At 42.0% G+C, this 144,179-nt stretch overlaps 1 protein-coding gene and 1 long non-coding RNA gene across 4 annotated transcripts; both read right to left on the bottom strand.

Annotated features, from left to right (window-relative positions):
* Positions 1 to 26,384: 26,384 nt before the first annotated feature.
* LOC307057231 lies at positions 26,385 to 27,863 on the bottom strand. Of its 2 annotated transcripts, none has more exons than XR_013811047.1 (2): positions 27,274 to 27,863; positions 26,385 to 26,670 (listed from the first exon to the last, which is right to left on the bottom strand). It is a non-coding gene; the product is annotated as an uncharacterized lncRNA (long non-coding RNA). The 2 variants fall into 2 exon arrangements; XR_013811048.1 differs by having other exon boundaries at positions 27,278 to 27,863.
* A 5,219-nt stretch (positions 27,864 to 33,082) lies between these two features.
* On the bottom strand, positions 33,083 to 139,252 carry KLF7 (KLF transcription factor 7; the record flags this gene model as incomplete). Of its 2 annotated transcripts, none has more annotated exons than XM_079710353.1 (4): positions 33,083 to 33,682; positions 47,158 to 47,281; positions 97,348 to 97,978; positions 139,151 to 139,252. In XM_079710353.1, 4 exons carry the CDS (start codon positions 139,250 to 139,252, stop codon positions 33,631 to 33,633), a joined length of 909 nt encoding a protein of 302 aa, XP_079566479.1. In that variant the 3' UTR covers positions 33,083 to 33,630. The 2 variants fall into 2 exon arrangements, with proteins under 2 accessions (XP_079566479.1, XP_079566480.1); XM_079710354.1 differs by having other exon boundaries at positions 97,550 to 97,978.
* Positions 139,253 to 144,179: the final 4,927 nt, after the last annotated feature.

The raw sequence follows: 144,179 nt of genomic DNA, 5'->3' as shown, positions 1-144,179 counted from the left end.
CATTTCCTTGAGCCTTCTTCTTCAGTTTAATGGCTGATTCTCAGACCAAAATAAATAAATAAATAAATCCCCCTTATGCTAGAGGGAACAGGAACAATAGTACAATTAGAAAAAGTTTTTTTTGAGAAGGGCAAGTCTTAATTCTATGTAGTAAAGGGGAGAAGGGAGGATGCAGCGTGAGAAAAAGGTAACAGGTAGATAAATAGTGCGCGTTATACCTTGTTTCAAATGTTATTTTAAATGTTAACAGGTGCTTCCTCCAGACACTATAAAAAGATCAACTTTCTGTCTCCTTTGTAAGTTGTGAACAGGTAGGCCCTGAGGACTTGAATGAGGTCATGCCAATTAACTCACCGATTCCTGCAATCTGAGTGATAATGACATCCTTAGCAACCATCCCATCACTATGGTACCAGCCTGCTGCTCCAAAAGCCCTTTTCATTGGTGCTAGTTTGAGGTTAGGTAGCGGAAGCTGTGACCCTGAAGGCCACAGGCTGAGAATTTACATTAATGCGTCCCTCCATCTCACCCAGGGTCACGTCTCTCCTCTTTCAAAAGAGGAGAAGTGAGAAGAAAACCTGTTCTCTGATTCTAAAAGTTAAGAATTAGGGCTTTTCCCAGGCACATTATAAATCACTGGTTGGCTCTTTGGAATCATCTCTTACTAAGAGAAGCTAATGAACTTTAGCTTTCAACCTTAGGCCAGCCCAATTACACTGAACATACGTATTCCTTGCATAAAAACTACTTGTTACTGGACTGCTTTTATCAATAAAGACTTTATCAGTTCCTTCACAGGATAAGAATTGATACCCCAAATAAAAACCATTAGCAATATCTAAGCATTTCTTCCCCACAGTGCTTTAAAATTTTTTAGTTCTCTGGAGATAAACTGAATACAAATAAATAAGAGAAGGAGAGAGACCAAGAATGTATAGTTAAAAAATGTCTTGGGTGGGCAAATGTATCTCAACAACCTTCCCAGCTAGAAACACTGTAGTTTGAGCCAACATTCATTATTCTGAACCTCTCCTATATGCCTCTTGTTATATTAGGCATTTGGGGAAATCTATAAAGATCTAAGACACTTTAGTGTGTCCTTATTTCAAAGAACTTAAAAATCTATGTGGGAAGAGAGAGAGGCATCTGAACCATGACAACAAAATTCTGTTTGAGAAAAGAAGGCTTTAAGATGTAAGATTTTCATGGCCATAAGACTTCTTAAAAGACCTCTGACAGTATAAATAATAAAATAAAAGAAAGGAAGGAAGGAAGAGGTGGGGACAAAGGAAAGAAAGAAGGAAGGATTGAAAAGCCTGAGAAGCAACCAGAAACTAGAGAACAACTAAACACACGAGGAGGGTAAAGAGAAGGCTGTTGTATATACCCCAGGGCCTTTACATTCATTGGTCCTCTAGCTGGAATGCTCCTTACTCAGGTCTCCACGTGACTCGTTCATTTTCATTTTCCTATGAAAATAGCTAACTTTGTGCTTTTTCATTGTTTCTATTCCCCTACTGGAACCAGAGATCCTGTCCATCCTAAAATAATGCTACCACAAGGTAGGTTCTCAACAAACTTACTGAATGAATGAATGAATAGAAAGAGTTAGTTTCAGGGTATGGAAACTGCACATTGGGGGAGACAGTGTCTGGTAAGAGCAACGGACAGCAAAACTGAAGTAAGGGCTGTGTTCTCAGACAGATTCTCCAAACATCAATGGCAGTGTTGGGTAGGCCTATGACTGCAGAGATGATTTGCAGAGCTGACGTTCCCTGTAATGTCAGCAGTTACCATATATTTCTCATTGAAGGATATCAATTCTCCGTTTTCCTAATTGATTCCAGTAACATAGATACCCTGAGTGCTGTATACAGCTCACTGATTTCTGGGCAAACATTATTGAAGTGTCAATATTGGCTCTTCTTCCTAGAGCATCATTTTCCAAAAGACTGAAATTTGTTCGGGGACACTTCTCTTATATTTAATGCATGGGGAGTGCCAATACAAACTAAATCTTCATTTTATTATTCTTTACTCTTGCTTTGGTCACAGGGATGGCTTGACTTACCAGCCACCATGACTGTCCTTAGGCGGCTCCAGAACGGCTCCACTGATGCTGCTACCACCATTGATGCTATTGCCACCTCTTCTGATGATCCCTGCAGTTTAGAAAGAGAGAAAGTAGAGTGGCTTGGGCCACAGATGGTCAAGGTTCTTGATCCTACTCTCTGGACTACATTAGATATAACAGCTGACTTTCCTGTCTGACCTCTTGGTCCTCAGTCTTCTGAGTTAACCTGAACTAACCTTTGGCCCAAACTTCAGACTTAAAACACAACAAGGGGGCTTCCCTGGTGGCGCAGTGGTTAAGAATCCACCTGCCAATGAAGGGGACACGGGTTTGAGCCCTGGTCCGGGAAGATCCCACATGCCGCGGAGCAACTAAGCCCTTGCGCCACAAGTACTGAGCCTGCACTCTAGAGCCCGCGAGCCACAACTACTGAGCCCACGTGCTGCAACTACTGAAGCCCGTGTGCCTAGAGCCCGTGTTCTGCAGCAAGAGAAGCCACCGCAACGAGAAGCCCGCGCACCGCAACAAAGAGTAGCCCCCGCTCGCCACAACCAGAGAAAGCTCACGTGCAGCAACAAAGACCCAATGCAGCCTAAATAAATAAATAAATAAATTTATAAAAAAAAACAAACACAACAAGGAATCATTCTGCTGTCATGTTGGTAAGGCATTATTGTAAGGCTAAACACATATAATCTACTTTGAAATATTCTCTTCCATCGTGGCAAACACGTGAGCGGTTGCTTTTTTGCTTAGTTTGTTTTGGCTTAGAAAGGAAAGACCTGGCCTTGGCAGAATCAGTGACCTTGAGGCTCGGTCCCCATAAGTCCTATGGAGATGATTTTATAACTATATTTATTTCCAGATGCAAATAAAGCCATATTCCAGTGCTTTCTGTCTCCTGGGAAATCCCTGTAGCTTGCATCTCCTGAAGTGTGTGCCCTGCTACCTTATTAAATTAGTGGGTGCTGCTCTAGCCCTGAGCAGTCCCATTTTTCAGGGTTACTTTCTTCCTACTCCCACTGGGTGAGAATCCCAGAGTTGGAATCACACCAGATCAAATTATTATCATGTTCATGTAGTTAAGAACGTGTTTTGACCAGGGCTTTTTTTTTTTTTTTTTTTTGCGGTACGCAGGTCTCTCACTGTTGTGGCCTCTCCCATTGCGGAGCACAGGCTCTGGACACGCAGGCTCAGTGGCCATGGCTTACGGGCCCAGCTGCTCCACGGCATGTGGGATCTTCCCGGACCGGGGCACAAACCTGTGTCCCCTGCATCGGCAGGCGGACTCTCAACCACTGCGCCACCAGGGAAGCCCTGACCAGGGCTTTTGATCCTAATGTCCCTGGACCTTTGTGTGCTTTAATTCCTAGACACCGAAGTTGAACATATTAGTAACTCCTTCATTCCTTCCAGCCACGTTCATGGTAATTGAGGTGCTTCTGAAAATGATGAGTATCTGTGATGATCCTGAGTTATGATCTGGTATGAGGTGCCAGGCAGTAATATTTCTGATTAGTCATCACCAGGCCACCTAGACTTTCCGTGAGTTTACTTATAATTGTGTTTTGGATAATGCTATTCCCAGTTAGGCCGATGATCATTGTAAGTTCTGGTAATGAAATGGCTAGGGAGGCCATTCTGTGCTGGGAAGACAGCCAGAGCCCAGCACTTTATAAGAAACAAGTGTTATGGTCTAGGACAGAGAGATGAAGCCAAAGCACTCAGTGAACATTTCCAGCATGTGTCAGATTGAGTCTTTTTTTGTTTGTTTGTTTGTTTTTTGCTGTACACGGGCCTCTCACCACTGTGGCCTCCCCCGCTGCGGAGCACAGGCTCCGGACGCGCAGACTCAGCGGCCACGGCCCACGGGCCCAGCCACTCCGCGGCACGTGGGATCTTCCCGGACCGGGGCACGAACCCGTGCCCCCTGCATCGGCAGGCGGACTCCCAACCACTGCGCCACCAGGGAAGCCCCAGATTGAGTCTTTATCTAGTGCCCTCTCTCATACTTTAAGACTGATACATTTTCAAAGGGACATCCCTCAGCTTGAAAGCAACTCTGCAGAAAGCAAAGATACTGACAATTTTTCTTTCCCCTTTGCACTCTTTAATGAGCCAAAGAATCACTGTTGGCCTCTACGATGGCAAAGTCATTTTCTCGCTGTGGTCAATAGTGGTTTGATCAATAACTTACACAACCAGCCTCAATAAATAATAATGGAGCTTTTCTGGCGAAAGTTATTGAAATCATTGTGGATAAGGGCTCTCTAGATAAGAAAAAAAAAAAGAAAGAAAGAAAGAAAAGGAATAAAAGGAGCTTCCCCAAAGGTGTGGGATTGTCAGCTTTCCTCCTTTTCTGTGTTCCTAATATCTTACATCTCAGGTAACGTTCATCACAAAATCATCACCTGACTTTAACCTTTTGGATCTTTAGGGATTCCAGCTAAAAGCTAACACCCAGAATCCAGATGGTTTCTCCTCAGTATATCAAGCAGTTTTTCCTTCAACCTCATAGGTATGAAGAGTTTTCTCCTCCATGCTTGGAATATATCTCTGTTGAATCTATAGCTGTTGATGAGTCTGCAAACTACATTTCCCAGCCTGCCTCATCAATAGGCTTCTGTCCAGGTTCAGTCAATGCACAGGAGGATAGAAGGAAAGGAGGACCTGTGTGGGTCTGTCTCTCTGCTTCAGATGACAGTTTACAGTAGTGGTTGAACTCCTTTGTGGTTTAAGCTGCTGTCCCGACCACCCCTCACTTTGAGGTCCCAGCTCCCACCAGGTAGCCCCTGGCTTCTGGCCTTTGTCACATCACCTTTTTCCTGTGTTTCTTCCATCCTAATGGTGGCATCAGCTTCCTGCTGTTGTTCATCTCTGGGTTGCTTCCCGATCTTCTGTTTTGTCTTCTCCTCTCTTCCACCACCTGCATAATCAGTTCTTGTCTTAAATTCCCTTCATTTAAAATAGTTAGAATGGTTACCGTTTTCTTGAGTGGACCCTGAAATCACAGTCCAGTCTGTTCTTTTCTGAGACTCTTCACTGGATACAGATACAGATTACACCTTAATCATATTTCAGGTCACCTCGCCAATAATTAAAATTAATAACACATTCACAACAGTAATAATAGCATTTCTCGCCACTCAGCCCTAGTTTGTGGTGTCCTTACATGCAGCCAGTACTATGCTAAGCACGTCACTCACGTTAACTCATCTTATTCTCTCAAAACCTTCTGAGCTAAGTGTTATTATTATTATCCTCCCCATTTTCTAGATGTAGAGGCTGAGGCTGAGAGAGTTTAAGTAACTAGATCAAGGTCATGCAGATAACAAGTATCAAAACATTGATCTGAAAGTATGTTCATTTCGAGCCCCTAGTTTTTAACCCCTCTGAACATTTCGATGACAATCAACGCCACATAGTGAAGGCATAGCACTCCAGAGTGTAATCATTAAGAGTTCCATGCAGCGTGTCTTTGAATAACACTGCCCATTCCCGGCCTTAACCCTTTGGGGTTATTCCTTCTGCTTAGAGGCATTAAAGTGGATCTTTTGTATGTGTCAAGGACACAGGGAAGAGAACAAACACCCAAAGCTGAAGATGACTATTAATCTCCCTCAGGGTGCTTGTGAGGGATGAAAAAATCACCTTCTACTCCAGGAGGGCAGCTGGGGTGCCTGCTGGCCTCGTGGCTGCCAAGTGAGTGTGTTTCCTGAGCTCCCTGCAGGTCCTGGCTACCCGGAGAGCCGCCCGCCTCCAGAGCCAGTGCATAGACTCTGATCTTTCCCTACCTCAGGGCTGAGAGATAAGCTGCAGAGAAAAATTAATAAGAGTGAAGGAAGAAACAGTCATAGAGGAGGAGGGGAGGCTTCTGAAAACAAAGGGGGATTGTCTAGACACAGGCTGCATCCTCTCTGCTGGCTCTTTTCCCTTTTTCTCTTTCCATTTTTTCCTAAGCTTTGTTTTCAGACTGATTTGCCTAAGCATTCTTTTCTTAGTCTTCCCCCTTCCATGTCTAAATATGGCGAGGGTTGGGAATAAGAACCAAATTAGCCAACCATTTTACCTTTGGGACTGAGTGATAAAAATAACAGCCCGGCTCGCTGAATCATTTCAATAGCATTGGAGGCATGTGGAGGAGCGCAGGGGGACCTGGGAGGGGCGGGGTTAAGGTTCTCACCCTGTATTAGAACTTGATTTATGGCATGGATCAAGTTCATGTTCCTCTCAGGGTCTGGTTTTGAGCAAAAGCAATGACAGCCTGCCAAGTATGAAGTCCAGAATGGTCATGCAGCATATGAACATGCTGCCTTGGCCTCCGGGAAGTAGGCATTGGTGAGAAGCTGCAAGCTCCTGCTTCCTTTGAAGTGTACAAAATGTTTTTGGTCCTTCAGCCCAAGGGTGTGGCCAGAAATAAGAACAGTCAAGTTTCTATTGTTGGGGGGCAGCTTACCCAGTCTGTGGTAGATGAAAATCCTTTGATTTTGTTTCTCCCACTAGCTACTTGCCTTCAACACCTCTTCCAGAAAGGCGGGCAATGGGAAAGACTTGAGAAATACTAGCAGATTGGCCAACTATTGTTTGCTGGCTTCTAAGCAACACCAGTGTTGCTTGTTTAGCCGTCCTTGTTTTTTTGAGTGCACAAAAAGTTGTTTTTGAATACCAAGAAATCAGTAGATATAGGTGACCCTTCCCATAAATTCCTGTTTAGATTTCTGCATTTAACAGACACCATATTTTCATTTTGACTGTATGAAGGGGAAAAAAGGGGTAAAAAGATAATCTTGCTGACCTTCTTGCACAAACTGGTGAATGGTACGTGTGTGTTAGTGCCTGAGCAGCCCCACAGGCACATCTTTTCACACCCAAAGCCAACAAATGCCACGATGATTTAACACTGCAATCATAAGAGCTACGGAGAATGCAGTTTTTGTGAAAGCAGGGCATCTACATATAAATATAAGGATGGTATAAAATGAAAAACAAAAACAAAATGAAAAACAAAACAAAAACAAATGAAAAAGAAAAACAAAATCCAAAGATAAATCCTAAGAAGATAGATGCCTCCTATTTTAATTATTATTAAAAAGAAAAATAGCAGATGGAGAAAGCTGAAGAAACATACATGTGGATTGAAAGACAAAGGAAAGTGGAATAAATGATGTCTTGGCATTGAGATGCTCAACTCAGCAGCGATTATCACCGGCACATTCTTCCCTGACAGGGGGAGAAGTGGATTGATGTAAAAGGGCTTTTTCATTTTTACTTCCTGGAGTTCATGAATAACTCGCTTCCCAGGTGACAATTACTCTGCCTTCTCCAAACACTTCCCTACCCGCTTCGACCTCTCACAGAACAAGCACTTAATAAAAATCCTATTGGGTCCTCTGGTGCGCTTCTTTCTCTGAATTGCAAGTTTGGCCTTGATGCATCGAGAGTTTGGAGGATGGAAATAGGAAGAGAGAGGCTACCTTTAAGAGAAAAATCTCCTTTTCAGAACTGGGCGACCCTCCAACATCACCTGAAATGAAAACATATTCCCCAGCTCTGTGAGCCTGTCAACAAGACCTAGACATCAGGCCTCTTGTTACCTGGACCAGTTTAGACCTGCTGGAGTGCCTGATGGGCTGCATCAAAATGTGCCTGAGGTAAGAAGGATGTACTGGTCTCTGGGAAATGGCTGGTGCCTGGCTTCAGGGTCCCGGCAGAGGCACTCTCTATAGGATACCTTCACCTAAGATCTCTCCCCAAGGGTTTCAGAAATTCCATGAAGATTGGTTTGTAGCATTGGGGGAAACAATGGGCCATATTTGCACTTCAGAACATTCTAAGGAGACAGGATTTCTTTTTAGACTAAACATTTCTTATTCTCCCAAGAACTATTTTTCCTCTCTTAAGATCCCAATATCATAGGGGAAGCTGTCATATCAGTGACAAACACCCGAGTGTGAATCAATTTGTTCAAATTACATTTCTATAAGCACATGTTTATGAAATAATATACCAAGGTCACTTTTTGAAGATGCTGGCAATTGAGTGGGGGAAGGCTGGGGATGACTGTAAAGGTTACAAAAAATATAGGACCGTGCATCTGGTGCAAAATGAAGTGGATAACTGTGAAATTTTACAATAATTCAGGGAAGGGGTAAATCATGGAAAGCTTCAAGGAGGAGGTAAGACTTGAGATGGAAGGGGAGATAAAACAGAAGTGGAAAAATATAGTAATTATCCAACTTTTTGCAATGTTCACCATTTGGAGACATTTCTGAGGGAATGATATCATCTGAGCTAATAGTTTTGAAAAATTAATCTGAAATGTTCTCTTCTGGCTCATGCTACCAGGATCTCTCCCCTGGGTTCTCGCCAGCTGTCCTGCCCTCAGTCCTGCCCTCCCCCAATCTCTTCCACAGAGAGAAGCAGAGGGATCTAAAGCTCTAATTGGATCCTAATGTAGCTCCACAAGTTAAAACAATGAACGGTTTTAGGAGAAGATCCAAACCCACACATGCAGATCCAAACTCACACCTCCATCCCCAACTCTCCCCTTTCCCAACAGTGACCTTCAATCATGCTCTCCCTCCTCCCCATTTAGAACAATAACTTCTCCCACCCCCACCATTCCCCTACCACCAGAAGACTGATTAACTCCTACGTATCCTTCAGACCATCTCGTCTAGATCATTTCTTCTAGAAATCTAATGACCCCTCTAGACTAGGTCCTTTCCTACTACATTTCAGCACTTTTCTGGACCCTGGGTATATGCTGCTGACAAATTAGTCATGGTCCCTGCTCTTGGTGGAGCTCCCATTTTGGTGGGACAAAACACAAAACCAGCAAATAAAGACATAAATATGCACGATCATTCCAATGGCATTAAGGACTGTGATGAAAATAAAACAGGATGGTGGGCTAGGGACCAATGAGGGCAATGAGGGGTTCAGTGAGTAGGGAAGAGTTGTGCCCGGCTTGAGCAGAGTGCTCAGGGGAGTTTGGGGCCCCTTCCACATATTTTTTTTTTTTTTTTTTTTTTTTTTTGCGATACGCGGGCCTCTCACTGTTGTGGCCTCTCCCGTTGCGGAGCACAGGCTCTGGACACGCAGGCTCAGCAGCCATGGCTCATGGGCCCAGCCGCTCCGCGGCACGTGGGATCTTCCCAGACCGGGGCACGAACCCGTGTCCCCTGCATCGGCAGGCGGACTCTCAACCACTGCGCCACCAGGGAAGCCCCTCTTTTTTTAAAAAGATTAATTAATTAATTGTTTATTTTTGGCTGTGTTGGGTCTTTGTTGCTGCACGTGGGCTTTCTCTAGTTGAGGTGAGCGGGGGCTACTCTTTGTTGTGGTGCACGGGCTTCTCATTGTGGTGGCTTCTCTCGTTGCAGAGCATGGGCTCTAGGTGCGCAGGCTCAGTAGTTGTGGCACCCGGGCTTAGTTGCTCCACAGCATGTGGGATCTTTCTGGACCCGGGCTCGAACCCGTGTCCCTTACATTGGCAGGTGGATTCTTAACCACTGTGCCACCAGGGAAGCCCCCCTCCCACATATTTCTTTTGTACCCTACACTTCCCCATCACAGGTAATAACAATCCAATGTGGTAAGAGCCATTTATTCATCTATATTCCCCACGAGGTTATAAATGCAGGGACAAGGTCTATCAATTTTCTCATTTCCCCCTAGCCACTTAACATCATGCCCGGACTATAGTCCTTAATAAGTATTTGTTGAATAAATGAGAGATTAGAAGGGGAAAGATTTTAATTAGAAGGCCATTATAGTCCCCCAGTTAGAGCTTATGAGGGCCTAGCTAAGATGGTGGTACTGGATATGATGAGTGGCATTGTGGAGGAAATATCAACAGGACCTGTGACTAACAGGAAAAAGGAAGGAGATCAGAAGAAGTAGGGGTTACCTCCTTTGAGGTTTTGAATACAGGTTACAGGGAGAATACTCACTTAAACCCATCTCCCTCTGGACACACAGATAGACAACATTACCCAGCCTCCTTTGCAACTAGGTCATGTGGCCAAGTTCTAGCCAATGGAATGTGAGCAGAATGATGTGAGCCACTTCTGGACCTGGTCTGTACAAACCTCCCAAACAAGAGTCTCAATGCCCTTTCTTCTCTTGGCATCTGGATGTCAGCACCTGAGACCCCTCCTTGGAAGGCATGCATGCATTGAAGATGGCAGGACCACTGTCTATCTGGCCCTGAACGGTAGTTAGAGCAGAGCCCACCCTTACTCCACCTCTGTCCTGCCGGGGGCGGGGTGGGGTGGGGGTCATGGCTGATGTTTCTACCTTGAGCTGTTGCTAGATTAAAAAATGTTTCTAGATCAAGAAATGAACAGAAATAGGGAAGGTAGGGGAAAAAGTGGTTTAGGTTTGGGTATGGAGAACACTGATAAGTTTGGTATTAGAGAGTAGAGTGTGAAGTTTCAGAGATGTATTCAGTTGAAGGTGTCTCAAAATAAGTTGGAAAAGCTAACCCAGAGCTTAGGACCAGATTGGGGATGTGATTTGTTTACAATGAAGTTGTGAGAGTAGTTAAAATTGATAAGAGAGGGGATAGAGAGAGAACAGATGGGCAGAATCTTTTGAAATCACTACAGTTTTAGAGATTAGGAGGAAGAATAGAGTCCAAAAGGCACAGAGGGGTCATCTGTGAGAACCAAAATGGCAGGTGATGTGGAACCAGGAACCGAGTGTCCCAAATCCTGTGAAGAGGCCCAGGAGGAGGGGCCTTGGGTCAGGGAATCTGACAGAGCTAAGGCATGTGGCACTTTGGAGCCCAGTAGGAGTAGAAACCAGATTTCACACTGGTGACATGACAAGTATGTGGAATCAGTAACTGCAGAACCCTTTTCTTCCCCCACAAAAAAATGCTAAGGTGAAAAGTTGAAAGCTACGTGAGTGGGTTGAGAGCTTCACAGAAGAAAGAGAAGTCAATTCTCACCTGGAGTCTTGAGGGTATGTGGATGTGGTGAGGAGGACCCTACTGAGGCTGTAAGACAGAGAAGGAATGAGGAATGTGAACATGTCTGGAGGAGAATTTGGGAGGGGTTGGTATGAGGGACACAGGTTGGGGCTGAGGGACTCTTCCTATGAGACTTCAGTGAAGGGGAACATAACTCTGACTCCAAGAGAGGTAGAGGATATGAGAAGGGGGGAAGGGTGCCACTCTAGGAGCAGGTGGCATAGATCTAACCCCACAAGGACCACAGTCGCCCTTGAGGCTGCATACTTGGGAACTATCCCATCTCCCTCTTATTCTCATCTCATTTGGATGTTCATGTTCACTTATGTAGTCTTGCCCCACCAGCTCCATGTATTGCTTGGTCACCAAATCATAAGATTGTGTCCAATGTCAAGGTCTCGGGGCCTGAATGGTGTTTGAATATCCTAAAAAGGGATGAGAATCACGTGAAAGCCAATACACCGGCTGAAAGAGAAGAAAAGAACGGTATTTCACCCTTGTAATACGATTAATATGGAGCCTGTTCTGGAAAACAGACTGCTTCTCTTGAATAGTAAACTCTCAGGGACACGGATTCATGGCATAGAAAGGAAAATCTATTTTCTGCCCCGAGCATAGTGCCTGAAACTTTGTAAGAGTTCAGCAGATGTTAGCTGTTCTTAATATTATCATTAACAGCTTTCCCCCACGGGGATAAAGTCTTCAGCCTAGAAACATCATGACTAATATTAGACCACGGGGTCATTGATCATTACAGCTAAAGCCCAGGACTTTCTATGGGGGGCAGGGATGGGGGGAGAGAAGGCAGGATGACCATGGGCCTGGGCTTCCCACTAATGAAGAGGCTCAAATTGATACTTCAATCATTTCATCAAATGAGGTGGTATCTTCAGGCTCAGAGTCACCCTGACAGGACTAAAAGAAGCCATTCATCAAACAACCTTAAACTTGTGTTCTATTTTCAGATCAGCCTCCCTATGGTTCCCCAAGAATGAATATTTTTCATAAATGTTTAATTATCTTGTGAGGTTAAATTGCATCACAATCCTATTTAAGTGTTATTAGGTTAAATATAAACACAAGTTGTGAGATTCAAGATGTGCTAACTTTTTAAAATGATTTTGAAGCCCCATTTTGACTTTCCTTCATTTTTTAAAATTACATAAATGCCCCAAAATGTCAGAAATGATTCTGAGAGTACCTGGCTAGAGATTACCTAGTTTAGTAATTTTTTAACAAGAGGAGCACATCTGAGTCTCTGGTGGAATTTCTGGGAAAACAATGCCCCACCCACCCCAAGAGTCTGATTCAGGAGGTCTGGGTGTGTCCAAACCTGCATCTATTCTGAAAGAGTTTCCGGGATACTGACCCCCAGTTTTGATTAAGATCCACCGATGGGGTCCAGTGGGCTCTGCTGAGTCTCTGTCCAGGTCTCCTCCCACCGGATCACTACCCGACTGTCAGTTACAACCACGTGCCCTGACCTGGAGGGCCTGGGGCAGGTGTGTTTGCGCTTTTCCAGTATTAGCAAGCAAGTCGTTTGTTTCTTGTCACCCTTATTAAATCAGAGCCCGGAAGCAGGACACGAGGTGGGGCCTCCTAAAAGCCATGTGTATCTGATTTCAGAAACAATAAAAGAAAAGGGCCATCTCTCTCCTTCTCTGTCTTGAAATTTGGTTTGGGAGGCATATGTGCCCAAACTTGAGTTGCTGATGAACTGGAAAGCTTGCTTTACAAACAGACTTTAGTTCCTATGCCACTGGGCAAAGAACTGTGAGAGGTGAATTTCCACTTTCTTAGCACTTCAACCCTCCCCCTGCACCCCCCACCCTGGAACTCTGTGTGTTGCCCTCAGGGCACTCCTCCAGAAGAGGGGCTGAAGTCAAAAGGTCTGGTTTCTCCCCTCCAGGACACACAGGGAGCTGGGACAGCTGGCCTCTGGTGCTCCAGGAAAAGACAGAGCATTTGTTGCTGTGCCTTGGACTCCTGAGGGACGGTACAGGTCGCAGATGCTGCCTAGAAAAGATCGACCATGTGTCATCCTTGTGCGTTCAGAGGGTCACGGCACATTAGCATTGGTCCTGGTGCCTCTCAAAGGGACAGGGCATTCTGTCACCAGATTTCATTCAAATTCTGGGCTTAATGTCTGCATATCTGACACTAAATCATGTCCTGTCTCATGAAATCAATGATCTTGTCTTCTGTTGTTCTATAACTTTATATGAGTGAATCTCATAGGCTCCTCGGGCAGGAACTGTAAGCTGTTCATCTTTGTCTCCCCACAGCATAGTGCACAGTTTGGGTTCACTGATTTCACATCAAATGAACAAAAGAGTTCAGGAAAGTAGTCCCAATTTAATTCCTAATTACTGGTGCTAATAATATTAAGTCACATCCAAAGGTGTGACCCTTAGGCCTTGTCTCTGGCAGAAAGATGAAGAGCAGTATAGTAGATCACTGAACACAGCCCTGCTGCTAAGGGTGGGTCTTTGCCAATAAGTAGATCTGGGCTTTGTTCATTACAGAGGAATCATCTATGGACATCACCATTTCAAGTTCCTGAAGTTTCGTGAATACTGGAAACACCAAGAAGAAAGATAAGCATGATAATAGATAGCAATTGAGGTGTTAGACTTCGGATCTTTCTTACTTGAGATCCAGGCCAGATATATCCGTTGCTGAGGACCTGAGGAAGTAAGCACTCTGAAACACAACTAGTAAGAGTGTGAATCAGTATCACCTGATGCAGACAAGATTAACAGCCTTATTTAATCCATCAATTCCACTTCTAGGAATTCAACCTGAGGAAGTAATAGGACAAGTATGCAAAGACAGACATTAAGGAAAGTCATGAAAATTTGAAAATACTGGAAGCAACACAAATGTCTACTAATGGGGGATTTGTCAGGTAATTTATGATATCGTCATACAATGCAATATTATGCTGCTCTCACAAAGATTAAGTAAAAATTTTAATACTGTATTTCATTATTTATAAGATGCCTCTTTAATATCTCAATATCTTTGAAATTAGGATGTGTCTCAGAGTCTACAGAACCTGCCAATTATATCTGTAGCATTTTTTTCCTTCTTACAGGTACATAATCTTACAATCACAAGCATCTTTCACTGAATGAAGTATGGCATATTGACATGGAAGGAAGGCCACCATACATGAAGTTTAAAAAGACTCCTACAGAACACTACCTACATAAGAGCTCATTTATGTTCATATGTATGTTGACTTCTGGAAACATGCATCAAATTCTTGATAGTGATGGTCTGGGTAGGGCTATAAGACCTTTAACTTTCTCTGTATTGGGGGGATAATTTACAGCATTCATGTACCATTAGAAAAATAAAGATATTTTCAAATAAATCGGTTGCTTTGCCTTTTTCTTTCCACCCACTATGAGAAGAACTTCTGGATGGATTACCCATGAAGGAGTCAGGTGAGCAAAATATCTTTCTCTTCTCCAACGACTGTCAGCAACATAGTCATGGCCACAGGGCCATGGTTCTTGGTTCTCAGTGCTGCAATCTCAACAACATTTTGTGAAGGGACCTTGCATGGCTGGGCTCCTACATGACCTGTAATATGTTTAGTCTAACAGGATTGATGCCATATTTTCTTGTAATGAAGGCAGGGAGGTGTTGTCTGAGGACCTGCTTGGTGAGAGGAGGAAGGAGAAGGAAACAAGGTAGTTGTTTGAAGAAAGAAGCCACCTATTCTGATAATGGAAAAAGAAAGGATGGAGAAGAAAAAAATAAGGCATTTAGAAGCTAAGTTTGCCATTTATCTTCTTCTGATCCAACAACTATCTCTGTTTGGTAAAGATGTAGCCAGCAGGGTATTATTACCTCCACCAGGACTGTAGGATTGAACAGTAAATGCTTAAAAGGAGAATTCAGAACATGAGAGCGATCACTTAAAATTATTAAGGCTTCTTTTTTACATTTTATTGTATTATATTATTTAAACAATCATAGTTAGATGATAACCAGAGTCATTGAAATTTATTTAATGTGTGATTTTTAAATTCCGAAGCATTGTGCTAAGTATAATGTTATTACCAATTAAATTAGCATTCTTACCATTTTGCTCTCAATAACTTTTCAGCTGCTATTATCTGGAGTTTTAGTAGCATCTCATCAGTGAAGGCTCATTGTGGCTGGCCCGTCTGTTCCATTAATAATTTTTTAATTAAATGAGATGACAGCTGTCCCTCCTTGTCCTCACTACCTTGTCACTCTCTTTCTTTCCAAAGTAATTTTTTTTTCCTGGTCTTTCCTATTTTTTTCCCCACAGGCAGGCTTAGCTCCTGGTGTCGTTCACAAATGGATCTGGAATTTCTTCTCTGATCCTCACTCCGCCTACCCCAATCTGTTCCCTCTCTGTCTTCTTGATTTCAGTTCCATATTCATTTCTCCCCTTCAAATGCTTTTCTCACTTCTTGCCATCTTTCATCGCTCGTCCTTTCAGTTGTCTTGGGTTTCTTTTCTGTGGAGCTCTCATTTTTCCCCCCAAACAATTCAATCATGTTACCTTCCTTTTCTGTCTGTTTCTCTCTGTATTTCACCTTATGTTCTGTCTCCACCTAATAGGAAGACAGTTCTTATACAAAGAGACAAAATTAGTGCCAGCTTCATCATGGAAACCCCTTATGACCTGGCAACTGTCAGCATCATATAAACAATCCCCACGGCAGCCATCCGTTTATTTATTCAATTCCAAACATTTTTCCCTGGCAATTTTTCTTAATGAGAAATGGAGAATGTTAACTTTGGAACAAGTATTCTACTTGATACCAAAATATAGCTCCCAGGAGAATGTATTCCTTGAGTATAGTAGTTCATCTTCTAAGATTGCCTTTGACTTGAGACTGTGTGGTCATTGTTTCAAAGTCTTTCCTCCTGTTGATAAATAAAGCAGCTATGAACTTTTTAAAAAAAATCTAGGATTACCTTTGACTCAAGAATAAGAAAAGTGACTCTGGATTCAGCTTTTATTTTATCCAAATTGGCTTACCTATTTCTGAATTATGTATGTAGAAGCTTTGAGAGAACTAGAAAGGACCTTAGTGGGTCCTCATTTTATAGATGAGGACCCTGAGAAAATAGAGCTTTTGGACTTGTACTGTGCAATACAGTAGCCACTAACCACATGTGGCTATTTAAATTTAAATTTAAAAACTAAAAAATTAAATGTAGTGTTCCTTTGTCATACTGGTCATGTTTCAAGTGCTCAGTAACCACAATGGCTAATGACTACCATGTTTGGAGAGCAGAGATGCACATTTCCATTGCAGCAGAGAGGTCTATTGGATAGCACTGGTTTTGACTATACAAGGCAGAGGCTCAAGAATCTGGGATTCCGTCTTCCGGTGAGCTGAAGACCCCAGTGTCCTATAATAAAATTTCTTTTGTAATATTGTCTTACAGTATAGGAACCTGCAAGGTCACACACAAAGGGAAACTGAATTAAATGTAATTTCATATAGTTGATCACTCATGAAAAGACGCTTTTCAGATTACAAAGCACTTTCATATCCGTCACCATATTTGATGCTCATAACAGCCCTGTATAATAGAAAGAACAGGTGTTTACATCTTTATTCCTCAGAGGAAAAAAAAGCAGCTCAGAGAATTAGGATTTGTCCAAAGCCACAATTCTTTTAAACTAAGACATCAATCCAAGTCTCCTTCTCCAAATTCCTTGATCTTTCCTTCATGTTGAAAAGCACCAGGAGGATGAGTAATAATGTTTTAAAATGTGCATTAAGGACATTCTTGAAGCCAGGTGCTGTGTCAAGTGTTTATGTGTGTTATGTCATGTAACTCCCAACTTGAGATTTAGTTTTAAATGTTCAGCTACCTACTTCACCTCTCCCCTTGAAAGTCTGGTCAGTTCTCACACTTACAGTGTCTAATTTAGCCTTGCAATAGCCTAGATCAGGGAAGGCAACTTAGATGAAAGTAGTTTTAGTCGAAGTGGAGAGAAATTATGATTCTGGGGATACATTTTAGAGGGCCAGTTCACTGGATTTGTTGACAGGGAGGGAAAGGGAAATTGAGGAGCCAGAAAGGACTCAGGTTTTTTTTTGTTTGTTTTGTTTTTTTGTGGTACACAGGCCCCTCACTGCTGTGGCCTCTCCCGTTGCAGAGCACAGGCTCCGGACGCACAGGCCTAGCGGCCATGGCTCACTGGCCTATCTGCTCCGCGGCATGTGGGATCTTCCCGGACCGGGGCACGAACCCACGTCCCCTACATCGGCAGGTGGACTCCCAACCACTGTGCCACCAGGGAAGCTCTGCCTTGGGCATTTTTGATTCCCAATGTCGAACACAATCTTAGCTTATTGTACTCATTAGATAAGTTGGTAAATTCAATAAGCTTTACCCCAATTCTTGTGCCATACAGTTTTCATAATACTGAATAAAAGCACCTGATCCTATAAAGGACCAAATGTAACAATGAAGTTGTGTTTTTAACCTTTAAACATGGACTAGTTACTTTAATAAAAATATAGTAAAACTCATCTTCTGAGCAAACTTTTGGAATACTATTAATATAATAGCTCCAGTATAAACATAAACAATTATTAAGTGAACCAAATATTCAGGCATCTCTTCACAGTAAGGCCGAATTTGCTTCATGAAGGTGCTGGTCAGCACATGGTAGATGGGAAAGCGCATTACTAGAAGAGAGATGTTTTCACCTCAGCGTTGTTGTTTAGCACTTTTGTGACCTTGGGCCAGCCACTTGACCTCCCCGGGTTTGAGTTTCCTCATCCAAAAGACAAAGAAGAGGTAGGGGGGCTTCCCTGGTGGCGCAGTGGTTGAGAGTCCGCCTGCCGATGCAGGGGACGCGGGTTCATGCCCCGGTCCGGGAGGATCCCACATGCCGTGGAGCGGCTGGGCCCGTGAGCCATTGCCACTGAGCCTGCGCGTCCGGAGCCTGTGCTCTGCAACGGGAGAGGCCACAACAGTGAGAGGCCTGCGTACCGCAAAAAAAAAAAAAAAAAAAAACGAAGAGGTAGGGATTTGGGCTTACGTAAGTCTATCCTCCTGACCGCACAGGTTTATTATGAATGTTAAATGAGGTAATAAAGCTATTGACAAGCTATTAAAACAATCATCAAAAGGAGTATACTTTCTCTATTATCCCACTGTATCACTAGTGAACACTTGGATAAATCATGTTCTCTTTATTTTGTACCTGTGGAGAGCTGTTATTAAAAATATACATAGGGACTTCCCTGGCGGACCAGTGGTTAGGGCTCTGTGCTTCCAATGCAAGGGGTGCGAGTTCAATCCCTGGTCAGGGAACTAGGATCCCACGTGCCGTGAAGTGTGGCCAAATAAACAAACAAACAAACAAAATATATATAAACATACATACAGTCAAATCAAGTCCATCAGTTCCATTAGCCCATAACAGCTTTACTCTTCTAAGTACTGCAGCCTGTTATTGGTTGGTGAAAACCACTCTAAAGTTCCTCTTAGAGAGAGGGGAGGGGTGGAGGGGAGAATGTCTAGGAATATTCTTTTGTGACCCTGTCTGGTCCCTTTCCCTCCTCAAGATAGCCCTCTCCTTTCTTCACCTCTCACTGAGTGGTACTTCCCAAGACAGAGACCTTTTACAATAATAATAGTACGTTAGACTTGCCTGGCATTTTATTTGGAAGGAAATCCAAGTCATTTCACAAGCAAGTATTGTCTCCTTTTAAAAGGGCTGAGGAAACCGGCCCAGTGAGCCAGTGCTCCGGAAAGCCACACTGCTTGTGAGGGACAGAGGCGAGGGGAAAACGCTGACTCTCCCATGCATATCATCTAGGAGCCCTTAACAAAGACACTGTTCTTTTCTGTGCAAAAATAACCGATGCGGAAACACCTCAGAGCCCTTGCCCGCCGATGAGAAGGAAAAGGACGGAAATGAGTGGGCGCTTAATCACGGCTCCCCTCTGGGCCCAGCTTCCTGACCCTTCTTCCTCCCCGTACTCTCCAAGAATGGCAGGAAATCAGACCTCTAATATGGAAAAAATAACACTTAGCCAAGAAAATGGCAAACATTTCCACCGGGCTTGTGTTTTCTGAGAACACATTGATTTTCTCTGGGGGGATGAAGAGCAGGATTGAACCTGTGAAACACCAGCCCCCCTGGCCTGTCTGGTGAGTCACCCGTTAAGGAGAATCTGGGCTGGGCAAGGACCGGGGGGCACGCACTTGGGGTGGCTGCAGGAGAGGAGGGAAGAGGGAGGCTGTAGCTACTGTGCCATCTCTCCTTCCCTGAGCCCAAAGCTGAGGTCCCCAGTCCAAGACTTGGGGTGAGTGTGAGCACCTGGTCTGCTTTCTCAAGGACTAGGATGAGATTCAGATCTAAGAAACTCTGCCCTGAAAGGTGCCAGCTTTCTATTAGCACCAACAGTGACAGCCAGCACCTAGTGGGCAGGTAACACGTGCCAGGCCCGACTCTCATTGCCATGGGTCCACTCGTGTCATTCTTGAAATGATCTTCCAGTGGCTCAGAGAGAACGGGATGGTCAACATGGGGCATAATTCATAATTAGTGTCTGCTTGTGTTTCATGTTGCTTTTACATTTATCTTTGAATATAAAGTCTTCCGATGTTTTTGCAACTTATTACGAACCTGAAGAGGAAGTCCTGTTAGAAAGACCAGACACACACACACACACACACACACACACACACACACACACACACACAAGACCTGACACAGAAGGAGATGGAAAAGCAGGCCAATTTCTCTATCCGGTCATGGTCATGTTTTTCCGTAGCAGCTAAGTGTTGGGGTTTCGAAGTGTCTCCCCGAGAGAGGGAAGGCTCCCATTCCAGTTAGACAAAGAGAAAGAAGCCATAGATCATCAGTGTATGAAGAGATCTACAGGAGAAAACAGCATTATACATAAAAGAAGGTTTATCTCAGAAATACTACAATGTAGATGTTAAAGATTTTCCTTAATGTGCTAAATTGTGCCTTTTGTGAGTGTACGGATCATATCTGCATATTGCCATTTGCATAACCAGAGCCTAGCCCAGAGATTAGCTAGCATTAAAACATTAATTAATTAAGCGAATTAAAACATTAATTTTTGTTTGATGAATTAAAGAATGAACGGAAAGATGAATAGTTCTTGAAAACCATTCAAATTCTTTTGCTGTTCTATGATTTCTGTCTCAAATATTTCTTGAAGTTATATTATCACAGAATTGAAGAAGAGGAAAGGACTTAAGATTCATCTAATTTATTCTTTTTAATTTTCAAGAAAGGAAAAGAGAGGCCCAGAAAAGTTAACTGATTTGCCTCAGGTCACACAGCCCTCAGGAGGCATAGTTAGAACTAGGAAAATATTTCCTGACTCCCTCCTCCACTGTCCTTTCCGCCTGAACCCCTTTCATGCTGCTTCAGAGACGGATGGATAAGGAAATTCCGCTTTGTCCTCACTGTAATGGAATTATGTGTTTTTTTCTCTCATTGCCGCAGCTCTTTTCTTGATTCTCATGGATCTGCCTTAAAATGTTTTCTGATTTTTTTTCCTCCTCCTAAATCTTTTGAAAGGAGATGTAGCAGAAGTGTGGATGGGGAATTGGTTCTGGTAAAGTAAGTGGGTCAGTGCAAGTGTTGGAGTATATTAAAAATTATGAACATAGAAATAGAACTATTGGCAAGGCCATGTTGGATATTCCAAGATAGTTGACCCCAATATGAAGAGGTTGGCTCTTGGACATTGCACCAGGGCTGCCATCTTTTCCTCCTTCCGCCTCTCAGCTCTGAAAAAATGAACTTTACTTGCCTTACCCCTGCTCCCCACTTCCCCGCGCCCCCCCCCAAGCAACAGCTGATTCAGCCAGTGATAAGCCCTAGACCGGAGCCTGGCCAATGAAATTCTTTCTCATGGGAAATTAGAATTGGGACCCTGAGACTGTGTCAGTTCCTGTGGGGACCCAGGAGATGGGTTCTGCAGAAGCTGGAACTAAGGGAGTTACTCGGGGGTGGCTCTGGTGAAAAGTACGTTGGACAGTATACAAGGGATGAGGAAGCAGAGAAGCTTGTTTGTGGAAGGATGAGCAAACAGGCAAAGGAAAACAGAAATGAAACATGAGGGAGGCAAGGACTCTCAGATTTTCTCAGGGACTATTTTTCCCACATGGGTTTTCATGAAATCCTCCTGCAACTTTTTTATTAATCCTTTCATCGTGATGCAATTGTATTAAGTTCCTGTGCTTTTCAAAGAGAGGGTGGCTTTTGAGTTAGAGAAACCGACTGAGCAGAGGATGGTTTGCTTTTAAAGGGGCAGGTGAACTGGAGCTGGAAAGGGAATATGACCTGGGGAATGAGGGGAAACGGAAGAGAGGAGAGCCTGCAGAGAGAGGAAGGGGATGGAGAAGACAAGGCACTGGGAGTGCCAGCACTTGTGAGGCTGGTGAAGCTGATGGGAGTTGGGTGAAGGTGGCTGCCTTCCAGATACCCCATTGACTCGGTGCCCAGCCAGTCTCATTTTCAACCCCAAGAGCCAATCAGCTGCTCATCACTGCTGCACAGGGAGAGCATCAAAGGGATTTAATAATGGTTGGCAAATGTCAAATTACACTGAATCTAAACCAAATTCCAGACATTTAGGGTTGCGTAGTCATTAACAATCAATTAGTGCATTCCGCTTTCAGTCAAGCATTTTTCACACCCTTCCCTTTGCATGACAAGGAAACACAAGCGTTGCTTCTTTTCCCCTCTGGCTGAGCAAGGCATCATTTCTTGAGTTTAGTCAGTGGAGGAACAAACTAGCCCCTGTTCTCATTGTTTTCATTTCCTCATTTGTTCCCCAACAGCACTTTCAGGAGCGGAAGGAAACATTAAGTGCCATTTGTACATCCCGTTCTGCAAGCATGGGCTAAGGAAAGAGACATCGGTCATTTTTCTCTCTTTCTTGGGAATCCTGAAGTAATAAAAAGGTAAAGAGGATGTCAAGAATCATCTAAAATCTTTTCTCTAGTTGGAGGCCAGGGACTCTGGGCTGCTGTCCGTGGAGGAGGGATGCATACCAATTACACACCGAGGGCATTAGGTGAACTCATTTCACCTCTAATGGTCCATGTTCTGATGCAGCAGGATTTCATTCCAGCAACAGAGCCGTAAACATTTACCACAAAACAAATCGTCGCTCTATTGATTGCTGAGTATCTGCTTCTTCCTTCCCTTTCTAAATTAGCTCAGATTTATGGCAATTCTCTTCCTGTTCCCTGAGCTACCTGCCTCATCCCTGGGGTGCTGTGGGTCAGAGGAAGGAGATAAGCAGGAATCTGTATCTGTACATTTTCAGGAAGAGCTTTCACAATCATTTTTTAAATTCCTTCTTTGCTCCTATTTTTCCCTGCTAGGTCTTCCACAGACCTATTTTTAGAATAGCTTCCTCAGAATATATAAAAGCCCATATTCTCCAACTGTGACATGAATTCTTTCCTCTCCTTCAGTTGATAAAATATGGATGTAAAACTGAGCTTAGCTCAAGGGGTTTTGCTGACAGACAGCAGACTCACATGGGCTCCTCCAAGCTCTCAGTCCCAGGGGACTTGTGCTTGAAGGATGAAGTTCAATGGCATAAAGGCGGCAAAGGTTTAAGAAACAAATAGGACTTGACCCAGAGAGGGTGTCATTGGTGTCTCAGAAGCCAAGGTCAGGGCCCAGTCTGGGGTCTCTTTTTTTTTTTTTTTTTGCGGTACGCGGGCCTCTCACTGCTGTGGCCTCTCCCGTTGCGGAGCACAGGCTCCGGACGCACAGGCTCAGCGGCCATGGCTCACGGGCCCAGCCGCTCCGCGGCATGTGGGATCTTCCCGGACCGGGGCACGAACCCGTGTCCCCTGCATCGGCAGGCGGACTCTCAACCACTGCGCCACCAGGGAAGCCCCCAGTCTGGGGTCTTAAGCCCAAAGTGGGTAAGTTGTTAGGTCCTAGTAACAGGCTGGCATTCCTATGCCCTGGTTAGGACCTCTGCCAGGGACCATCTTAGCACAGGGCATAAGCTGCCAAGGCCAACTGAGAGGATTGAGTCAAAAGCAACAAAATCAAAATGCACTGTCCGCAAAGAGTTACCACCAGAGGTCTTATCTAAGAAAAGACCCAGAGAAGGTCCATATCAACACATTTTCAGGAGAAGGTTCCTGGGACTTAACCTGATCAGTTACCTCCTTGGAAGTCACTCAGATGGGGCTGTTCTTTGCTTCGGTCCCTTTATGAAGTCCTTTGCCTACACTGTGGCTCCGTAGTGATGGGCAAAGAACTGCCTGCCTGACTCCCTCCCCCTCCCCCTTCCTGAGGCCTGAAGGTAGCCACCTAGTTTCCTATCCATAGTCCCCATGTCTCTCATCTTCCTTGCACTTAAAGTCTTTTCTTGTGAAAGGTTGGAATACACTCATTCACATTAAGGTACACATCATGGATAACGTATAGAGTTACCTCTTTCTGGCTAGTTGAAGTTTTAAAATAGGGAAGTGTTTAGGCAAAAAAAAAAAAAAAAAAAATTTACTAGTAGAATATCAGGTGCCTGGAAGCTGGTTGGAAGAATATTTTGGGGGCTGAGTTGTGTGTATGTGTGCATGTACAGGTGGTGGGCTGCGGATCCCAGGAAACATGCTGTGAAGGTGAACACATCTTTTGATGCCATGTTTCATAGCATGCATTTGTTTCTAGGCATTGATGGTTGAGTGGGGGGACACAAGGAAAGGGTGATTTCCTTGATGCAGTCAACACCCAGTGTTCAGAGCTCCATTCCCAGAATAATGGCATGACCTGGCCATGAGCCCATCCACTGAGAGTGCCTTGCCCTGAGGGAAGATGGGTGTTCCAAGGATGGGAAAGCAAGGCAGAGAACGCATGCTCACTCCACTCACGGCTGCATTATCTTCTTCCTCCTAAGAGACCTCTGGGTCCTTAAGTAACTTCCCAGTCATCAAATCAGTCTTTATTAAATTTTCACATGCACTTAGTTTTAGATTCAATTTGAAATGTGCTCCAAGGAGCATCATATGGACTAAATAATTAGCTAAAGAGAAATGGTACAGAAAAGATTTTACAGAATGGCACAGAATGATGCCTCTCCAATACCACCAAGAGTAATTGTCTTTCAATGTAACACAATTATGTGTGTTTTTATTTGGAATTATACATTTATTTTCATTTATATTTAAAGAGGAAAGAGTCAAATCAGTGGTTTCAGGAAATTTTTGCTTAGGACAAAGCTAAAACAGGTATTTAAGATTTTAAAAAGTGGGTCGATTTAAAGAAAAGTACTAAGGAAGTATTAGAGCAAAGACATCACAAGAATCTTGAGGGCCATACTCAAGTGACTAAAGTTTAAGAAACAACATCAAGACTGGTTGAGAATTACTGCGTATCAACAACCCTGGGTTGACTCCTGTTCTGCAAAGGACGTGCTGTATGACATTGGGCACGTTGCCACCTCTCTGAGCCCCAGTATACTCAAGTACAATGGTGCATTGAAGGAGATCTCCAAGATCCCTTCCAATTCTAGCAAGTGATGCTTTATCTCTATTATAGGTTACCATCTGTGACTAAAGGTAAGGAAATTGGGAAATAAAGTCAGTGTTGTCAATGGTGATGTTACTGATAGACACACATAAGCATCAAGTTGGCTCCTGGGTCACCGAGGGGCAGTGAGGGGTAGAGGAAAGTCCAGAGTCAGGGGACCTACGAGCCAGCACTGTCACTTACTGTGTCCCCTGGGCCTACACAAAGTCACATGCCCTCTTTCAGTCCCAGTTTCTCTATTTGTGAAGGCAAAGGGTCACAGTTGTGAACGATACCTATTCTATTACTATGCAGTCTTGCTGGACGGCTCAAATGCAGTGTAACGAAGGGAAAATTCTAATCAAACAAATCTTGTTCTTCCCCAACCTTGTAGCTCTCTTGTCATTTCAGTATTTTTAAATGTAGTGGGGTGGTATGTATAATTATGTTAATTTTAAGATCAGGCAGAATTTTAAGAAAACAATAGGTTGAACTGACGTTCAAGCCAGTCAGCACTGATAGTTTTGAACAGCTGGGATAAAATGTTTAATGTTGAAGAAGGAATCACAAATTGGTTTCTCATGGGTAACCCAAAAAACCATCATCTTTCACCAGTCACCTCAAAATCTCATTTCTGTTAAAAGTTTTAACCATCTCCCCTTCTAAACCTATAATCCTAAGTGGAAGACGATCTAGCTATAATAAATTATTTATCAATTCCACCGAGCTCTGCTTTTTACAAGGTTCCTTTCCATTAGCACAGAATTTCCAGTCGGACACATAACCTCAGATTAGAGCTGTCACAAAGCCTATGCACTTTACTCCCCTAGGTTTACCCAGGTTACACTTTCTGACTACTGCCTGTTGAACTAGAATTATATTTATATTTTGCACTTACTAAGTGGCCAAGCTTGCTTCTCTGATCTGTGAGTTGACAAGGAGATAAATATTGCTAGAAGGCAACACAAAGAACTTGCAACTCGCAAACAGGGAGGACACAGCAGAGGAAGTAGAGTCAGTCACTCGGGGTAAAGACTGGAGTCATTTAGTTTGGGGGTCAGACAACCTGACAGTCTGGAATCATCCCTGAATTATGTTACATGGCAAAAACGGATGCTAGAAAAATTGTGAAGTGGGTAATGTATTTTTAGACATATTTTAAACAAAAGTTATGTCTCTAAATGTGGAAGCTTCAGTCATCTAGAATATTCACTTATGTAAACCATCTCCTTTCCTTATGGCATAAAGATTAGACTTACCAGCTTCCCCACTTATCATCTCAGCGGGGTATAGGTTGCCCCCCACCTAAAATGTTCAATTTGATATGCTTTGACATGTCAGGCTTATTCTTATGGAAAAATAAGCCATGCTCTAAGTAACACTGCAAAACTATCTTATCCTTCCTCATGCAAAGAAATTTCTAAGCCAATGACTTTGGTTATGAGATGGTTAAATTACTCCGCTAGGCATGGACCTACTAAATGACCAGGGACCAGGAGGTGGGGCTGTGGACTCCAGGGCTAGTGCTCTTCCCACTGGAGCCTGTAGCTTCTTGTCAGCTGGCTTTGGGTTGCCCTTTTGCCCAGCTCACGTGCTTACTTGAAAGGTGTGGCCGCAGATCTTTAGAACTTTCAAAACCATTTTCCTGGCCCCTGATGCATCTACTGTTCTCTTTCCCTCAAGTTGTATTAGGGTGAGACCACAAGCATTCAGCCTCCCTTCCCAGCCCGCTGCAACACTCCTCACACCCGTTTTCCTGTTCAGAGATATGCATGTGCCCAGGCAGCAAGTTTGGTCACCACAGTCACGATCTTTAATGTGAAAATTGATCGAAAAGTTTCTTGTCACATTCGTCTGGGGAGGGATAGAAGTGATTCACCACTGTATCTGTTTCCCTAAGTCCAAAGCGTGAAAAGAAAGCTTGAGCAGCACTGTGTCCAGTGTAGGTGACAAATGTGTTCGTTTGTTCCTCCCAGTTAACGATACCACTTTTCTCGGAGATTCGCCCTGCAAGGGGTGCTGGGATTGTAACAGCAGTCAGGTTCTCTACCTTTCTGCTTACTTGGATGTTCTTTCCTGGAAGTTGTATGGGGAAGAGAAGATTTTAGTAAGTGTTCTTTTCAGTTCTGAGAATTTTCCCTAGGCCTTCCATCTCCCTCTTGTCAGTGTTTGCGGCTGCTTATATCTGCATCTACCTTTTCGCACTTACGCCTAGCCACCCACATGGCTCTGCCTCTGGTTAGCCTTCTCTTCCCCACTTTGTCACCAAACTCCTATACATTGATGCCTCAACCCCTCACCTCGATTATTCCTTCTCACATTTGCCTTCTTCTCTCCTGCACCAACTGCTTCAAGTTACCCTTTCCAAAGCTGCTCCATTTACTGCTATCCCAGAACAAACCTTCCCCTTCTCTCACCAAATAAACGGCTTTCAATAAGCTGCTCCTAACCCCCTAAACAAATAACATCCCACAATCCACCTCGTTCGAAAATATTGCTTTTCATAACCTCCAACCATTTGCTCTCTACCTCCCCTTAAAGAAATAAACTGTCTTTAGTGTTCCTTCTTATCTGGGCTCTGAGCTACCTCACTGAAACTATAAAATACACACACACACACACACACACACACACACACACACACATACCCCCAACAGCCTCCCAAATGAAGAAAAATACCTACTACAATCTTTTGCCTTCCCTTTTTCTGAGAAAGAAAACTCTCATGAGGTATATAAGGACCCGTTTGGATCTCTCTGAGGATTTTTTTTTTCTCCCTGGTGAGATAAGCTAAGGAGAAATACAGTAAGGCATTCCAAGGCCAAACACATTCTACTGTTTATTACACATATTACATTCTTAAATAAAAATGCGTCACATAACATTTTTTGCATAGATATCTTACAATATACCAATTTAAAAAAGAATTATGAAACAGACCAGTAACAAAAATAAATTTTTTCTTCATTAATAATTTTGTAACATTAACATACCACCATCATATAATACAAATAATAGTTTTAAATCTTAAGACTTTTGTACAGCAAAAAAACTTGACAAAGTAATATATTTATATATATATATAAAAAGCTTAAAAAAAATAAAATGTCAAAAAAAGGCATAACCGAGGGCTATAAGACTGGGTACTTCTGTGATATATTATAAATACCAGAGAAGGCCTGAGAGAGAGCATGTGACCGAGGGAGGTGTGGGAGGGGTAGGGCTGGGAGTAGGTCTCTCCTAACACACTTGTTAGACACGTCTGGCAAAAAGAAAACGTACAGTGCAAAAATAAAGTCCTTCAAGCAACTGTTAAGAGCATGATAGAGAGTTGAAAGAAAAGTGGCAGTGGCTGGGAGGTTGCGTGGTAGGAGGAGGGAGAGGGTGACGGAACAGAAGGAGTTTGGGGGGCCTTTATGGAAAGGACGGGGGAGGCTTCAAAAACATGAAACATTTATTTTTGCCTCTGTGTTAGCAAGGAGATCTTGGCCGTAACAGGTGTATTTTTCCTCCCTGGAATGAAGCAGAAGTGAAAGATCAAGAAATTCAACTCAACCTGGGTTTAGATAGAAAATGCATGCAGAGAAAAACAAAAACAAAAAAGGTTGAGGACCAGCCAGTGAGCCCCAAAGCCTTTCGGGACCTAGATGTGCAGAAATCATTCTGCCTCGGGTCCCAAAGGCCTAGGATTACAATGTCCTCTCTCCCCACCCTCAGCCCCTCCCCTCTACGTGGAACTCCCAGTGTGTTTTCAATATACTGGCAATTATAAGCATCCATCCCCCCCAAAATATATTAGGCACTGGTGGCTACTCCTCGTAAACGTCAGTAGCCTAAGTGTTTTCCTTCTGCGAAGGTACATCAGGTACACGTGCACACGTGTCTAGCTGCGTGCACACATACCACCCTCATTATTCTGACGTGGGGTGCATTTTATGGCAGTAGACAGAAGCTGGAGTCAAAGCAGTTTACGATTCCAAAGCTCACAGTTGAAAAAAATTGTATAAACAGTCCCCAACAAAGAACACATCAACCTTCCCTCGTGACTGCTGAGAGGGAGCCCTGTTTGAAAAGAGTATCTCGTTTGGGATATTTGTGAAGTGACGGCCTAGGATTTCTCTCTCCGTTTTGGATACCTGTTTCCCGAGGACTTACACGTAAATGCAAAACACCTGAAGAATACAGTACTCTATTGGAAGGGTGCACGGAAGAAAGTTAATTGCAGCTTTATTTTTCCCCTTTTCCAGGATCTATTAGGAATCAACAGAGGAGATTTAAGCGAGTGTTAAAAGCAAGAGAAAACCCTGAAGCCTCAGGCAGTTCGTCATGGGATCTCACATTTACAAGCAGTTTTTGCTTCCTTTGACACATTTTCGTTGTTCCGTCTCAAGTCTTCCCAAAGATCCTCACTGAGGAAAGTAGACCATCAAAGAGGCATCGATGTATACACTCAGGCCAGCCCCTTTTCAAACCGAAATATCACCATGTTTACCGAAATGTAATCCAGACCCGGAATGCAAATTCTCTCCTCCTCCCTCCACCCCACACTTGGCAGTGGCCACTTCCGGAAGATGCCAGAGGACGCTTCCGCAAGTAGACTTCAACCAGGTTCTACTTAACGAATTTTCACTTTGGCAAAGATCTGGGTGCAAAACTGCGGCCAGAAATGCTGGCCCTCGTAAGATTTTTTTTAAAAAGAAACAATGAACCTGATTTTTGTAGTGAAATATGTTGTATCTCTGACTTTCCCAACCTTCTTCCTTCTCCTAAAACCAACTCATGCAGAAGAAAAGCCAAAAGCACTTTGCACTGTATTTTATATTTTATGAAGTGACCTCCATAGAGGAGACCATTTTGAACCAATAAAACTAATCACTAAGATTTGCTGTTCTTGCCATTTGAGTTCATTTCTTTTGACTTTGCCATAGAATTCAGGAGTTGGGGCTATAGCCAGAATGTTCTGAATGCACTGGCTGAGCCGCCCTGAAAGTCCCAGTTATTTCCCCTTTGATGCAAATAGACATGGCTAATCTGGAAGCTTATCTCAAACTGAAATCCTTAAAAAAAAAAAAAAATCTTCTCTGGCTTCTAGATTCAAAGAAGAGTTTTTAAAACATAGGAATCAGTTCTGCTAATCATGCGTGAGGTTGGCTGTCTTTTTTTACCCTGTTATCATCAGGCAATCAAAGATGTAAAAAGGGCACAAGAGGTGCAGGAGGGGAGGACAGGGGATACTTGAAGGGCTTTGCAAGGGAGAGCACAGAGAGGAGAGGGAAATGGTCAGCGTGAAGTTCATTCTGGGGGTCTCTGATATTTTTATAAAATGCAGCTCTGTCATGGAATCCAAACATCTCTTTTTCTGGACATCAATACTCATCACCACCAGGCATTAAGCTGGGCAATGAACCATCAGTGGGGCAGGAGGCCAGTAGCCAGGAGCAGCATTATAATTTCAGGTTTCCACACCTTTGACTTACAGCCGTGTGGTAGGAGAAAGAAGCACAAATTGAAATAAAGAAAACTGTCAATGGCTTCGAAACACTCTTTTCCTATACGTCAAACTCTGAACCCTGGATAAACCGAGCTTGAGAGGACAACCACAAGAAACACCATGCCAGGTTTTTCCTTTCAAATTTGAGATCCCCTGGAATGTTGGGAGGTAACAATTTAAACGAGAAAGCGGTTTACTGTACTTCAAAGGTCCGTTAAAGCACTGTTCTAAATAACCTGTCCTCTTGGAAGCAAACTAGCTTCAGGTTATTTCTTGGAAAGCCTGTTCATGCCAGCAGGCTATTTCCAACCATCTCTGCCATTTCAGAGATGATGGACACTTGATCACAAATCCATTTCCAAAATGATTGGGGCTACTGCCCCCCACCCCACCCACCACGGACAGGACTGGTGATCATTCAGAGGTGTCAATCGGGCTAGAGAAGAACAGTTTCAAAGCCATACACTTAGCGCCCACCAAATTCTCAGGCCAATTCTCACAGTCAACAAATACCTGAAGCAAGCAAGCCAGCCCCACCATCGAGGTTCAGTGCACCCTGCTCAGAGAAAGGTCAGGAGCAGATTACAAAGGACCTCACCGATTCCAAAGAGAGAGAAACTGCCGAACATTTCAGATGCTGATGAAGAACAAATGCCCTTTGTTCTGCCACGTTCAAATGAGATCTTCTCAAGACCACAGATGACAACGGGGAGCGAGCAAGCAATGATTACTCTTTTGCATTTTTTTTAAACTTTCTTTTTAATAGAGCCTTGCATTGGTCAGTTCAAAAATTAAATTAAGTATTATAAACCCTTAATAATAATAGCATTTCGAGAGGCAAGAGCAACTCCAGCTGGGGAGAGAACGTTTGTAAATCGTGGCAGCCATGGCTAACGCCATCACTGGTGTGTGCGTGCAGTCATGCTGGAGGCTGCTCTAGAAAGGGAAATCAACGAACCAACAAAACCTGGGGTGTCTAAAGTTTCATCTAGTGCACTGACTGGAGGCGCTACAGTCTAATAACAGCTGAGGGTCAAGGTCCCTCACACATCCTTCATCGAGAAAGGATGTACCACACATTCAAATATAATCCCATGGTCCGCCCTGATGGACTGGCTACAAATGCACTCGAATGCAGTCGAGAACTATGAGATTGTCAGCAAGCAGTGCTCCAGAAATGGTTTCTAAGTCATGTCTAGTTTTAAATCTTTGGAATAAAACTGATTTTTTTAAATACCCTCCTACTAACATATACATAATTGCCTCTGGCAAATGGGCAGATTTTGTGTGTATGTGTGTTTAGGGTGGTTTTTCTTTTTTTTGCTGTTTTTTTTTTTGTTTGTTTCATTTTTCTTTTTTTTTTTTCTTTTTTTTCTTTTTTTTGGTCTAAATTGAAAAAAGGAAAAAGGGAAAGAAAACTTTAAGGGCGAGACCTCAGAATGCCCCAAGTGTCCAATTGGCAGCTACAGCATTTGTGATAAGGAGGCTCCTTTGCCCTCAGACGAGTAGTTTCAGCATGTCAGTGAAATCAAAGTTTGAAGAAAGCTGAGAAACCAAATGCCAAGGATCTTGAAGGCTGCTGTCATGAATGTATCTGTGTTTCTTACAATATTATTTCCTTTCAAAGACTTCACTTTTGCATCCCAAATAGGTACGGGGTGGCATTTTAACAGTCAATGAGTCAAACAGTCAAGGAGGGCAGGAGGGGAGCCAGCTGGATGAAGGAGCAGCAACCATGGGTGGACCAAGTGCCATTTTTGTTTTTTTAGTCGTGTCTTGAAGGGATGGTCCCAGAATATACAAAATATACAATCTGCCCTAAAACCACCCCGCTTGCTTGCATAGGCCATTTAATGGTCCTAAAGGCAGTCTTTGGAGTTGAGGCCAGTGCCAGCTAGCTAAGAATGCGGGTAGATGGAGGCCGATATTGGATTGTGTGTGTGGGATGGAAAGTGAGGCATGTAACCCCCTCGGCGTCAGCTTGCAGAGTAAGAGTGAGGCCTCGGTTGATCCCGGGTGCTCTAGGTCACAAGTCATGGTGGGCCTAGCCAAAAAAAAAAAAAAAAAATCAGAAATATGTCTCTCTTTTTAGACAGAGCAGGAGAGAAATATCTCAACCCTTTCTTTAAATGTCCACCCTTCATTCCCACAATGGCGTTTTGAACGGTGTGTTTTAACAAGTGGGGTGATAGGACTCAGTGGGTATGAGAGAGGAAGAAAGGGTGATGTTTTTTGAAGTCACTAGACTTGGGAGGCATCCTCTGTTCTCCCCACTCCTGGAAAGAGTGATATTTTTGGCTTTTTGTCAGGTCGTAACCCAGAGTTAGGTTAAATATGCAGCTGCCCTTTGAGACTAGCAACATCTATGCTGAAACTGGTTATAGGGTAGCAATGACATACAGCACAGGGTTGATCACTGTAAGCTGAGGTCAGGATGCCTCAAGGGGGATGAGAAAAGTGTGATGTCCCATCTGATTGGCTGCTTCGAGAGCTGGACATCCAGGTGCCGAGAGAGAGAGTCCTGGAGAGGTTTAGTCCATGGAGAAAAGATAAAACCTTTAAGCTTCCAAATAAGCTTTTCAAGTTTTCGTTAGCAAAAAACAGAGATTAAAAAGAAAAAATCTAGCACTGGCAATAAGGTGAGGCTCAAGGGATATACTGTGATTTATCATCAAGGACTTTATTCTCTTGGCCACTTTGCAGTCATGCTAGAAGTTTCCAGAATCCCTAGTGCATATGGTGTGCAAGAGAGTCAAAAAGTAAGAAAAGAAAACTCCTCCCTGGAGAGTGAAGTCTAGAGAAATGCAGGCCAGAAAGGTGTAAGGAGTTATTCCAGAGTCTGCCGCCGCTAAGGCCGTTGGTATCAACTGGATAGATCTCAATAGTACTAAGAAGAACCAAAACTGATCAACAGTTCTGTGAGGAAGTCGGACGCACGGAATAGTAGGACTTTTCACACACAAAGGACAAATAAACCAAGAGTTAATTTTGGCTACCAAACTGCAATTTGGTTTTCTAGGTCATTTTCCCCCAACTATTTAAAAAGAAACATTAGTGCTACACATATGCAACTTTAAGACGTTGTATTCTCCTATCAAGTTGCACTGAGAAGCGAGTTAAATAAGCCCCTCTTACTGCCGTCCACCTGCAGAGACATCATATCCGTTTTCTTTGATTTCCATTGGCAACAGCGGGAAATAATTCCAATAGTGCTGAAGTAAGCAGCCAGACTGCCTTGCTGAGTTCACCTGGTTTCCTTCTTCTTCGTCTTCTACCATCTGGCTAGGGCAAGGCATAAAGAATAGACGTATATATTTTAAATATAGCTGAGTGCATGACAGTGTGTGTGTGCGCGTGTGTGTGTCTATGTGTGAGCGCGTGTGTGGGTGTCTGTGTGTGTCTGTGCGTGTGTGTACACAGAGGTTTAATAAGTGAGAACTTTCTTCTGCGAGGCAATGGGTCCCCGCCTGAAGTCCAGCCCCCTGCCTCGTGGCATTTCCTTCAGACAATGGCCGGCGCCATGGCAACTGTGGCCTTTAGGTTTTTTAGATATGTCTCTTCATATGGAGGGCAAGATGGTCAGACCTGGAAAAACACCTAGGAGACATAAAAATAACAAGGATATTAGAGAGATCTGGGTAAAGAACTCAACTTCCATCACCCCTTAGAAAACGATTAGCCCTACCTTGAAGAGAGGCGGTGCGTATGTGTTGAGAAATAAGGTGTGTAGGGAAGGTGAGCTCAGGAGTCGGACTGCTTGGGTTCAAATCCCAGCTCTTCCAATAGCTGTGTGACTCTGAGCACCTTAACCTCTCTGTGCTTTAATTCCTCCTCAATAAAACGGGGATAATTACAGCACTTACTTCATAGATTGGTTGTGAGGATTAAATGAGATGATCTATGTAAAGTGCTTAGAAAATTCTCTGGCACATGGTAAGATCTCAATGAATATTAACTATTATTATCGAAATTGTCATTATTAAAGAAGAAACAGGTGTAAAAGTGTGTTGGAAATGACATGTCATGCCCGTATAGGGTAAATAAAGAATGATTAGCCTGTACCATTGAAGGATGAAACTCTAACATTTCAACACCCAGATTTCAATCCTAAGCTTTAAAATGGAAGCCCAGAAATGTTGCCTGTGATACCTGCAGGTCTATATAGACACTCTATATTCAAGTCGAGAAAAAGCTCATGTTTATTAGGGTTGGTATCATGTGCAGGCATGTGCTAGCAATTTCCCCAATCTCACCCCAATAATATCCTCAGCAGCCTTCCATGGTAAATCTTTGCACCCCTTTTGTGTGCATGTGCTAAATAAGGACACTGAGGCTTGGGTCACACAGCCAGTGAGTGGCAGTCATGGGGTGAGAACCCAGGCAGATCTGTAAGCCCACTCTTTTGAACTGTTTCTTGTTACCCAACGTCCACCGCTGAGTGCCTTTGTCAGCCTCAGAGCTGATGCAGTGGTTGTTTTCACTCCTTCCCCCTTCTTCTGACACCACCAACTTGATCTTGCCCGGGACAGAAACTCTTCTGTGTTCTCAACCGTATGGGCCTGACCCTCCTCCTAAGGCTGAAGTTTCATGGCCACAGTGACCTGCTCAGTGACAGTCATGTGACCCACAAAGGTCAATGAGAGCCAGCTCTGGGACATTTGCTGAAACTACTGGAAGAGAGAAGCTCTCTTTCCACTGGGGCTAAGATACTAATACTGAAGCCTGGAGCTGTTGGTGTCCATATGGCCATGTGGGAAAGAGCCTGCTTGAGAACGAAGTCAACAGAGAAAAATGGGGCCAGGAGGTAGAAAGGAAGAGAGAGTTTCTAGTCCTGATGAAAAACATCTGAGAACCTGGACCCAGCCAAGCCAAAAGACAAATCCAATTCTATTCTTCTTAGTTATTAGAGCTAATAAATACCCTTGGAAGCTAACACCAGTCTGAATCAGGGTTCTGTACTTGTAACTAATAGAGTGGCCATTTCCATATCCCCAAAGCCTACATACAGTCTCAGGTTCTGGCTGGAATCCCAGTGAAGTCAGCACCTCAGACAACAGTCATTCTTAGCTCTGGGTGAACAGCCTCCCTCAGATCCTCTTCTAGAAACTGGCCACCCTCCTACCTGGGAGAATGTTCCCAGGATCCCCTGAGGCCTGAGATACCCTCACAGTCCAAAAGTCTTGTTGGGATGTTAGCAAGCTGTCCTGCTCAGGTTAGCAAGGTTTCCTGTTCAGTGCAGAATTTCCCTGTATTTGTTCATTCCTAAAACAAACAACAAACAAACAAAAACCGGCCCTATCCCCTGATCCCAACATTTCTCCACACACCTTTTGTGTTCATTTCATAAACAGGTACACGTGCAGGATAGAACCTCAAGGAAATGAAGCAAAACAGAACAAAGGTAAAATGAAAAAAAAAAAAAAGGGAAAAGTACAGTAGAAAATGATCTAATCCAATAACGTGCTGAATAATAGTAATTCTAACTATAACCACTTATTTCAGGCTCTGATTTGGTATGAGCAAGATACTTGGATAATCCCTTAGAGTTCCATTGAAAGGGGATTTGATTTACTATAAAACAGTGATAAATTTTCCTTAAGAGCAAGTACTTGATGTCACTGGTACAAGAAAAAGCAATACAGCCTGCAGGGAATTTAGTATTTGACTTGCACCACTCTGTCCTGTCCTGAAGGCACACTTAGTACTGCCCACTGCCTCTTCTCTTTCTTTCCCTCCCTCCCTTCCTCCCTTCTTTCTTTTCTCCGTCCTTCATCTCAACAGCTTTGAGGAGGAAGATCTAAGCCAGGAAGTTCTTTTTGTAGGTATTTGCTTTTTAAAGTTAACATCCTCATGAGAACTCTATATAAAGACGGTACCATTCTTATCCCCACTACCAGATGAGATACTCATCAAAAAGAGGCAAAGCCAAAATCTGAACCCAAGTAGCCTGACTCCAGAGCCCATGCTCTTAGCCATATCTGCTTTTTAGGTTGAAAAGAAGGTCAAGCTGAGCTGTTGATTTAAAGAGTTTGTAGTAGGCAGAATAACGGATGGCCCTCCCCAGATATCTACACTTCATCCCCAGGACTTGTGAATATGTTAGGTTCAAAGACAAAGGGGAGTTAAGGTTGTGGATGGAATTAATTTGCTGATCAACTGATCTTAAGATAGGGAGATTACTCTGATTTATCTGGGTAGGCCCAATGTCACCACAAGGGTCTTCAAAAGTGGAAGAGGGAATTAAAAGAGAAAACCAGAGAGGGGGCAGCATGAGAAGGACTCAACAGCTTTGATGATGAAGGAATGGGGTCAGGAGCCAAGGAATGTGGGCAAAGCTGAAAGCTGGAAAAGACAAGGAAATGGATTCTCCCCTTGAGCCTCCAGAAAGCAACAGAGCACAGCCCCCATCTTGATTTTGTCCCCAGTGAGACCTGTGTTGGACTTCTAACCTACAGAGCTGTAAGATAATAATTTATAAAGATAAATAAGGGTGATATAAATTTGTGGCAATTGGTAAAGGCAGCAGCTAGAAAACTAATCCAGAAGTTAATCTGGTCAGGCCTGAGCAGTAAGGACCTCTAAGAAAGCAACACAGCAGGTACTAAGAATCCTGCCTGTCCAAAAGAGGCACATGGGGATTTGAGACAGTAAGAAGCAAAGTATAAGTCATGGCAGTACAAAACCTCTTTCCTTTCCTTTCCATATCCTGAGAACATACAGGACAACAGTATTCTTGATATAGGACTTCATTTGAAATTACCACTCCGTAATGTATGTGTTCCATACTTTTATTCTGCTTTTACCACTTGCCTAGCCTGTGCTGGGTACCTAGCAATATATGTACAAGCAACTATCTTTACCCTTCAAGTTTTTTCAGAAAAAAGTAAACCAAATCTTTGACATGGTATGAAATGTAACTGCACCCCTCCTGAATCAAACTAGCATCATTATTTGTTAAAATTCTAGGAAGTACATGATGTTTAGAATTAGACTAGGTGGTTTCTGAACTGGAGATGAAGAAGACTGCAGGGCAAGGAATGTGGGCAGCCTCTAGGAGCTAAGAGTGGTTCTGGCTGATAGCAAACAAGGAAATGGGACTTCAGGCCTACCATAGCAAGAAGTCTTATGATACTCTGAGGAGAGGACCTAGCCAGGCCATGCTGGATTTCTGACCTACAGAAATATGGGAAGATAAACCACAGGCAGTATGGCCTTTGCATTCAGAGGTCTTCGTTGAAGTTCTCACTGAGTTCCTCCTTTCTTCTCCCAAGCCTGGCAAGCATTCTTATGATTACTTCTTTGAACTCTTTATCAGCACCATCATTCTTGAGAGATCAAGACAGTGTTACTGAAAACCATAAATCTGAAGAGGGGTGGCTAACATTTTTATAAAACAGTTGAAGAAGATGAGGAATTGATATACAGAGAAGTTCAATAACTTGCCCTAGGATACAACTGTTACAGGACTGCACTCCGGACTTCGTGAATAAGTCAAATTGTGGTTAACTGATCATCATCAAGTCATTATGACAATCCAGGAGTAAGATCTTTCTGTCCAAAAAGGACTTCCCGTACTATATGAATAGAAGTAGTTAAGAGGAGGCAACCTTGTCTTGTTCCTGATCTTAGAGGAAAAGACTGCAGATTTTCACTGCTGTATGGCTGACAGGGTCTTGGTGCTCTGGCCAGGGGCCAGGCCTGTGCCTCTGAGGTGGGAGAGCCAAGTTTAGGACACTGGTCCACCAGAGACCTCCTGGGTCCACATAATATAAAACGGCGAAAGCTCTCCCAGAGATCTCCATCTCAACGCTAAGACCCAGCTCCACTCAACGACCAGCAAGCTACAATGCTGGACAACCTATGCCAAACAACTAGCAAGATAGGAACACAACCCAACCCATCAGCAGAGAGGCTGCCTAAAATCATAATAAGGTCACAGACACCCCAAAACACACCCCCAGACATGGTCCTGCCCACCAGAAAGAGAAGATCTAGCCTCATCCACTAGAACACAAGCACCAGTCCCCTCCACCAGGAAGCCTACACAACCCACTGAACCAACCTTAGCCACTGGGGGGAGACACCAAAAACAATGGGAACTATGAACCTGCAGCCTGTGAAAAGCAGACCCCAAAAAACAGTAAGTTAGGTAAAATCATAAGAGAGAGAAACACACAGCAGATGAAGGAGCAAGGTAAAATCCCATCAGACCAAACAAATGAGGAGGAAATAGGCAGTCTACCTGAAAAAGAATTCAGAGTAATGATAGTAAAGATGATCCAAAATCTTAGAAATAGAATGCAGAAAATACAAGAAATGTTTAAGAAGGACCTAGAAGAACTAAAGAGCAAACAAACAATGATGAACAATACAATAAATGAAATTAAAAATTCTCTAGAAGGAATCAATAGCAGAATAACTAAGGCAGAAGAACTGATAAGTGACCTGGAAGATAAAACAGTGGAAATAATTACCATAGAGCAGAATAAAGAAAAGAGAATGAAAAGAATTGAGGACAGTCTCAGACACCTCTGGGACAACATTAAATGAACCAACATTCGAATTATAGGGGTCCCAGAAGAAGAAGAGAAAAAGAAAGGGACTGAGAAAATATTTGAAGAGATTAGAGTTGAAAACCTCCCTACTATGGGAAAGGAAATAGTCAATCAAGTCCAGGAAGTGCAGAGGGTCCTATACAGGATAAATCCAAGGAGAAACATGCCAAAACACATATTAATCAAACTATCAAAAATTAAATGCAAAGAAAAAATATTAAAAGCAGCAATGGAAAAACAACAAATAACACACAAGGGAATCCCCATAGGTTAACAGCTGCTCTTTCAGCAGAAACTCTGCAAGCCAGAAGGGAGTGGAAGGACGCACTTAAAGTGATAAAAGGGAAAAACCGACAACCAAGATTACTCTACCCAGCAAGGATCTCATTCAGATTTGACAGAGAAATCAAAAGCTTTTCAGACAAGCAAAAGCTAAGAGAATTCAGCACCACCAAACCAGCTTTACAACAAATGCTAAAGGAACTTCTCTAGGCAGGAAACACAAGAGAAGGAAAAGATCTACAATAACAAACCCAAAACAATTAAGAAAATGGTAATAGGAACATACATATCAATAATTACTTTAAATGTAAATGGATTAAATGCTCCAACCAAAAGACATAGACTGGCTGAATGGATACACAAACAAGACCCATATATATGCTGTCTACAAGAGACCCACTTCAGACCTAGGGACACATACAGACTGAAAGTGAGGGGATGGGAAAAGATATTCAAATGGAAATCAAAAGAAAGCTGGAGTAGCAATTCTCATATCAGACAAAATAGACTTTAAAATAAAGACTATTAAAAGAGACAAAGAAAGACACTACATAATGCTCAAGGGATCAATCCAAGAAGAAGATATAACAATTGTAAATATTTATGCACCCAACATAGGAGCACCTCAATACATAAGGCAAATGCTAACAGCCATAAAAGGGGAAATCGACTGTAACACAATCAGAGTAGGGGACTTGAACACCCCACTTTCACCAATAGACAGATCATCCGAAATGAAAATGAATAAAGAAACACAAATTTTAAATGATACATTAAACAAGGTGGACTTAATGGATATTTATAGGACATTCCAACCGAAAACAACAGGATACACTTTCTTCTCAAGTGCTCATGGAACATTCTCCAAGACAGAGCATACCTTGGGTCAAAAATCAAGCCTTGGTAAATTTATGAAAATTGAAATCGTATCAAGTATTGTTTCCGACTACACTGTCATGAGACTAGATATCAATTACAGAAAACAATCTGTAAAAAAATAGAAACACATGGAGGCTAAACAATACACTACTAAATAACCAAGAGATCACTGAAGAAATCAAAGAGGAAATCAAAAAATACCTAGAAACAAATGACAATGAAAACACGACGACCCAAAACCTATGGGATGCAGCAAAAGCAGTTCTAAGAGGGAAGTTTATAGCAATACAATCCTACCTCAAGAAACAAGAAACATCTCAAATGAACAACCTAAACTTAAACCTAAAACAGTTAGAGAAAGAAGAACAAAAAAGATCCCAAAGTTAGCAGAAGGAAAGAAATCATAAATATCAGATGAGAAATAAATGAAAAACAAACAAAGAAAATAATAGCAAAGATCAATAAAACTAAAAACTGGTTCTTTGAGAAGATAAACAAAATTGAGAAACCATTAGCCAGACTCATCAAGTAAAAAAGGGAGAAGACTCAATTCAATAGATTTAGAAATGAAAAAGGAGAAGTAACAATTTACACTGCAGAAATACAAAGGATCATGAGAGATTACTACAAGCAACTATATGCCAATAAAATGGACAACCTGGAAGAAATGGACAAATTCTTAGAAAAGCACAACCTTCTGAGACTGAACCAGGAAGAAGCAGAAAATATAAACAGACCAATCACAAGCACTGAAATTGAGACTCTGATTGAAAGTGTTCCAACAAACAAAAGCCCAGGACCAGATGGTTTCACAGGTGAAGTCTATCAAACATTTAGAGAAGAGCTAACACCTATCCTTCTCAAACTCTTCCAAAATGTAGCAGAGGGAGGAACACTCCCAAATGCATTCTACGAGGACACCATCACCCTGATACCAAAACCAGACAGAGATGTCCCAAAGAAAGAAAACTACAGGCCAATATCTCTGATGAATATGGACACAAAAATCCTCAACAAAATAGTAGCAAACAGCATCCAACAGCACATTAAGAGAATCATACACCACGATCAAGTGGGATTTATCCCAGCAATGCAAGGATTCTTCAATATATGCAAACCAATCAATGTGATAAACTATATTAACAAATTGAAGGAGAAAAACCATATGATCATCTCAGTAGATGCAGAGAAAGCTTTCGACAAAATTCAACACCCATTTATGATAAAAACCCTCCAGTAGGCATAGAAGGAGCTTACCTCAACACAATAAAGGCCTTCTATGACAAACCCATAGCCAACATTGTTCTCAATGGTGAAAACGGAAACCATTTCCTCTAAGATCAGGAAAAAGACAAGGTTGTCCACTCTCACCACTATTATTCAACATAGTTTTGGAATTTTTAGCCACAGCCATCAGAGAATAAAAACAAATAAAAGGAATCCAAATCAGAAAATAAGTAAAGCTGTCACTGTTTGCAGATGACATGATACTATACATAGAGAATCCTAAAGATGCTACCAGAAAACTACTAGAGCTAATCAATGAATTTGGTTAGGTAGCAGTATACAAAATTAATGCACAGAAGTCTCTGGCATTCCTATACACTAATTATGAAAAATCTGAAAGTGAAATCAAGAAAACACTCCCATTTACCACTGCAACAAAAAGAATAAAATATCTAGGAATAAAACTACCTAAGGAGGCAAAAGACCTGTATGCAGAAAATTATAAGACACTGATGAAAGAAATTAAAGATGATACAAATAGCTGGAGAGATATACCATGCTCTTGGATTGGAAGAATCAACTTTGTGAAAATGACTCTACTACCCAAAGCAATCTACAGATTCAATGCAATCCCTATCAAATTCCCACTGGCATTTTTCACAGAACTAGGACAAAAAGTTTCACAATTTGTATGGAAACACAAAAGACCCCGAATAGCAAAGCAATCTTGAGAACGAAAAATGGAGCTGGAGGAATCAGGCTCCCTGACTTCAGACTATACTACAAAGCTACAGTAATCAAGACAGTATGGTAGTGGCACAGAAACAGAAATAGAGATCAATGGAACAGGATAGAAAGCCCAGAGATAAACCCAAACACATATGGTCACCTTATTTTTGATAAAGGAGGCAAGAATATACAATGGAGAAAAGACAGCCTCTTCTATAAGTAGTGCTGGGAAAACTGGACAGCTACATGTAAAACAATGAAATTAGAACATTCTCTAACACTATATACAAAAATAAACTCAAAATGGATTAAAGACCTAAGTGTAAGGCCAGACACTATCAAACTCTTAGAGGAAAACATAGGCAGAACACTCTATGACATAAATCACAGCACGATCCTTTTTGACCCACCTCCTAGAGAAATGGAAATAAAAACAAAAATAAACAAATGGGACCTAATGAAACTTAAAAGCTTTTGCACAGCAAAGGAAACTATAAACAAGAGAAAAAGAGAACCCTCAGAATGGGAGAAAATATTTGCAAATGAAGCAACTAACAAAGGATTAATCTCCAAAATATACAAGCAGCTCATGCAGTCAATATCAAAAAAACAAATAACCCAATCCAAAAAGAGGCAGAAGACCTAAATAGACATTTCTCCAAAGAAGATATACAGATTGCCAACAAACACATAAAAGGATGCTCAACATCACTAATCATTAGAGAAATGCAAATCAAACTACAATGAGGTATCACCTCACACTGGTCAGAATGGCCACCATCAAAAAATCTATAAACAATAAATGCTGGAGAGGGTGTGGAGAAAAGGCAACCCTCTTGCACTGTTGGTGGGAATGTAAATTGATACAGCCACTATGGAGAACAGTATGGAGGTTCATTAAAAAACGAAAAATAGAACTACCATATGACCAGCAATCCCACTACTGGGCATATACCCTGGGAATACCATAATTCAAAAAGAGTCAAAAAACAAAACAAAACAAAACAAAACCCAAAGGGCTTCTCTGGTGGCGCAGTGGTTGAGAGTCCGCCTGCTGATGCAGGGGACACGGGTTCGTGCCCCGGTCTGGGAGGATCCCACATGCCGCGGAGCGGTTGGGCCCGTGAGCCATGGCCGCTGAGCCTGCGCGTCCGGAGCCTGTGCTCCGCAATGGGAGAGGCCACAACAGTGAGAGGCCTGCGTATGCAAAAAAACAAAACAAAACAAAACAAGAAGAGTCATGTACCACAATGTTCATTGCAGCTCTATTTACAATAGCCAGGACACGGAAGCAACCTAAGTGTCCACTGACAGATGAATGGATAAAGAAGATGTGGTACATATATACAATGGAATATTACTCAGCCATAAAAGAAACAAAATTGAGTCATTTGTAGTGAGGTGGATGGACCTAGAGTCTGTCATACGGAGTGAAGTAAGTCAGAAAGAGAAAAACAAATACCATATGTTAACACATATATATGGAATCTAAAAAACCAAAAATGGTTCTGAAGAACCTAGGGGTAGGACAGCAATAAAGACGCAGATGTAGAGAATGGACTTGAGGACACGGGGAGTGGGAAGGGTAAGCTGGGACTACGTGAGAGATTGGCATGGACTTATATACACTACCAAATGTAAAACAGATATCTAGTGGGAAGCAGCCGCATAGCACAGGGAGATCAGCTTGGTGCTTTGTGACCACCTAGAGGGGTGGATACGGAGGGTGGGAGGGAGACGCAAAGCGAGGAGATATGGGCATATATGTATATGTATAGCTGATTCACTTTGTTATGAAGCAGAAACTAACAAACCATTGTAAAGCAATTATACTCCAATAAAGACGTTAAAAAAAATTAGACTAGGTGCCTCACCACTGAGGTTTTATTTAAATTCCGTACACCAGCAAGATACTTAGCCATGATTAATTTATATTTATTAATTTATACTTACTGAGTTCCACATAGGAATAGTAAAGTAAAAAGTAATAAACTTAGCATCTAGAAATGCAGAATCAAATAATTGTAAGGGTAATATACCCCCAGAGGGTATTTGTGACTCTACAGCAGTCAGATGACCTTGAATAAGAAGGTCCTTAATGATTGAAATTTGTTCATTACAGAGAACTAGTCAAACCCCTATTGTAGTTTCTGCTGCTTATGAAAAAGGCCCACTAAAGTCACATGGGCATTAAGCTGATAGCAATCCTCTAGGGCACTGAAGGGCCAGATAGGGGTTGGTATTTGTCACCACCTCTTACTGAGCTGACTTAGAGATCAAAGATCAAAATGCCTCCTCTAAACTTCCCAGGATCTTGGAGGTACTACCCTGGGAGCAGTCTCCCTGGATTATATCTGCATATGACCACTTGTGGAAACAGCCCTGACGACCACCATCAGCAGCCTCATGCTCTGTGGGCTGAGAAAGAAGATTCAGCGCTGTAAGCAGCTCATCACTGAGTGGGCTGCACTGTTGAGTCTGACAGTAAGAAAATGGCAGAGTCACCTCACTGCTTTCTCCTCTAACCCAGACCTGAAGCCAGAGGTCACAAAACCCAATGTCTTCAGGGGCCAGGCAGATAAAGTAAATGGGTGCAATGGGTGAAGTGTAAGAAACACACAGCACTGTTAAACTATGTGATTCCACTTCTGATAAGGCATGGATTAAGAGGACATAACGAGAAGTGTGATGATGGCCGGTGATTGATGCTCTGCCTTCTCACTGGGGAGACTGTGGTGGGGGAGGAGGGACAGTTAGAAATGAGTGACCACAGGGCCATCACTGAAAGGTAGTGATGACTCTTCAGCGCCAGAAAATCACGACCACGTGGGAATGTGAGCCCACTGTTACCAGATCTTCCGAGTTTTTCAGACAAAGCCAGGAATAGAGATTTTTGTGGCACTTAGCAATTTTAAATGTTAGCAAAACAAATAAAAACTCATGTATGTTTAATCTACCCTTCAGGCAAAATAAAAATATAAGTTAGACTTGGTACCTGCTTTAAGGACAAGAAACACTAATCCTAGTTCAGCCTCTAGGTGGTCTGATTGCTAAATTACACGAGGCAAGAGATAGGTTTCTTGGGCTCATACACCCTTTGGGCCCAATAGGCTTCACTGTCCTGCTAAGGGCTACAGATGCCCTCTGTTTCTGAAGGTAAAGTCTTCTAAGGAATGCCAAGTCCCCGGTCGCCCCAGGCTTTCCTTCCATCGGCTCTGGGACCACTCCAACTCCCCACGTCACCTCCCAGACCTGCTCTATTCTTAGCATAATTCCCGCAACTGAAGTACAAGGTGCTGCCTGTCAGGAGACACGAATGAGACTCCTCCCCCTGATTTCTGACACTGTTGAAATGCACTGACTCTTGGCCCATGTCACAGGACTCTGAGCTACTCACCAGCTCCCCCAAATACCACGTCACAGAATTTGTACCACCTGTTCCTCAAATTTCTAACTCCAGAAACCAGAGTATATCTCAATGAGGAAAATAAAGCAAAAGACTAACCAAATTACCCATCCCTGACATCTCCTTCACTGAAATATCCAGTCGGTGTGAAATATTTCTCCATATAAATCACACAAATGGTCAGGTTTAATCCTAATGTGTCAAGTGCTGGACAGTTGCATACTGCTTAGTAACTCAGTGGACCTAAAGAGAGGAATACTAACTCTGGCAATTTCCCTGGATTATGGCCATCTGTAACGCACCACCTCCAAGTAATAGCCTCACCGCCCTTCAGGGCAAGGCGACTCGTGCATACCTACTATACCACCACACTTTGACAACTCACAAAGGATCCTCTTCATCCCCACTGATATAAGGCTCTTCCTCAAAGGACTGTGGTCCAAGGGTCACCATCTATATAACTTCTTTATTAGTAGCCAGGGTTAGAGAGAAATGAACTTGAGACAGGAGTCGAGAGATGATATCAAATAAGGAGAAACATCACTGAAATATAATCTGTAGAAGAACAGCTGCTGATTCACATAAATTTAGGGGGACTTTGAGGTAATGGGATAGAAATGAAAAAACAGGTTGTGTTTTTAGGTAGCAGAACAGAGCTCCAAGGGAATGAGAGACAATAGCTTCATGGAATGTACTTCCTCAACCCTGGGGTGGGAGGTTATCTTTGGGCTCCAGGAGGCATGGGGGGCTTTATTTAGTTCTTCAAGAATGAAGATAAGAGGAAAATAGCCTCTTCAGGAAAAAGGAAAAAAAAATGGAGGAAAATCCTGAATGCTCCTTTATAAGCATCTTAAAGGAGCTCCAAGCCAACTGGCCACCCATGAGATTTGGCCACTCTTGCCCTGCTCTCCAAACAAACAGGCACTACTCCAGAGGAAGGTCTGGTGAGGGAGGTGCCGGCACAGTGATGAGGGGGGCAGGATGTGAAAACCATTGCATTTCCTCCGACGGAGAGCCAGGCCTCTGCAGACATCCTGCACACCCCTCCTGCCAGCCTGTGAACTGCTGGCTGAGCCGGGGAACCCTGAGGCTTTCAGGGCTTTTATCGTATTAGAAGCATTTTTCTCATCATAACCGAGACCTTTAGTAGTGCATTAAAAAGATGGTTAATTTTCTTAAGCTTCCTTTTAAACACAGAAATAGGATTAGAAGGCTAACACGCTCAGATGCAAGCCCATTATTTGATTATGTCTAAACCTAATCCTGCCTTCACCTTGGCCTGCAGAGTCTCCATTTTGGGGTTTATTGGTTGATAATGCCAGGGCTGTCAGATACTATTACTTGTGTAGAATCTGCTGCTACGTGCTCTTTCTTCCATATCAAATGCTGAAGGTTTGAAATTGAATTATAGGATAAGTTCTCAAAGCCTCACCAACTTTTAGACCTCTGTACCTATTTTCAAAGAAGAAAGGATGGTTCAGGCCCCCCAAAGAATGGGAACTCTCTTCAGCAAATTCATTTCTAACAGTGCTTCGAAGGAAAGCCTTATAACGAACCTTCCCTCCATTAAGCAGGCTTTCTATTCTTTCACGTTATTAAGGATGAGGAAAAATAGTGTTGATGTTAATAAAAAGATCAGAAGCTACAGGCGACCATTCTCTATCCTATCACTTTTCCTATTATACTAAAATTATCTGTCACATCATCCCCTTGAGGGTAGGAGCTATGTCTCATTGACACCCAGTGACTATCACAGTTCTGGTACTCATTAAATACTTATGTAACTGATCGAAGAATTCATATCATCTCTTGGTTACATGCAAGGAGGCACCCTTATCTAATTGGTTTTCTCCATGGAGAAGTAAAAGGCATTCCCAGGCCTGAGTCTCTGCAAGAGAGGCTTGTGATAAACCCAAGAGCACACGACCAGCCCCCCACCCCCACCCATTTCAGCATCTCCCTTCCCCATCCCAGCAGCTTCTAAGTTTCTTTACCTGTCGCAGTGGTTGCATTTAAAGGGCTTTGCACCTGTGTGTTTCCTGTAGTGCCTTGTGAGCTCATCGCTTCGTGCAAAACGCCACTCACACCCTTCCCATGAGCACTTATAAGGCTTCTCACCTGCAAGAAGAGATGGAATGACCATGGTCAGCGACAGGAACAAAACGGGCACACACCTGATCAGGGTCTGCTACCTATTCTACAGTCTTGGAAAAGGGCTGTGAAATCATTCTTGAAAGACTGCATTTCCTAACACAGTATGTCACTTTTTTTTTTTTTTTTTTAGTCTCCTGGTGTTTTTCTTGTTGTTATTTTATTCTATTTTATTTTTTAACCTTCAAAAGTGGTTTCATAAGATCTTCAAATCTGGAGCTGTCATTTCAGTTCCCAGAGTCAGAGCATTTGCTTCAACTGGTGAGGGATCCATTTTTATTTATTTTCTATTCCCTGGAGCACTTTGACCCCCTCCCCCCGACTCCAAGCAGAAAGGAAATGTGCTATTTTCATCTGAACCACAAATGCTTCTAATTCTATTTTTCTCCAGAACCTACAGTAATTTACCATTTCAGCCTTTTTAGTCTTCTCCCCTCGCTTTCCTCCTACCACAAACTGTAGCCAGGCAGCTGACTGACAAGGCAAAGAGCTCAGGTCTCCCAGAACCCCAGTTCCTTCCAGTAAATGTGAGTGGATGGACAGTCACGAGAAAAGGCTACGGTTTGAGAGTACAACAAAAATCACTTAACGATTCCCGGCATTTATGTAAAATACAGTTGCAAAAGTCCTATTTAAGAAGCTCATCACTTAATGACTCCAGAGCGTTCATATTTGAGCGTGATACACATTATTACAAAATATTTTTAAAGTCAATTTGTAGAGCAAGGTTTCAGCCACAGTGAAGCTGCTTAGAAGCATGAAATTCGAGCTCTGTGCTCAAGTGACCTTTTTGCACAGTAAATACAGATGGAGGAATATGGAAGAGAAAGTACATGATTTTCCTAAGACCTTTTTTTTTAACCCATCAACGTCTGTCATCAAACATGACAAATACTTACCCTTCCAACTGTATGGTGGGCTGGTTCTAATAAGAAGAAGAATGATCTTTGAAATCATGAGAGTTACTGAGCCCTGTAACTGAGAGGCTGGTTAGCATAGCAGTCAACAGCTCTGAAGCCAACCTTCCTAGGCTCAACTTTTGGTTCCGCCCTTAACTGTCTATCCTTGGGCAAGTTAATCAACATCTCTGTGCCTCTGCTTTCTTAGAGATATGTACCTTAAAGGGTTTGGAGAGCATAAATTAATATACATATGTACTATATATAAATTAGAACAACGCCTGGCATAGGTAAGTATTATAAACCGCTAAACCTGAAATTTCCAGATACACAAGTGCCAAAGTAGTACGGCTGCCCCATTATTTCTCCATTTTTAATAGCTCAACGTTCACTAGGCAGCACTTAAGGAGACATTGCCCAGGTACTATACTTGACCCACTTTCTTCTTTCCACCTTTTCCCTTCCCTTTGAAACTAACTACAAAGCATTCACAATTCTTTATTTGTATCACCTAGAATTGAACCAAACATGATTGAAAATTTCATTTCATTAAATTGGTGCCCTAGTGGGCTGCTGCTCTGTAAAACCCATGGAGAAGAGGAATGAGAAACACAGGCATTTCTTTTCAATCGAACCAAGAGGACATGAAGGAGGGCCAGAAGCGCAGGAGGAAACCCATTCAGTTTTGGAAACCAGAAAAAAAACAAAAAAAAAGAATCACTGAGCGGTGTTAAAAGTTCACCTTCTGGATCCTTAAAGCCACAATTTTGGAAGAGTGCGCTTGCTGCAGAGAAGGTGAAGAGTGGAGGGGTCAAGTTAGCTTTGGAGTTAGCATAACTGGGATCTTATTCATTCGTTGCAGACACCAGGCCTCAGTGTCCTTATCTGTCAAATGGGGGTGAGACACCTGTGTTTATCGTGAGGCTTACATAAGTTGTTGTGTATAAGGCATTTCCAGAGCCTGGCACAAGGTAAATGCTCAATTAATCTGAACCCCCTTTCCTCCCCGTTCGCCTATATTCTCAGAGGCTGCTGAGGAGACAGGTCTAACTGGCCATCAGTACAAACTTCCAGGGTTCAGGCTCCAGACAGCTGGGTCTGGAGTCACTCTGGGCAAACTAAATATTGGAAAACAGAGAGTCTTTTTAAGTTTTAAGTATTTTCTCAGTATACTGATTGAGAATGGACCAGAAAAACTGTGCTCTTTAGATCTGCTCTGAATAAGTGGGATGCTGAAGGGGAAATAAGAAACCCAAGTAGGAGAGAGAAGTGCCCTCTCAGAGAGGCCTGTTGGCATCATTTACTTAATGTTATTGATCACCCACGGGGCTCTGTTACTTCAAGGAAATCCGTCACAAACAACAACAAGAAACGGAGAATGAGGCACCAAAGACTTCAGAAATTCAAAATACCTTCCACCCTCAAAGGCCTTCAAATGAAAGTAAAACTGGAGGGTCCTAGAACCTTGGGTACCAAGCATACCCCAAATGCAACAAGGCATCTGGAAATCCCATGACATTCTACAGCAACAAGCAGAGACATCCAGTCCCCAAAATCAATCCCACAATCGAACAGACCCGTCCATCACAGGCAACCATACGCTGAAGGACACAGGAAGGACAGAGAGAAAATGAGGGAGACTAAAGTAGATGTCTTTGGGTATTTTTTTAAAAAATTTCAAAGTGTTTGCTTTTCCCCTTGCTGAATTTTTTAAACCAGTTTTGTTCTTTTTTATTCTGACAAATAATATCAAGGATTTAGTTATTTCCCAGAAAATAATGTAGATGCTCTGTTAACTCCTGGCACAAACCAACCATCCTCTTCCCAGTAGCTATTTCAGTGTCCTTCCAGTGGCTGCGTCCCTTTTGCCACTGCAGACAGAAATTACCAACAGCTTGACTTAGCTTTGAATCGTGTCACCTAACATTGTTTCCTGCTTGCAGCAGGTGCTCTACAGAATAACACTAAGGACAAGACCCTCTGTGCCCTGCTAGTTTGGCCAAGTTATGCTACAGTGATTCATCAGGTTATTTTTCTAGCTCCTGATTAATTGACCTACAAGTTGCCATTTCCGCAAATACTCACTAATAAGAAATTTAAAATAACCAAGAAAGAATTCAGCCAAATGAAGGAGTAGTGCCTGAAACAGGGAGAGTTCAGACATCAGAGGGACAGGAAAAATACAAAGAATTGGGGATACAATTTCCTATCTAAAGCTCACAAATAGTGTGGTTAGGCTGGCCTAGTTTCTGGGTTCTGTACCCACTTCCACAAACTAATATCTACTCTCAAGTCAGTGAAATTCTTCTGTCAGTACTTTGCATGGCCAAGATTACATCCCCCAGACACCAACACCTGACTGCTGGATCTTGGGGGCAGAACAACCTACACCCACAAGGCATTAGTTTTTATCCTAACACCGTACCTGAGGATTTCTGCTCATTTTATGAAAGGCTTGGGTTTCCTTCTTGAGAAAAGAACGGCTTTCTTTATAAAAGAAAACAAAGTCTTTTAGAAAAAAAACAGGGGGCGAAGGGGGTGTGGGAGAAAGGAAGGAAGGAAGGAAGGAAGGGAGGGAGGGAGGGAAGGAGGGAGGGAGGGAGGGAGGAAAAGAAAGAGAGTGGGAGATAGAGAAGAAGGGAAGGAGGGATGGAGGGAGGGAGGGAGGAAGGGAAGGAGGGAGGGAGGGAGGGAAGGAGGAAAAGAAAGAGAGTGGGAGATAGAGAAGAAGGGAAGGAGGGAGGGAGGGAGAAAGAAAGAAAAGAAAAAGGCAGTTCAGTAATAACTGAACAGATTCATGCAAAATCAGCTCATCTGCCTCACCCTCCCTTCTCTCCTTGCTCCACTCCAGGTCCTATTCCTGGGTACAAAACAGAAAATGTCATACCCCTGCCCCACGCTACACTTGCGGCACCTAGAATGCCCAGCATTTGGCTCACTGCATCTCAAGAGTGAACAAAAATGTTCAAGAGAGGTCTCTGTGAGACAGGCAAATGGGAGACAGGCTTCAAACATCGGGACTCAAGTCCCGAAGGAGTGCGTGAATGAAGGCAAGCACGTAACAAAGAGGATGTACAGGAGAGCATGGCAGTGCCTGCACGGTTCACAGGGCCCGCGGTAGAAGCCGCTCTTCAGAGCCCTCTGAATTTTAGGGGGAGCATCGAGAACTACTTTTCCTTTCTGGAAATTATTAACCCCAGGAAACTCATTTCCCTGGGGGAGTATGTGCCACATCAGACGTGATAGTAGGTCTAATCAGGTGTAAATAGATTTATAGCCATATGAGGGCTCTTAAGGAGAGTTAAGGATGCTTGAGAAACAGGAATGACATTTAGCAAGGCTGAATCATGGCACAAATTCATGCTTCCCCACAAAATGGCCTCTGAAATGGAATGTGGTCTAAAGCAGTGTGGCATTTTTTTTTTTTTTAGTTTCTTACAGAGTAACTCTTCCTACATCACAATCATCACATTTGATTGATCAAAATATATTGTCACCATTACCTTTTGAACATGTATCTCCAATACATGAAGATTTATTCATGAATTATATAAATGTACTAATGTCCTAATATATTAGGATATTATAAAACATACACTCAATATAGAAATTTAAAAGAATTAGGGTCAATTGAATATAAATAGAAGTTATAAATTTTTCTTCCTGCACTCAAAAAGACTGTGTTGCACAACCCTATTTCAAGACCGTTGCCCTACAGGGTAGATGAAAACAGCTTGGCTCCAAGCTCACTGGTCTCTGTGCTTCTATCCTTGGCCCCTACGGTCTATTCTCACTGCAGCAGTCAGAACAACCCTTTGAAAATGTAAATCAGAGCATGTGTGTCCCTTACAGGGGACTTCAATCTTTGTATTTCCAGATAATTGTTTTCTTTAACATCCCCTGGATTTTATTTTATGCATTTGAAAACATTATTCTGCAGAGGGTTCCACAGGCTTCACCAGACTGCCAAAGAAGTTCATGACCCAAAAATGGTTAAGAAGATATTAAAGTGTAAATGCTCCAATGGTTTCCTATTGCTTTTAGAATAAAAGTCAAAAGCCTATAAGGTCCTGTAGTATACAGTCTACATGATCTGCCACCGCCAACCTGATTCCCCACGCCCTATCCGGCTGCTCCCACCTCAGAGCCTTTGCACTTGCTACCTGGAACACTCTTGTTGCCTCACTTCATTTAGGTCAATGTTCAAATGTCTCCACCTCAGAGAGACCTACCCTCCCCATCCTCTGCTGAACAGCAGATTCTGTCATCTTCTATATACTACTTAGTCACTCTGAAATTAGACTGGATATTGTTTGTGTGTACTACTGTCTGCTTCCCCTAGGAGAGTATAAGCTTCATGCAGGCATCTCTTTTGTTCACTGTGACACCAACAGCACTAAAGCAGGGCCTGGCTCAATCCTGTAAAAGACACTGCATGAATAAAGCATCCTGATTTGCAACAAAGACCCACGTACAGCAGAGGGCCAGGACAGCCTGAGTGATTTCAGTCCCTCTCTATGTACTGAACTGGCATAAGAGTAGAAAATGTTTGCTTGCTTGTCTAAACCTGGCCATGCCTCTGTGACAGGGACTACAATGTGAAACTCTACAATGGATTAACTATTCCTTCACCATCAAAGATTACTTCCCACTTCTTCCCTATCTGCCCGAGCCTAAAAATGGAGTATCCTGAAAATCTTCCTGTAATCTTCATCTCAACCCTAGGATCAGTCTCCTGAGCAACATCCCCTCTGGGAAACCAAGTGCGTCATTTTACGGAACTCATTGGTAGAGGTTCTCACTGAAGATGGGTTTGGGAGAGCATAAGTGATATGTCAAACGTATTGCACTATACATTCACCTTTAAGATATAGATTGTAGCATGAAATACGAACAGGTGTCAGAATCTTGCATTAAAAGTCTCTTGAAAATAAACATTGCTAATGCAAATTTTCTGCATTCATTTCCTGATCTGCAAAACTTCAAGTTCCTAATCCATTTCCTAAGGAGACTAGGATGTTGATGTACCTAGGTTTCTGTTAAAACTAATTCTATCTATTTCTTTTTATTTGTTTAAAAAATGTAGCTACTAGATTTCTGTTATCTGGGCATGTTAGGGTCCTGGTCTCCTTAGGACTTGGATTAGGAATTTGAAATTCTGCAGATCAGGAAATGGAAAAGCAAAATGGAAAGGAGAAAGGGTACTCAGTAATGGGTTTATATTGTCACCTAGCACATCTAGAGGAAAGCAGCAAAGACCCATCAATTGCTTTCACATCACACTCAGCAACACTAGAGAATTTAAACCACCTGGGGAATACAGACACTGAGAGAGAAAATGTCACAAAGCTTTCTTAACATTGGAAAAAGAGGCTCATCCACCAGAGGGCAGACAGCAGAAGCAAGACAAACTACAATCCTGCAGCCTGTGGAACAAAAACCACATTCACAGAAAGATAGACAAGATGAAAAGGCAGAGGGCTAGGTACCAGATGAAGGAACAAGATAAAACCCCAGAAAAACAACTAAATGAAATGGAGATAGGCAATCTTCCAGAAAAAGAATTCAGAACAATGATAGTGAAGATGCTCCAGGACCTCAGAAAAAGAATGGAGGCAAAGATTGAGAAGATGCAAGAAATGTTTTTAAAAGATCTAGAAGAATTAAAGAACAAACAAACAGAGATGAACAATACAATAACTGAAATGAAAACTACATTCGAAGGAATCAATAGCAGAATAACTGAGGCAGGAGAATGGACAAGTGACCTGAAAGACAAAATGGTAGAATTCACTGCTGCAGAACAGAATAAAGAAAAAGAATGAAAATAAATGAAGACAGCCTAAGAGACCTCTGGGACAACATTAAATGCAAAAACATTCACATTATAGGGGTCCCAGAAGGAGAAGAGAGAAAGGACCCAAGAAAATATTTGAAGAGATTATAGTCAAAAACTTCCCTAACATGGGAAAGGAAATAACCAGCCAAGTCCAGGAAGTGCAGAGAGTCCCATACAGGATAAACCCAAGGAGAAACATGCTGAGACAAATAGTAATCAAACTGGCAAAAATTAAAGACAAAGAAAAATTATTGCAAGCAGCAAGGGAAAAATGACAAATAATATACAAGGGAACTCCCATAAGGTTAACAGCTGATTTCTCAGCAGAAACTCTACAAGCCAGAAGGGAGTGGCATGACATACTTAAAGTGATGAAAGGGAAGAACCTACAACCAAGATTACTCTACCCAGCAAGGATCTCATTCAGATTTGATGTAGAAATCAAAAGCTTTACAGACAAGCAAAAGCTAAGAGAATTCAGCACCACCAAACCAGCTCTACAACAAATGCTAAAGGAACCTCCCTAAGTGGGAAACACAACAGAAGAAAAGGACCTACAAAATAAACCCAAAACAATTAAGAAAATGGTAATAGGAACATACATATCGATAATTACCTTAAACGTGAATGGATTAAATGTTCCAACCAAAAGACACAGGCTTGCTTAATGGATACAAAAACAAGACCCATGTATATGCTGTCTACAAGAGACCCACTTCAGACCTAGGGACACATACAGACTGAAAGTGAGGGGATGGAAAAAGATATTCCATGCAAATAGAAATCAAAAGAAAGCTGGAATAGCAATACTCATATCAGATAAAATAGACTTTAAACTAAAGAATGTTACAAGAGACAAGGAAGGACACTATGTAATGATCAAGGGATCAATCCAAGAAGAAGATATAACAATTATAAATATATTTACACCCAACATAGGAGCACCTCAATACATAAGGCAACTGCTAACAGCTCTAAAAGAGGAAATCAACAGTAACACAATAATAGTGGGGGACTTTAACACCTCACTTACGCCAATGGACAGATCATCCAAACAGAAAATTAATAAGGAAACAGAAGCTTTAAATGACACAATAGACCAGATAGAGTTAATTGATATTTATAGGACATTCCATCCAAGAACAGCAGATTACACTTTCTTCTCAAGTGCACATGTAACATTCTCCAGGACAGATCACATCCTTGGTCACAAATCAAGCCTCAGTAAATTTAAGAAAATTGAAATCATATCAAGCATCTTTTCTGACCACAATGCTATGAGATTAGAAATCAATTACAGGGAAGAAAACGTAAAAAACACAAAACACATGGAGGCTGAACAATACGTTACTAGATAACCAGGAGATCACTGAAGAAATCAAAGAGGAAATCAAAAAATACCTAGAGACAAATGACAATGAAAATATGACAATCCAAAACCTATGGGATGCAGCAAAAGAAGTTCTAAGAAGGAAGTTTATAGCTATACAAGCCTACCTCAAGAAACAAGAAAAATCTCAAATAAACAATCTAACCTTACACCTAAAGGAACTAGAGAAAGAAGAACAAGCAAAACCCAAAGTTAGCAGAAGGAAAGAAATCATAAAGATCTGAGCAGAAATAAATGAAATAGAAACAAAGAAAATAATAGCAAAGATCAATAAAACTAAAAGCTGGTCCTTTGAGAAGATAAACAAAATTGATAAACCATTAACCAGACTCATCAAGAAAAAGAGGGAGAGGACTCAAATCAATAAAATTAGATATGAAAAAGGAGAAGTTACAACAGACACTGAAGAAATACAAAGCATCCTAAGAGACTACTACAAGCAACTCTATGCCAATAAAATAGACAACCTGAAAGAAATGGACAAATTCTTAGAAAGGTATAACCTTCCAAGACTGAACCAGGAAGAAACAGAAAATATGAACAGACCTATCACAAGTAATGAAATTGAAACTGTGATTAAAAATCTTCCAACAAACAAAAGTCCAGGACCACATGGCTTCACAGGTGAATTCTATCAAACATATAGAGAAGAGCTAACACCCATCCTTCTCAAACTCTTCCAAAAAATTGCAGAGGAAGTAAAACTCCTAAACTCATTCTGTGAGGCCACCATCACCTTGATACCAAAACCAGACAAAGATACCGCAAAAAAAGAAAATTACAGACCAATATCACTGATGAATAGAGATGCAAAAATCCTCAACAAATAATAGCAAACAGAATCCAACAACACATTAAAAGGATCATACACCATGATCAAGTGGGATTTATCCCAGAGATGCAAGGATTCTTCAATATATGCAAATCAATCAATGTGATACACCATATTAACAAATTGAAGAATAAAAACCATATGATTATCTCAATAGATGGAGAAAAAGCTTTTGACAAAATTCAACACCATTTATGAAAAAAACTCTCCAGAAAGTGGGCATAGAGGGAACCTACCTCAACATAATAAAGGCCAGATACGACAAACCCACAGCCAACATCATTCTCAATGGTGAAAAACTGAAAGCATTTCCTCTAAGATCAGGAACAAGACAAGGATGTCCAATCTCACCACTATTATTCAACATAGTTTTGGAAGTCCTAGCCACAGCAATCAGAGAAGAAAAAAAATAAAAGGAATACAAATTGGAAAAGAAGTAAAACTGTCATTATTTGCAGATGACATGATACTATACACAGAGAGTCCTAAAGATGCCACCAGAAAGTACATGGTTTCTTCTTCTGGTAGGACTGTATTTAACTTTAACCATTGAAAATTTAGCATATGGATTTAGGCATGCAATAAGTATAGAATACACCAGATATGGAAGACTTATTAATAAAAAGAATACATAAAATATAGCTCAATAATTTTTTCATATTGATTTATGTTGAAAAAATATTTTGGATATATTGGTTTAGATAAAATATATTATTAAAATTACTATTTCTATTTACTTTTTTTATAATGTGGTTACTAGAAAATTTTAAATCACATATATGGCTTGCATATATTTCTATTTTAGACAGCACTAGTTTAAAATATAGCTTCTATGTAGAATTCCCACCATTAATTCAAGTGTAAGGGCTCATCCTTTCTAAACTCTTACCAATGCCCAGCCCAAAATGTTATGTTACCACCCTGCTATCCAGATTCACAAACCCTAACACACATCATCCAAAACAACTCATCTCTGTCTGCAGGTAAGGAGGCAAAGTCAAATACTGACACTTCTGGTCTAACTCACTGATAGTGAAAATACCATCAGCCTCTTCAGTGTGACAACCTGGATTCAGCTAACATTAATTGTTGGTTCTAATGTGCACCGAGCAATGACAGTGCTAGAGATTAAAGCAAAAGTAAATGGTCTCAGCACTAAAGGAGTTCTCAGGTGGGGAAGTCCCATGCGTGAACACAAACAACACAAGCCCAATGCATCTGATCAATGTGTGTGCGTGGATGTGTGGAGGAGGCCATCCCTAGACTCTGTAGGACCCTCAGGGTAGGCTTCCCTCAATGCCTTGATGAAACTTGAATCATTGGTCTGGTGGAGAGAAAAAGGACTAGTCATCCAAAAACAGATTCTTTTAGTTCTGGCTTTGCCACATACTAGCAATATAGCCTTGCAGAGTCAGTTAACTTCTTCTTCTGGATTTATTGTTCTCAATCGCGTAGAAAAGAAATTTTAAAACATCTTCCCGCTTCTCTTGTAGTTATGAAGATTCAATGGAGTCTAGTACGTAAAAGTGGTCAATTACGAAGTCCCAAATGAATAAAGGGTGTATTGACAATGATGGTGATATCAAAATGGAGTTTGCAGGTGTGCAGGAGGCCAGAGAAGACTATGGGAACAGAGACCTCTGTCACCTCTGTATGCAGGGCAAGGGCACAAGGGCTTCTCCATGAAACTTAAACTGGAGCCCAGGCATCACACTGAATCACTTCTCAGACCCACCTAGCTTTGCGAAACATGGCCTGAAAATACACAGGATTAAACAAGTCTTTGGGGACATATTCCATTTTTAGTGACTGTTAACTTTTTCTAAAGCGTTCCTTTGGAGGTGAACTGTTAGATTCTTGGTGAATTTGTTTGAAACACTGAAGGAAGACTGGATTGGTCATGAAAACAGGCAACCACCACAGATGCTGGAACAAGTATATCTCTCAGCAATTACAGAGTTTTTGCAAATGTGCAACCTGTGAGTCCAATACATTTGTTTTTAGATACCACAGCATGTGTCCCATAAGGCTAGGGGTATCATAATATTCTCAAAGTCAAACTGATTTTTTATTTTATCAAAATGTATACAGCATTCTAATATTTTCAGTAAGTTACAATTAATTCCCTTCCCCCAGCAAAGCAAAAACAAAATCCCACAACTCTTAAGAGAGTAATTCTCAAGACTGTAAACTCACTTACAAATTCAACACTCATACCTGAAGTTATATGTTCTCAAGCTGTAAAATAGGTAAGTATGACCATTCGGGGAACTAAATGTTTTTCTGGCACCATGGTTAATTTTTTCTTATTTTGCTTTGATTCTTACTGGCTTCTTTTTGTTGCTGTTGCCCAATATTAATTTTAAAAATTATTTTTATCAGCTTTTTAAAGATAAATTCAAGGAAAGTTTAATATCAATTTGGAAATTTAAGTACATTTTGGTGATTACCAAAGTTACAATAAAAGTTAAAAGCTAGGGCTTCCCTGGTGGCGCAGTGGTTGAGAGTCCGCCTGCCGATGCAGGGGACGCGGATTCGTGCCCCAGTCCAGGAGGATCCCACATGCCACGGAGCGCCTGGGCCCGTGAGCCATGGACGCTGAGCCTGCACGTCCGGAGCCTGTGCTCCTCAACGGGAGAGGCCACAACAGTGAGAGGCCCGCGTACCGCAAAAAAAAAAAAGTTAAAAGCTAGATAGAAATTAAATTTGAAGAAAAAATTTGTTAAAACATTTGTCTCTTTTCCTGTCACAATAACTACACCATGTGAATTTAATTGAAACTAATTTGTAGAGCATTTCCTCCATTTAGCAATAAAGATATTATTCTGTAAGCCAAGCCTCCACAATTCAATGTGATGTATTTAGGTAAGAATTTGATTAAGAACTATGAATTTCAAACGCATGGCCAAAATCTCTGATTTTTGTATTCAAATGTAAATATAGCATGACTGCAAAGGATACATGCAGGAACAGTGTATTACTATTACAACCATGACCAAACTATTAATTTTTGAATCATTTTTAAAAATTTAATTTTAAAAATGAAGAGGAAAAAAATGTAACTTTAGCCCCAATCAACATGTTCCCAGCTTAGTTGATATGAAAAGTATCACCAAGCCACTGTGAAAGTAATAATATCTCTAATGCAGGAGTGTGCTGTGCCCTTCAGAAACACACCAACATAGAACAGGAACCCTTCCCCCCAAAGGTCCAGTGAATTTCAGAGGCTGGCAACTCAGGTGTACAACTTCAAGTGAGTATTGGCAGGAATTTATTCTTCTAGCATGAAGGGAGGTAGTAAGAAAAAGAATAATGGGTAGCACAGAGCTTTGAATGAGAGTAGGCCTGATACCTACTGGTGAGGATCTGGGAGAACCCCAGGGCAGCGGGAGAGGATTATGTATCTGGGATTTATGAAAAAAAGAGGGGCATGGAGGTCCAGTACCAGTGTGTCGGGAGGGTAGGCTAAAACAAATCTCACCGGATCCAGGACACATGGTAGTCATCAACTGGCACATATCACATTAGTAGATGATGCCGAATTTATTGCCTTAGATACACTGAATTTTCCTTTTTTGCTAACTAAAAATTGGATAATATAAGCTTGAAACACATATATTAGGGTACAGAGTTAATTTTCTGCTACATATGTGATATATATGGAAAGAGATGGACCGGTGGTATAGAAAACCATAAAACTGGATAATCCAAAAAACATGTTAGATCTGATTTTGGAAATTATCAAATGACTAGTGTCAGCATCCTGAATTTGTTCTGATTCAGCTAACGCAATCATTAATTGTTATTCCCTGATTATACAAATGCAGATGGTAGAGAAGTGGTCTAAGCAAATCAATACTGGATAAGGTAATTTGTCTTAAATTAAAAAACAAAAAGGTAACTTTATCAATCCTCAAAAAGCCCAAATTGTATCATGTACATACAGGTGATGGAGATATGGGCCCTCACCTGGACCAGCTACCATTCAAGCTGAATAGATATGGATCCAATTCCCTAGAGATTTTGCGTCAAGATTTAAAACATCAATTTGTCTATATAACTTAACTCTCCCAAGATTAACCCCCTTTTTTCCCAGAGACCGGATTTCCCCATTTGCTAAACCATCCCACATACGTACCTACCCAAGTATGAAGTTTAAGAAAAAAAAAACTCAAAAGGAAAATATTAGTCTCTTATTTTGACAAATGATAACTTATTCAAGACGCTCTTCAAATACCACTGCCTATGTACTTTGGAAAAGATGTCCACAAAACCATCTCACTTTTTCCACAAAACCATCTCACTTTTTTTCCTACCCTTATCTATCCACTACTCCTTCCACAAACTCCTCAATCTCCAACATTCCCGAGCAGCCCTCCCCGGCCCTTCCTGCTTACGGGGATGTCCTTAACTCAAGATGTGTCTGTCTTCTACACGTCACCCCAGCCCAAAGTATTTCTCCTTCTCAGAAAACTATAGTTTTGTCCGAGTTTTCACTCTTTGGCCACCTGTTTGCTATTTCCTATAGATATTTATCTTTTCATGCCTTGATCTTTTGCCCTGCCTGGGTACCCAATGTGTCTAGGAACAGAGCTAGATGCTTTCTTGCTTACCTCTTTGTCATCACCCACCGTCGAGTACCAGCTCAGGCATTCTCAGTGCATATAGTGCACTCAGAATGACACTTACTAATGAACAGGTCAGCGATCAATCAGAAATCAACAGTAACATCCTGCCTTCCAGATTCACAAACCCTAACATGCAATTGTTTCCAACACACCTCATCTCTGTCCACAAGTGAGCAGGCAAAGTCAGATACCAAGACTTCTGGTCTAACTCACTGATGGTGAAAATACCATCAGCTTCTTCAGTGTGACAACCTAGATTCAACCAACATTACTTGTTGGTTCTTATATGCACCGAGCAATGACAGTGCCGGAGATTAAAGCAAAAAAGTAAAGGGTCTCTGTTTTAGAGGGGTTTCCAGGTGGGGAAGCCCCATGTGTGCACATAAACAACAAAAGCCCGATGTGTCTGATCAGTGCGTGTGCGTGGATGTGTGGAGAAGGCCATCCCTAGACTCTGTAGGACCCTCAGGGTAGGCATCCCAGAAGAGAGAAGCCTCACGGAAACTTGAAGGATGCCAGGGACAAGGGCAGTGGGCATTTCAGGGAGAAGGAACAGCAGGTACAAAGGCCCACAGATGAGGAACAGTGGGGTGTCACAGCTGAGGTGAAGGGTGAGTATATGAAGAGGAATTTCAAGAATGGACTGGAAAGAACTAAGAACCACACCCTTAGGGGCCTTGATGACAAGCCACCCTCCTCTCAGGAGACTGATTTCCTTGAAGTGAGAGTTCCTGTCTTTACATAGCTGTATCCTCAGAGCCTAGCCTAATGTGTGGCACCAGTACCTCACAAAGCATATCCTCTGGGAAGCGATTCTAGACCAACTCTGGTAGAACTGGGTGCCCCTTCTTCTCTGATCCTATAACTTCTTCAGAAGAGTCTTATCTTACTGATTGAGTGATTTGTTTACATGCTGTCGCCTCACAAAACCAACTGGTTCCTGCAAGGGTAGAGGCCAGGTTTATTTACCTTAGTATTTCCAAGACTTATTTAGAACAGTGGAGACATTTCAAAGACTGTCAATTAACTTGATCGAACAAACATGCATCTATGACTAGTCCTTAGTTCAAACCTTCCTTCAAGCACTGTAGCTTAGATCCTCCTACAACCTCTTTCTGCTGCTTTGTAATAGGAATTAGGAAGAAAACACAATGATTGAAGCCACCCATGGAGTCTACATTAACACACACACACACACACACACACACAAAACCACGTCCCCCCCAAATCTGCAAACAATTCAGCACAAACATGTTGACACCCACATATGTAAAAACATCCCCACACAATCTGTCAGACTATATCCCTCTAACCTCAAGCCTTAATTTTGTCTGTGCTAAACCCACAGCTACAAAATACTTTTCATTCTTCTACTAAATTTTCAACTTGGGGTGAAAATGTCAGTGCAATGTGATTTGATACTTTGGAAAGAAAAAAGTGCAATAATATTAAGATGTGGTTAATTTGACCCTATAGGCTTACTTTCTCAAAGTTATTCATTTTCCAGTCACTTCATATTATGCCAATAATGCAATATTCTCATAAATTGCAAAATGTAAATTAAATTTCCATTCAGAACTTCTGGCATACCACAGGAAGCTAGTTTTCCTTCAGTTATTTTGACTGTGCAATGTGCCACAAACTAAAATGCACCACGATTTTTTTTCTTACCATATTATACTTTTAGAATTTCTGAACTGAAGTGCTTCATGTTTAAATGTCTTTAAAAGAGGCTATTCTTAAGACTCAGAGCAGAGCAGCAACAGCGAGTTGTCCTTCTATACTCATTCTCCCTTCTTCTATCATAAGAGAATCCCCGGATTTCAGCCATGCTCATTGCCACCTAGAATGAGAATTCTACTTCCCAGCTCCTTTGCAGTTGCATATCGACATATAACTAACTTCTGGTTGATGAGATGTGAGTGGAAGTGACAAGTGCAATTCCAAGCTGTACTTTTAAAAGTTGGGACATCCTCTCCCCTTCCCACTTTCAAAACAGTTGCATGAAAACTAGGTTGCTATAAAGCAGGCCTGGGAGTAGCCATCTTGAATTGCATGGACATGGGCGATCCCTTAAGGACAGAAACCCTTGGGATGTGGGAGGGACCAACAGGACAGGAGTCTGGGCTTTTGAAAACTTCTCAGAGCACACCTGCCTCACAGCCTGGACTCTTATGTGAAAGAGAAAAAAAATCTTCCATCTTCTTTAAGCCTCTGTTAGCCTGGGTCTCTGCCACAAATAGCTTCATTTATGTTCTTATTAATTCAAAGGGTAAACAGAAAGCAATGAATGAAAATGATACATGCCCAAATGGAAAACTTGCAGTAAAAGCATTATTTCACATCTCAATCTCACTTTTTGTTTTATTCAGAAAGGTTGCCAGAACTTCTGGAAATGGAGTATCATGTTTGCAAGTACAGTTCAGTGGAAAATACATATGCGCGTGCACACACACACACACACACACAAACACACAACTCACAATCAGGAGACCTGGGTTCTAGCCTTTACTCTTACTACTTACTATTTGGTCTTAGAAAGTTACATACTCTTTGAGTCTCACTTTCCTCCTCTGCAAAATGGGGCTAACCACTCTCTCTTTTTTTTTAATTAACATCTTTATTGAAGTATAATTGCTTTAAAATGTTGTGTTAGTTTCTGCTGTGTAACAAAGTTAATCAGTTATATGTATACATATATCCCCATATCCCCTCCCTCTCACCCTCCCTATCCCACCCCTCCAGGTGGTCACAAAGCACCGAGCTGATCTCCCTGTGTTATGCAGCTGCTTCCCACTAGCTATCTACCTTACGTTTGGTAGTGTATATATGTCCATGCCGCTCTTTCACTTTGTCACAGCTTAACCTTCCCCCTCACCCTGTCCTCAAGTCGATTCTCTACCTCTGCGTCTTTATTCCTGTCCTGCCCCTGGGGTTCTTCAGAACCTTTTCTTTTTTTTTTTTTCTTTAGATTCCATATATATGTGTTAGCATAAGGTATTTGTTTTTCTCTTTCTGACTTACTTCACTCTGTATGACACACTCTAGGTCCATCCACCTCACTACAAATAACTCAATTTTGTTTCTTTTTAGGACCAACTAACATTCTATTGTATATATGTGCCACATCTTCTTTATCCATTCATCTATCAATGGACACTTAGGTTGCTTCCATGTCCTGGCTATTGTAAATAGTGCTACAATGAACATTGTGGTACATGCTCTTTTCGAATTATGGTTTTCTCAGGGTATATGCCCAGTAGTGGGATTGCTGGGTCATATGGTAGTTCTGTTTTTAGTTTTTTAAGGAACCTCCATACTGTTCTCCATAGTGGCTGTATCAATTTACATTCCCACCAACAGTGCAAGAGGGTTCCCTTTTCTCCACATCCTCTCCAGCATTTATTATTTGTAGATTTTTTGATGATGGCCATTCTGACCAGTGTAAGGTGATGATACTTCATTGTGGTTTTGATTTGCATTTCTCTAATGATTAGTGATGCTGAGCATCCTTTCATGTGTTTGTTGGCAATCTGTATATCTTCTTTGGAGAAATGTCTATTTAGGTCTTCTGTGCATTTCTGGATTGGGTTGTTTATATTGAGCTGCATGAGCTGATTGTATATTTTGGAGATTAATCCTTTGTCAGTTGCTTCACTTGCAAATATTTTCTCCCATTCTGAGGGTTGTCTTTTTGTCTTGTTTATGGTTTCCTTTGCTGTGCTAAAGCTTTTAAATGTCATTAGGTCCCATTTGTTTATTTTTGTTTTTATTTCCATTTCTCTAGGAGGTGGGTCAAAAAGGAGCTTGCTGTGATTTATGTCATAGAGTGTTCTGCCTATGTTTTCTCCTAAGAGTTTGATAGTGTCTGGCCTTACATTTAGATCTTTAATCCATTTGGAGTTTACTTTTGTGTACAGTGTTAGGAAGTGCTCTAATTTCATTCTTTTACATGTAGCTGTCCAGTTTTCCCAGCACCACTTATTGAAGAGGCTGTCTTTTCTCCATTGTATATTCTTGACCCCTCTGTCAAAGATAAGGTGGATTTATCTCTGGGCTTTCTAGCCTGTTCCATTGATCTCTATTTCTGTTTCTGTGCCACTACCATATTGTCTTGATTACTGTAGCTTTGTAGTATAGTCTGAAGTTTGGGAGCCTCATTCCCCCAGCTCCGTTTGCCTTTCTCAAGATTGCTTTGGTTATTTGGGGTCTTTTGTGTTTCCATACACATTGTAAAATTTTTTGTTCTAGTTCTGTGAAAAATGCCATTGGTAGCTTGATAGGGGTTGCACTGAATCTGTAGATTGCTTTGGGTAGTAGAGTCATTTTCACAATGTTGATTTTTCCAATCCAAGAACATGGTATATCTCTCCATCTGTTTGTATCGTCTTTAATTTCTTTCATCAGTGTCTTATAGTTTTCTGCATACAAGTCTTTCGTCTCCTTAGGAAGGTTTATTCCTAGATATTTTATTCTTTTTGTTGCAGTGGTAAACAGGATTGTTAATTTCTCTTTCAGACTTCTCGTCGTTAGTGTATAGGAATGCCAGACATTTCTGTGCATTTAATTTGAATCCTGCTACTTTACCAAATTCATTGATTAGCTCTAGTAGTTTTCTGGTAGCATCTTGAGGATTCTCTATGTATAGGATCATGTCATCTGCAAACAGTGACAGTTTTACTTCTTCTTTTCGATTTGGACTTTATTTCTTTTTCTTTTATTTCTTTTTCTTCTCTGATTGCTATGGCTAAAACTATGTTGAATAATAGTGGTGAGAGTGGGCAACCTTGTCTTGTTCCTGATCTCAGAGGAAATGGTTTCAGTTTTTCACCATTGAGAATGATGTTGGCTGTGGGTTTGTCATACATGGCCTTTATTATGTTGAGGTGGGTTCCCTCTATGCTCACTTTCTGGAGAGTTTTTATCATAAATTGGTGTTGAATTTTGTTGAAAGCTTTTTCTGCATCTATTTAGAACATACAGTTTTTATCCTTCAGTTTCTTAATATGGTGTATCACATTGATTGATTTGCATATATTGAAGAATCCTTGCATTCCTGGGATAAACCCCACTTGATCATAGTATATGATCCTTTTGATGTGCTGTTGGATTCTGTTTGCTAGTATTCTGTTGAGGATTTTTGCATCTATGTTCAACAGTGATATTGGTCTGTAATTTTTTTGTGTGACATCTTTGGTTTTGGTGTCAGGGTGATGGTGGCCTTCTAGAATGAGTTTGGGAGTGTTCCTCCCTCTGCTACATTTTGGAAGAGTTTGGGAAGGATGGGTGTTAGCTCTTCTCTAAATGTTTGACAGAATTCACCTGTGAAGCTATCTGGTCCTGGGCTTTTGTTTATTGGAATACTTTAAATCACAGTTTCAATTTCAGTGCTTGTCTGAAATTTCAATCTGTTCATATTTCCTATTTCTTCCTGGTTCAGTCTTGGAAGGTTGTACCTTTCTAAGAATTTGTCCATTTCTTCCAGGTTGTCCATTTTATTGGCCTAGAGTTGCTTGTAGTAGCCTCTCATGATCCTTTGTGTTCTGCAGTGTTAGTTGTTACTTCTTTTTCATTTCTAAACCTGTTGATTTGAGTCTTCTCCCTTTTTTTCTTGATGAGTTTGGCTAATGGTTTATCAATTTTGTTTATCTTCTCAGAGAACGAGCTTTTAGTTTTATTGATCATAGCTATTGTTTCCTTCATTTCTTTTTCATTTATTTCTGATGTGATCCTTATGATTTCTTTTTTTCTGCTAACTCTGGTGGTTTTTTTTGTTCTTATTTCTCTAATTGCTTTAGGTGTAAGGTTAGGTTGTTTATTTGAGATGTTTCTTGTTTCTTAAGGTAGGATTGTATTGCTATAAACTTCCCTCTTAGGGCTGCCCTGGTGGCGCAGTGGTTGAGAGTCTGCCTGCCGATGCAGGGGACATGGGTTCGAGGCCTGGTCTGGGAGGATCCCACATGCCACAGAGCAACTAGGCCCATGAGCCACAACTACTGAGCCTGCGTGTCTGAAGCCTGTGCTCCGCAACAAGAGGCCACGATAGTGAGAGGCCTGCACACTGTGATGAAGAGTGGCCCCTGCTTGCCACAACTGGAGAAAGTCCTCCCACTGAAACGAAGACCCAACACAGCCAAAAATAAATAAATTAATTAATGAATTAAACTTCCCTCTTAGAACTGCTTTTGCTGCATCCCATAGGTTTTGGGTCGTAGTGTTTTCATTGTCATTTGTTTCTAGGTATTTTTTGATTTCCTCTTTGATTTCTTCAGTGATCTCTTGGTTATTTAGTAGTGTATTGTTTAGCTTCCATGTCTTTTTATTTTTTTAAAAATTTTTTCCTGTAATTGTTATCTAGTCTCATGGCATTGTGGTCAGAAAAGATACTTGATATGATTTCAATTTTCTTAAATTTACCAAGGCTTGATTTGTGACCCAAGGTATGCTCTATCTTGGAGAATGTTCCATGAGCACTTGAGAAGAAAGTGTATTCTGTTGTTTTTACTTGGAATGTCCTATAAATATCAATTAGGCCCATCTTGTTTAAAGTGTCATTTAAAGCTTGTGTTTCCTTATTTTCATTTTGGATGATCTGTCCATTGGTGAAAGTGGGGTGTTAAAGTCCCCTCCTCTGATTGTGTAACTATCGATATCCTCTTTTATGGCTGTTAGCATTTGCCTTATGTATTGAGGTGCTCCAATGTTGGGTGCATAAATATTTACAATTGTTATATCTTCTTTTTGGAGCAATCCCTTGATCATTATGTAGTGTCCTTCTTTGTCTCTTGTAACAGTCTTTATTTTAAAGTCTATTTTGCATGATAGGAGAATTGCTACTCCAGCTTTTTTTTGATTTCCATTTGCATGGAATACCTTTTTGCATCCCCTTACTTTCAGTCTGTATGTGTCCCTAGGTCTGAAGTTGGTCTCTTGTAGACAGCAAATATATGGGTCTGTTTTTGCATCCATTCAGCCAGTCTGTGTCATTTGGTTGGAGCATTTACTCCATTTACATTTAAGGTAATTATCAATATCTATGTTCCTATTACCATTGTCTTAACTGTTTTGGGTTTGTTATTTTAGGTCTTTTTCTTCTCTTGTGTTTCCTGCCTAGAGATGTTCCTTTATCATTTGTTGTAAAGCTGATTTCACGTTGCTGAATTCTCTTAACTTTTGCTTGTCTGTAAATGTTTTAATTTCTCCATCGAATCTGAATGAAATCCTTCCCAGGTAGTGTAATCTCGGTTGTAGGTTTTTCCCGTTCACCACTTTAAATATATTCTACCACTGCCTTCTGGCTTGCAGAGTTTCTGCTGAAAGATCAGCTGTTAACCTTATGGTGTTTCCCTCGTATGTTATTTGTTGCTTTTCCCTTTCTGCTTTTAATATTTTTTTCTTTGAATTTAATTTTTGATAGTTTGATTAATATGTGTCTTGGAGTGTTTCTCCTTGGATTTATCCTGTGTGGGACCCTCTGCACTTCCTGGACTTGACTGACTATTTCCTTTCCCATGTTAGGGAAGTTTTCAACTATAATCTCTTCAAATATTTTCTCAGACCCTTTCTCTTCCTCTTCTTCTTCTGGGACCCCTATAATTCAAATGTTGGTGTGTTTAATGTTGTCTCAGAGGTCTCTGAGACTGTCCTCAATTCTTTTCATTCTTTTTTCTTTATTCTGCTTTGTGGCAATTATTTCCACTAGTTTATCTTCCAGGTCACTCATCTGTTCTTCTGCTTCAGTTATTCTGCTATTGATTTCTTCTAGAGTATTTTAAATTTCATTTATTGTGTTGTTCATCATTGTTTGCCCTATAGCTCTTCTAGGTCCTTGTTAAATGTTTCTTGTATTTTCTCCATTCTGTTTCCGAGATTTTGGATCATGATTACTGTTATTACTCTGAATTCTTTTTCAGGTAGACTGCCTATTTCCTCTTCATTTGTTTGGTCTGATGGATTTTTACCTTGCTCCTTCATATGCTGCATATTTCTCTGTTTTCTCATTCTGTTTAATGTACTGTGTTTGGGGTCTCCTTTTCGCAGGCTGCAGGTTCACAGTGCCTGTTCTTTTTGGTGTGTGTCCCCAGTAGGTGAGGTTGGTTCAGTGGCTTGTGTGGGCTTCCTGGTAGTGGGGACTGGTGCCTGTGTTATGGTGGGTGGGGCTGTATCTTGTCCTTCTGGTGGGCAGGGCCACGTCCAGAAGTGTGTTCTGGGGTGTCTGTGACCTTATTATGATTTTGGGCAGCCTCTCTGCTGATGGGTGGGGTTGTGTTCCCGTCTTGCTAGTTGTTTGGCATGGGGTGTCCAGCACTGGAGCTTGCTGGCCGTTGGGTGGAGCTGGGTCTTAGTGTTGAGACAAAGATCTCTGGGAGAGCTCTCACTGATTGATATTATGTGGGGCCAGGAGGTTTCTGGTGGTCCATGTCCTGGACTCGGGCCTCTCTCCTCAGAGGCTCAGGCCTGACACCCGGCTGGAGCACCAAGACCCTGACAGCCACACAGCTCAGAAGAAAGGGAAGAGAGAAAAAACAAAAAAAAAGAAAGAAAAAAGCGAACAGACAGAACCCTAGGACGAATGGTAAAAGCAAACCTATACAGAAAAAATCACAAAAAGAAGCATACGCATACATACTTACAAAAAGAGAAAAAGGAAAAAAAAGAACATATATATATATATATATATATATAAGGAAGAGAGCAACCAAACCAATAAACAAATCCACCAATGATAATAAGCACTAAATACCATACTAAGGTAAACATAAAACCAGAAACAAATGGGGCTAATCTCTTCTTTGATGTTGGCCTCACAGGACTATTATGAAGTATGAAGAGAGATGATGGCTGGGCAAGTGCTTTGTATTACGTAAGCAAACTTATTATTAAAATATTCCCAACACACATCCTTCTTTATGCAAGATGGCTCATATCAACACCCAGTGGCCGGATGTACCTTCTTGGTGAACAAAAGGTCTGCAATCACCTGTTTGTAGCTAACGTGGTTAGAGATCAGTGTACGGTGTTAGGAGCAGACCACCTCCTGGTGCTAGTCTTTCAATGAATGATCAGAGATGTCACCCTAAGCCCCAACTTCTCAACTTGCACTGTGTCACTGATTAGAAACACAAAGGGTTTGGACCAAACAGCACAACTTTTTTAATAGAAAAACAGCTCGTAGTCCATGTACCACTAAATACAGTATACATCTCACCATGCCACACATCTCATCCACTAAAATATGTTTGGCTTTTTCTGTTGGATACACGGATGGCAGAATCAAATCCTGATAAGATGTCTCTATTTTCCTTCCTCACACAGATATACATATAGCAGAAACCAAGTGAGAGAGAAAAACACAAAACATTATACACAAACAGACAATAAATGTATCTTCCCTGAGAAAACATCTTGCATGATCATCCTGAGTCAAGACTTGTGGCTCAATTCCATCAATCCTCAATTGATGATGATATTTTATAAATCCTGGGGAAACAGGGTACTGGCTAATATTTATCCAGCACTCATTATGGGCTGGCACTGCAGCACTCTAAGGGCTTCAAGGCTATTCTCTCCTTTAATCCTCTCAACAGCCCTATGAGATACATGCTATCATCCTCCCCCATTTTACAGATGAGAAACTGAAGGTCAGAGAAATTAAGCCACTCCCCAAGTTCACCAGCTTACGAGTGGTACAGTCAAGATTTAAACCCAGGAAGGCTCAGCTTCAGAGTCCATGTGATTAACCCTTATCTCACTCTGCCTCTTATTTAAATGCCAACAATAAAAATAAATGTTCATATTCCTTTTGGAAATATTTTCTGATAAAATAAATCTTTCAACTGGAAAGAATGCCAGAACTCTTTAGAGGCACTCATACAGTAGCTGTTGTAACTTTTAAAAAATGAATAAGTGAAGGAATATTATCCACTGAGTCTAGAAGCCAGGGATGTGAACTACCCCTCACTCACCCCTGTCAGGTCCCACAGTCTCATCTTTAGCTCATATAATGGTACTACTCACTACAGAACCTCTGTGTGGGGTAGGCAGGCAAAGGTGATACCACATATCAACTTTACCAGTGGTTTTCCATTTAATTCCCTTCACTTTCTCAAAAAAGCATCAGTTTAGCCTGACACAGCCCTAGATAAACCAAAATGGAAACCCCCAAGGCCAACAGAAAAGCAATGGCTTCATTCTTAACCCATACCTCCAACTGCCTGAAAGCTCTGCAGGTCCAAAGGTAGACTGAAGATGGCTCTGTGTTGGGCTATTTCCTCAAACTCCTACCTCTCTGCCACATCCTCTCCCACACCTAGCCCAGAAGCCCAAAGAGGAGGATCTGGTGTGTCCTGCAGGGAGTGGAGAAACACAATGGGACCGGAGAAATCAGTAAGGGGGAAGACTGCTGGGTCCAATCTGGAAGCCACTAGTCCCATGTGCCTCCCGAGCATTTGAAATGTGAGCAATCTAAATATAGATGTGCTCTAAGTGTAAAATACATGCTGGATATCAAAGACTTACTATGGAAAAAAATGTAAAGTAGTTCATTAATAAATGTTAATATTGATTACATGTTGAAATTAAAGTCTAGTTTTAAAATTAATTAATTAGTATAACTAATTACTTTTAAAATAAAGCTGCCAGGATATGTATATATAAACACACATGTGGCTTGTATTACATATTTCTATTGGACAGTCATCTTACACACCACATGTAAGGATTTGGACATTATCCTAAGAACAGTGGCAGCTACTGTGAGCTCTTAAGCAGAGGCATTACCACGATCAGATTTGCATCTTTAAAATATCACCCTGGCTACAAAACGGAGAATGGGCTGCAGAGGGAAATAGCTGATGTGGCAGACCCTCTAGGAGGCTCTACAACAGTCTGGGAGAGAGAAGACTGTGGCTGGAACATGGATGGCATTGCTCCTAGCAGCAGAGAAGGAGAGACGTGAACAAATACAAAACATAGTTAGAAAGTAATGCCCAAAAGTTATAGAAAATGATTGAATAAGGGGGAAACAAAAGGTTGTGTACAGGGATGACTCCCAAGGTTCTGCTATGAATAGAGTGGGTGGGCCATTCAGTATCCACTCTCTAGTAATTACACATCCAAGTAAAAATAGCCCATCAAGTTATCCCGGGGTCACAGTATTCTGCCTGCATTAAGTTCTTCTTCAAGAGGCATGAATCATGGATGCTCTGAGTACTCTGGAACTAGCATATGCTATTCCAAAGTGCTTTCCTTCTGAAGAGCTCCCAGAACAAGTAACTCAGGATTCTGCCAAGACAAGAATCACTTCGGAAAGCTGTCGGAAACGATGATGTTTATTGCTGCTACGATCAGGAAATGGGCTGAAAGTACAGCCAGTGGGATGGGCTGTGGTGGAAGCTGGGTGGGGTCTTTGCTCCTATGCCCCTTCCTGGCTTCTCTCCTAGAAAATTCCAGCAGAATACTACAGGAGAACCGACTTTGGAGTCAGATCTTGACTTAAAGTCAGCTTAGCTCCTTATTAGCTGGGTATCCCTGGGCTCTTCTAGGCCTCTATTTTTCCTCCCTGTGATGGGAAAATCACCACCCACCTTGGGAGGATTCAGGGCAGGGACACAGGTACAGCACCAGCAAGCAGCCTGATTAGCACAGCAGTGCCTCAAACCGAGGCCTCCCCTCCTTCAACCCACTCAACATCCGTCTTCCAGAAAGGGACAGGCAGCAGGTGTGCGTGAACCTCCTAATCTTCACCTGTCTCAGCTCTCACAGGTGAAAGCATGACACCATCTCAAGGGAAGCTGGGCTGGGTGTTTTCGGCATTAACCTCACGGAGAACCCAGCACCAAGCCGAGGCTACCAGGACAGGGGACGGACGCTCCTTGCAGGGCAAGCATTATCATGAATAATTAAGGCAAAGCTCTGCTTATCAAAATAAATGAACAAAGGATGCCTCCGACACGGCAGCCACTTTTTTTTTGGTTGTTTTAGGAGACCATTTTTTCTCAGTTACCCGGCTCCTTCCAATTTGATCATCTTCAGAGGCCTCCCTGTCAATTTGGGTAAATTAGCAAGCTTCTCCTCCATATGAAGCTGCGGCCATAAATCACAAATATGAGTGTGTGTGAAATTATATTCCATGGGGCCCAGTGTAATAATAAACACATTTATATTTTATAACTGCTGTTTTCTCCACACTCAAGCCGGCTCACTGCCCGGACCCCAGCGGCCGGCAGCCACCCACACCCGCCCCGTGGGCAGCGTGCTGGCTTCACGTGCCAGCCTCAGACCTGCGATCTGCCAGATCCTCTCTGCGCCGTGGCGGGCAAGGAATCATACCTGCTCACGGCCCTGTGTGCGGCAGAGCGGAGACACAAATGAGCAGCGTCAAAATGGGCCCTTGACCCCGAGACCTCAAAACTTCAGCGGTTTCACTGTCTGAATCAGCCAAGTGAAAAGACCCATGTTTGCACAATATGATTGTGTTTACACAAAGATTTAACGCCTCAATAGAGCAAAAGCTGTTCAGTTAATTTTAATTATTGCTTTATTCTTCTCACAACAGATTTTTTAAAAAAATGTTTAATAGTGAACTCATTGTAATTGATCCCATAAACTTTGTGCCTCTGGTCCTTCTAACTCATGCGATGACGCTAGTGGGAAAGATGCATGAAAGGTTTTCCTTAGTTGAAAGGATTATTTCCAGTCCCTGCCGTTGCTTATTTAACATTCTTTGTGGAAAAGATGGACACCAAGGAAAACCACAGGAAAAACTTCAAGATCTGACTGTGGGAGGGGGGAAAAGACACACGTGGGTTAGAAAGCGTTCTAATGCTTAGCAGCAAATTCTAAGCAAGCAAGAAGCTCATATCAAATGAGGATGAGGGCCCTGCCAGTTCTAACAATTTGTTATGATTATTTCTTTGGCAGGTAGAATAAATAAAAGGGGGAAGTAAATTTGAAAATATGAAGATGCACAGGAACCCAAGATCAGACAAAATTAAATCTACAGGCAAACAATCCTCAAAAAGTAGAGCCCTCAGGGGTCATGTGTGCTGTTCCTCCCACCTTCCAGAAATTTGGCTTTTGGTGTTAAAATTTTTTCTTTCTTCAGCTCTCTGGAAGACAATGCAAGTGCTTGTCACTCGGAGATTCCTATAGATCCTTTTGGCAGAATGCTAGAAAGCAGCTATTCTTCACCACGTGCTTTTGTGAATACAGAGGGGAGATGGCTGCACACAGCAGCAGAATCTTCACCCGAGTTTGGAATCTTTGCCCACTAGGGGATTTATAATTACTGTATTGGTCAAGTGTTTTTCTCCTTAAGACATTTAACATGTCCATAAATATCCTCCAAAAAGTGGGGCAAAAGAGGGATAAATAGGATTACTTTTTAACTCTGTAATTATCATACAAATAAAAATAAGAGCACAAATTATTTGTTCAAACTCCCCAAGCAAAGCTCTGGTATACCTAAGACAGCAACGAGTAACCTACACACCAAGATCCATCCATCCACAGCTTCTCCCACCTCTTCTCTAAGGCACTCCATTTGGATTTTCCAATTTAGTAAGGAAAGAGGACTAAGGTACATTCTTGTAAGGGGTCAGGAGAAGTTTTCATTTACGATTTCTCTCCATACATTTTCTAAAATATGCAAATGCGCTAGTACTGAGCTATCACTTCAAGAATCAATGCCTTAGTAGTAAAATAGATAGCTAGTAGGAAGCAGCTGCATAGCACAGGGAGATCAGCTCGGTGCTTTGTGACCACCTAGAGGGGTGGGATAGGGAGGGTGGGAGGGAGGGAGACGCAAGAGGGAAGAGATATGGGAACATATGTATTTGTATAACTAATTCACTTTGTTATAAAGCAGAAACTAACACACCATTGTAAAGCAATTATACTCCAATAAAGATGTAAAAAAATAGAATTAAAAAAAAAAGAATCAATGCCTTGCACTTGTTGGCATCTTCAAAGCTTTCTTTCTTAAAATAGAAAAAAAAAAACAACCAAGATTAAAGATTCTTAAGTTCAATCTAAATAGAATATAGGAATAGATAAGACAAACTTTCAGTTCTCTTAGCTATTCTAAACTTGTCATACTGGATATATAACAACTCACCTGTTACTTAGCATATGTGTGAGATAAGAAGGATGGCAAAAGTTGAGCCATTTATTTTGCTGAACCATAAACACAACTAAACTCATTTATATTCTGTTTGAATTTAGTCCCATCCCCGCAAAACAACTGATTTCCAAAGGACAAACAGAATGGGGTATGCTCTAGAGTTCATCACAGAAAAATCATTCTCAGAGCCTTAGTCTCCTCATCTATAAAATGGGAATAATGAGAACATTTACCCCACAGGTAAGTGAGGGTTAAATAAAATGAGGTACATAAAAGCACTTGGTGAGCTAGGACAACCTATACAAGTGATATCTTATTGCTTACTTCCTTGGAAAAAGCAATAATGTATTAAGCAGCCATCCAGGCTTGGTCCCCAACTGCCTTCTCATTTCCAAAGCCAATCTGAGTAGGAATGCCTCAGCCTACCCTTTCTTTAGCACATCTGCTCTGGGGAGCTGACCCAATAACCATTGCCTCTTCAGGTCATCAAGATAAATATTACTAATTCCCTACTGTACCTAAAACTAAGGTCCGATAACAACTGTGATCCAAAACATGGCACTTCCCATGACCCCAGGAGGCCAGCCCACTAATCGCAATCTCTCCAAGTGGCAGGGGATAAGCTAATCTGTGTGAAAGACACAGATGTCACGTCCTCCCTATAGCCACATTCACATGTATGAGAGGAATAATGTCAGCAGTATTATCTCCAAACAGCAAGGACAATGCCACACAATTATAATAGCATATTGTCCATTGTATCTGGGGATGACATGTCTGACAATGTTATTTTCTATGCATGTGAACGCAGCTGAAAGGGCCAATGCATAATTCACATCTCCTGACAAAATGCAAGCATGAAGTATGTGTCCATTAGATAATGCCACTTAAAACCCTTTTATGTGAGGTAGCATCTTTCTCCCTGGGAACTCAAAATGCTTCACGGTACTTTCCTCACGATGCTGGTGTGGACCAGACAGTGAATGATAGCAAACGCACTGAGGTAGCACATACCAGTATAATACAGTTTTCCCAATAAAAGGTCCATTTTCTGACTGAAAATATTTATTCTCAGCCTTATTTCTGCCCTAACAGTCAACTTTCTCTTTGATAATAAGGAAACAATTGTTACAATTTGGCGAGTCTGCTGTGCATGAGAGGACGGGTAGAAAATGATCGTTAGTGCCTGGTCAGCTGGACCCATTTCCTGGCTAAAAGCCTCTCTGCCACCTACCAGCCTGGCAGCCCATGTGATTTAAATCCCTGCCTCAGCAAAATCTCAAATTATTACAGGTCAGGAGCCTTCAGCAAGAGGGGAGGGGATGTCGCTTGTGAAGAGCTACAATCATGAATGTTAATTCTAGAAAGCTAAGCATCGGGTAGAGGTGGAGAGATTTCCCTATATCATGGGGCGGGGGGACAGCACACCTTCTAAGACCCAAAAGAAATAATACATTATACAGTAGTTATATTCTGTCAATTTTTAAAAGAGCACAAAAGGGAAGGCAAGACCTGGCTGTAGTCTTAAAAGGATGAGGAAATATTTTGCAAGTAGTGCAGAGGAACCCAAAGAGAAGGAGCAAAGGACAGCTAAGGTTGCGTTAGGCCAGGGTTTCTCAATCTCGGTCCTCTGGACGCTTGGGCCCCATGAGTCTCCTTTGTGGAGGCCATCCCGGGCACTGTAGTGCGTTTACCAGCATTCCTGCCCTCCACATACCAGATGCCAGTAGCAATCGCCCTCCAAGATGTGACAACCCAAAGTGTCTCCAGACATTGCCAAATGCCCCAAGGGGGAAAATGGGCCCAAGTTGAGAATCAGAGCATTAGGCAACTAATGATCTCACATCTGGGGAGTGCAGCTGGGCTAAAAGGTTTACTCTCACACATAACGGGCGGCCTCTTCAGCCACTGAGAGGGGGTCCCAATACCCACCCCCACCCCGAACTGTCATGCGACTTTCATGTTCCTGCCGGAACCTCATTAGCGTCTCAAGTTCTTGGAGGGTCAGGGAAGGCCCGCCGAGTGGATCAGCTCCCGTGGTGAGTAGGCAGCCATGGGAGGTTGTGCACACAGGGTGGCCAGCTGAAGGGCGGAGGAGGGCTGAATCCAACTCTGCTGCTCAAGCACAGGAACTGTTATCTGCCCACGGAAGGCGCACCTTTTTCTGATTCACACAAAAGCATGATATGGGTTAGCAGCAGCCCTACTGGGCAGCTATCAGCCATCAGATTCCTCTTTTCCAGGTTCATCAACTGATGTACCTCATACAAGAGGTAGCAACACTGCGTGCAGATGAGAATTAGCAAAGCAGGTTTTTTTGTGACTGAGGAGAATCGAAAGTTTGAAGCAGCTACATGGAACATCTCTTTTCCTGAACCCCCAAAGCATGCTTGCACTCCCACTATTGCTTTCAATATGGAGCCACGCGAAGAATAAAGATCTGCCTGCCTGAAGAGCAGGAAGAGAGGAAGCTAGGAGGTGGGTCCCAGTGTTTGTTTATGGCTAGGGCTAATCATGACTGCTTCAGTCTTGCAAGACCTCTGTCTTGGTTTCTCAGGTCTTACCAGAGCCAGAACGCAGATATGTCCAATCCACAGGTGAAGAGGAACAGACAAAAATAGCCAGGACTTCCTTGGACTTTTCCTCCATATCCTGCTTCAGTTGACTGCAGATGACCCATAATATTTCGGAGTGATTAACAATGGTCCTTTTAATAGAGACAGCAGAAATAATGCTATACCTGCTCTGCAGTTATCCTCTGATAATAAGGTTTTCTTTTGCAGTTCGATCGCTACTAACAGCTAGCTGGTTTCCTTAAGATCTATGGAACACTGCACTATTCTCTCCATCATCCTAGCCTAGTTTGAGGCCTTCTACCTATTTTAAGGATACTTTAAACAGAAATGATTCCATAGAGCCTGATCTGATCTACCAGCGTCAGGGCTGTTGCTCAGAATAGAGCTTCTCCTTCTTCACTTTCAATAGAGGAGGGTAGATCTCATTAGTATGGGAAGCCAGTACTAGCCATTAGCATTGAGTAAGAGTTGCCTCTGCTAACTATTTCTGTGCACAGTCACACAACATGCTCTGAGTTTTCTCAATAAAACAGCTCCTTCCCAGGGGGATGAAGTTGCCTCTTCAAGGGGCCTCAATTTACATATACTTTCTCAACCATTTAAAGTGAAACCTCCTTGAAGCATCATTTCACTTCTGAAGAATCTTCCTCCCCATACTTCCAGGGAGAATTTCAATAATGATGAAATGGAAACCTCTACTTAGATAGGAAATAAAAATGATATGGAAAGTAATTACACTTTTTTTAAAAAAAAATCACAAAACTGAGTTTAGGTTTACTTTGCACCACATTTGTTTGCTATAAGGAAAGAAAAATAAGGTGTGCAAACATGCTTATTTCTATGTAAATGCAATGTATCACCAAAGAGTACTTAGGACATGTGCTGTGCACATCAGAGGAATGAAATCCACAATGGAAAGGCATGGGTCTAGAAGCTTCCCTTTACTCTTTCTTAATGAATAAAACAGTTGGGAAAATCCTATAGTTGCTTTTAGTCCATGTGATTTCTTACTTTATACTCTGTATGATATCAAGAAGAATGGCTACAAAGGAATTTGGTCCAGTTAAGAGATAAAGTGGTACTCTCCTTAAGATGTTAAAGATGCTGCTTTGTTATTAAGTTAGAAATGTTCATGTTTGCACAAATTCTATTAGTGCCCATATCAACTATAGATGTGTAATAATTTGCCCATTCTTTCTTAAGAAGATCAAATCCATCATTGAAGTAATAAGTCTTCAAACGTCTTGTTTCTTTTAAACTATATTCAAAAGGTAAGCAGAGAGAAGAAAGATTTCAAGATTCTAATGTGTTTTCATAGCTAAAGGATTTAGTTGAGAAAGCAGGCTGAAGGGACGCAGGTGCCAGACATTGTGTAGAATTTGCACTTATGCTCCATTAATTGCCAGCATATCTTCCTTTCCCTTTTTCCTCCCCTCCCCCCATTAAATCCCTTTGGAAAACAGCAGAGCAGCAGGCCCAGACTGGTACCCAGCAGCAACACCAGGAGCAGAAGTAGCCAATTAGCCTCCAGAATACAAAGAGGGGGAAAAAAATTGATGCAGTTACCTAGCAACCAGAAAGAGCAGAAACAGCTGTGTAGCAGGCCCAGGCTGGTACCCAGGCAGAAACAGGATAGCCAATTAGCACACTGTATTTAATGCTGATGTGGTTTCCTAGTAACAGGCTGTACAAGTCTGTCTGTTGCATTTTCTCCCTCCCTTCCTCACATTTTCCTCAATCATGCACAGTATTACTATTTGCCCTAATTACTGTTTCTCCACTGCTTCAAGCAGCCATTATTTTGTCCCCAGAGAAATTGGAAGAACTCAGAAAAAAATCTTCTGTAATGACAGTATTTAGTTTCAAATTCAGATTAGCTGTAAGCCTTGAGACACTACACAACAACAACAAAGAACGAAAAAAACAAAAAGCCAGCAAATCGCCTTCTGCCTAAGTTTATAAGTAGCCTATGGTACCTTTTCTTCATGCTAATATTCACATGTAAGTGAAGCAAGAAACAGTTAATAATGCATACCATCATTCTGCCATACACTACATTTTCGAATAGGTTGAATCCTCTGCGTACTTGAATTTATTCATATTGATTTTCTGACACTCTTTCCTGAACATAAAATGTCTTATTACCTATATCAGAGAAGGGAGATGTATCTTTTGTTGCTCTTTTTAAAATACTGATACTATGTTCAGTAGGCTCATGACCAATTGAGAATTCGGTATGAGGAATCATTATTTCCTTTCTACAATAGAAGTTGAGTGCAGGTGAAGAGTGTGTGAATACCGCAGTAAGGGGAATCAAACGCCATGTTATAAGTTCATAATCACAGTAATGAATTCCAGTGAGGTGATATTAAACCTCATGAACATACAAAATGAAGACAGAAAACATTTAAACATGACTATCATGCAGCTATTCTAAAATATTTCCAACTGCACACTGCCCATCTTATATAGTAGAATATGTACTGGCGTCAACCTTTTTCCTGGGTTCTAGTCATCAGGGCACAGATTATATAATTTCACATTTTTAGGGCATCCTTTAAACTCCTAGAACCTGTCTCATTTTAACAGTACCTTCAATATTGGAACAATCTATCATCCTTCTTATAAAATTCCCCTGCTATGAAAACTCCAAGGGCTCCAGAAGAAGACATTAGACACCATAACACACTTCACTGGGCAATACTCTTCCATGAAGGAAAAGGACTTTCTCCATTGAGGATGGCTTCTGGCTTCCTGCCCACAACAAAAGGATTGATGGCTTTTGTCAACTTTAGCTCACCTAGTGGAATGGTTGAAACTATTGTATCGCAACAGATTTGGGATTTAAAAAAGTTTTACATTGTTTGCTTGGAAACAGTATGCATAATACTGTTTTACTTTACTGAGTTCCATAAATTAAATGTCAATTACAGTAATGGAAAGAGGATACATTCTAAAGACAAAAACAACAAAAGAAGTCTAAAGTATATGCTTGCTGACACCAGATGAGTGGCTTATCATATAAAATGAGTTTTAAATTGCAAGTGCATTTTTATTTTGCAAATAAAATAAAAGGAGTCTAAGCTGACTGCAGGTAACTTTTTTTTTTTTTTTTTTTTTTGCGGTGCGTGGGCCTCTCACTGTTGTGGCATCTCCCGTTGCGGAGCACAGGCTCCGGACGCGCAGGCTCAGCGGCCATGGCTCACGGGCCCAGCCGCTCCGCGGCATGGGGGATCTCCCCGGACCGGGGCACAAACCCGTGTCCCCTGCATCGGCAGGCGGACTCTCAACCACCGCGCCACCAGGGAAGCCAAACTGCAGATAACTTTTGAAGGGAAGAAAGGAAAAGATGCAAAGTCCAAAAAAGGAAGAAAGTCTGCCAAGTAGGCCTGGTTTAAGACAAAGCTGGACCTAGGATCCATAAGGAATTAGTAATGGGGCTCCCTGGTCTTCCATCCCCCAAAATTTATTGGCTTCCATCCTGGGTCAGTCCCCAACTCACCTACCTCAATAAGCACAGATAATAAAGGAGGAGGCAAGGTGAACATAAATATGGGACAGATCACAGAAAGTATATTCTCTCTGCAGACACCCTTAAATAATTTAAGTAGGTTGACTTCCATTATATAAGCTAGTCAGGTCCTAACACTGGCAACCAAATATGGAGACACTGCAGGAATGCGGGGTGACTCTGTCACTGGTTGGCCAAATAGCCGGCACATTAAAAAGTCACTAACTTTTGTTTATTTTGAATGGTCTTCCTTCTATTAACATTTAGCTTAATAACTGTCCTGTCAAAATATTACTTTAAAAAATGGCTGAAAAGAGGTTACTCTTAGAAAATGTAGAAAATCCATCAGCAGGGGAAGGGGAAAGAGTGGGAGGTGGAGAATGCTGCTCCAGCTTCCAACACGCCCCCATCTTGACTCCCTGCTTGCTTGCAGATTCCTAAAATTCCATTAAGTCTCCTATAACTGAAGATTCAAAACATAATAAAAGATTTCAGTGTTTTATACTGGTTGATGGATATGTAATCCACCAATCAATAGTGTACCAGATCCTTTCTGATGTAAGGGAGGGTAAAGGAAGGCTAAAAAGGCAGGAAGTGACTCAATATAGGAAAGCATCAAGTATAAGATTCTTTGGTGGGGCATGAAGAAGGAAGGAACTGAGATTTTTAGAAAACAAATTTGCCGCCATCCAGTTCGCCTCCATTAGACTGGGGACAAATTGAAACTGCCTGGTTTAAAGGGCCACGCTCTCTCCATTTGGTAGCTGATAGCCTGGCTTTGAGTCCCATTACACATATATCCATAGTAGGCTGGATTCCCAAAGAGTTCCATTTGCTTACCAGAATTAACTTCTTTCTATGAAAAGTTTGTTTCCTCATGATCCATATTCAAGGTTTCAACTACAATTTCTACAAAATTCAAACAATATTTTTCAAAGAAAGTCACATCATTTTACAAATACTTTTTCATCTGTCCTTGTATTTCAACTAATTTTTTCAAAAGGATTATTCCAAAGCTTAAAAAAAAAAAAAGGTTTTGGTTTTGGTTTTATTACACATGACTTTCTTGAACTCCCCTTTGCTTCCTGATTCAAACAGAATCACTCCATTACTATTTCAACTTCAGGAGACATAAAAACACTATTGCGGGGGGCTTCCCTGGTGGCGCAGTGGTTGAGAGTCCACCTGCCGATGCAAGGGACGCGGGTTCGTGCCCCGGTCCAGGGGGATCCCGCGTGCCGCGGAGCGGCTGGGCCCGTGGGCCATGGCCGCTGAGCCTGCGCGTCCGGAGCCTGTGCTCCGCAACGGGAGATGCCACAACAATGAGAGGCCCGCGTACCGCAAAAAAAAAAAACAAAAAATATTGCCTACCACCAATTAATTCTTACAATATTATCTTTGCCTGCACTCTTTACAAAGCTCCGTTTATCTTTCCTCCAACCTCCCAATATAATATATACAGGATAACCATAATGATCATGGTTATTAATATTCTTACTGTATTAGAAACAGCATCTATACATTAATTATTTATTAAAGGGAACAGTTTTTTTCAGGTTCACACTTGGCCTTCCCAATGCCATTCCTTCATTTGCACAGACTTCTCATGAACCTCTTTTCCTCTTTAGCAAACAGAGCTGGCCTAACCTTTAAATCTTAGAATTTATAAAATTCAATTACTCCCATTGCCTTTTCTGAAATGAGATTCCTCTTTTCTCTTCCTTCTTCCTACCTGCCATCCCCAATCCATGCTCTATTCTCTTCTGAAATCAGGTTCTAAATATAATGGCTTTATGAAACCATATTTCAGGCTTTTGTATCAAAAAATGAGGTTCTCAGAGATGGGGGAAAGAACAGTACCTAGTATAGTGGGTGTTCAATAAATATTGTTTATGGTGAAATACTTTTTAATTTCATGGTTTTTTCTTTCTCCTCAATTCTTATTTTAACATATTTATTTACTTTGTGACTACCAATTATCCATTAAAAGGACACCTGGAATAGGCATCCCCAAAAGCCTACAGTTATTACCATATTATAATAATAAAATAAATGTGTTTGCTGTGTATATGCTGAGTTTAAGCCATTCTACTCAATATATGTTTACCTAAATTTATCTTCATAAATGTTAAGAGCTAGCATATTGCTAAATTATCATGTGGTGAAGCTCTAAGATTTTCCTGAGTCATAAAATTCTCCCATCAATTGTTTTTCACCACCTCATTCACGCCCCTTCTTTCAAACTCTTTCTCTTAAGCCCCTGAATATGCTAAATCCAAACTATCAAACCCTCCCATTAAACTCTCTCCACCTTGTGAACTGAACAGTTAACCCTTATGCTAGTTTCCATCCCATAATAGGGGTTTAATGAGTTTCTGCCTCAACACATGGATAAACTTCATTAGCAGCCATGTGTCTCAGCATATTAAAGGCCCTTTAATGTCTCAAAATTGCCCTATTTCAGTTGCTATTGTATAAATTCAAAGAATTCTTATCTATGGCGCTGAGGAGGTTGAAAGTGGTCGACGGGCCCCCTACAGTTCCAGACTGAGGTATTTAATTTTATCCTGCTGGTACGCCTGACCTCGAATTAGGGTTTCTATTTTATATACATTAGTGTATTATCACATTGGCATCATTTTAAAAGATGAACAGCATCAATAAAAAACACCCTTTCCAGAAAGAGAAGAGCTACTTCGTATCTCTGAATCATCCATGCTGCTTCTGACCATGGACAGGAGCCCTAATCTCATTTAATGCTCTGTCTTCCTTTAGAACTCCTTATCTGACTGGTTCTTCCCTTCTTAACTGCTGGTCATTTCTGTGGCATGGCACCTGACATCTATGGGCACTTAATACCTGTTTGTAGAATGACTGAATGAACAAAGTAAATAAGAATACTACTAAATTCTACTAAATAGAATGCAAGCCTAAGGGACATGGTACAAATTTTAATTCTGCCAGTGGCAGGTTGTATATACTGGACTAAGGCATTTTTATAGTTTTGGTCCTCAGTTTCCACTATATGTGATAATGCTTGTTTTTATTATTTCATATGGATAGAGTATTAACATTTGTCATTTTAATGAGTGAATTGGGAATGTTATAAGAAAGTCTCTCTTTAATTTTAAAGTAAAAAAAAATGGTTTAATAGTAATGACCATAATAATAGTAACTATTGCAGTAACAATAATGGGCCTGGAAACGGAAGATCATTCCTTTGTAATTTCCTTGCTCTGGCTCTTAGTCACTTGATGAGGCAGTATGTTTAAGGATCCTGCCAGTTCTTACCTATTTAGAAGACACTTAAAGTAGTTTTCATTGTCAATTTGTATTTAAACTAGAAGTTTCTCATTTCCTCTGAATGGGTTATGAAGAAAAATATCTGTATGACTTCTTTTCCCCTCATGAGTTAGCACAGAAGTTAAGAGCTCGGACTGCAGCAATACTGTCTGATTTGAATCTTGGCCCAGCCATCTAGGACCTCTGTGACACTGGACGAGTTACTTGACCTCTCCTGGTCTCATTTTTCTCCTCTGTGAAATAAGAATAGCACCTGTGTCATTAGATTAATATGGCTTAAAGGGTTATATTTGTAAAAGATTTCTGTTAAAAAAATAAAAGACAACAGGCCCAAAATGGAGTCATTTGTGCTAAGCCCCACATCATCAAACCAAGACTTAATACCTAACTTAACTATAGTTTTAGCCTCCCCCAAGAATGAAATCTTAAACAAGTCAATCTGGAATTACCTGGTCAGCACTAGTGAGGTAATCTGCCTGAGAGACCCCTGCCATCCCCCCTAAAGGAAGATGATCTTGCCACAAACAGCTGTTTGCTGGTATAACTTCCTTGTCCTGCCACCTTCTGCCTATAAAAGTCTTACATTTTGTACAGCTCTTCAGAGCTCCTTGCTATTTGCCAGATGGGATGCTGCCCAATTCTTGAATCATTGAATAAAGCCAATAAGATCGTTAAAATTTATTCAGTTGAATTTTGTTTTTTAACAGATTTGGAGACAGTGGTGGGATCCAAAGGAAACTTCTGATGGCTTCAGAGATAATGAGAAACACAGGCACTGGTACCTGTAAACCCTTTGAGTTCTTTGTCTGTCTCATCATTTTCAAGGGCTGTGGGTAAGTTCCTCTCAGCTCTGAGTTCTGCTCTCTTTGCACTGAGCTCCTGATCCAATTGGCTTTCCAGTGCAAGGTTAATGAGCCAGTCTAGTATGACAGGAGGCTCTAAAAGAGTGCCAATCCTTAGCCCTTGGTTAGACCACAGTCCCAGTCCAGGGCTTAGTGGGTCAGCGTGAGCTGGCAGACGGTCCCACCTGGAACCCAAGTCCCTAGCCCTTGGTTAGTCCACAGTCCCCATTTATTAGGGACTGTTAGTTTAGTCTGTAGTTCCTCATTGGGAACAGCTGGTGGTGTCCACCTAGCACCTTCTCTTGGCCAGTATGCAGTAACGTCTCTTTGGTTACTGCTGGTATGTTAGTGTGCATAGGAGGTAAAGACTATTGTTAATGGGAATCTCAGAAGACAAAAGCCACAAAATTGATGGGTATGGTCGAGCACTTAAAAGCTGTTAGAGCACTTGTCACCTAACTCAAAAGACTCCTGTGTTAGGATAAACTGGTCACAAAACAGGTTAGACTGACACCAGGTCACCTGCCGATCCCAAGAAAATTTCCACACAACAAGGTATGCTGTAAAACACCACACAATCCCCAACCCAGTGCCACATCCCTCTTGGGTATTAATTTTGGCTCCGAGAGACCCAAGGCTTAGCTAAAAAAATTGGGATCCTTATGTTTCAAAGAACTGAGTACACTACCTCTGGCACACCTGCTTATTTTATGTCTAAGAACTATGGTCCCGGAAGCTATAAATATCTTAACAACAATGGCAAAACCTTACTAAAGACAACCTAGAATTACAACGGCCATTATAGGGAATGTTCCAATTAGACATGATCATTTAAGAAAGCGTGCCTTAAAACAAGGGCTCCCAAATCAAACAAACAGAATGGGATACCTACTGTAATTGGCATGCAGAGGCTCCAAAAGGCTCCAAAGTTCCAAACTACCTTCACTGAAAGATGTGTTATAAAAGGCTAATGAAAAGACTCAGGAGGTACCTAAAACCAAAGACCACAGGAGGGACAGAGTTCCTACTGCTCCCCTCTACCCCCCTTTGCTGGAACATTCCTTCTACTGTCTTCTGTCTGAATTGTCTTTCCATTCTGAAGAGACCACAGGACTGAACAAGTCTGCCAAGTTAGTGGCCATACAGACACCCCCATATCTACCCTCAAAGGAAGGTCCCCATATGCACCCCTCCCAGAGTTGACAGGACTCCGAGAGATTTTCTGGTAAACTGCTACATTATTCCCTTAAACAGCCAAGGAAAAATAAAATTAAAATTAATGGAAAAACCTTGTCAAATTCTGGTAGATACTACAACCTGCAGATGGGATCCTGGGAAACTGGCAGAAGCCAGCGAAGAGTGAGAGTTCTTACCAGAGGGAGCTCTCCTGAATTTCTGTCTGTTATGCCCAGTTGGGAGAGGAAAATAAAATTTCACATTGCTCCTTCCTTTCTAAATCCAGATCCATTGGTTATTGATCCTTTCTCTCCCAAGGACAGCTGTTACCTTCTTGTTTGTCTTGTTTTACGTCCTGAGAACTTGGCTTGTCAATTTGAGGGCCTCAAGATACGACTGGGCAGAAATGTAGGTTACATCCCATTTGCAGCTAGATATGGCTGGACAGAAATGTGGGTTAAACTCCATTTGCAGCTTGGGTATACAGCCAGCCCTCAGGGGAATTGTCTAAGTCTTTTTTTTCTTTCTTTCTTTCTTTCTTTCTCCTTTTGGCTATCTTTGAGAGTGGCTCTGCATCTTGGGAGGGTAATAACTTTTGCACCCTCTTTGGGGACATCTCTTGAGTCCATAGGATTGTTCAATACTGCCTGTATTTTTTATTTCATTTTATTTATTTATATTTATTGCGTGTGTCAGCTGAAAACTGACAAGATATTTGAAAGCATTTTTAAGTAGCTCTGTGATCAGAAGTTGGCCAAACTGGAAGCTGATATTCAGAGCCTGATAGAAAAAAATTTTTAAACCTTCTCCCCTAAGACAAATGAAACTATGTATCCAGGAGGAAAAAAATAAAATAACAAAAAATATTCTGATGCCTTTGTGGAAGGATTTACTAAAACATTCCAAAGACAAACAGCTCTAAATCCAGAACATAAATTTTCATTTCCATCTTAGTTGGAAATTCTCTCCCCAATATAAAAAAGCAAATTGAAGATAATGTGGTTGAATAAGCAAATCAACCCCTTGATAATCATTTAGGCTACAACCCACTTCTTTGAGAAATTAAAAGCAACTGCCCCTATCTTACAAATTTTTGAAAAACCAGAAATGCAGCTCTAGAAACAATTCGAAGTCCAATCTCCAAACCTCCCCTACTCATCTCAAAAGACTTGTAGGTATTGTAAAAATTCTGGCCTTATAAAACAAGAGTCCTTCTTGGAAGAACTCGCATTCTTTTCCTGTGCCTTTGAGATGTAAATGTTCTACCAGGTCTTCTCCAGGAAATCGTATCTAGGCCATATCTCTTTGAAATGCAAACTCCAGGGAGGTAATTCTTACCAAAGGGAAAAAAGAGGGTAGGGAGTTATTTGGAACTTAGACAAATGAAAAATCTTAAGTGTCTTCTTCACAAATATTAGTGAAAAGCTTTAGCCATCTGAGCCTTAACTTATTCCATCTGCCAAACACACAATTTTGATCCAACTTATTTTATATAACTAGTGAGTTTTGTATTATTGTACCTAATTCATGGCTAAAATTTGAGAATGGAAGCTCTAAGGTCTCTGAGTCAGTCTGTATGTTTATGTGTGTCTATATACACAGTTGACACTTGAACCACAAAGATTTGAACTGCTTGGATCCACTTGTTTGCAGGTTTTTTCCAAGAGTAAGTATTTCAGTACTATATGATCTGCAGTTGGTTGAATCCACAGATATAAAGGAACCATGTATACAGAGGGCGGACGATGAGTTACACACAGATTTTCCACTACGCAGAGGGTTGGCACCCCTGGACCCCACATTGTTCAAGGGTCAACTGTATATGTGTTGTAGATGTGTGGTATTTTCTACCTCTGGATGGTATTGCTAAAATTAATTTGTAAAGGGCTCCGTTTAATTGGTTTAAAAACAAATGCTATATAAATTAAACATAGTCTCAGAAATATGAAAACTAACTCAAATGTTTTTCAAGTTCACATGACCTAGGATAATCTTCAGTAAATAAAAGCTAGTTTAAGTTTGTTGGCTTAATTAAAATAGATATGTCTTTAGAGTTATCAACATTGAAAATAATGCAGACATACAATTTTATTCTACCTGGGTTTACTAGTCAAATAAGTTCATGTTATCTCCGTTACAAAATTTTTCAGCAAGAAAAATAACTTGGTATGATAAAATTTTCATGAGTAATCTAAACATAACTGTTAAGAACAAGTGATTTAAATAGACATAAGTGGGTAAGCGTTTCCACTTTCCAGCAATAACTATGGTTATGGTATATCTACTTAAATAGTTTCCCCAAATCTTTTTGATAACTTGAAACCTTAGAGTTTTGCTAAGTTAAATTAAATGATGAATAGTCACTGACTATCTAGATCATTTCCATATAAATACTGGAACATTAGTCCTGAACATAGGTTTATCTTTTAGCTTCTTATTACTGAGAAACTTGGGTTTATTAATAGACATGGTTTTTGTTTTTTTTTTTTTTTTGCTACACTGGAAAATTTATTATGAGAAAGAATATACTTCTAGAAATTATGAAACGTATTTATAAATTTGCCAATCCACAGAATGCCCATATAAGAGACAGTCCACAATTTCTTACATCTTAGTTTTCACTATGAATTAAGGATGCATTCCTTATTTTCAATATTATCAATATATGTAATTAAAACTACTTAGAAAAAATAAGGGTGAAGGAAAACAACTGTGTATGAAAAGTAGGTAAGGAAAGTAAAATGATTAATTGTTCTAAAATGAGAAAGAGAAAAAAAATAGGACAAAATTGTAGAAAGTCTGTGGAAAAGGAACCTTGGGAAACAAATTTTATGTGTAGTCAGGCTGGCTAAGATTAGAATGAATTTATTTAAGTTTAAAAAAATGAGTTTTAATATCAAAAGTACACTGGTACAAAATTAGAATTTGGTTTTCTCTGTTAAAATTACAAGGTTTTATTGGACTTTTAGTCTGCTTTTGATAATGGATTGTGAAATTTTCTTTATTTTTTAAGTAATCTGCCTGGACAGTGAAGATTTTGTGTCTTACCACAGCAACTTACTGTGCTTCACACTGTCTTTATCAGGTCTTTGAATGCTTGAGAAAACCCAATCTTCTCAATATTAAAAGAGCTAAGTTTTACTTACAACTATGTAACCTTCTGTATTTGCCTTTAACAGTATCTACTGTCACTATTAAATGGATATTTTTGACACACTTCCCCCAAATCAAATTCTAAGTGAAGTTTTTTTTTTTTTTTTTTTTTTTTTTTGTGGTATGCGGGCCTCTCACTGTTGTGGCCTCTCCCGTTGCGGAGCACAGGCTCCGGATGCGCAGGCTCAGCAGCCATGGCTCACGGGCCCAGCCGCTCCGCGGCATATGGGATCCTCCCAGACCGGGGCACGAACCCGTATCCCCTGCATCGGCAGGCGGACTCTCAACCACTGCGCCACCAGGGAGGCCCCTAAGTGAAGTTTTTTGACTTCAAACTTTCTTTGGGATTTTCCAGAGGGCCCCTGGAACATCTCAAGAGATTTGTTCTGTCTCCTCATAAAAAGGAAGATGTTAAACTAAATAGGCTTATTTGATATGTTAAATTAAATGAGAAATTTTGTCAAATAGGTAACAATAAGTCTTCTCTATTTTGTATTTGTATATGTAATAAGTGTTCCAGAAATCATATGAAATTCCTGGAATTCTTAAATGTTCTGCTAAAATGTTATCAGTCGTAATTCCAGTTACTATCTTAAAATATATATCACAGAAATAAATACACTTCCTTAGCAAATGAGTTCTCACCAGATCTTAACAGTGGGCATTTTAAAGTCTTTTATAATTTACAGGCAGTTATTGTTTTACTCTGATATTTTTGCAAAAGTGAGACTCATGGAAAGGACCTTACCAAGTGCTCCTGACCACTGACACTGCTGAAAAACTAGAAGGCACTGAACCTTGGGTACATATCTTACAGCTGAAGAAGGCTCCACCTGACATCTGCTCCTGGGCAAACTCTGGAGACCTGCATATCAAACTGACTAGGAAGAGAAGTAGCTGACATCAGTATAGACTGCTTCCACCCAAGATGCTGAATCAAGACTTCATACTTTAAGTAAACCTTAAAAATCCTTTCCTCTTCTCTTCCTTTCCTTTACTGTGGCATTGGCCTGGAACGACAACACCATCATATCTCCCGGGCCATTACCAAGGGGGATAACCTTTTAGACTGCTGGCTTTGCCATTAAAAACTCCAACCTGTCCATAATGCTAGAGACCCCCTGGTCCTTCCTGCGACCAATTTTTCTTCTATTCCTAATGTCCTGTAAACTACAATTGAACCCCCCTTAGAAGTCACTTAGAGGGTCTAACTTTTCTGGCCAGGACATTCAGTGCCGTGTTTTTATTTTTCTCTGATTATAGCTGTACTTGCCCAACCAGACACAATACCTAGACAAACCACAGTACATTTGCACCCTGACGTTCTTATGATTATCTAAATCAGATCTTACCCCAATCACGAAAAGATCTTACCAGCTGCACCCATTTTTGCAAGGAATTTAGAACAACTTTTTATTTTGGGCTAGGAGATTTACTTTCCAAATACACTGAAAAACTAACTGAGCCCTGGCTTGAATGGGCAAGTGCAACGATCCCTGGAAATGAATCCGTTAACAGTGCCACCTTCGTGGGAATGATTTGTGCCCTGACATGATTAATCTTTGTCTGTGGTGATTATCATTCTCCTCGGGCTTATGCATGCCTAGATGGCTGGTACATAACGAGGCAATGCCTCTTAGGTTACCTAACTGTGCCCCTAACCATCCACAATCAAACTGAGGCAGCTCATTGGTCAATTCCCCTGATTTACATTGTCAAGTTAGAAGGGACCTATCAGAAGGCTTCAGGACTTAGGATTCACTTCCTTTGGCAGGCACTTACTTCCCTGGTTAGGAGTGAGTACAAATGAGACTATGATCAGGAACCTTCCTTAACTCTTGAAAGTACTGCAGAATCCACTGCTAAAGCAATAGCTGCCCAAGAAAATTCCTTAGACTCTGACCAAGGTTGTTCTTGATAATGGGATAGCCCTTGATTATCTTTTAGCTGAACAATAAGGTGTCTGTGCTGCGTCCAATACCACTTGCTGCACTTGGATTAACACTTCTGGGGAAGCTGAAACTCAGCTACATAAAATCACTGAATAAACCACTTGGCTTTAAAAAGTGACTCCTTCAATGAGGTCTTTCTTGACGTATTTGATTTTGATTGGTTTGGGTCTTGGGGAGCATGGCTCTGAAGTGCACTCCAGACACTGGGAATTGTCTTGCTTACAATAATCATAGTAGTCTTCCTGGTACACTTTAAATGCACGTTTAAGTGCATGTTCATGGTCACTAACCACCAAGCAAGTAATACCCTAAGACTGAAATGTCAGAAAAGGGATGAAGAGAATCACCAACTTAAAAAGTGTAAACCTTAAGTCATGACCTGTGAATAGCACACAGAGAATCAGCAAAAACTGTGAGATCTTCAGAGCAGTAGCTGGGAGTGGCATTAATGCGTTAAATTTTGATCACATCTCTCAGGCTGAGTCTGATCAGAAGGGGAGAATTGTTAAAAAAAAAAAAAAAAAAGAGAGACAACTGGCCCAAAATGGAGTCACTTGTGCTAAGCCCCACTTCACCAAACTGAACCTTACAATTTTAATATAGGTTCACCCGCCCCAAGAATGGAATCTTAAACCAGTCAATCTGGAATTACCTGATGAGCACTAGTGAGGTAATTTGCCTGATAGACCTCTGTCATCCCCTAAAGGAAGGTGACCTTGCCACAAACAATCAGCTCTTTGCTGGTACAACTTCCTTGTCCAGCCCCCTTCTGTCTATAAAAGTCTTTTGTTTTGTATAGTGCTTCAGAGTTCCTTTCTATTTGTTAGATGAGATGTTGCCCAATTCATAAATCACTGAATAAAGCCAGTAAGATCTTTAAAATTTACTCAGTTGAATTTTGTTTCTTATTACTCTGAACAATACCTGGTATATAGGAAGTGTTTATAAGTATTTGTTGAAAAGTAAAATAAATTATATTTCAAACTTTAAAGAACTTTCATTATATGTATAAAATAAGCACTTTTGTTTGCCTCTTAAATACTACACTCATCTTTTTGTTTGTAATGTTTTTACTCACCTTTCCATTTAAAAACAATTTCCCTAAATCCTAATTAAACTTAGAGATTGTGCCACATCTTGATTCATTATGACCACCCCAAAGCAGATATAGAATGCTAAGTAAATTGCACGTTCATTTTATCTTTTCACTTAGAAAGCATACTTTTATATTTTTCAGTGCAAAATCTAGAATGTCCTATCACCACCCATGGATTAGGCTAAAGCAACCCCAGTCTATAGAAAGCTCTCCAAGTAGCACAAGAGAGGACGTGGCCTCTTTTCTCCCTCTTCTGTGACCAACAACCAAAGACTTCATTGCTGGCCTTTGTCCGGACTTTACCGGCCTGACTCATCTTAATAGTGTAAGTGTGGACATGCTTTTATATGAATTTCCATATTAGAAAAGTCTGCTCACTTAACACAAAGCACCATTTCAATACAGACTTTCTTCCTTTCCTACTCAGCAGTGATCGAGAAGAAATGTGGAATATTATTCTTTCTCATTTTGAATAGAAACTACTAACATTTTAACAAATTGATTTTTGCTGAAAATAAGCATAATAAAGTGGGGTTTTTTTTTATTGAAAGTGAGGGATTCCCCTGCATCAAAATATAAGAATTATTTAGTTTTCTCCATGAAGATGAATAAAACTATGAACATAATGGTTGACTTATTGAGAAAGAAAAATATATTATACAAAGACCAGAAAACAGAGTGGGAGAGAAAGGTCTGTAATGGCTTGGCTGCTAAAGGACATTTTTACGCTCATGCCAGCACTAAGTGCTCTTCCCAATGAATAAACCATATGTCCATTTTTATATGCTTCCTTTCACTAAGATTCTGCTACTTCACAATATTCCTTTTGTCCCAGTCCCTGCCTCATCTTCTGCCACCCCCAGCCTGGCTCCCCCATCCCTCACTTCACCTCCTTGGGCAACCAGTATTTGTGCCCTAGCTACCAACTTGAACATCTGCTACCTGAAAAAAAGAAAAGCCACCTCACTGCCTAACATCCTCCAGGGCAAAAAGTTTGAAGGATTCAGCATCCTCAAAAAACAGACACAGAAGGGAAAAAAAAAAAAAAAAGAAGAAGAAGCAGCATATCTTTTCCAGCTCAGTAAATCCTATCTGTATAAAGATTAAATGAATAACACTTTTAAAAATTCTTCAATGCAAGGAAATCCATGTTACCAACAACGTATTGTCTTTCTTTATGCATAGACAGAGACCCACACATTTTATTTCACATTTGCAAGTGTGTCTCTTTTTCAACATATTACCATATAGAAGAGATAGATCATATATATAACTCTAGAGAACAAAATGCGAGGTCCTCTCTCTCTCTCTCTCTCCTCTCTATTTTTATGTCCCAAAACGCTTCCCCAGCTGAAGGATAAGAAAATATTTTCACTGAATTAAAGTGAGCCCTGTGTTAAAACAGCTTGCCTGAATCCAACCAGAGCCCTTTGGCCATGGCTCACGGGCCCAGCCGCTCCGCGGCATGTGGGATCTTCCCGGACCGGGACACGAACCCACGTCCCCTGCATCGGCAGGCGGACTCTCAACCACTGCGCCACCAGGGAAGCCCCAGAGCCCATTTCATTTCAACACTTGGTCAGCGGCTCTTCCTACTCCATTCACTTCTAGCAGCAGACTCGTCTCCAAACTGAATTCCCATCACCGTATACCTTTGCCCTCAAGCTTTTTACTAGTCTACTTCCTTGATATGTTTGCACTTAATTTGATTCCATCCTTCATGCTTTTTTCATTATTCTTAGTTCATCCACACCACATAAATTATCACTTTTGTTTTTTTCAGTTCCCCATGTGCCCCCTTCACACCAATTCCAAATAAATACTTCTGATTCTCATCCATTTCATCCAAATTAATTCAGATTCCCTCTCCTCATCCCCCATCTCCACTTCTACCTCCCCTCCTATCCTTTCTCTTTCTCATAGCACCTACTCTTCCCTCCATGCTTGTCTCTGCAGAAGGTTTTGCTGGCAAAATGCTTCTGGAGGGTGCAAGGCCATTGCTTCCTGTGCTGTTTTAGGAAAGTCATGCTCTACATTATTGCCAACTTCAATGGGCCAATGCCTGCATGTCCAATTTCACCCTCCACGAGTAATGTTCTTGTATCATCACCCTTACACTGAAATTATGGAAGTGAGGAAAGAAAAGCTTCTTGTTTTTTGGTGGCATTTAACCTTAAGTGTTTTATTTCTAGTTTACATAAAGCTGTTTTTGCACAAAATCACTGCTAATCAATATCATCGGCAATAGTCACAACTACAACCAACCCTATTACTATCCTTAATGAGCTCTTACCATCTGCCAAGTATTTTACATATGTTTACTCATTTAATCTTCAAAACAATCTTGGAGGTAAATTATCCCTATTTTACAGATGAGGAAACTGAGGCTCAGGTAAGATACATCATGTATCCAGGTCATAAATCTAGGAAGTTGTAGAGCCAGAATTCAAACCCAAGTCTCCCTGACTGCAAAGCCCTGCTCTTAACCACTCTGCAGTACTGCCTTTCTAGTAATGCATGGTGCCTTCTTGGGTAAACTCCCCACGGGGAGGAGTCCTTCCACTTTAATCCGCTATACGGCAAGGGGTTGCAGGTGCTGGGAAACATAATGAGCTCCACCTTGATAATCACTCTGAACAGAAAACGCCCAAAAAACAAAGCACAAAATATGCATCACTCCTCAGAGTTATCCTTCTAACACATCCATTGGAAAGAGGGGATAGGGAAAAGAAGAAAATGCTCTGGACTCACCCCCCAAAAAGACTCTCTGCTTCCCCAGAGCCGTCCAGTCTCCATACTAGGCAGGACATAGCCTGTCGCACGTCAGTAATGAAAAAATGTGCTCATAAGCATGAATTCCACATCCCCAACAAAGCTCAACCTTCTAGCCTCATCCTGCCTTCTCTGGTTTCCTGCGGGGAACAGGAGATGAGTCAGGGTTGAAGCCTGGGAGCACTGCAATGTCTTCTCGTTACTTTACTCATTGACTTGAGAAAGAAAGACATATAAATACAATGATCTCCAGGACAATATCAGAGAGAGGAAAAAAAAAGCTGAAAATAGTAGGAAGCTTTCGCCTTGATGTATGTGGACTGGAGGACTTGAACCCAATCTCCAATGGGAACCCTGAGTGGCACCAGAACCTGAGCCACAGGTTCAAAGTTACCTTAGGGGACCTTCCCATGAACCAAGCAAGGGCAGAAGGGAAAGTCAGTTCGGAGTTAGAGGAGAGCATGCCTAAGTCCTGTGGTGTGAAGAAGCAACGTCCACGCTCAGCCTCCCGTGGGAGTACCTTCCAGGTTCGCGGTGGTGATGGCTTCTAGTCACACATTATGCACTCCTACCTCAGGGAAGCTCCTCTGTCCTGCACAAAGACATTTCACAGACCCCCTCCCCCCAGGAAAATTAAAGCTGAGAGGGGCCTTAAGATCCAGATTGTTTGGCAGATGTGGAAAATGAGGCCGCCAGTGAGGTAAAGCGATGTGCTCAAGGTCACAAAGCTAGTTAGTTATAGCATTGGAATAGAACCCAGGTTTTCCTGATTTTCCAGTCAATGAACTTTGCACTGTATACTTCCTTGGTGACACAGTCCACAAACCACCACAGGGTACCTGGAAGACAAGCAGTAAGCCCGAAAAGAACTCTCACCAACACATCTCCTAGCCTAGATCCAATCACCTATTTCTCCCTGACAACACTCTGATTCTGCTGTTTATACTTTCGGAGCTTTTCCCTGTTCAGCTTGTACTGTGCACGCAGTATGCAAAAACCATACCAGCAATACACTGTCAGGGACTCATTAAAAAAACCCCAATGACAGTAATTGCTCCGACGATGCTAACCCCAAGAAGAGACACCAGCTCTAAGCTTCCAACTCAAACCAGAGAACAAAGACCAGATTCAAGGAATATGCTAATCTCACTCTTTTCTCTGCGGTTTCCCCCTCTTCCAAATTATCCCATTGCTCCCAAGATCAACATGATTCCTGGGAGTCACCACAGAAGTCTTGAGGAAAATATACAGTCCCCGACGGTCCCCAGTGCCCTTACCACACACATAGCAATGTAATCACTTTAGCAACTTCTCAGTAACAAGCTCATTAAAAAGCAATTCTGCCATCTCTCCATAAAGCATGCGCCAGAGAACAATGCAAAAAAGGAGATGCCAATTAATTATAGAATGATCACCTCTAATGAACTCTGAAACCCTCCTGCTGTTGGTGACTTTGATGAAAAATCAGGGATGCTGGAAAAAAGAGTGAATAGGGACACCTTGGCTACCTTGTTCAATTGTGAATTTCAAATGTACCTCCTCGGATTCCAGTGTTGATCCAAACTGCAAAATTACACTGATAAAACAATGAAAAGTGCCAGGAAAGTGACAAGGGCCCATATCACGTACGGTTGTGAGTCACACCACCAGAGCCCCTGTTCAGGCATCCTCAGTAGTGTCTGATTCTACACCTTGGTTGTAGAATTATTGCCTCTGAAAGTGTCTCCGAGCCAGTGAGTGACAAACCCATGTCCTGTGCTCAGGACACCTGGAGATCCTAAGGTAACGAGCGAGTCACCTGCTTCCCCACCCAGGCCCACCTGCCTCTCTACACCTCCTAGTTGGCACGGATGCCACTTCTCGGAACAGAGAGAAGCCCTTCCCACCATGAGGCTAAAGGAGGAAAAAGAAGAAACCACGTGCGGCCAACTTGTACCACTACCTGTGTGAGTCCTCTGGTGGGCCTTTAAGTGGGAGCTTTTTGTATAAACTTTCCGGCACCCGTTAAACTGACAGCGGTGAACCCTCTTCTTGTTTTCGGGGCATGCCTCAGCCCCTACCCCTCCTTGTTCACTGTCGCTCTGTCCACTCTTAACTGTCCCAGCTGCCGCCACGGCTGCCGCTGCTGTTGCCACCCCTCCCACCTTTACTGAGCTGAGTGCAGCCTTCTTGGCCACCAGTTTCAACGTCACTGTGCCATCCACGGCTGAGAGAGTCTGTGAGGTTTTGACCAGATGGCGGCTGAGCTCAGGGGACGAGGGGGGCGTTAATGAGGTCACTGCGTTGAGCTGGGCCTGGTTGACGGCTGTGTAGCTGTCTAGAGAAGAGCTGGTTGGCTGGAGGCTGAGGCAGGTCTCAGAGAGCAACTTGTCCCGAGAGAGCAAAATGTCCACTGCCGAGCTCTTCTCACAGATGGTCGCTTCCACAGGGAGCAGCAGGGGGTCTAAGCGCCGGAAACTTTCCTCAATGCACGGGGGAGGAGAAGCACGGAGGAAACAGTCCAAGTCCTCACCAAAGGTCTCCGAGATCCTCCTAGGCTCCGTCTGCAGGTAGCGTTCCAATTCAAGGCATGTCTGCAGAGGGGAAGGAGGGAGGGAGAGAAACAGCCATCAGAAGCAAAGAACACCACGAGACCACATGTTGACAGGCTGAGGAGGAAGATACAGGAAGGAACAGAGAATGTTTCATGGCTCGTATCTGAAATTGTCTTGTTGAAAGGTCTGACCTTGTTATTTTCTCCCTGGACACTTCTGAAGGGTTCACAAGGGTCACATGATATGAGTTCAACTACTATAGTTAATGGGGAACTAGAAGCCCAGAAGGGCTATCTCACACCATCAAGTTCCCTGAGAACATTTAATGTTAAAATAGTCTCATGCTCCACAATCCAATTCAGCAGGTGGGATGCTCTAAGCCTCCCTAGGAGTTCCCGCTCAAGCAAGAAGCAAATAGAATCAGACAAGGTTTTCATATCGAGATAAGACTCCCCACAGTCCAACTTAATTTTTCAAATAGACTTTAGTAAGTCACAAAAATAGGCCAATTTTCCAACTTGCCCTGAAGAATAAACCATGCCCACCCAAACTAAGTCATGAGCTGAACCAACAGCAAGCCCTGCCTTGGGAATGGATTCCCTAACCAGCAGGAATGGACACTGTTCTAAAGAACGCCTTGTATAAAACCTTTGATGCACATGACAAAACCCCCATTGTTTACAGCAAGTTATTCAAAATACAATTGCTACATACTGTGTAGCAAGGAGCCTGAGTCCCATTACAATAGTTTGACATCTCTGACTCCACGATAAAAATAAGTTTAATCATAGCTATTTGAATTGTTAACGATAAGACACAATCTATTTCAATATAAAGTTTTCACCCGGTAAAGAAGTGAGGAAAAAGAAACCAAAGAAACAGAAACCTTCAGAGTTTCAACAAATCTTCATCCATGGTGCATGTAAGTCTTTGTAAGATAGGGGAAGCGCTTTTATGGCCAAAGCGGATTTTAAGTTTATAATCTAAAAGTTCTCCTCACTTAATCCTACTCTCCCAGAATCTGGTAGAAAACCATGGTGCTAACTTATACTATCAGTTCAATTTGCTCTAACTTCTGGGGCTTCAACAAAGAAACACTGATGGCAAATTTAAAATGTGACTAGCTCCTAATTTACTGCCTCTGTAGAGCTTCTATGTTTTCAACCAATGTTCTGATTCTAGGTTTTTATTCTGTTAAGAATCTATTTTAATGATATACCTAGTTGTGTTGTATCTGTCAAGGATTTTATTTTGGTGACATTTCAAAAGAGTGGTTTTTAATCAGCCTTCTGGTAAAACTCTGCATTACTGAGGAGGAAAAGCAGATTTTTAACAATGAATCACCTTTGGGTCTCACTATTGATTTTTAATAGGATAAACTAATGAATGGTTCCAATCTTCATTCAACCCTCATGTCACAAGTGTTCACTCAACTACTGTGTTCACAGCAAGGTGCAAGGCTTTCTGTATGTTAGAAGGAGAAGACAGTGATAGATCCATGTGATGTAGGTGCAGAATAAACAATTACAAGCTAAACATTGCATGAATTTATAAGCAAAGTGGTACCAAATAACATAACAATAAAGTATGTTGATAAGTTCTTAGGGGATGAGCGGACAATGAATTCTGTACTCTATATTATGGAGGTATTAATCAAGTAAAGCTTATTGGAAAAGTAAGTTTAATTCTATTTTGCTTATTGATTAAATAATAGCTCTTGCTGAGTAGCTTCCCACCACTTTATATCCGAAACAAGTACTACCACCTTCTCAGGTCTAGGAATTTGTCTTATCCTTATTTGCCCCTTTTCTGAATTCTATGTTTCAGAGATTTTCCCTTTCATTTTTCCATCTCATTGCTAAAAATTATCATTTACTTCTTTCCAATATTGAAACCCTCAGTGTTAGCCCCAGTCAATTCACTTCTGAATTATAAGATATTACCCCTGAAACCTCCCCTTTCCTTTTTAAACCATCATCTGCCAAGTACAGTGTCTGGTACCCATCAAGTACATAATGTCTATCAAACAAAGATAAAATCAACTTTGTACTATTATTTTGATCATTCTATTCTACTCCACTCTACAAAAGCCACCTGCTGACCCTAACCTGGACTAGGCTGAGGCTAGCAATCCTAGAAATGACCACTAATACATGTCTTCTAGAACATAATTGTAATACTCCTTTAGCTTTGCCCAGAGCAGAACCAGACCATAGAGACACAGATATGTTTCAGATAGAAATCAGCTGAATCATGGGTTATAAGAGGTCCTTGAGGCAGTTCCCGGCCTCACACACAAGGACGATTTCACACCCACAGTCACCAGTGTCTATGGATAGAGCTTTTGGATGTCATGTCATCTTACATATTTTTAGCTCAAAGAATCAAAAGTCACTAAGAAATTGTTGTGATTATTAGGAAGCTCAGATCTCTTCATACTCAGAGTTCTAAGGAACTGAGAGATTCTAAATGCATTTACACACTCTTCAGGGAGGATAAAAAATAACCTACCCAGGATGCCCTAGTTTGAATCCCAGAACACATGGATCACACTAATTATCTAAGGATGGAGATACTTCCCATCACCAAAATGTGGGAAAATCTGGACCACTTAAGAGAGGCTATCACTTGCAATCCTAATACAAGGCATTCTTATTCCATCTGAGAGTTAGAGAAGCATGAGTACCCATCATAATGTGCTGAGTAGCCCTCTGAAATCATTATGGAATATTTTTGTCCTGAGAAATCCACTTCTTGTAATATTTGCTGGCGATGAAGCTTAGATAGAAGACTTTGTCAACCAGAAACTCATCAGGAGTGTTGGAGATTAAAATGTTAATGATGAGGAGGATTTCAATGTTAGATTATTTCCAAGCAAAAGAGACAGTTTAGGGCTTCCCTGGTGGCACAGTGGTTGAGAGTCCACCTGCCGACGCAGGGAACACGGGTTCGTGCCCCAGTCTGGGAGGATCCCACATGCCGCAGAGCGGCTGGGCCTGTGAGCCATGGCCGCTGAGCCTGCGCGTCCGGAGCCTGTGCTCTGCAGCGGGAGAGGCCACGGCAGTGAGAGGCCCACGTACCACAAAAAAAAAAAAAAAAAAAGAGAGACAGTTTATCACCAATGTTTTTGAAAAATAATTATAAGAACTCCCTTAAGAAACGCCTATGATGTTTAATTGGAATTTAAGGTATCAGTATTTACTCAGAGATTTTAATACATATATACACAGAGGTATGTATAGAAATAAATGTGTATATGCATGTATGCGTATATATACATGTATTTCCTAGCTCTGTCAATGAGCTAGCAAAGACACCCAAGTGGCAGTGAGCACACCTGGCATGAAGATCTTGGTTTCTAAATATCACTATCCAATAAAGGGGACCAGAGTGCCTTGGAGGAATAGTTGATTCAAAGGCTGAGGCAAAGAAAATAAAGATGAGATTAGAATATACTGTCGTACCAGAAGGTAAGGAAGTGCTCATAAAGTGATGGAGGCATGTCAAAAAGACTCATGAGCCAACTTGAAGGCGCTCTCAAAGTCCAAATCTAGGCAATGTGAGCAACAAAAACGAATAATGATAACAGATTCTAACCCATGGAATACAATTAATATCCATGAATCCATAATGATATAAATAAGTGGTTGAATAAATAAATAAATGGAGGAGATAGATCAGCTCCTACTTATAGTAAAGTTACAATTAATAAACATAGAAGTATTGAAAATAGAAGTATTGAAATAGAAAATTGCCATTAGTCAAACAACAAAGTAGTAATGAGTACAGGCAAGAATCACCGATGGATGTTAAAATTAATAGATGAAGGTATAATGAGAAACAAGATATTTGCCTAGTCTCAAAGCACCCCCCCAACAAGACATTAATTAATTACAAAGACAAAAATAATAATTTTTTTTTTTTGCTTTATAACAAATTTAATCAGTTATACATATACATATGTTCCCATATCCCCTCCCTCTTGCGTCTCCCTCCCACCCTCCCTATCCCACCCCTCCAGGCGGTCACAAAGCACCGAGCTGATCTCCCTGTGCTCTGCGGCTGCTTCCCACTAGCTATCTACCTTACGTTTGGTAGTGTATATATGTCCGTGCCGCTCTTTCACTTTGTCACAGCTTACCCTTCCCCCCCCCAATATCCTCAAGTCCATTCTCTAGTAGGTCTGTAGAGAAACCTGGCATGCACCACCTTCACCATATGATGAAATTTTACAGCATATTGATATCATGCTCCCTGGACATGATAGGCTGAAAAGGGCACAACATTATTCTGTGCCATTCTTGCCAAAAGTACCTAACTTCAATCTAATCATGAGAAAACATGAGACCAATACAAATTGAGGGCCATCCTACAAAATAACTGGCCGGTATTCTTTAGAAGTATGAAGGTCATGAGGAACAAAGGAGAAGCTGTCACAGATTGCAGGAAACTAAGGAGATAAGACAACTAAATGCAATGGATCCCTGCCTGGATCCTGGATGAGAAAAAGGACACCAGTGGGAAAAATAATGTAATTCAAATAAAGTGTATAAATTAGTTAATGGTATTTTATCAAGGTTAATCTCTTGTTCTGATACTTGTATTATGATTATGTAACATTAAGGGAAGCTGCAAAGAGTGTATACAGGAACTCTACAATTTTGGCGACTTACTATAAGTCTAAATACTTTCAAAAGAGAGAGAGAGAGAGAGAAAAGAAATGCCCATTGGCACACTAGGAGTGTCTCCAGATTACAAATTTCGATACAGAGTTCAAATGTTTGTTTGTCCACCAGAACCAGAGAGTTACTCTGTCCCAATGACACTAGCCAGCAAACTCCAAATTGGAGTCAGCAGATGTCAATTTAATGACATAAATCATGGCTGTCTGGTACCTCACCTTGGAGAAATGAGGCTTTCCTCAGCCTGACCTAACAATACAAATTAGGGCCTGAGCCACTGGATCAGCCTCCACCTTCTCAAAAATCCACTACCGTCAGCAATGGGGAGGAAACGCACCCAAGTGCAAAGTGACTTTCTTATTATTTATGAGTCACAGATGAGTTTTGTGAAGGCTGTCCGATATCTCAATTCCGAAATGCATGGCTTCTTCTAGTTTCCTAACAAACCTCACCTGAATTTGGTTTTGAAATGATCACCCTGAAATATTTTAAAATACTCTCCATTCTCTTCACAGCCTTCTTGTTGAAACATGCTTATTAAAATGATAATCCAAGACCTAGTTTTAAAAAAAGAAAAAAATTCAAACCTGTTAACTGCCATACCTGCTACTTCTATGATAGGATCCATAGGCAGAATTTGACAGAAAACAGGATAATCCAAGTCTTGCAGGACTAATTAAGTTCACCAACATCTCCCTGCTGTTGGCAAGAGGTAGTTACTTTCACAGGATCAAGAAATATGTAAGAAACTTGGTCATATGTGGGCATGATGATGTCAAGGTTACCAAATGGCTCTTGTTCAACCCGTCCTTATCTCATCATAATTTACATGAAACTTGCCAGTCAAGATTGCAAATATCTCCAGGCGCTTTTGCCATTTCCCCTAAAACCCTCCCCCTAAAGGGTTTCCCTCACCTGTTTTTCCTCTCCTTAACTTCCCCTCATGCCCATATGCTTGACACAATCTTTTATTTTCTCTCCCACTAATCATTCTTTCATCCAAAGTTCAGCATAAAGTCTATCTCTTTCAGGAAGCCTGGTTTAGGAAACACAGAGTTAAGAAAATATGCTGACTGTCAAGTGTTGAAAGACAACCCTCCTCAATCCTGGACAATTAAACGGTGTCTCCAAAATGAACCTAAGGGTCCATAAATTGGTAGCATGTCTGGTTTATTAAGATTATGATCTCCTTAAAAGCAATGACCATATTGTTTAAATCACATAGGTCTCAAACAATAAAAATAATCTTTCAGAGCTAAATTCTACCTTTGCTATCTCAGATGGGAGATAGGTCTAAGTATTTGAAGTGGTGTAGCATTGTAAGAACTTTCTGAAACATAAGCTTACCTCACAACCCCCATCCATCACCACCACTGAAACTATACCCATGTTTGGTTGGGGCAGACTCTAGTCCAGGCTCCTCAATGTCATCCCTTTAAAGCCAAATGTTTTTAAAACATAAAAAGTTCTAGTTTTTTTTTCTGTCTTTTAATGAGAACATAAGACAAAGCCATTGGTCCGATATTCTTGCCACCACTCAATAACTGTGTCATTAGGAGTAGTTATTTGTAGTCTTTGGATCCACATATACTTGAGTTAGTGAGTCAAAGAAGAAATAGAAGAAATAAAAGAAATGACATTTTGCTAATGATTTCTTTCTGGAATAATACAGTCATTGAAACAAAGTGCCACCTACACTACTACCTATGTTCATAACCAATTATCAGTCATCTGTGTTCCCTTTAGCCAGAGGTCCTTCATTCCAAGTATTCCACCTATTTCATTCACTTCAAAGATCCAAGAGTTAAAAGAACAAGGAGATCAAACAAACTGGGGAAAGAACATAGAGGCAAAAATATGGGGAGATACCAGCAATCTCCTTCATGGGAACTTGCAAAGTCATGCTTCTTCTGAGATCAGACCTTGACCTACTGATGTTGATGATAATGATACTGCCGAAGCTTCCAGCAAGGAAGGGGTGAATTTTGGTTCCCAGAAATAATGCTCACCCAGAACTGCACACGCAGGTGAACTGCACTTGGCTGCCCATGGGAGCTCCCTCCTGACATTTATTATGTGTGGTTTTGTCACGTGCTATTAACCATGGTGCCACAGTCCCCAAAGAGTCTGAAGTATAGAAACAGGGAGAAGAACCTCTTACCTTTCTCCTGGGAGTGTCCCAAAGCTTAATTACTTTTCTGTGCTCTGAAATTCACACACAACCCAGAATGGAAATTCAAAGTGACCCAAAACAAGCTACTGACAGTAGGGTAATTTGTGCTTCTTTTGTAAAGCAATCTTCTAAGATACTCATTCTTTCTAACATATTATTAACTAAGTTCACACTTCACACTTTTTGGCAAAATCTTTATTCGTCTAACTCCAAGCCAACTTGAAAACTCTATAGGACTGCAAAGATTGGTATTTATGGGAACTTTGTGATTTCTTTTTTTTCCCCCTTCAAAGGATGGTATGATGTAATGGTTCTGACACATTTCTAGTCTTTTTAAATTAGGTCAGAGTTGAAAGATGGGAAAGGAAGTTGAAAACATGGCCAGAGTTCTGGTACCATTTTTATGAGGGAATGGGGGAGGGAAAGGAAGCATCATAATTGATAAACTCAGTAAGCCTATGGGAGAACCTCACATAACAGGCACCTCAACTTTTTGCCCATCTTCCTGGGTTTTGACATTTCAAAGCAGTTCTGAGGAGGAGAATGTAACCGTGAACCTAACTCGTGGCAGAGAGGAGGTATGAACCAGTGACAAGAATCAAACTTGTAAGAACTAGAGATAGATTTTAAACAAACATTCACTTTTTCTTGACTTTCACTGCCAGAAAATATTTGGGTGGAAGGTTAGGAGAGAATAAATTCTGTCTAGAAATTGTGGGTGAGCAAGTATATGACATAAGTGAAAATCTCTTACTGTGTTTTTTAGCTATTAGGTTAAAAAAAAAAGAACCCACATCAATAGCACACCCCAGAGGTACAACAGTATTACCCACCACTGTCAGAACTGCTGAACTCCGCAAAACCACCACAGCACTGTAACCAGTGTAAGATGCCATTCCTTCCCACTGTCTCTCACATCAACTGGTTGCTGGAGCTGAAACCAAATTAAGTATTTCCCTCTAGTAATCTGTAAATTCTGAGAGACAGTGCTATGAAAATTAACTGAATTCTAAACAAACATGAAAGTTGGGAAATCTCTACCAAAACCCCTTCAGTGTTTCTCCTCCCCCAACTATTTTCAACATACAAAGAAAATATTTGTTGTATATTTTTCCTTTGGGGAGGCTGGGGAGAAAGGAGACAAAATTAAAGGCCTGGGGAGAGCACATCGTCTTTGAAATAGACAGCCTCAAATACCTCTTTCATTTCCCAAGGATTCCTTAGTTGCAGCGCATTAAAAACAAACAAACCAACAAACAACTCAAATCCGAATTAAAAGTTAAGGCGAATTGCGCAGAGTTGAGGCCCAGGTCTTGTGCTCCTTGTCCCCCAGGCCTCCAACAACCTGGAAGAGCTCCTTCCTCCTTCACAGTGTCTGTGACCCTTAAAATTCAGTGTCCACTAGGGATAAGGTGGCCCATGCACGAGAGGCCGCCCTATCTTGGTTCAGGGTTGTTTTTCCATACGTTACTTTTCAGAACACACCAATGAGAAGTCTATCCCTCTGGCCTCTGCCTACAATTACTGCACCTGCCCTCCGTCAGCCCTTAAGGAGGGTCACTCACTCTCACTTGGCCACTGAACTATAACTAAATTCGACTTCTGAGTGGTGGGGAGACACCACGGCTCATCACAGCTAGATCACAGAACATGTTGGGGTCCACCATCAACGTACTTCCCAGCCAAGTCTCCATTTAGCTTGACACACACTGGAGGAAATCCCATTTGTTACTTTAGAGCTTGAAAATAAGTTTCATTAGATGTCTCTGCTTCAGTTATTATACTTTCATAGACAAAATAAAATTCATGCCTTAATAGTCAATGAAAAATCATCCTACACTAGAGCAAAGACCCAGATCTGGGCTGAGAGTGTGGTTTAAAAAAGAAAAAAACAAATGCACAAGAGACACCCCCAAAGGAAAAGCCCATCACTGTGCAGGAGAGGGCCAACCAGTCCTTGCTTGAGAAGAAGGGCACCCTGCTCCAGCAACTCATGAGAGCCCAAGGACTCGGGAGAAGGCCTCCCCGCTGCGGAGCGATGCTTCGCAAGAACAATGATCCTGACAGTTGCTCAGCTTCACCATTAATTCTCCATAAAGAGCAGTCTTTGCGATGAGAGCTTGTGTCAGGAGGGGCCTGATGGTTCAGAAACCTGTAATTATTCTTGGCTCGCCACCCCCCCACTGCCTCTGCACCTGTGTCAGTTCAAGGCACCAGCTGGCCATGTCTTGCCTCCTGCCTCTTAAAGGGGTGGATTGGGGCTGGGAGGGGGCGGGTGGGCAGGGGAGCCTTCATTGAAAACCCACACTCATGTTACTTGCCTCTTCTTCCAAAATGCAAAAACAAAACAAAAATTTTAAATTCACCAATCTCATCCCTTCCCCCAATGGGTCTTGCCAAAGGAAACAAATAAACATTAATTGGCTAGAGAGCCTTCATTCAAACCAAAATTACTGAAAAACACAGTAACGGGGAAAGGTCTGACAAGGGGTTATTAATCCTGTTTTACAACCCGCTCTTACTCACCCCCCTACCCACTCCTGTGAACTTTGCACACACACGCACACACCCTCCCCAAACTCCCCGGGCCCCTCTGCACTGAGTGGCCAAGCTCGGAACATGCCGAACCCATGACATCATCTCCCCTTCCTCTCCCAAATCACTTGCACAGGCTGACTCAGGCTACTGGGATTTTTTTTTTTTTTTTTTTTTTTAAAGCAAGCTCATTTCATTGACTCCCTTCTGGACCATTGTTATATCCTTCTCAGTTGGGTAAATTAAATATATCCTTCCTCTACCGCCCATAAAAAATACATATACATACATGATTGTTTTTCACCCCAAAGCACAGCTGCCCAGGTGTACAATGTACACACACACACACACACACACACACACAAAAACCCACTCAAAGCCTGAATTTCCCAAGAACAACAGGTTCAAGTCCCATCGGGGCCCTCAGTGGCAGATGCAATTTAGTGGCTGGTGATCACAGAGGATATTTTCAAAACCAAGAAACTTTAAGAACTTCCACTGTGGAATGCTGAAGACAACGTAGGGGCACTAAGAGGAATGTTTGTTTTGCTCCTCAGACTTCGAAAAGTGACAGCCAAAGGCATAATGAAACCAAGTCCTAAGCCGCTTTTCCTGACATAGATGGTTGTACATTTACTTAATTCAGGGTCCTTGGAATCAACTTCCCAAAATATTTAAGGTGCCTGTGTGGGTGTGCCACTGTGCAGCTCACCCCAGTTAAGGAAACAGGCCCTGTGTACCCTGAAAGGCAGAAGCAAGGGGGTTAAGAGTTGGCCCTGGAGACAGACTGCCTGGGTCCAAAATCAGGTTGCACTACTTACTAGCTCACATCACTGCTGGGCAAGTTACTTGACCCCTCTGCCTCAGTTTCCTCATCTGTAAAGTGAGATAACAGAAGAACCTACAACGCAGAAGTGTGTGAGAGTTCAATCACTCTCAAGGGTCAAGCGCTTATAACAGGGCCTGAAACACACACTATGGATGCTATAGCCAATATATAATGTGTTCTTTTCATTACACATCTAAGAAGAAAATAAATATATCAAGGGCACGGAAAGGGAAGATAAAAACACCAAATAATTATCAAGGTAAAGCAAAGCTGTTGAGTGGAAAAGGTTAAGTGAGCAGGGGACTCCGGCTGCATGATCTACCTCACTGGGCTGTTTTCTCACCTACCAGGTGAATGGATGGGGGTTCTCAGGAACCTACCAGTCTGGAGTTCCAGGAGGCCATGAAATAGTGGTGGAAGGGTAAAGAAACATGGGAATGTTTCATTCAGAACAGGTTCGAAGGAACAGACCAATGGTTTTGCTGCCCAACTGGCTGGTGAAAGGAAGGAGGCTGCAAAACCCAGAAGAAGGTGGTCTTTGGCCTCTTCACAGGGACCTCATGGCCTCGCTCATGAAGCTTAAGACACTCACTAACCCAAGTTTACAGATACTATGCAACGAATTCTCTGGTTCACCATGGATAAGAGCCTCACCAGCATCTAAATATAATCTTCACTAGAATATGGGCTCCTCAAAGACGCCCGGACTTGTTTTTGACTCATGGCCTGATTCAAGCATTTGTCTTGTCGAATGAATGCGTGAGTGAATGAAGCAACTCTCAAACAAACAATTCAGTCAAAATGTCAACACATTTGATCACAATTCTGGTCAGGCAGGGGTCGAAGAGTATGATACAAGCCCAAAATTCTTCTTCCTCCACCAAAAGAACACCAGAAACAATATGTATGCATATATAACCAACAACAGTCTTCGTAGGCTTCAGCAGTATTTTAATATTTAATTACAGGTGATATTAACTTGTCTCTTCAATGTTTTTCATTAAAGAAAAAAAAAAGTTTAAATGTTTACTGTCTGGGATACACCCAGCATTCCCAAATGAGAGGCACATTTAGATTCCTACAAGGCCATAGGGCAGCCCTGTGTAGGAAGTAAAAGCCATTTCCTCATCTCAGAGAGTGTTCCTCTTCCTCCTGCCACTTCATCTTTTCTCCTCTGGCCTCCAGAAACCACCAGGAAGAGAAGCCATAAACACAAGTGGACAAGGTGCTGTTCAACTCTCATTTGTATTGGTAAAAAGAACCTGGCCTGGGAATCAGATTCAACACCTCCCTTTCCAACACTGCCTCTTCCCTTCCCACTGAACTACTAACCCTGAGCAGGGAGTTCATTTCCTTCTCGCAAAGTGAGTGAACCACCCTCTCAAAGACCCCTTCCAGCTCAAATGCTTGCTGATAGTACTTCAGTGGCCTGCCATCACACTTACGTCCTCGCCATGGCAAATCAGATCCTACATGAACCAGTCTTGTTTTCTTCACCTCTTACCCCCCCTTCCATTCACACAAACACACCAAGCTCAGAGCCACAGTGCCTGCTATTCCTGCACCCCAGAATCCAGACTCCCCAGGTCATGGCATACCTGCTTTCTTTTAATCTGTTATGTTTTGGTTTAATTGCCACCTATTCAGAGAGTCCTTTGATCTGCCTAGATAAACTAACCCAAACACCCTATTCATTCTCCCTCAGACTACCTTGTTGTATTTGTTTTTTAGTTACTTACCAAGCCCTGGAAAGATCTAAATTATTTGTTTTCATGTTTATTGTCCATCTTTCCCTACTATTAGGGATGTGCCAGCAGAGTAGGGACCTGGGCTTATGTGCCCATGAATCTCCACACCAAGCACAGGGCCTGGAAAAGGCACCTAAAGATACTATTTTAATGGGTAAATGAATCAATGAAGCCATTAGTCAATCCTGAATTCCAGGGAGGACTTTAGCTGGTCTCACCAGCCAGAAAAGCTATCCTAAAATGTCTACCTTATAAGGTCAGAGGGCTCCATCAACGTTTCCCCTCCGTGCACATTTTAGCACCGAGAAAGCACTCACTGACTCATACTCATCAGACTCAGTAAGATGGAAACTCTGCTCAAGACAAAGAGATCAGTCTTGGGTCCTCACATCTGCCCATTTCAAACAGATGCAAAGAGGGCATTTCTTCTCAGGAGTCTGTATTGCATCATGTGCTCCAAGTGTCGCTCAGATGAACAAACCCACCCTCTCCTGGCCTCCGTAACCAGGTTCTTGTTAACTGGTGCCCTGAGGGAACAGATTTAAGACAGAGGCTCAACCATCTTACATCATTGATTTCCATTTCTGTTACCCAAAAGGACCTCCCTGAGAAAGGCAACTCTGGCCACTGGTCTCTGAAGCACTTGAGGGTCACATCCATTTGGTTCCCAACATGGGCATCCCCACATTCACTGATATTTCGATGAAACAGTGCATTCAAATCTCGCGGGCAGGGAGGACTCATGTTTTTTGTCACCCTAAATAGCTGCACACTTCACTTACATAGGTGAGGTCCTTGGAAATTCCTGTTTTGGCCCATTCTGGTGACTTTCCCATAAATTCCTAAACACAAAGCATTTCGTTCCTCTCCATTCCCTTTAAGAATTTTACATGAAAAGCTATCTCTACTGAGAGGTGCTATTTATTTCAGTATCATTATTTCACAGATACAGAGCCCTCAAACACTGAACCTGGAAGTAAGCCAAAATCCAATTAGGAGGGTATGGCGTTTAAACTAGGTAAGAGCTAAGGGTGAAAATACTGAATATAAGCCGTACAGGGTCCCTGTGTGGGTATGAACACATGTATGCGTGTGTGTGCACATGCCACTGACAATGAAATGTAGATTCTTTTTCATGTCTTTCGGATGCCTTTCTCTAAACCCGTTACTGTTCCCAGAGTCACAGAGTCGTTCCCTTTCTTGTTTATTTTGATAGGCAACAGGAAGCTTTCACATGATGGCTGGAAAAAGATGAGGGAGAAAGAAAGAGAAGGGTTTTCCATCACATAAAGAAAAGAAAAATTGTGCTTGGCCCATTTCTGAACCACATTTTGATGTTGCAGATTTCAAATTAACAATTCAACCCAACCGGACAGGGAGGAATCAAGTGCTGAGGCCCTGAAGTTTGGTTTCCAGTAGCTCTGGCATCTCATTTAACCTTAGGTGGCTCGCCTGGTACCGCAAGACATGCACTTTCAGGCGCACCAGACTCTCATTGAAGAAGAGACACTAATTTGAATCATCACTGCCATCCCCTCTCCCCTTTGTTCCCGTTTGAACCAATTTCCATACAGTTTCAAAGAAATCATCAGCCCATGCGAAGGGAAATCCCAGTGGAACAAGAACTACATTAGCAGCATAAGGGGGAAAATCTAATTTCCAATCCAGTTGCTTTGTTGTTTCAACCTCCAAGGAAGGTTGCTACATATGCACAACATAAAATTAAGTTTTAAAACGCCACTGTGATTTAAAATTAATAGAAACTCTCATGGGGAAAAGGTGGTTCTTAGTACAAATCTCCTTACACAATTGAAGGTCAACTCCACCAGAGCTTGTGGGTGGTCTGGGTCTTTGAGGTCTCAATTGTCTCAATCATCTCAGCCAACAAAATATTTTACAATGGCATATATTCATTGAAACCAATGCACATGCTACTTAATAGTTTATGGTGAATGAATTCTCAGTGTAAGGTAGTATCCACATTAAAAATTCTTAAACTACCTTGTTGACAGACCTCACTGAGATGTATTTTAATGGTCCAAATTAAGGATTCCATTTTGGCATGACAGGATATGCCAATGAGACTTCCTAGTGCCCTACTTACTGGAATAAAACTCATGGCAAGACACCAGTGTGACTACATCATTAATTAACCTGAACCACATACCGGAACATTGCTGCTAATAAAACTCCCCTATAAAGAAAACATGTTTTCTCTACTGAGAATCCTGGAATGTGGGCCCCAGCAGAGCCACAGCCTTAATTTAGGAGATATTTTGATGTTGTGTCTATATCTGCAATTGCCATAAAATTTGCTTATATTTGGTTTGATCTTCAACAGAGTTCTTTTTTCCCAAATTTTATTTTATTTTTAATACAGCAGTTCTTATTAGTTATCTATTTTATACATATTAGTGTATATAAATTGAGTTCTTGGAAAAATAAAATTAAAATGCCTTCCACACTATCAGGATTTGCAAACAACTATATGAATGAAAGGATCACTTTTGCTAAGGCAGGGATGCTTTGTCTGTGCTGTTCTTAAAAGCATACTCTGAGCTCTGAACCCACGATTCACTGAATCAGAGATCTATAGAAACCTTCCATTTGCTTTAGAAAACAGGCTGACAGAATCAGGAACAAATCATAACTATAGCAGCCAGGTGAAACTGGGGCTTTTCCAATCCAATCCATATGAAATGACATATACCCTTTTTTTACAGAGAATTCTTTTGTGAAAAGCTTCTGAAAATGGTTGTCAATATTTTCATGTAACCTCAAAGTCCCCCTGTGAGACCAATTAGACAACAAGAATTAAAATCCCCATCCTACTGATGGGGAACCCAAGCTAGTAAAGAAAACTGGGTTTTCCATACTTCTATTAGCCACACTATAGACCAGAAACAGAACCAAAAGTTTCTTGCCTTTTTCCCTTAGGTTTTTTTTCTGGTCCAACTCTGAACCCTCTACCACGATCTCAAAACATTCTAAAAAATTCAACAAACCATCTGCAGTAACCTTGAAGGAACAGGATTCCTGACAAAGGTTCAGGATCTTCCCAGATTGTAAACACAATACCCGATCCCAAATTTCATTTCACAAACTTTTCAACTACATATGTAATTTCTATGTAATTTCTCCTGGTGAGAACAAGAAGAGGTCTTAGTTTTGACAACAGCCTTTATTAGGAAATTTCTGAGTTTTCTCTGACTGCTCCAAATCTTGGTTGGATTGTTAAAAGTAAATAGTATTTTAGTCATTCCAATCTGTCAACATCAAGTGTCATCACTGAGATAGAAAGAAATGGAACCAGTATCATTTTTTTTTTTTTTTTTTTGCGGTATGCGGGCCTCTCACTGTTGGGGCCTCTCCCGTTGCGGAACACAGGCTCCGGACGCGCAGGCTCAGCGGCCATGACTCACGGGCCAAGCCGCTCCACGGCATGCGGGATCTTCCCGGACCGGGGCACGAACCCATGTCCCCTGCATCGGCAGGCGGACGTTCAACCACTGCGCCATCAGGGAAGCCCACCAGTATCATTTTTTAAGATCTGAACTGAGAAAATTTATAATTACGGTTTACTAAGAACCTAATTTTACTTGTTTATTGGATTAATACCAAATATATGAAAACTGTAAGTGACACACTTTTTTAAAGGGGGTATTTAAATTTGCCATTCAACATTTGAAAAAAATATTTCCTAGTTTTTGTGTGTGTGTGTGTGGTACGCAGGCCTCTCACTGCTGTGGCCTCTCCCGTTGTGGAGCACAGGCTCTGGACGCACAGGCCCAGCGGCCATGGCTCACGGGCCCAGCCACTCTGCGGCATGTGGGATCTTCCCAGACCGGGGCACGAACCCGCGTCTCCTGCATCGGCAAGTGGACTCTGAACCACTATGCCACCAGGGAAGCCCTCCTAGTTTTAATAAACATAAAAATGCATATTTCACTAAACCAGATTCAACATTCCCCCCAACCCAGTGCCCTTCAGAATACTGGATCTTAGCCCATTTTCAACACCAGTATTATCAATCACTCATTTCTTTTGTTCAAGATTCGAATAGAAAATGCAGCTTGAAAAAGAACATGGAAGGAATAGAAGCAGCAAGAAGAGGAGGAAAAATAGCAGTAATGGAAAACAGATGAATAGCAAGCATTTCACTTCTGTGTAAAAATCCTGGATGCCAGTAGCTCTTATCAGGTGACGTACCTCTAACCAAGGGGAGCCATCAAACTTTGGGCAGCAAATCAACACAAGGGCAAAACTGACACTTAGCCCTGCTCCCTACATGGAACCTAAACCTTAATTTTAAAGTGGTTTTATCTATAATCATTTGGTAGTAAACTAAGAAGAAAGAATTATTATTGTGATTCAGAAATGTGTGGTTGTGGAAGACCATCTTTATTAAAAATCAAGTAATTTTGCATCTTATTGTGAGGGGGTACCTAATCAATCTTGGATATCAAAATCTTTCAACTTTGGGACTTTTTATAGGTATATAAAATCAAAGGCAATGTGGTGTCACGGAGAGAACACAGACCAAAGTCAGGAGGACTTTTACCAGCTCCTCCTATGTAATTAGCTTTGTGGCCTTCCTGAAGTCACTTCCTCTTTGATCCTTGGTTTCTCGCGACCGAATCTTGCTTGCCTGAAGGAAGCAAGGCATGATGAAGAAGGAATTTACTATTCTGATTCCTCTGCTTATAGGAGTCTTCAGGTATCTCGATTTCAGATTCTGGACTGCAATTTCTGCCCAACCTCCCAGGTGAGGTCCCATGAAACAAGGCCAGATAGTTGTCCTTGAGATGCTGGGGTAGGCAGGTGTTGTTTCTAAGCATCCCCTCCTCTAGTAGTTATCAATGCACTTCCTGATAAATCTAGGTCAGGATTCACAAACTCAAAACACCTACAGGGGCCAGGAGGCTAGTACACATTAGTGAAAAGAATATGACAGCAGAGACTGGTGGGAACTGTGGTAAACACCTCCACCAAGTTGTCCTAAGAAATTGCCTAGAGGAGAGACCCAGCTGGAGGAAATCACAAATTCCTTCGTCTCCTGCTCAGCTACTCTTGCCCAGCACCACGCAGCTGGAATCCCTGCTCTCAAGAAGAATCTTGACACAAGAAAGGGAAATCTGCAGAGATGTCACCACAAAAAGTCAAGCGGGAGACGGTAAGTGCTAACAAATCTACAAGAGCCTGGAGGTCTGGCACCAAGTTTTAAACCTCCCTTGGGCTAAGCACAGTGCTTGGTATAATCAACAGCTGCTCAATAAATTCTTCCTAAATGAATTTTTTTTTAAATCTTGATTAGGAGCCACTATTACTTATCATTCTGTGCTCTTCTCAAGGGTGACTGGATCAGACTGGTAGCTTTGTCTTAGCAGGATAATGGCCAGGGAGGAAGAACTCTGCTACGATATGTAGGTTATACCCATTTGAACTCTGTTGGCCTTTCAGGGGCAAGTACTGTATTTGTACTTCTTTTAAATTAATTTAACAATTATTTACTGAGCCTCCACTTTACATCAGACACTTTGGTAGAGTTTCAGGGAATCCTAGGGCTCAATATCTACCTATAAGATGCCCATGGTATAGTAGGGACAGTGGGATAGAAACACATACAATTAAAGAGAACAGGGCATATGTGTGACCAATAGCTAGGACAAACAATGTGTTATGGCAACACAGCAAAGGAACCAACTCACTCTCCTAGAGAGGTCGGTGAAGGCCACATGAAGAAGTCACATTTGAGCTAGACCTTGAAAAATAAGTGTGCTTTTGTCAAATGTAGAAAGGGAACAATAACATTCTAGAAAGAGCACACAACATGAGCAATGATGTAGAAACAGGAAAGCCCCACTGTGTGCTTGGAAAAGGGTGAGCAGTCTAGGGGGTCTGATACATGGGCTATCTGTAAAGGGGCAGCAAAAAATGCATCCCCAGGGCCTAGAAAATGCAAACAGTTTTTGGCTGACAAGGACGTTGCTGGTTTGTTCTAGGCTCAGCTTTACCAGTATACTTACTAAACAGCAATGGCTATTTCTCTAGATCCTCAGTGATAATTCAGGGAAAGATAAAGAGCTCAAAAGATATTAGTGAGGCCCAATGGTCATATTAATGCTACCAAGTAATACTCCTGAACCCAAATGTTTTACAAAGTCATCTAAGGCATTTTCCATTTCAGATTCATACTAATTTAAGACATACATATAACAAACCTTAAAATGAGAACAAAAGAAGATAAATATTACCAAAAAGAAATCTTAGCTTAAAAAAGTGCTACTGGGGCTTCCCTGGTGGCGCAGTGGTTGAGAGTCTGCCTGCCAATGCAAGGGACACGAGTTTGTGCCCCAGTCTGGGAGGATCCCACATGCCGCGGAGCAGCTGGGCCCGTGAGCCATGGCCGCTGAGCCTGCACGTCCAGAGCCTGTGCTCTGCAATGGGAGAGGCCACAACAGTGAGAGGCCTGCGTACCACAGAAAAAAAAAAAAAAAAAAAAAGTGCTACTGGATCACTCACAGAATTAAATTCAGCCCTGAGTTTCCTGGTAGCCAAGGCAAAAAGATCAATACTGAGTTAAGAAATTCTCAAGTAAAAGAAACATCAGTTCCTCAGATATCAGTTGACCTGTGTATGCCACCTTTAAAGCAAGAAGAGGAGGAAGACAAGAAAATGTGGAATAAAAGAGAAAGAACAGGGCTTCCCTGGTGGCGCAGTGGTTGAGAGTCCGCCTGCCGATGCAGGGGACACGGGTTCGTGCCCCGGTCTGGGAAGATCCCACATGCCGCAGGAGCGGCTGGGCCCGTGAGCCATGGCCACTGAGCCTGTGCTCCGGAGCCTGTGCTCCGCAAGGGGAGAGGCCACAACAGTGAGAGGCCCGCCTACCGCAAAAAAAAAAAAAAAAAAAAAAAAAAAGAGAAAGAACAAGAGGAAAAAAGAAGATGATTATCTCCCTTTTTAAAAAAAAGTGACATTTCCTCATTAAAACCATCAACTGTTTTGTTGGTGAGGGGACCAAAGGTTCAGTGCCTGGATGTGTTTTTTTCCTTTGTAGCCCCTTTCTGTTGATGTTTTTCTGGCTTTCTAAGCAAAGAGGAAACCTCGCCCATTCCTGTAGACATGCATTTATGACCACATTCTCCTGGCCAATAACCCTAAGTGGCTCCTTTTGGCACCTCGCAAGGGTGGAACGTCAATTGGATCTGGTCATCAAGCTGCTGTTACCACTCAGGTTGAACGCTGGCAAGTTCAGAGAGGGCTCCAGGGCAAAGCTAACTCATTAAGGACAAAATGTGCAGGCACATTTGACCTTTGGAAATCCAGCCCTGGTTGGAAGCTTCCAGATTCAAAACAAAAGCTCCAGGGCTGGAAAGAGAGTTGGAGGAAGCGCACTGTTGAGTGCTGGCCCCATCCCCCATACATTCCCCTGTGACTGAGAGCCTCATAAAATCAATAGAGCAGCATTATTAACTCTGCAATATCATAACAGAAGGCTTTGCTCTCTGCCTTGGTGGAGAGCAAAGACGGCAGAAAGGCAGGCTGGCTCCAAGGGAAAGGATGCCTCATTAAAGGCTTAACTCTCAGGAGGCAAATGCGTTTAAGCTCTACAGATGAAGCCAGTATTGATACAGCACCTCCCCCACCCCCATAAAAATCTTGCCCTTGGTCAAGGAGCTGTCATAGTAGAAGGAAGCACAGGTAGACCAAGCTAGGTCTGAATGACAAAGAGTTATTGTTTAGTGTAGACTTCCAGAAAGTCATGCCAGGAGGCTAACCCAAGGCAAAAGTTTCAAAAACATCATACAAATGTTGAGTCACAAGTTTTACAGCATCCCCTTGTTGCTAACTTTTCAACTTGTTTTCCTGGGTCACCTACAAGTACCAAAATGAACATTTTCCAATGTTTTCACCAGAAGAAAATACAGAGCTTTTGTTATACCTGTATGGAAATGAAACCACCAGCCCTACGCTGTGTCCCTTCTGATTTGCTTAGGACTCCCAACCAGCTGGGAGTCAGTGCTTCCCTCTCATAGGTCACATGACCCAATTCAACTGCCTCTATCACCAAGTCAGTGTCACACACTGATACCCGATGAACAAGGTTCATTTCATGCTTCCCTTCACATGAAGATGTACCTTGGTCTCTCCAGTACCCTGCCACCATCCCTCGGTAATGCCGGTAACTGTCACTGCAAGGCTGAAAACTGGCAGATGTTAAAGGTAAGTAAAGTTAAGTTTTCAGATACATCTTTATCCCCCAATCCTTCTCCCAATCATGCAGATCAAGCAAAAGTCTTACTGCTGTTAAAGTCACTGTTGCCTTCAGTGTCTCTAATTCCGGCATTTGATTCTAGATAGAAGGTTAAGCATCCCCTGTTGCAAATCATACTTACATCAATTCAGTCCATTTGCTGTTAAAGAAGCATCACTCTTCCCAGAAAGGTTTTTTTCCCTTTAGCTATGTACCAAGCCAGAATCAGACAAATACGACCCGATATGTTTATCGATATTATTCACAACACTCAACAGGACGCAATGGCAACTCACCAATCCTGAGGCAGAACTTAAGGAACAGAATGTTCATCGTATCTGTATATTTTTAAAACTGCCACCACTGATGACCATAAATTACCTACTGCTTTTTCATATACAGATTTTATAAGGAAGTGCTGTACAGTAACATATCATTAAAGCCTTAACTGACATGCTTAGTCAAAATCTCTTGCCTGCCATGATTTGCTGTGTGACATGAAAAGACCCATTAGCTTTTCCTTTTCTTTACTTCCCTCGTTTTTTTTTCCTATGAAAGAAATAAAATAAATCTATTAGAAAAAAGAGTTGAGGTTAAAAAAAACCCTTTAAACAAAAATATACTTACCCAAACAGTAACAATACATATAGGATACAGAGCATGACAACCTCTTTGTTTAGCAAGGTTAAAACTCCAGCTACATACATAGAAGAGAATTTATATACCCAGGAGGACACTAGTAATAAATGAAATACAGGTGCCTAAAGGTTTTAAGTATCCTCAACCCAAAATGTCTGTTCCATTTTAGATTTCCTTTTTGCGTGGTAACTATACACTTCCAGGAAAAAGGTTTGAGAAGAATATTTTGGGAAGTATATAAAAAAGCTATGAGATGAATAGGAAAATTCCTTAACTATTTCAGATGTGACTGGGAAAGTCACTGAAGAAATGTTCTCCCCTGACACCCTATTCTTTTCCTTATATGCCAATCACAATGCATACATCCATATGTATCTATTTATCTTCTGGGTCCACCTCTAGACTCTAAGCTCCATGCCAGCAGGGACAATGTCGGTTTGGGTCACTACTACATTCTCAGTGCCTAGCACAATGCTTGGCACATCAAAAGCCCTCAAGGAAGGAAGAGAAGGAGCAAGACAGGAATTAAATGAATAAATTAAAGAAAAAGAACGAGAAGAGTGACATCACTAAGATGGCAATATAGGTGGTTCCAGACTTCACAAGAAGAACAACTAACAACTATTCATGGACAAGACATCACTGAGAAAATCCTAAAGAAAGAGAACCAAACAAAAACCACAGAGGAGAAATGAAGCACAACTACAAAACTGAGCATTCTCTACTTCCTTCTCAAGAATCCCAATGGTTTATTGCAGACGAGTGTGACTATGCCGACTCCTTCACCCCTCATTGGTGGATGACAAACTCTGATCAGCAAGGGCCAGCTGACTTCGGGGACTAGGAGTGAGTTCTGTTCTGATGTGAAGTGGCCAAGAAGAGGTAAGTGGACAGGTGGACAGGTAAGGGACAAAGCAGTCTCCACAACCAGAGTGTTTTGGAGACACAGGATTCTTCTGTTCTCATCTTTCCACCTCCACCACTCTTCTGTTAAGGCTACCTGCCTATAGTCTTCAAATTCTTTCCATTTTTACTTGCAGGGTGAGGCCGGGGGAATTCAGGACACACTAGAACCAAACACGCTCTGGGTTGCTCCCCTTCCCTCACTGCTCCTCCTTCCTTTCCGGCCAGTGGGCCTAAGACAATGGACCCTTGAGCCCGGCCCCTGAGTCAGACCCATGTAAAACTGTCACCCTGAGCCCCTCCCCTTGCTGTGCTGGGCTTCTCCCTGCCCTCCTCTGGAACTCCACAGAGGCACAGGGCTCCCTCTTCCAGAAGTAAGTATCTCCCAGGACATCCTGGAAGTAAAGCTTCCAAACTTTTTACTTCCTTCCCTCACTCCTGCCCAAGAAAGAAAGTGATCAGTGATATTGGGAGAAAAAACATTAACAAAAGAAAAAATACTGGAGCCCGTGCTCCTCTCTTGTTGCCCTGACCTCTTCCTGGAAGGTTCTGCCACCTGCCGTGGGGGAAGCACTGAGGGGCCAGGTAGGCAGGCAAGGCTGGCAACCTGCTGTTCTGTGGAACACACACTTCCCGTGGATGGGTCTGCCCACAAGCCACCAGCGGGAGGGCTACAGTAAATACTGGGAAGCCAGAGTGACATGGCACCGCCCAGGGGGGTCTAAACCCAGCTTTATCAATTTTTAGACCTGATATTTAACCTCTCTCTCTCTGGTTCCCGTATCTGTTTTCTCAAATAGGTTAGGGAGGGGAGAGGTGGGGTTAATTTATTGGCCTCACTAAAATAACAGCAATCATGGTATAATTATAGACAACTGTCAACAGTCCAAATTGTTGATAATTATTGATCTTCTCAAGAGGCTTGGTATTTTTTAAATGAACATAAGACTAAAATATATATATATATATATATATATATATATATATATATATATATATATATATATATATATGTATAACACAAGGAAAATGTTAAGTGGCCCATCATTCCATCGCCAGGATTGTCTTAAAAAAATTAAAAGTAATGACCATACGTGAAGGTCAAAAACATTTAAACAGAACAGAAAAGGTATAAAAAGTAAAATCTCCCTTTTCTATCTCCCAGCACCCTCTCCTCCTTCTCCTCAAACTGTCAATGAGTACTTATGTATATCCTTTATTTGAAATGTTATGCATATCAGCAAATAGACAGTTTTATTTCTTCTTTTTTCTCATTTACACAGAAGGTAAGTGGCTTTTCATTTTGACAGCTGGGAGGTCCCAGGTACAAAGAGGCTGGGGAGGGGATGGCCTGGATTCCTTCTCCATTCCCCCTCTGCCCCCTGTCCACAGCTCCCTTTGCCCCATAAGGACGTCACCCTGCTTTCCAAGGTGTTCCCTCCTACCACACTCGCCCGACTCCCTCAGAGCAAGTGCCTCAAAATGAAGTAAGTCATCTGATAGCTATAGAATAAGATATCACCACTGGGGGAAACATGGGACTCTGTATTGTTTTTGCAACTTACTATGAGTCTATAATTATTTCAAAATAAAAAGTGTTTTTAAAATGAAATAAGTTAGCACTTGACGGGGAAAGCCACAGTGGAGGAACCTGAAAGCGAGAGGACAAGGAGTAACAGATGGCGACAAAGCTCTCTGATAATATAATGTGCCAACGCCAGCCCCAGCCTCTGCTGCTTCCATGGTGTTCACTGGCCAGGACTATAGCATCAGCCGGGTCTTGAAACATCTTAGGATGGGTTTGATTTTCTTTAAAGAACAAAACAATGTTTTCCAATAAAGCTGTTTGTTGCAAACTTGAAAATGTTACCACTAGGTCTGAAGCAATTTATGTTTTTTTTCTTAATAGCTGAGTGCGTTTCTATCCTCTTTTTAAAAAAATCAAAACTAAACTTTAAAAGTATATAAATATTTAATTTTGCAGGGAAAGGTATGGCTCTCCAGATGGGGAGTCCATCCAATTCATGATCTCAAGCATTTTATGGCCACACTTCCCTGCAAATCACATTGATGGCAAAAATCCAGCTGCATACCTAAGTGTTTTGTCACATTCCTGACCCCAGAATCAAATTTCTCATGTGGGAGGTTGAGCCAAAGGTATGTCCTGACAAACCCCTACAGAAGTAGATTCCTGTCCCTCTCCATCTCCACTTCCCCTTGAAAGCCTGCAGCCAGGGCAAACAGGCAGCTGTGAGCTTCAGGGACCCCCTCCAACTCTACCTAGGGTTATGGGAGGGCCGTGGCTGCCATGTGACCCAGGCAGGCAGAACAAGAGAGGCCCGTGCCAAGCCACCACATGGGCTGCTCCCCAGGGCCATCGAAGTTGCAAGCCTTCGCTTTGAAGGAACGTAGATAGACAAGAGCTACTCAACCCCCCAAAACAGGGATGGGCTAAAACCCTGGTGGCCTCATAGACAGTGATCCAGATGCACCCTCATTTCCACCAGTGCTCCAGATGAGGCAGTATAAGAGTGGGCCTTTGGACCTGACACTCCGGGCCCCCAAATTCTTGTCAATAGGGCACCTGTCTTAAGCAGCATGGAGATCTGAGCATCCTGAGTTGAAAAGTTTATGGAGTTTGACCAACATAGTGTGGTCTTCATGTCAGAGAGATCAACCTCCCTTTTTATCTACAGTTACCTCCTACCAGGGTTGTCTTGGGCAGGATAAAAGTCCATGTCCCAGAGAGCACACGTGCTGCTCTGTCGCTCCAATCCTTGTGTAGCATAAGCTGGGTTTCCCTGTAAGTCAGCTGAAAGGTCCTGGTAAGTCTAGGACTTCCTATCCAGGGAAGTCCCCATCTTCTTATCATCTAACAACATGAGACAGACATTGTTAATGAGTCATTTTAGCCACCCAGACTTCCACTTTCAGAAGCAAACTGTCCCCAGGGTTCTCCTTTCTACACAAAATCCAAACTTCCTTCATCCTTGGGTACCAACACACATACACACACAAATGCACACAATTGTTTCATGAGTGTGGTAAAATATTTTAACTTTTAAAAATTTATCTTAAAAAATCAATTAAGCTAAATGTATTATCTTTTTTTTTTTTTTTTTTTGCGGTACGCAGGCCTCTCACTGTTGTGGCCTCTCCCGTTGCGGAGCACAGGCTCCGGACGCGCAGGCTCAGCAGCCATGGCTCACTGGCCTAACCGCTCCGCGGCATGTGGGATCCTCCCAGACCGCGGCACGAACCCGTGTCCCCTGCATCGGCAGGCGGACTCTCAACCACTGCGCCACCAGGGAAGCCCTAAATGTATTATCTTAATCTAGAAGTTCTGACGTACTCTAAATTATATACTAAGTTTACTTTTTCAAAATTTATTTAAAAGCTAACACACACAAGCAAAGAAATTAGAAATTATGTCCCCACTTCTAGAAAACCAGTAGGAAGATTTTTCAAAGTGCCATAATTAAGGCAAAAGTAATAGCCCCATTTGAACAAGTAAGAAGCTACTATATCCCTGCTGAGAACACTAAATAGAAATCATAAGGAAGAAGCAAGTCAACAAGGAGTGCTAGTTTAAGGTTGGAGACTAAAGCCTCCCCTACCACAGAATAGAAAACAATAACATTATATAGCATATGACAGTTTACAAAGCACTTTCACAGCCATATATCATTTGATTATAAGAATCCTATTATTATAAACCCCATACTGCAGATGGGAAAATGCAGCTTAGCAATTTGCCCTGGTTTATACTTACAAAGTCAGGCCTAATTCCAGTTTTCTGACTCCAAGTCCCTTGATTTTCTACCACACCAGCACTCCTCAAACTTCATTTCATTCCACCTTCATACATTTTTACCAAATCAGCATTCCATCTGTGTAATCATTTCCCAATTATTTACATTTTTAATTGCCTCACTAAGGCATTATGTATTAAGACTGAATATATTTTAAAATACTCTTCCTGTAAATGTTCATCAATAAAAGATAATCATAAAATTAAAAACAATAAAGCCAAAATGATATTATTAACTTTTAGCTGGATGTTTGCCTGTCAAAATCTCTGGGTCTGGGATCTGTTGTCAGAAGGAAGGAAGGAAGGAAGGAAGGGAGGGAGGGAGGGAGGAAGAAAGAAAGAGAGAAAGAAAGAAAGAAAGAGAGGAAGAAAGCAAGGTAGGAAGGAAGGAAGGAAGGGAGGGAGGGAGGAGGGAAGGAAGGGAGGGAGGGAGGAAAGAAAAAGAGGCAAGAAGGAAGGAAGAAAGGGAGGGAGGGAGGACAGGACAGAGAAGAAGGCGGAGGAGAAGAAAAGATTATCAAGCCTTAAAGACATACTACCACAAAGCTGAGTCTTTCTCCTTGAGTTGGTCAGAAGGATTGAAAGAAAACTAAAAAGGGAATAATAAGGCCTCCCAAGGTGATTCTGTTGTTATTTAACGCTGTGCTCACGAAGCCCATGGAGTGCAGCCCACCCTTTGAGAAGCATTGCCTTGAGCCATGCCACACCATGCATTGTGTTAACAAGAGAATGCATTTGAAATACCGAAAAGGGATAAATTGTGAGTTTGGGATTAACATATACAAACTACTATATATAAAATAGATAACCAACAAGGACCTACTGTATAGCACAGGAAACTATACTCAGTATCTTATAATGGCCTATAATGGAAAAGAATCTGACAAAGTGTGTGTGTGTATGTATAACAATCACTCTGCTGTACACCTTAAAGTAACACAACATTGTAAATCAACTATACTTCAATAAAAATTTGAAAAATAAATAAATAAAATATTGAAAGGGGGCTCACAGTTCTTGATGGTCCAATATTCGCTTGGACTTAAATAATGTTCTCTAAAGCTCAGGCAGGTTACCCACAAATTGAGGAGAAGAAAACAGATTGCAGTGAGATGTCTAATGGTCCTCAAATTCTAATATCTGTAAAATCCTAGTCTCTATGAATACGGAGCATAAAAAAAGAGATCATGAATGCAAAAACAGGAGGAAAATGTAGGCAGGCACATCCTGGATAGGAAGACAAATGGTTTGCATTCTGCTTCTCTTTCACAGAAAAACTGTGCAAGGACATTTGAAGTCCACATAATGTCTTTCTTTCCTTTTTCTTTTCTTTTCCTTATTTTCTATCTTTCTTTTCTTTCTTTCTTCCTTTCTAGAGACATTTTTTCAGAAATATTTTAATAGCTGCCAATTCACCCAATAAGATAAACAGCTATTAGTTTAAAAAATTAATTAATATATATGTTAACAAGATAATGAACCTGGACCTTTACTTAACACTCAGAGTTTTTAAAAAAGAAAAAAAAGGAAAGAAAGAAAACATAATAGGAGATTGGAGAAAAGGAGAAACACCCTGCATCAAGTAATTTAATGGAATGACAGGGGTTTTTTTAACAGGAAAAGAATGACCCTGAAAATCACCAGCTGGTCAATCTGAATGATATCCTTAGTAATATCAGGGAGCCAATACAAAAGAATAAAATTTTTTAAACACACCTAATGTAGATCAGCATCCTGAAAGCATTAGAAAATGAAGGCCAAGTGCCTTGCTGGCAGTATTTGAGTGCCAAGCGTAGGAAAAAATGCAAATTACTTGATTCTCAGGAAAGTACTTTATTATAATGCCCTGGAGTTCTTCACACAAAAAGCATCACTTCCTCAGTGAAACAAGTCATATAAAATCTACTTCCACACAAAATAAGCAGTTAAAGCAGTTAATGGGGTTCTGTACAACATGCTTCTATGTCAAGACTCAGAAATCTCAGAAATGGTTACATGTTTTTCTACCACAAAAAGGAGTTTTTCCCACCACTGACCAGTTGGGTTCTCAGGAGTGACAAAAGAAACAGTGACAATGGCAGTCATTTGTTAATGAGGGCTGTTAGACCAAAAGAACTTTTTGTTTGGTATTGTCCCATTTCCACCAAGAAGAGGCTGCAAGCTCAGGAAACTTAGAGTCAGTTTCCAAATTGGAAAATGTTGCAAATACCAATAAGTAATAAACATGCTCTGCAGACACTGCTCAGCCCAGGTGGAGAGAGGGGTAAACCAGATGGTCTTTTCCAACCCAGATTTCGATGATCGACAACAGAACCTGGATGACTAGGAGAAATTGAGAGGCAATTTGGAATCTGCTCTATAAAACAGAATCCCAAACAAAGACATTCAACAAGGCAGAGAAATCTAAAAAGAAATGAAAATGGATTCCAGGTAAGAGTAGTAATCAAGCCAGCTTGAGGCTGATAAAGAAATAAAGGTTGTCCCCAAATCACAGCATTTTGGAGGGGAAGGTGACTTAGAGAGCTGCCATTCTGGGGGTCACAAACCCAAATGCATGCTCACCTGGCCAGAGATCAGAAACAAAGCGAGGTAGAAATAGTGGAGACAAGGTTAATTGAAGAATGCATGATCTGTCTAAAAGCATTCCTATTAAAAAGAAATTGAAATATGTATGCTGGCCAAATAAAACAGCTCTTGAAGCCAGTTTAGCCCAGGAGCTTCCTGTTTGTATCTCTGATCGCTGACTATTCCTAACTCTACGCTACTGTATACACATGAGGAAACTGAGGACCAGAGAAGACACATCATTTGATGATAAGCACAGAATACTGTTTGTAGGTAGCAGAGCCAAAATGATAAGATTATATTACACACTGAGATGAAGTTAAATAGAAAAAATGAAATGACATTAAGGCAAAAATCCCGCATGCCCTTGGATCAGGTGTACTAAGTTCACATGGGTTATTCTTTCAGAGGCCAAATTATATTATCATCTAGCTAAACACAAAGCTTCTGAGAACTGGGGGAAGATGTATGCAAGGAGAGGTTGTAACAAAAAAATAAATTAAAAAATCCTAAGTAGTCAGAGTCAGATATTCAATTTTTCAAATACAATTGTTAAATCCATAATTAACTTTGTCCCAGTGGTCCTGAGTAAGATGGCAAATGGAGCTCCTGACTTCCATTTTCCAGACAGGAAAAACGAGGTACATAGAACTCTCACGGCTTTTTTTTTTTAATGGATTCTTTAAAGTTACATGTTCAAGGTTCCTCCTAGACACTCCTCAAAGAGTAAGGTAAGGAAAATCCTTTCCATACTTGGTACTGGGGAATAGTACATTTTAAAGAATTGGATAAGTTTAAGACTCTTTTTTTTAAAAGTGAAATTCCAAGGGAAAAAAATCTCATAGAGATATATTAAGTGGTGTGAAATCTTCCTAGGAAATCCATGAAGTGCAGAGAAGGATGAGAACATCCTCCCTTGGGGCAGCTGGAAACAGATGAGACAAAGAACTGGAAACCTTTCTGGGAGCCCTCCCTCCTGCCAGCCAATGGGACTTTCCTTCCCTGGATTCTATGTGTCTAAGAAAACAGAAATACACACTCCTCAGAAGGAGGAAATGCAGTCTGCACACAGGGCTGGCATCTCTGACATAAATCTCCCCATAGGTGCGGGGCTAAACCTTCAACATGAGGAAATAATATTCGAGTTTTATAGCAGCATAGGCATGATTCTTCCCCCTCCCCCATAAAACTCCAACATGGAACAACCACATCAAATTATTGCTTTTCAGAGGCCAATTCAAAAACACCCACTTTATCACAGAAAGAATATTCCTTGTGTATGTGATTGCTTCCATTATGTCTTATGTGAAGCGGGGAAATGAAATAAAAATCCTATCGGAGATATTTATAGATCTCATAAAACCTGATTCACTCTCATAAGCTGCTGTAAGCTCAGTCATCAGGTAAGGCAGAAAAGGCAGGTGTAGTAACCAGCACTATATTATAGTATATGTGCCTAATTCTGGCTCGTAAAGAAAAATAACCACATGCTGGAAAAACTTAAGGGAAGTAAGTCAGAAGTAAGACTGGAAAGAAAGGGAACGAGCTGGACATTTGTGTGAGCAAGTCAAGCAAATTCCAAGGATATCAAAGGAGGCTGAGTTTTGGGGGGGGCAATGGATATTGCTAGTATTTCCCCACTTCTAAGCACCAGTGACTTCATGAGAGCCCTCTTGTGGGATGGATAAAGGAACACCATGTCCAATGCCCAGCATTCTCCCTGGCCTGGCCTCACCTTCTCTTAGACACTCCAGAATCACTGGGATCTTAGAGAGACCAGTGATACTATTTAGAAAAAGAGCATTGTGTCACTCTGCACTGTTTTTAATGGGAGGAAGGATGGTTGAAAACGGGGAAGGAAAGAGCATTTGTTGAGTGGATGCCATGTACCAGACACGGGGCCAGAGAGCCAACATGCCTGCCCTTACCTAGGCATTATTAACTCCATTCCACTCATGGCAGAATTAGACTCAGAGACGTTAGGTGACTTTCTCAAGGTTCCAGCTCTGCCTGATTTCAAGGCCTTGTGTAATTTGACTACTACAAACACTATGACATTAAGGAGCCCTAGCACAACCCAGTTCTTTTTCAGATGAGAAAACCAAGGCCCAGAAAGAAGACAGACCAGAAAGCTGTTCAAACCCATACAGTTCCACTGAGTCCCAGGCCATGACCTTTGGCTCTTGCCCTGGCGTCTCCTGCCTAACTAGGAGTCAATATAAATGTAAAAATTTGGAGTCCTGAGCATACTGCCTGGGTTTGCATTCTGGCTCAACCACTTCCAAGTTGTGTGACTTTAGGCAAAGTCATTTAATAACTCGAACCTCAATGTCTCCAACTGTAAAGTGGGGATAAGAAGAATATGTATCTCACAGGGTTGGTGTGAGGATTAAATGAAATGATGCACATAAAGTGCTCAGATGAGATCATCTCTAGGAAGTATTTGACAGATATTAGATATTATTATGATGCTTATTATGATAATAGGCAGAATAGCCAAGCGGAAAAAAGGAAGAGGGAAGTGTGTTCCACCACTGGTTTTGCAACTCATTTGCTTTGCGGCCACATTAAGACAACTTGGTTAATCTTCCTCTGCCCCAATTTTCTCACCTCTGAACGGGAAATTCTGTAATACCTGTCTGTTCCTTAGTTACAAAAAGTATGTGCCAATGACAAGAGATCCTGAGCAAAACACCCTGAGCCCTTAAGAAAAAAAGCTCAATACAGATGTTTGTTAGACTCTCACAAGCCAACATGAACGTCTCCGTCACAGAGGAAATCATATCTTGGTCCATATCAAAGAAAGCAAGAACCTTGATATAGGGAGGCAAATGCACAGGGGAGGGCCGAGCCATCTTGGAACGCAGAAAGCAAAGCCAGAGACGCAGTCTGTCATTGAGCAGCATCTCGGGAGCTCACTGGAGAATCAGTCCTGCACAGAGGCCTCCTCACAGAAGACATCCTTCACCCCTTAGGCAGGAACTGTGCTCTATTAACAGGCTCTACAGTGGCCATATGAACAAACACTAAGAGCTCAAAAGGTAGGGCTGGGGCAATCTATTTCCACTCCTTTGTGTGATGAGCGAATTTGCCGCCTCTCCAAAAATAAGAGCCAGCACTGTGACCACGCCATTGAATTCCTGCTACCTCGGCTCTGCAAGGTGAGTGTGAAAGCGGGGTCAGGAGCAGGCGGACACTTCCTTGCAGAGCAATTGCTCCACAGCTAATTGCCATTTTCACGACTGGGTTGAGCTTTCCAAAAGACTTCCTTCAACCCTAAGCTCTGAGCTCCTCTCATGATGTTCTCTCTTGCCAACCATACCCCCATCAAAGACAGTTTATAGATGAAAGGATGTAGCTACAGTACATACATTTTTGCAAACATCACAGTTTGAAATAGAGGCATTTCTAAGGCTTCTTTGTGAACATCGCCACATGCCCACAGTCATTACCACAAGAGCTAAAGCCTTCTGTGGACGAGGAGGCAGCCTCCTTGCCTGAATGTCCTCAGCGGCAATTCTTCCACAGTTTATTTTTGCTCCTCTTACTAGAAACATGGGTCCTTTGAAATTCTTTATAAACAGAGTCTACTTGCAAACAGTGAGGTCAGGAAGAAATATGTAGAGCTGCTACCTAATGCCTATCTGGCATCATCCAACAAATGTTCGTGCATGCATCCATCCCTGTAAAACCACAGAGCAGGCTGAGGTAAGTGGAAAATCATGGTCGAGAGCTTGCTGAGAATGAATTATTTGAAGCACGGCATGGTTGGAGTTTAATGCCCACCACCACAAAGGTACCAGAAATGGAATTTGACCAGGTTAAGCAAACCTCTAGTGGGTCATAGGAAATGTGAGCTAAATGAGAAACACTTTAGGGTAAGGGAAAGTAAAACAAGAAAGATGAAACAACACTTGGACAGTTGCTATTAACCGAGGAGCTGGATGAAGTACATCCACTGTCCTGCTTTATTGTAAGCCTCTATTACACTTAGATTCCAAGTTATACAAGAAATGAAATATTTCCATATAAGTAGTAGCTACCTGCAACTCTGATATCTCTGATATTAACCCTCTATAGATTAATGGCTCAAAGCCTTGGCTGCATATTGGAATCACCCAGAAGCTTTATAAAAACACGGAGGGAGTTCCCTGGTGGCGCAGTGGTTAAGAATCCACCTGCCAATGAAGAGGACATGGGTTCCAGGAAGATCCCACATGCCGTGGAGCAACTAAGCCTGGGCGCCACAATTACTGAGCCTGCAATCTAGAGCCCACGAGCCACAACTACTCAGCCCACGTGCCACAACTACTGAACCCTGCATGCCTAGAGCCCGTGCTCCACAACAAGAGAAGTCACCGCAATGAGAAGCCCACACACTGCAACGAAGAGTAGCCCCTGCTCACTGCAACTAGAGAAAGCCCATGTGCAGCAATGAAGACCCAATACAGTCAAAAATAAATAAATAAATAAAATAAATTTATAAAAAACCAAAAACAAAACGACACTGATACCTGGGTTCCACCCAAAGGAATACTGATTTAATTGGTCTGGGGTGCAGCCACAGTTGTGAACCATTACTACAGACATAGTCAAATCTTAAGTCACATCATTAAGCCCTAAATATCTATTGAGTATCTACCACATGCAAGGCTTTCTAAGAACCTGAGGTTATGTATTAAAAGTTTATTATCAAAATTATAACCAAGGCATGGACTCTGCTCTAAATCATACAACCTAACTGGAAAAACAAGGCAATGGGGCAAAAAAAGAAAAGAAAAACTATACTACAGGACAAAACCAAAAAGCATCATGAGAAAGTAAAAAGTTCTACACAAGAGTATAGAAACAGCAGCAATTACTGTTGGCCAAGGGAAAGGGAGGGAGTTTCCTGGAAGATGTGGCAACCATCTGAAAGTTAAAGGATGGGTAGAATTTGGACAAAGAGACTCAAAGAGGGAGAAGAAGGAAAAGGCTGAAGGAAATGACATAAATGAAGAGAGAAGCAGTAAAAGTACAGTCATTCAATTTGGATGGCGGTTACTGCACATGGTAACAAAGGGGGAAACTTGTGACTACTACCTAGACCCAGTCTTGGAACATCGTGACTCTTAGACATTTGGCCTCATCGTATGTAAAAGAGGGCCCCACTGACAGTTCAAAACATGGTGATGGAGGCAGAAAGTCAGTCCAGCTGAGGTGATGGGGCTGCCCTGGGGCAATGGCAGAGCAAGAAGAAAGTGGTAGACCATGGTGACGTACTGCAAGAACCAAATCAATGGGATTTTTCAACCAATCAGAGTGAAGGGAAAGAGAGGAGCCAAAGATGGCTGGACCTTCAAACCTGGATCACAGAAGAAAGGTCAACTCAATAAAAGAAACAGGGAAGACAGGAAAAGGAGGAAAGAAGTTGATGAGTTCAAGCTTTGGGACATATTCAGCTGAGGTCTTCATGGGACAACCCCAAAAGCCTTAAGTGTCAGCCCCAGGTTTCCAGTTCAAAAATGTGGGTCTGAAACTCAGGAAAATATTGGAGTTGGAGCTGTAGATGACAGCTTTGGAGAAATAAAGAAGTCTCCATTTGGGAAGAAATCTTCAGTTTCTAAGATCTTAGAGGTGAAACCAATCTGTGAGCCAAGTTCCAAGAGAGAATTTTCACCATCATAACTATACTAGAGATTGGGTGGAGAAGGACCAAAAGTCACTGAGCACAGTGAAGAGCACCCTGCGTTTCCTTTCCTCACTAGGGACACTGTGAAAATTGAGTCTTGGCTTCACCCTCCCACCCCATAAGGACTTTTTAAAAACCGCACAGAAGTTGACTCTCTTCCCAACTGCTTATCACAATGTGCCATGTTTTTTGTTTAAATTTGTAAAACATTACAACCTCACTGCCCATCCAACCCTCTCAAGAAATTTTAAAACACTTCAAAAGACATTTTTCTGAATTGGCACATGCTAACTGCTACAGTTTCACGCAGTCCCTTTGTTGGCAAGTCGTCAGAGACAAAGCATTTCAAAACTTCGCGTTTGATGCTTTCCACATAAAACCCCAGTTCTATCATCCATCCAACTCCCTCCCGCATACATCTCAATGCACCCTCCTTACTCTCACTCCGTTTGTTATCATTTAAGTGACAGCACTTTTTTTCCTAAGGCTGGAGTTGTAATTGGGGGCTTTTGTTTTGTTTTTTCAGTACAGTGTACATTTTCCAGGTTACCACACATTATTAAAAATGGAAAAGAGATTAAATTACACACATAAGCTTTCTCCAAGATATTCAATATCTTGGTTTAGGGCCCAGACAATTCCAAAATTCCATGTACTAGTATAGTTCAAAGTAAAATGGGGGTTTTCTTGCTTCCCTTTAAGGGGAGAGGGGGAAAGAGAGAGGAGAAAAGATGAGAAGAGACTCAAAGTATATTCAGAACAGTGTGATGAAAAGCAAGCAAACCGATTTGGGCATCTGAAAGAGTACTGGGCCTGGGACCACCGTCCATGTTAACGACAGCTGGGTAACCTTGGAAGGTTCCATGCCTCATCTGGCTTCAACAATCATTTGGTCCTAGCCTAGTGTTTTAGAGTTAAAGAAACCAAGACCCTTTCAGGATTTGAAATTCTAAGATTCTCTGGGTCTAGCTTTGGTACAAGGTCTGGGGCCTGACTTTCAATATGACCTCAGGAAATGTCAATAAACCCATATTCAGAAATAGATATTGCATATGGCTCTACATTAATTATTTTAATTACCTATAATCATTTCCAAACGACACAGACATGGATGCTGTTTCCTGGCCATTATGGACATGCGTATTCATTCACACTGTCGACTCATCTGCCCTAAAAGGGCCACCAGCCCCATTACACCATTAGCTAAAAAAGCCTAAGAAAACTTAGTACGTTTCAAGTACGTTTTATAAACAAGGTTGTAACGAGGTGGGTAAGTACAGAGAGGCATGGGTCAATGTTCAAATACTGGACTTAAAATCTCTCTCTTTTTTTTGGCAATTGTGTTCTAATACTGTATTATTTAATTCTGAGCACGCTCACTCTCCCCTACTGAAGTCAAGCTCCTAGAGGGCAGAACTATATCCAATTCAAATTCGCATCACCCAAACAGTGTTTTGCACATAACTAGAGCAAAGGAATGAAGGACTGACTGTGAAATATTTTCCATATTTTAATATAAACAGAGAAAAGCCCACAAGGTGTGACTGACTGCCTCTACCAGCTCAGAGGCACGACCAATCTTAGGTAAAAGCCTGTTCCAGTACTGCTCGGTCAGGAATGGTATCACGATGAAATCGGAAGTCACTCCCACCTCAGGCAGGCTGATTCTGGACTGATCACAAAGCTGCTGCTGACCCCCCACTGTCCATCTCTATGTCACGCATGTGGTGGATGGGGCAGCTGGAAGCTGCTCTAACGGAGAGTGCAACGGTCACAATACACTTAGCAGGACCAGGTTTTCAGGGTCACAGCAAAATACCAAGTGAGGAAAACAAAAAGCGTTCAAGGCAGGAGAAACGATTCTCCAAATTAGCAGCAGAAAAGGAAGGCCAAGGAACAAGAAGGGAGAGGAACAAGATCATGACCAATCTTAGGTAAAAGCCTGTTCCAGTAATGCAATATTTGATTTGGGGAACACTTAAATTAAACTAAGTAAGGATAGCTTCTCGTGTGGATGCTCTAAAATGAGCACACAATGTAACTGGGAGGAGGAGTGTTTCTTAACTTGTGGATGTTGCATGTAACATTAATGATTAGATGCTGTATCTTGCTCCACCGGCTTTAACACCATTAGTACTTATAGAGCTTCCTAATCACTGTACTAGGTAAGATTTGGCGATTTGGGTTAAAATATTTCCACCTGTTTATGCTAAGCAAGCACTCAGCTAATTTGGGGAAACAAAGGGGTTTATTTGTAGAGAGATAAATCTCCACCCCTCACCCTTCTGGCACCGCTCAGGTTACGTTGGGGAGCTGTCCCAAACTTTCAGCAAATCCCAATTCCAAACATACATGCTAACTGATAGACTGAGGGAACCGGAATCACAGAGGCGTTCTCTGCATTCACCAATCATGGAGTCCAGCGAAGGTGATTTAAAACCCCTTGCACGCTACTGACAAACTGCAGAGATAGCGGGTGTCTGCCACCCGATCTGGCCAGCTATCCCATCAACATGAGCCAGTTCGGACTGGCCAGAGGAAACTGTCTTCTCTCCCAAATAAGCACACAGTGATTAAAGAAGACTGCATTGCCATCTTGTACTCAAAAAGTTAAAATACAGGAATTCTCTGAAGGGAGAAGAATCTGAAGATTTATAAGAGAATGGCTACTGAAAGCTCCATTAGGACCTTCTCTAAACTATTCCCGTTTAAGTGGAGAGGCAAATAGCCCCCACTGGCATTTATATTTCGAATGGGCCGGGAGAGAGGAAGAGCACATTTTGAACGCTGAAGGTCTCTGACACACCCATACATAAATCATTTCAGGGTGAGGTGTCACATCTTCTGCTCTGCCCTTTAAATGGATTGGACCCCAACATCACATCCTCCTCAGGGTTGGGAGTGGGGGTGGGAGTTTCATGGAGAACAAAGAAGTCACCACTTCCTTTATCCCCCCAACTAAAGACAGATGTAGTAAAAACATCTGCATTGTAACATTCACTCACTTTAAAATACCAAACTGCGAACAGGTAGACTGAGTGATAATGTTTGAGAGTCCCTAAACCTACACAAAGATGTATCTATTAAAAAGAACATGGAAATTAAAATTAAAAAGACCATGGAAAGGCCAACTGTGTGATAGATGGCATCCACATGTGCTTTCATTTGTAAAGCTACATTTATTGAGCGACTGCATCCTTATTTAGAAAATCTGGAGGACAGGGGCAGTTCTGATTTTTTTTTCATCTATCAAGTCACTGTTTCAAATTTAAAAAAAAAACAGAGTTATGGTAACTAAAGAGCACACAAATCACATACAAAAAAGAAAAAAAAAAAGCCAGCTATTTTATCCTTTCAGTGTGGTTAGCAAGGCTCCTTTGTGTCTACAAATTTCCCTGGGTGGTGCTGTTGCCAAGAAATTCTAATTCGTGACAAGGTTTTCTGCAAATTGGGGACAGAGGCAAACCTGCGGATGCAGGGACCCTACAGTTTGCTTTGTCTTTCTGGCTGAGACAGCACCAGGCTGCTCGGGCCTGTAGAAGGCAGTGCAAAGGCAAGATCCCAACATGGGAGAAGCGATGTAGCTCACAGATCAAATCCCATCCCTTGCACCATGAGGCTGTTCTTGGCAGGCAACCATTTTTGTAAGTTGTCCCCTAGAGATGCTTCATACCAAAGGCCCTTGTAAAAAGTGTTTCAGGGTGCCTGAAACCAAGATGAAATTGCAGTGTTATGGGGACTCTGTAGTTCTTACAGTAGCCAAGTATGCCATTAGTTTAAAACAATGGGGGAATGGGGGAGGAGGGAGGAATGTTCTATGATTTATTTATTTGTTTCCAGTAGCAGTGGAAAATTTTCTCTGAGCAAAAAGGAGGCCTGAAACTGACCCCATCTGCCAATTATGAATCAGCATTAACAACAAGCATAATTCCATAAGAGTTTTCAAGTAAACATACCATGCTCCTCAATGGCATGAAGCAAAGCTAAGTGCAAATAAGACTTAGAACATCATTACTTGACCTGCACTCATGAAATAGCAGTCTAGGTATAAAGAATATATCCAAATTCTAAAAGTCTTTGTAGCTTCCCAAAGAAAAATAACCATCAGTATTGTACCAAATCCTTTTTTATTTTCCAAGTCCACAGTGGGTCCAGAAAAATCATGATTTCTAATGGCAACAAAACTCATGAATGGGTCCCCCTTTATCCATCATCAAGTGGTACCCTATACGTTACTCTTAGTTTCTGTCCTACCTTTGACTTTTTCCTACTTTTGCTCAGACAGCTCTTGGAAATTTTCCTGCAAGTTTCCAAAGAGCTTAAGGCTGGTAGCCTTAAGAGTTGTGCGTCAGCTGAATTCCATAAAATAATAGACCACATAAGCACAGTGTAATTTACAGTTATATGACAGGCAGGGATGATGTTACTTGGGCCAAATGCTTAAGTATGCAGTCAGAGCCCAGGAATGGAGAGCTGTTAATGTAGGATGTCCATCTGGATTTAAAAATTACACCAACAATGGTTTTCATAGTTGGAGCTGTATGAGGCTAAGACATTATTGCCCAAAAACCCAATGTCAGAATGACGACCCCTGTGACAGGAGGGCCATGACAAGCTCACTGACTATTAAGCAGAACAATTATCCCAGACTTGAGTTTAACATAAAATCTCCAAAGAGTCCATCCTTAATTCTCAAATGCACAGATGGTCTTGAGTTTATCATCCAAGCCACTCTTTCTTACGAACCAAATCAGACTATTGGAATCTCTGGACTTCGCTCATCTCAAGGTACACTGTTCACTTTCAGGAGTGCATCTAATAACTGCTCCTCGTTTGACCTCTAAAATCTGATTACCCCAGAGCATCAGGAAACTTCCTCTTGCCTGGGGTTCTTTGTGGCAACCTTCTTGAGCTGATTTGAGCAAAGGAGGCTTAAAATTTCACCATGTGATGGTTGATTTAGAATCAACAGTTGCATATAATCACACTCCCCTCCTTTATACTCAGAAGAGGCAAGAGGGAGGGGGCAGGCAGAGGGAGGAAGGAAGAGAGAGGTTGGAGGTTATGTCATCAGCATGAACCGGGAGGCACAGTCACCTTTACAGAAAGCATCTGTGACTACAGAGTCCACGGAAGAAAGCTCCTTGGAATGATATCTCATTTAGGACCGTGTCCTCACAAGTTATGTTTCAGTATGGATTATGAGCATGCCTCTGAAAGAGCCTGGCAAAGGGTTTTAAGCTGAGGGCAGTTGGCAGTAGGAGAGGATTAAGGCAAGAAATAGGGGGGTGAAAATTTCTTTGCCCACAGATACAGACTAAGCTAGAGATGCCCTGAAGGAGGTGAGATGAAGGATGAGGTGGGTGGGAAGCGGAGAAGGCTTCTAAGGAAACAAAAGATCCAATACATCCTCTAATCATCAAACCAATGATGTTTCTTTACAGATCTAGACTTTCTCAAGGATGCTCTAACCAGATCTAGAAAAGCAGGTTTCCTCTGGAGAGGCCTTCCCCCAAAGCAGGCTTTACTACTGTGAAATCTTGAACCAAACAAAGTTGGGTGATTCATCAGGAGGGAACGTTGTAACAAATAAAGCCAACTTTCTTCCCTCCAACCCTGCTTAACAGTTAGTCACAAACAAGGGCTGCCTTGGGCAGGCTGACTAAATCAACAGATTCTCTTCCCTAACCTGTCTAGACAGTTGTTAATAGGCAACCGATTCAACACCAGTGGGCTGACGGTGTGAAATGAAGACTATTTCAGAAAATGAAATTCTGGCAACCTTTTGGTTTAATTAGCATGTGAAATAAAAGGAGGAAAAAGCTCTAGTGAGACCCTTCATGAGACAGTCTCATCAAGGATGGGGGAAAGGATGCACTGGAGAAATGCCTTCTGCTAGAAACATGTGAGCTGTGCGTGCGTTTAGAGAAAGACAAAGTCAAACACATCTGCCAGCATCCTTGGGCAGGAATGTATGTGTGGAAGCACAGACACCAGAGGCCAGTACCTGGAGAAACTCCAGCCTCGAAATCAGGGGAGAACAGCAACTAGCAACAATGGTACACAGGATAGGCTCTTTATACCAAAAGCCAAACCTCACTCGCTAAAGCAGCAACTGTTACATCCCAGGCTCAAACTGGCAAATCCCGCTTTGGATCCTGGCAGAGGAAATTCAGCCGTTCATTAGCCTTAACAAGCTGCTGTCACGGAGCAGAGAAGTTACATGAGCAGCCACACACCAAGCCTCTTGCCGCCCGCCCCAAGGGCACGCACGTTTCTCCCAGACGGATTGTGCACGTTCACACTTCCAATGTGCAAATCCGAACGGCCTTCTTGCACGTTCCATGATGCACACTGTAGAATTCTGAAAGAATGTTCGTGTCCCTCCATCCCCACCCACCATCTTTCCTGCAGAATGTCCCCTCAGCAGCTCCTAATCCTCACTGAGAAAACCACTGTTTCCGCAGCAGATCTCGCACTTCCCACTAACCAGCACTTTCTTTATTCCACTTCACAAAGCCCAGTGAACTTGTCACCAGCCCCGCTTCCCCCTCACTGGGACACCTAGCCAACTTGGCATCGGTGCCCTTCAGCATCTTAGGAGTTTCTTGACTAGTCCTCTAAAACAAAGTCAGAGGCATGGAAGCACACACCACCCTTTGTCGGAGGTTGTGCTAAGTGGAGAGGCACACCAAACGAAAGAGAAGCAAGGACACCCACAGAGGGTGTTCTCCTTCCGAAGACACCGCACTGGGGAAACCTACAATGCACGGTCAGCATGAGATAGACACATCTTCCCATCCTCTTCCGAGATATCTTTGAGTATCCTTTATCACTGGGCTCCTCTTCCTTCTGCCCAGCTTCTAATCTCAAAATCAAGTTCCTATTCTTTACCGATACTCGCTAATTACTAGGAAAACACTCCGCTTTGCTCCTACCCCCTCCCCCCCCATCTGACTGTCGTTAGCACCAGTTGAAAGAGAAGAACCTGATTTAAGGTACCAAGGAGGTAGAGCTCGTGCATGTAGGGACGCGGTACCTGTCTGTGATGGCTCGTAAAGCCCCAAACCACCTTCCCACCCGGCTCCTCCGAACCCCAGAAGTTAGGCAGGTCTCTGCTGGGGGGCAGTGAGCCGCACAACGTGTGCGCAAGGATGTGTGTTGGTGACTGAAACGCAGGCAGCTCCGACCGGCCGCTCAGCTCAGCACACTAAGGGGTTAGGGGGTGGGTGGAGAGGTAAGCAGATGACTGTTTCCGAAAACATTTTAAACAACAGACAGCCAAAGGGGGGGGGGATTAAACAAACGAACAAACAAAATTCAACCCCAAGCCCACACCAACGCAGCCCCTGCGTCTCCGCCGCCACCACACGATTTACACAAGTAATTTAAATCATTCACCTGCTGCCAGGTCTCCTCCAGGGATGGCAAAGCTGAGAAGTAGCCGGTGTCGTGGACAAGTTGTAGCTCCTGGAATATACTATAACTAGCCAACACGTCCATGCTGCTGCTGCCGGGCAAAACGGGAGGAGAAACCCTCCCCCGAACACAGTTGGGTCTGTTTGTTTGTCAGTCTGTCTGGCTCACCCCCCAAGGAGGCAGACATCCAGTGGCCCTTTTGTTTTGTTTTGTTTCAGTCAACTAAAAAGGAAAAAAAAAAATCAATGCAGAAGAGAGGGAGAGAGGAGGTGAGAGAGGAGAGACTGAGTGGGGTGGATGGAGAGAGGCATCCAGCGTGTACAGTGCAGACGGCTGCCAGGAAAAGGGGACTTCACGGGAGTAACAATTCCCTTCCAGGGCTCTAATCACTCCAGCTCGTGGATCAGGAAGGGGGATGCAAACTCACTGACACGAAGCTGCCATCTATTTCTGCAGCGCTGTTCGCTCCTAATGCAATCTTTGCTCTTTATTTTGGGAGGTGGCATTTTTTTTTTCTCGCGATCGCTTCTCTCCCCCCCTTTCCTTCCCTCCCCACCCCCACCCCCATCCTTGCTAGTTTGTAGTCTCTCCCCCCCCCCCCTCCTCCTTTTCTCCTCCTCCTGCTCTTCCCCCTCCCCAAACTCCCTCCCTCCGCCCGGCTCTCCGCGCAGCCGTGGGATCTCGGAGGAGGGCGTCCATTAGGCCGCGTGTGACCATGTATGGTAAACAGGGGGCTCATGAAGTCACTGAGGACCAATGGGCAGCGCGGAGCAGGGCCTGGGGCGGGGCTTGGCCCTGGCGGCGGGCGCGGATTGGCACGCTGCGAATCTCCCTGCTGCCTTACAAGGCGGTGCGAGGCGAGCTATTTTTAGAGGGCTATATAAGGGGGCCGAAGAGGCCGTGCGGCGCCCGGGGAGCGCGAGCGCGAGGGATTGGGAGGGTCGCGGCGACGCTTGCACTGGCTCCCGGGACGCCGAGGCGACTGGGATCGGGCCGCACGCCGGCCTCCGACCTTCGCTTGGGTGCCAGGTGGGGCCCCAGGCGGCCGGAGCCTGCGCCCCTCAGAGGGGAGAGGGTCGCGTATCGCCGTTCTGGCGCGGACGCGGCCGGTCAGGAGGTGAAAGTCCAGAATGCGGGGTTAGGATGCCTCCCGGAGGAAGAGCGAGGCGAGAGGACGAGGAAGCCGGCGTGGGGAGGAGGGCAGGCCACTTCCCACTCCGCCTCCCTTCTAGGCCCCAGGGCAGGGAACCGTGAGGGCGGGGCAGCGCAAAGGAGTTCCTCACTTCCTCAAAATAAACCGGGGGGTTGGGGGAAGCGGGGAAGAAAGAAAAAGTCACCAAAAGCCCCTTCACGAATTCCCCACAGGCTGCCAGGGTGCAGAGAAGAAGCGCCAGAGGAGGAAGCGCCACACAATGGAGCAGAACAAAGGGGAATGCACGAAAACAACGGCGGGGGCCTGCCTCGCGCGTCGCGCGCAGGCCCCGCCCCCAGCCCCGCCGGCGCCCCGGTGCGTGCCGCCGCGCCCCGCCCCACCCCGACCGCCCAGCCTTCTGAGCCGGCGCCGGGGACCGGGCGGGAGTCAGACTCGCAGTTAGAGTTGATTGGAACTGGACGTTTTGCTGGGGAATGTGTTAAAGACAATAGAGGGAATCCTTGTAGACGTGGGGTACAGGCAGGAGCCGGCAACTTGCTTGGGGGCTTAAACGTGAGACTTCCCATGCGGCTTGTAGAGAGGGTGTCCGTCTGCCTAGCTGCGATGGTGAGAGGAGGACCTGGATTGCGTTATGGCGCTAACAGATAGAGATGTATAGATAGAGACCCTATTATCTCTTAGCTGAACTACGCACGTTGTGAGGGTTGACCGGTTGTTTGCTTGACCTTAAATGGTTAGTGTGGTTAAAGCTTCCCCAAAATGCAGTGTGAGCTGAACTTCCACTTTTGGAATGATTGCAGAATTTGGTATTTATTCTGAAATGAGAAACTTAAATTCAACTCATAAGGGAAGAAACACATCCACCTTAATCGCCCTTCTCAGCTGTCTCTCCTTCTGACTATGTGGGACTCCATATCACAATATTTCGAAAGTTCTACTTTATAGAACAAACACAGTTTGAAATTCAGTATTTGCCAGGGGAAATTAAACGGGAATTATTGAGTTGAGGAAAGTCTAGTTTATTTGCTTTTTGATGTCTGGAATTCTGTTGGTCAGATCTCCAGCATCCAGTGTATGTGTATAATTGGTGAATGTACTGTAAGTGTGTGTGCATGGAATGTATAAGGATCTTGGTACATTTAGTATTATGTATTATACACATTCGTGGTGCTAGGGGATAAATGGTATGAAAAGGGTAAAAGTCCTACACGAATAAAGTGATATTACGATAGCACACATATAAGTGCCAGTATGAGAAGTCTGCATGGGCCTTTCCCAGAAGTAGAAAACCATTTAGAGCCATCACGTACCAATTAATGCATTAACTTGATCCTGATGGCCATCGATACTGCCACTTACTACTGTGTGACTTTGAGCAAATTACTGGCTCAGACCCTCTGGCTACCCTTCTCGGACACAGGATAAGTGGTATCTGCCTTGCCTGATTGTTATGAACAGTCAAAATGTTATAAAATAATGTTTGTTAACTCACCTAGCATAGTGTATCTGGTGCTAATAGGTGAATACTAAATGTTAGCCACCATTATCTCCTGACTTTAGCTGAGTAAATTAAATAATATCTGAACCAATCAGACTTGTAGGGGGATATACCAGTCTTAGAGAAGACGAATGTAGAAACCTCTTGCCAGTTTGGAATAAGGTCTTCCCCTGCAACCCAACATGCTATCCTGATTGTGTGTGGGGATGGGGAAGAGACCACTGGCAAGTACTGGGGCAGAAGACATGTTCAGGAGTAATAGGGGAGGGAAAGGATCTTTGGCTCAGCGGCCATGGCTCACGGGCCCAGCCGCTCCACGGCATGTGAGATCTTCCCGGACCGGGGCACGAACCCATGTCCCCAGCATCGGCAGGTGGACTCTCAACCACTGCGCCACCAGGGAAGCCCGGATCTTGGTTTTTGTTTTTTTTTTTTTTTTTTTTTTGAATTTTATTTTATTTATTCTGTTATACAGCAGGTTCTTATTAGTTATCTATTTTATACATATCAGTGTATATATGTCAATCCCAGTCTCCCAATTCATCTCACCACCACCCAGGGGAGGGAAAGGTTCTTAAATGTAGGAAACGCAAGAGGCAAAAAGCAAGGCAAGACCAAAGAACATAATTTGTTTGAGACTCAACTGAACTTGTTTTTTGTTTTCTTTGTGTTACACTATTACCATTTTCAACAAAATATGACATACCTGTTAACTTTGAAGATTTTAAGCCCAATGTGCCAAGCTGTATGGGCACATGAACATTTTATATGCTGTGTCTTACTTCATCCTCATGACAGCCCCAACGTAGGTATTTTTATTATCCCCAACTTTATGGATAAAGATACCCAGGCTTGGAAATACTAAGTGGGTCAAGGTCACACAACCAGGAAGCAGCCAAACAGGGGTTCAAATCCAGGACCACCTGACTTCTGAGACTGTGCTCTGCATGGGGCTCTCTGCAAGGTGAAAGACTTGAGTTTCTTGGTTTTAAGTCAAGACTTGTTTATAAAAATTGCTTGGGTGTGGAGAGGGAGGCTTCCATTGAGGTTTTTCACATGTAAATATCAGCCATCCAACTTATAGAAGAACTCAACCAAAATTTTACAGTGTAAATCCTAAAAACCTCATTATGAGTTTTTTCAAAGCTTTATAGATTAGAATTCATTCTAAGAGATTTATGTAACAAGGCGCTCCTAAAGGCGTATTTTCAGTATTAGTCATATTTAGCTACTTTTAATAGCCTAGAGACCCTGGGTTCACATTGCAAAGCACATGGAAAGAATCCGAATGTACAAAATAATCAACAAATTAAGATCACAAGGGAAATTTGGCAGCCAAACAAACCAAAAATAAAGAGCACTGCTACAACTACTGCATACTGAATACTTTCTCTGTGCCTGGCATTTTACCCATGTTCACATCTAATCTTCACCACAATCTTGTGAGGGAGCTATTACTGCACCATTTTCACAGATGAAGATACCGAAGTTCAGAGTGGGCACATAATTTGCCCATTGTCATATGTCTCTTAAGTGGCAAAAGCAGATTCAAATATAGGTCTGGCTCCAGGTTGACTCCAAAGTCTATGTCCTCTACATGTGTTGCCTTAGAAGATACTGATGATACTTTTAAAAGTATCACCCTTTGGAAGTGATCCTATAGGAAACACCTAAGAGTAAATAACAAGTTACCCCCCAAGAACTGAGAAATGAGGATATTTTATAAACAAAATAGTAAAAATTCAATATGCAAATAGAAACAATCAAGACATCAGACTGTTACTACTAGAAAAGTTCTGTGTCGTTAGTACAGGAAGTCCTTAATATCCTATTGTGATTAGCACTGGGAAAGCCTCAAAGTAAATCTACTTAAAACGCGGACCAAATTTCAGAGCAGTTAGTGAAAAAAGGTTTGCTGGGGACTTGTCTTGAAAATAAAACTCAACTTTTTTTTTTTTTTTTTTTTTTGCGGTACGCGGGCGTCTCACTGTTGGTGGCCTTTCCCGTTACAGAGCACAGGCTCCGGACGTGCAGGCTCAGCGGCCATGGCTCACAGGCCTAGCTGCTCCACGGCATGTGGGATCCTCCAGGACCGGGGCACAAACCCGTGTCCCCTGCATCGGCAGGTGGACTCTCAACCACTGAGCCACCAGGGAAGACCAAAACTCAATATTTTTAAAACACATTTATTCTATCCTACATTGAACAAAATTGATAAGTACAACTATGTGCTAATTATAGAATGAATAAATAATAAATCAAGATGATTATTGTTGGCTTAATTTTTTTCCTACGCATTGTGAAGCACCTTACAACATGCTTTATTTCATATTTGACTTTCAGAGAATAATAAAAAAGAG

The sequence above is a fragment of the Hyperoodon ampullatus genome (genome assembly GCF_949752795.1).
Source record: "Hyperoodon ampullatus genome assembly, chromosome: 8".
In the NCBI taxonomy this organism is placed as follows: Eukaryota; Metazoa; Chordata; class Mammalia; order Artiodactyla; family Ziphiidae; genus Hyperoodon; species Hyperoodon ampullatus.
This window is presented reverse-complemented; position numbering and strand designations above follow the sequence as displayed.